The sequence below is a fragment of the Cryptomeria japonica genome, chromosome 5, assembly GCF_030272615.1.
Source record: "Cryptomeria japonica chromosome 5, Sugi_1.0, whole genome shotgun sequence".
NCBI lineage: Eukaryota > Viridiplantae > Streptophyta > Pinopsida > Cupressales > Cupressaceae > Cryptomeria > Cryptomeria japonica.
The window spans coordinates 674367868-674512046 of NC_081409.1; the positions used below are offsets into that span (position 1 = coordinate 674367868).

Below are 144179 nucleotides of genomic sequence, written 5' to 3' on the forward strand. Positions count from 1 at the left end.
TAAGTTGCCTCAGAAGAATACCGACAGACACTATTACATCAACACTCCCTCTTAGCTAGGGAGGAATCCTTCTCGATATTTGAGTCACATAGTGACATCCACCATGGCTACTCCGAGAGGGTGGATCCATCATGGCTGCACCCATGAGTGGAAACACAAATGAACACAACCACCATGGCTACTCCCATGGATGGTAAAAGAATAGATATCACCTCACTATGATATCAACCATCATGGCTTTTTCCATGGATGGTAAAGAATAGATATCACCTCACCGTGATATCAACCATTATTGTGAGATCGTCACCTCACAATGATGGTAAAAATATACAAGTGTTCATCATTCTGAGATCGTCAACTTACAATGATATTCACTATAGCTCATCCCAGAGGGTGAACACACAAGTACAAGAAAATCATCACAGACTCTCTCACATAATGTTGTCATGGCATCGCACACATGACATCCACCATGACTCATCTCAGAGGGTGCAATTAAGGGCTTTCACCTCAAATCTCTCTCGAAGAGAAATGCATTAGCAAGAGCTTACATTTTAAACTTCTCTCAAAGAGAAGAATGCATTAGTATAAAATATAAATAGATCAATGATGTTGAGACTCAATCCCAACTAGGGCTTCATTCTCCACCATACCAAGCTTATCTCGAAAGTACACAAACTTTATCCTGGAGAGAGACTTGGTGAGAATGTTGTTTGCTCATCAGTACTAATGTATCTCAACTAAATAGCATTCATTTCCACCATGTCTCTAACATAGTGATACTTGATCTCCACATGCTTTGTTCTGTCATGAAACGCGGGATTGTCAGAAATCTTTACACAACTTTGATTATCACAATGGATAATAGTAGGCTCTAAGGATTGCCCAAACAATCCTACAAGAAGCTTCCGAAGTCGCACTGCTTCTCGTGCTCCCACACATGCTACAATATACTCGGCCCTTGTAGAGCTTAGTGCCACTGAAGACTGTTTGTTGTTGCACCAAGAAATCATGGCAAAACCCAAACTAAAACAACAACCAGAGGTGCTCTTCCGATCAATAACACACCTTGCCCAATCGAAAATCAGTATATCCATGCAACTTCAAGTCCACATCAGAAGAATATCTTAGGCCATATCCAACTGTGCCACACAAGTATCTCAGAATATGTTTTGTTGCAACTATATGTATTTGCTTTGGTTCACACATGAATTGGCTAAGTGCACTTACTGCATAGCAAATATCTAGTGTAGTATTGACTAGGTACATCAAAGACCCAATCATTTGCCTGTATAGTGTAGAATCCACCAGATCCGAAACAGCTACAACCTCTCTTAACTTATGCAAGGTGGTCTGCATAGGTGTGGATATAGATTTACAATCCATCATACCAAATCTCTTTAGGATGTCAATGTTGTACTTCCCTTGACTTAGAATGATCCCACTAGATTTCTGCCAAACTTCTAACCCAAGGAAGTAGTGTGCAATAAACCAAGATCCTTCATCTCAAATTCAAAAGCTAACTCCTTGCATTTGACAATAAGATGATCTTCTCCAGTGATAAGTAAGTCATCAACATAAAGAATTAGGATTAATGCTTCCCCATTATTTACCTTGAAGTACAAGTTTGAATTTGCATCATTCTTGGAGAAGCCTAAACCCATCAGGTAACGATCAATCCTTTCGTACCAAGCACATGGAGCCTACTTAAGGCCATACAATGCCTTCTTCATCTTGCAAAGTTGAGACTCCTTCCCATGTACCACAAATCCTTCAGGTTGCTCAATATATACTTCTTCCTCGATTACACCATTTAGAAAAGTCGTCTTTACATCCATTTCGTGAATCTTCCATCCTTTAGATGCTGCAATAGCAATGATGGTCCCGGCTGAAGTATATCAGGCAATTGGAGCAAAGGTTTTCTCATAGACAATTCCCTCCTTCTAAGAGAATCCTCTAGCCACAAACCTACCCTTGTATTTCTCAATACTACCATGAGCAACATGTTTGATCTTAAAGAGCCATTTAGAAGAAACAACAGATTTACCTTTTGGTCTAGGTACAATGTCTCAAACATCATTCTTTAGAATTGATTGATACTCTTCTGCCATGGCATCTTTCCAAACCTGTTGACTAGTAGCTTCCTCAATACTGGTAGGTTCTGATTCAATGATTTGACTCATCAATGCAACATAGCTGGAGAACTTATGAGGTCTCTTGCTTTCTCTAAATGTTCCTCTTGGGCTGCAAAACTTTCAGCCTCTTGCATCATTTTCCTCGCCCAAAGAGGTCTTTTCTTTCCAATCACAATGTCAGTAGGCCCATCAGTAGGATTCAAGGGCTCATTTGGATCATCTTCTTCAGGTTCATGAGTCTCCCTCTGAATCTCTGGTGTATGATCATCTTACATATTTTGAGGAGGCCCTTGATCTTCAATGTCCATCCCATGGATGCCCTTGGATTTTCTGAATGCAACATCCTCTTCAAATGTCACATCCCTACTTAACTCAATCAATTTTTGCCCTGGACTATAGATTTTGTAGTCTTTTGATGTTTCACTATAGCCTACAAATATTCCCTTCTTGCCAGAAGGTTCCAACTTTGTCCTTTCATTTTTTGGTATATGTATGTACACTGGACAACCAAAAATCTTCAAATGACTTACATCCGGCTTCACCCCTGTGAATGCTTCTTTGGGTGTCTTATTCTCCAAAAATGGTGAGGGCATCTATTTTGAACATAGATAGGAGTTCTAGAAGCCTCAGCCCAAAAAGAGGTTTGAAGATTTTGATCATGGATCATGGCTTTGGTTGCTTCCACAATAGTTCTATTTTTCCTTTCTGCCACACCATTTTGTTGAGGATTATTGGAAACACAAAACTCCCTCTTGATCCCAACTTCAATGCAAAAATGATAGAAGTTACCAGAGGTGTACTCTCCTCTATTATCGGATCTCAAGACTTTGATCCTCTTCTCGGATATGTTCTCTACTTGAGCTTTGAATTCCTTAAATCTCATAAGTACCTCTTCAGATTCTTTACTCTTCAAGAAATAGATCCAAGTCTTTCTCGAGTAGTCATCAATAAAAATAAAATAATACAAGAAACCACTCAAGGACGCAATAGACATAGGACCACATAAATCTGAATGAATGAATTCTAAAATACATTTGGATCTACTTTCACTACTATGAAATGTACCTCTAGTATTCTTACCCAATGTGCAACCTTTGCAAGTGCCTTCATTCTCCTGGTTGAGTTTTGGAAGGCCTATAACCATCTTCTCCATTGTAGGTAGTACACGAAAGTGAAGGTGACCCAATCTTCTATGCCAAATCTCACAAGTACTTGATGAGCCATGAAGTAAGGCTTGAGGAAGATGAGTGCAAAGTCTATAAAGACACCCATGACGAACTCCAATGACTTGAGCCATCTTGATGTTTGATTTCTTTGGCCATGCAAGGACTTTGTCGTCTACGAATGCAATTCGATATCCCTTGTCTTCCAACGTTGATATGGAGACAAGATTTTGCCTAATTCCTGGAATGAATAGTACATCATTCAATTGCAAGGAAATGCATGAATTTAAGTGAAGAGAGGAGGTCCCAACTCCTTTCACGGAGTAACTACTATCATCTCCAATGATTACTTGTTCATTTGAATTCCTCTCCACCAAATCATTTAAATGTCCTCTAAATCCGATAATGTGGCCAGATGCACCGTTGTCAACTATCTGAGTGTTGTGATCGGTAGGCACATTACTTGAAAGGGCTTAATAGAATATGAATCCATCTGAATCCTTTTGTGGAGGAGTCTCACCAACATCCACAATGGAAGCTTGAGGCATAGGCCTAGTTGGACATTCCTTTGTGTAGGGACCATACTTGTCACATCTAAAGCATTGTACTTTTAAAAGATTCTTCCTTCTTTTGAATGTAGGAGCACCATTGTATTCCTTATCTTTCTTCCTTTTGAAATGACCTTTCTTACCCTTCTTTGAAGAGTGAGAGGCAAGAACATGAATATCTTCATTTGTAGAGCTTTGGCCTATGCCTCTTGTAGCCAATCTTGACTCTTCTTGAATGCAGTTTGTTTTCAATCTATCAAACTTAGGGAGTTTTGATCTTGCGCTAATCCCTTGTATAAATGACTCCTGTGATGAAGGAAGGCCATTGAGTGCCAACATAGTTAATTATTTGTCATCTATAGTGTGTCCAATGGTAGAGAGTTGATCTCTCAATTTGGTAATCCTCATGAAGTATGAGATGAGATTCTCCTTTCGTCATCTTGATGTTGGTGAAGTTGTCTTGAACATGTCATATGTCGTAATCAACTTGGAGATGATTGGCACAATGTGATCTTTCATAGAGTCGACCAACATTTTCTTTGCTTTGGTGTTCTTTCTCTTCCATTGAAGCTTCTCATCCTCTTCGGTTTATTCTGGTACCGCTTTCTCCACGAATTCGTCTAATTCGTTTTCCTCCAAGGCAAGCATAACTCTAACCTTCCAAGAGACGAAGTTTGATGTGCCCTCAAGTCTGTCTTCAACTTTAAGTTCGTTCACCATCTTTGATGTTCATAGATGTAATCAAACTCGAAGGCAAGAATGGAGGATAACCATGCTTCTAAGAATTTGATTTGATCTTTTCTTAAGCCTACTCTGATACCATGTCAAGTTTTAGTGATTAGATTAAATAGACAAAATTTACACAATTACACAAGGATTGCCCTAGAAAAGCCTTCCTCTTGAAGGTGAAAAACCCAACAATGAAGTATGTCTTTATTATCTCAACTATGTCAAGTGACTTTACAAATAATTTCGTCACACTTGAAGCTATATATATATATATACCCTAGACTATTGTATGCAATCCAAACTACTGTAGAAATGAGGATTGTTGTAAGATGGTCAGTTCTTCCCGGTTTGACTTCTATATCAATTTATTTGTTTTGAAGATGAGAGCACACACAACTGAAGAATGAAGACGCCCTGCTAAAGAAGAACACGAACTGTTGATAATGAATTCGAATTGCCAAAGGAGAAATACGGATCTGCTGAATGATGATGTTATTTGATCTGCTAGTGTTTGAATGATTCGATGCCTTTGAGAGGGAGAGACAAATCATATATACCCGATCATATGTCCCTTCAACCAGCACGACTTTCTCCGAGAGTCGGCCATCATATTAAACATCACGTCTCTTCATAGAGAGCAATTATAATCCAATCAACACATCTATTGAGCATAATTATGAATTGGTTATGTTAACACATCTTATGTTAGAACCGATTCACATCTTAATTGGTTTATTACAAATACGTCTTAATTATTATTTCATAACAAGGTCAATTCAACATGAATATAAATAAATAGGTGTAACTAAATTGTCTAAGGCTGATTAGGCCAATTAGGCAATTTAGCTGTCTAAGTCGGCTCAGAAGAATATTGACCGATGCTACTGCATCAACAATTGTATGGATGAAATCTTTCTATTTTGTTATTTGAGCAATGTTGTTCCTGATTCTTAGAAAGGGATACATAGGTAAGGCCATCTATTTCTAATTTCTAGAAAGGGATACATAGGTAAGGCCATCTCAAATGAGCTTTTCCTCTGCAGTGCAAGATTGTATAATTGTGGCATAGAGCTAATGCATTGCTATGTTTGGATAAGGTTATCAAACTAGTTCTTTGAAATTGAGTAGAAGCTGGTTGGTCAAATAAGATATAATTGAAGGTGGAATGCAAGTGATTAAAAAAATAGTAGTAACTAAGGGTGTTTATTACAAGATACTAGTAATGTTTTTGGAGAATTTTCAGTTTTCTTTCATAATCTGTACAGGTGAATATTGGTGACCTGATTATTTGATGGTATCTAGTAATGTTCAATATAAGAAACTGATTCACAAGATACCTTTTTAAGGACTTGTCAACCATTTTGGTAGGGAGGAGACTTCAAGTTTGATTGGGTAAAGAGTCCATTGGCCACAACACATCGATATGGGAGAAAATTTGAATGAACTTGCATGATTTTTCAGGTGATAAAGGGAAGCACTCAAAATAATGGGGTTTTATCAGCTCTTACTAGTGGGCCTTGGTTTGGCATCTCCATGGACTTTTGTATTAGGATTCTCTCACCAGGTGACGACATTGTTTTTGTTGTTGTGCGTATATTTCAAGAAAAAGTTTTCTGTTATAAAAAGACTAATGATGCAGGATAAAATGCTAATTTATTTTTTAGAGAAGTTGACACGTACATTGCTTGCCAAAAATTCAATCATGATATAAAATTCCCTAAACACTTCTGTTGAACAGTATTGAGGAAAATCAATAGAAAATTACAGTCCAACCCATCTCATCGCCCTAAAATGGATGGGCAAAATAGCAAATTACAATCCAACACATCAACCTCAAATGGATGGGCAAACAGAAGTGAAAACAGTAGCCTGGGAAACTTGCTGTGGACTATTCAAGGCAGTGGGATTTGCCCTTGCCTAATGCTAAAATTTGGCTATAATTAAGTGTTAATAGGTCCACTAAAACCCATTCATATCATTTATGGAGGCAGTCCAAACGGAGTTATAGACTGAATTGGCTTGCCAAGGGACTCTCGTACAAGCAGCGATGCAGAAGAATATTGTCTCAGCAGATAAAACGAGCCTTAGAAGAATCCAATCAGAAATATGACCAGCGCACTGAACTCCTTAGAAAAGAAAAGATTTTCCATTATGAGCAGGTGTTGGTATGCTTCCATAAGAAGCAGTTCCCAGAAGCTACGTAGACATACTGAAACAGATGAAGAAGTCTGTGCAGAGCCTTGAGAAAGTTGAATGACAATGAATAAGTTATAAATCTGCCAAAGGAGTTGGCCATTAGGCACACCTTCAACATTAAATCTTTAATCCCATAATAGTTGCCTCGAGTGATTTAAAAGTCGACATGAAAGAACTACATCATAGGGTGGTTGACACAAAGTTCCCATACAACAATTTTCAAGCATGGGAAGATGATGCAGCAGCAATAAATGTCATTATTATATATAACTCCACCTATTTTATATCTGGCTACTGTAAACATCATTCAGGAATGGTTGCCACTATATCTGTAATCAGAATATAGGAACTAGAAAAAGTCCAACTTGAGCAGATCAAGGGAGGTTTTATTTGGTTGGAAAAGCAGAGGACCATGAAGAATGTTGTCAAATGCAATACCCATCCCTTTGACCTTGAGGGCTAGTTAGGCAAATATTCAATGGGAAAACATGGAAAAATAGTTTTTCATAATCTAGGAATATCTCGAAACATAATTCAGGAGACAGGCAAACTTATGTTAACACTAACAAATACAAATGCAAACAAAAGGCATATTTCCCTTGTTTGGGTTACTTTCAAATGTGTGTAAAATTTCAGAATAATTCATTGAAAAAAGTATTTTCATAATCATAATATATCTCTTGAATATAATTCAAAAATAAAGGCAAATTTATGGGAACACTGATCAACAGTAAATGCAAATACAGCAAGAATATATTGACAAAGGCAAATCTATGGGAATACTGAGTAATGGAAATGCGGTATTTAGTCACATTGCCTTCGATGGGAACAATTTCAAATGTGTGCAAACTAGAATACAACATTGACAATAGCATTTTCATAATGAAACGATTTCTCTCGAAGATAATTTAATAGACAATGGAAAATTTATAGGAACACTGATTAGTACAAATATGAGTACAAGCAATATTGAGAAAAGAAAATTTATGCTAATATTGACTCATGCAAATAAGAGTACTAATTCATATTGCGCTTGATGAGGTTAATTTCAAAGAAGTGAACAAACAAATAGAACTAGAAAAGATACATTAAAATTTTGAATAACCATGTATAAAGAGGCACTCTTCCAGATACCATCTCTCCAAAAGATCACACATTCGAATGTCATATTTTCTTTATTTATTGAAGGACCACAGATCCATGCACCTCATCTACTAGTTATACTAAACTTTAAAAGACAATTACTTATCTAGAATACATTGACATAATGGTTTAATCACACCAGAAAACATTAGAATTCTCCATGCTAAACTTTTCCCTAATTTGGCTAGTTGAAAAATGCTACATGTTTCATTTACTAAAAAGAATGAAATAACTCTCTTAAACAATGGTGGGCATTGTAGAACATGCGCAAAAATAATTTTCAATTTCAAGATGATATTATTTATTACCTTCTACATTCTAAAACAATGTTAAAAAGAACAAGCCATTCTTTATCCTTTTATTGTAACCCTAAAAATTAAATTCTTAAATTCCTGGAATCCCATGAGTTACAAACAAGAACTTAAAATCAGTTTGATCCATAGATTAAGATTGAAAACTAGGAAGGCAAGGGGTGAAATTGGAACATAATTTTGGAAGACTTTTGACAAATGTTTGATTTCTAGCGAGCATAAATGTCCTAAAACGAAGGGTTAAAAAGGCCCTGAAGAGAAATGATTGCCTGGTCATTTGCCTAAATATTAAAGGAATACAATCCTTTTTCTTGATAATATTCATAAATCCAATCCTTTATAATTTGAATTTCAGCTTTCCGCTGCTCTACAAGCCAAGCTGGATCATCTTCTCTTGCCTGACGCAAATCCAGGTGATGGGCACCTGCCAACAAGAAAACAAATGTAGAAACTTCTCTGACAAAAGAAAATTTGATTCAAGAATTATTTGTTTGAAGAGGCATCTGCATGTCTAGGACATGTGGAGTACCTTTCTCTGTTACAAGTGCGACAATGCTGCTCGAAATATTCGTTAAAACACTGGAACAAAGATCAAGGAGCAATAAGATCTTTTCAGATGAAAAACAACAATGTTATGAAATGGTAGAAACATCCTTGGAAATTAAATAGAAATGAAAAATGTATAGCTTACCCCCCACCACTCCAAGGATCCCAAAGACCATTTGAGAAAATGATATTGCTACCATAGTTTTTCAAGACCGTGCCTATACTCTACAGAAGAAAAAAAGACACAAATAACAGTACGAATATATTCATATTCACAAATGATTGTATATATAATCTTCTACATTCTGTTAAAACCAAAAACCAGGAATTGGTACTGGAATTTTTTTTAAGTGGGGGGATCATAAATAGGTCAGGTCAAGAAATGGCAGAACATCAGATATACTTCAATTGAAAACTTCAGTACAAAAGAGAAGAACATTCAAATGTAAAAGCTTCATCTGTCTTTCCCCAATTATGAAAGAAAACTGCAGCATGCATTTTTATCATCTGTAAATGTATGCAATTAAAATTTAAAACATGAAATAAGAATTAAAACATAAACTTAAATCCTAATTACAAATTCAATGCAAACCTCAGATTGAGTGCACAAAAATCATTTGCTCAAAACATTGACAATATGTGGATGCTCAACTCAGCAACATAACACTGATGAGTTCATCTAAGAAAATGGGAATAGGAAGGCTGAAGGATCTTGGCAAAGAGAATAGATGCCAGGAGGAGTCAAAGGAAGAGGATGATCCACCATTTACCCAGGTGGAAAGGAAAAAGGAGAACAAAAAGGCAGCGACCTCTGAAGTTTCCACTAGAAATAGATTAAGGGCGGACTGTGGGAATATAAAAAGCTTTGGGCACAAATCTTCAAAATGGCACTGGGAGCAAGACAATCTTCAGAGTATAGCTGATGGGATTCAAAGAACTATCCCTGAGATTTGCTTAAGTAGCACCCCTCTTAAACAATGAAGATTATGTCTTGGAATATAAGGGGGCTAAATACCCTGCATAAGCAAAATATTTTGTCTAATTTTATAAGGGATCATAGGCCTGATATTATGGTTATTCAAGAAACTAAGATGCAGAGGGATCAAGTTCTAAAAATGAATTTTTTTAAGAATTTGTGGAATTCATTGTAACAGTTCATATGGAGACTCAGGGGGGTGCGCTGCTTTTTGGAATGAAAACTGTCTCTGGTATTAGCATATGGGAAGATGCCAATCACATTGCCGTTAGATTTAAACATATTAGGGATGACTTTAATTGGATCCTGTCCAATATCTATGCGCCCAATAATAAAACTTCTAGGAGGAAATTTTGGATGAATCTAGCTAACTTCAAGTCTTAGTTTCAGGATGATAATTGGATCATTATAGGGGAGTTTAATACTCCTCTTCAGGATATGGAGAAGTTTGGAGGTTCTCAGATTCAAGCTGATAACAAGCAAGAACTTTTGGACTTTATAAATAATCAAGGTCTCCATGATCTGGATCTAAGAGGGGCCTCTTTCACCTGGACTAATAGACATGCTGGTAATGACCTTATTCAAGTGAGACTTGACCGTGCCCTTATTTCCAATGGATGGTTTTTTCCCTATGTTTGTTCCTTGAATGCTCTATCAAGAGTTAAATCTGATCATTACCCTCTTTGCTTTCAAGCAGAGCCTATTTCAAGTAAGAAAAATCCTCTTTTTCCTTTTGAAAAAATGTGGACCCAGCATCCACAGATTTTCACCAAAATTTTGGAATGGTGGAGTACTAAAGTTAATGGCAAAGCCATGTTCCGTCTAGCTAAAAAACTTAGAATGGTCAAAACCAATATCAGAAAATGGAACAAAGAAATTTTTGGTAATATGTTTCAATCCAAGGCTAGTATTCAATTAGAACTGAAAAACATTCAAGATAAAATCCAGAGGGCCTATGTTGGGGATTACTTGGCCAAGGAAAATGAGATTCTTACTCAATACCATGATATTAATCCAAGGAAGAGGATTTCTGGAAACAGAGATGTAGATCTATATGGTTGGCTTTTGGGGATAAGAATACTCGATTCTTCCATATGTCAACTCTCAAACACAGGGCTGCTAACCGGGTTTCACATATTCAGCGAAATGGGATAGTTTTTGACGAGGAAATCTGGGAGGAAGCTGTTCTTTTTATCTCTGATCTTTTATCGGCTGAAGGTTCTCTAGATGAAGACAAGCAGAAGGAATTTATTGAGGCTATCCCAAGATTGGCAGATGAAGAATGCAACAGATGTCTTGTGGCTGTCCCACCCCTTCAAGAAATCAAGAAGGCTGTATTCTCGTTTGAAGGAAACAAAGCTTCGGGACATGATGGTTTTCCAATGTTTTTCTTTCAAACATTTTGGGAGATTGTGGTGGAGGATGTGGGTAATGCGGTTAAGGAATTTTTTGGCTCTAGAAGGATTCTCAAGGAGCTGGATTCGACCTTCATTGTGTTGATTCCTAAATTCCCAGGAGTGGATTCTTTTGAGGATTTCCACCCTATAAGCTTGTGCAAATCATTTACAAAAATTTTGCCAACGTGTTAACTACTAGATTGCTTAATGTGCTTCCTCGTTTCATTGCTGATTAGCAGAATGGTTTCGTTCTAGGACATAAAATTTTTGGATTCCATCATTATTGTCCATGAGAATATACATTCTCTTGAGAGCTCCAACTGTCAAGGATTCATGCTTAAACTTGATTTATCCAAAGCCTATGATCGGGTGAATTGGAACTTTCTGATAAAGGTCCTAGTTGCTTTTGGTTTCAACAACAGATTTCTTGATTTGGTTTGGCAACTCATTTCTACTTCCAAATCAGCTGTAATTATTAATGGTTCCCCCTCAAATTTTTGAGGTTTCCAAAGGCCTTTGTCAAGGAGATCCCTTATCTCCTATCCTTTTCACCCTTTTGGCAGAAACATTTGGGAGATACATGCTCAAAATGATTCGTTCTGGAGGGTTGAAAGGTCTATGACCTTCTGAGGTGCTTATTTGTTCCCATCAGCAATTCGTGGACAATACTATTGTCATGGGGAATGCTTCAATTGGGGAAGCTCACTCTCTAAAAAGAATACCGGTGGACTATGTAAGTGCTTCTGGCCAATGTATAAATTATTCTAAAAGTTATCTATACTTTATTAATATCCCCGAGTCAAGGCAAAAGATGATTTCCAATATCTCGGGGTGTTCCACTGGTTATTTACCTGTTGTTTACTTGCGACTGTCGCTTTGCTCCAAAGTGTCTGATTCCTTCTGGATGTCTTTGATTGATGAGTTTCATAGAAAAATTGGTTGGATGGAAGGGGGCTCTTCTGAGCCAGGTTGGCAAAATTCAACTTTTAAAGGCAACTCTCCAAAATCTTCTAGTTTATGCTCTTAGCCTGTTCAAAATTCCGGCTAAATCTGTTGATGCTATTGAAAGAATCTAGAAGAAGATTCTCTAGTCTGGAGTGGAAGAAAAAAAGATTTTAATAACGGCCTCCTTGCTAAACAGATTTGGAGAATCTTCAACTCGAAAGGTGAATGGAATGCCATTTGGAAAAGCAAGTACCTCCATCATATTGATTCAATACAGGGATTACTTGAATCTCATGAGATTCCTTTAGGATCCACTCTATGGAATTATGTTGTCCAACCTAAGAACATTGTTGGCTCTGGAGTTGGTTGGAAGTTGATATCTAGAAGAGGAATCAAATTTTGGGAGGATAGCTGGATTGGCCACGGACCGCTCTGCAATCATTCAACATTCAGTAAGTACATGGTGGCTTGCAAAGCTAGATTTGAAATTTGAGTTGCTGACTACTTTGGTGAAGATAAATGGGTTAACCTATTAGAAATTAGCTCCGAGCTGCAGCCTCTTCAAATTTCTTTGAATTCGTATCTGTCGAACTTGTTTGAGGAGGATCAGTTGGTATGAAAATATTCTTCTACGGGGAAATTCTCAGTTGCTTTGGCCTTGGCTATCCGATTTGAGGCCCTTCCCCCCCCCTCCCCCTTGGGCTGGTGTTTGGTACAAGTATCTCATCCTGAAGATCAATATCTTTTTCTAGATCATGCTGCAGAATAAAATTTTGACCATTGACAATCTGTGCAAGAGGGTTTTTTGCCTAACTAATAGATGTTTTTATGTGCATGATAGACGTTGAGTCTAATTCTCATTTGTTTTTGCACTGTGCTTATGCTTATGAGGTTTGGGGATCCTTACTTCAGACTTGGAATTTAATGTGGACCACTCCCTCTTCTTTAGTGGATCTTCTTGCCCAATGGAGTGCTCCAACTTCTAATCATGCTTTGCAGTTGTTGTGGTCCTTGATTTTTCCCCATTTGGTATAGGGTTTGTGGAAAGAACGTAACAACAAAGTCTTTAGGAATACTGCATCTCCTCAAAAAGTTGTTTTTAACAAAATCCATAGGGCTGTTTAGTCCTAAAGGTATGGTGGTGAATAATCAATAACACAGTAGTACCTGCATGTACCAAGCATTCATAGAACAGAGCAATTGTACATCATAATATAAATGATAGATGATAACCATTAGACCAAAAAGTTATATCTTTATTCCAATGTCTCCAATCGTCCCTACATGATCCCCCTTCCGAGGTTCCAACCAAACAATATATAGACCCGATGGTTGGCCAAGTTGCCAACCGTCACCGACTCCCAACTACCCGACGGGAACCTCTCGGCAATAGCAAAACATAACACACTTATAATTATTATTCGTACCAACATACGTTTTTACCCCTAACATTATCCCCCCCACAAAACGTAGTCGTCTTCCAGACGACTCAGACAAGAGAAACTGAAATAAAACACAGCTAAGACTGAGAAGAGGGAGGAGGCGTCCCTGTAGTGGTAGTAGGAGGAGGTCACAGCCCGGCCTGAGTTTTCAGGTTCTTTTCTGCCATTAACTGCCGTTCCCGCGCTTTCTTTACCATGTGGGCTGCTTCCATTAGCTTTTTATCTTTTTGCTCCAGCTGTGAAGTGAGTGCTGCCACCTGGGCTGCCAATGCCTATGCCTCCTTCTCTTGCATACTGCAGCAGGCTTCACATGTAATCATCTTCAGTTCCATCTCCTTCCTCAAGCTCTTCTCTACTGTGGCCAACTCCGTCTACTTCCTGCTCTCTTTTTCTAGGGTTACTACGTAGATCTGTTGGGCCTCTTTCTCTACTTGATGTTGCCGCATCTGCAAGTACACCTCTCGAAAAGTTCCCTCCATACTGCGGAAGTTAGTATCTAAGGTGCCTAAACCTTCTATCAAGTGCATGTGGGTCCAGTTCTGAATCATCTCCGGTGTACTATTATCCGGCCATCCCTGCTGCTCAAGGTACTGCGTGAACTCATCTTTGCACCCCTGGGCCATAAATTGACACAGTTGTGTCACGTCGGCTGAATTACCGACCTCCATCTGTCCAGTAAGCTGAGCCATGCTGTGTGCAACATCGGAGAGTCCTTGTATCTCCGTCAGGAATCGTCTGAGTGAGCCTGCTGGGTCACCCGGATTAGGTAGTGTGATATGGAGTCCAGTGAGAGTCCCTTCCAGGCCACTGCTATGCTCGTCCCTTCTCTGCTGCTTCTGATCAGTGGGTCTCTCCTCATCTGGAATAGTGACCTCGCTATCTAGAGTCACGCTTGGCCTGATAGCCATGTTATGTGGTGCAGGGGAAGGGGGCAGGTGTGGGGCGAGCGCGAACTGTCCTAGCCACCCATCCAGCGACGCGTCTATATCCTCATCCGTCATAGTACCCAATGCTGCCTCTAAGTTAGCTGATGTCGTACCAGCTTCCGTTACCGCCGTACTAGTTCCTGCTACCGCCGTACCAATTTCGGTTGCTATCGTACCAGTTTCTGCTGCCAGAATAGCCAAACTGATATGTGGCAACGATACTTGTCGTTGTGTCGGCGGCTCCCCTTCGCTAATCTTCTGAAATAGTACCCCCACTGGTCGAACGTCTCCTACTGGGCTGGTGACTGCAAGCGCCTCTTGAGGTACCAAGTGTGCCGAAGCTAATTTTGAGGGTGTAAACTTTACCCTCGTACTCTTCCATTGTGCCCGCAGTCCCCCCTGTTGCTCCTCTTCTTCATCTTCTTCCTACTGGCATGACTCTGTTTCTTCCTCCTCTATGGTGGTGTGTTCCGACAAATGGAACCCTTCATCCCCACTTTCCTATTCTTTTGTTTCTTCCGCTTCCTCGAAATCCTCGGCACTGCTAACCTCTTCAATTTCCACAGATGTGTCTAGCCTCCTCCTCTTCCGTGTGGGTTGTGCTATGTCGCCAAGGATGTCCAGGTGAATGTAGTAGTACATAGTGGGTTTATTTGGTTCGACCCGTCCGTGAGGTTCAAACGTCCCCCAATCCTCTGGCAGTACCTGTAGGCATACGGCATCTAGGAACAAGTTGATGGCATGATGGCACATGTAGAATGCTTTGTGTTCTAATCTCAGGAAGTTGTGAATGTGTTCTGCCAAGAGTTGCCCCCAGTTGTACACTTTCCCGCATCTGATCTCGTTCATTAACCCAATCATCCATATGGCAATGTCTGAGGCCCAACTGGCTCCTGTCAGGCGGCTTTTAACCAAGTCCATCAACATCCTCCACTCTCCTGGTGCGATAAAACTACGCTTCATTCCCCTGCTATCGACCCAGACGCTCTTCCACTGTTCTTCTGTGAGGTCTTCTTTGCACACCAGGTCTATCAACCATTTTTTCTTTTCTTTGGTAAGGTTTTTGGTTGGTTTAGCAGCAGATGCTCCTCTATCTGGTATGCCAAATACGCGCCTGAAATCCTCAGGTTTGAATGAAACCCGCACTGTGCACCCTTGGAACTGGATGACCGAAGCTCGTTCATGAGGGTTATAACCAGATACCATGGTCCGGAGGACTGACTCGAACTCCTTAATGTTAAATATGGGCATCTGCACAGCGTGGTCAACCTGTGCTTTTTTTAGCGATTCCTTCATCACATGGTCTGGAGGGTTTTCCTCCCATCAAGTACGGCATTCACTGCCAGTCACTCTCGAATGCTACGTTTGTTGCTGTGAGCTCCTCTGAGTCCTTTGTTGCCTTCGGTCTGCTCCTGGTTTTCCTGTTGCTGGTAGGCTCTATGGCAGTCATGGTTGTACTGCAACTGCCTTTCTCTACCCTTCTGCCCATACCCCTTCCTGAGTCGTCATTATAACCGTCTGCCAGACTGTCTTGCCATTTGGTACAGCCCATTGTGTCACTTCCAATTTCCCCGTTGTACGGTCCCTTCCTTGTGTTCTGCCTTTCGCCTCTTATACCCTTCGCCAAATGCTTGTCGTACCGGTAGATTGTTGCCGTCGTACTTCCTTGTCTGCCGCCGTACAGACTTCTCCTGCCTCTGCTCGTGCTGGGTTGCGCTGACCGTACATCGTACGGTGGAGATATGCCCCTTCTTCGTGTCTTGTCCGTACGGCCAAGTCGTACACCGTACGGTCTTTTACTCTGGTCTATGCAACGTTTTTTGTACGCACAAGCAATGTGCACTAAACGTCGTACACGTACGGACACACAAGCAATATGACATACACGTTTGGTGGATGGAGGTCGTACGTCATACACCGTACGGTGGTCTTTTCTCGTGCCTAATGCTTCGTACGTCGTACAAGTACGGTGATCTCACGTTTTTTATTGTGCTTTGGGCGTCGTACGTCGTACAGTGGTTCTTACTTAACTCCCTGGTACCCTGAATCCGTATGCCGTACGGTATAACCTGTTGCTCCACCTGAAATCCATACGCCGTATGGCTCAGCTTGCCTTCTGTGGTTTCTGCTTGATTCCCCTGTGCTCTAAATCCGTACGCCGTACGGTATACCCTGTTGAGCAATCTGTACGCTATACGGCCCAGCTTCCTGGCGCTCTTGTCTTCCAAACTGCGTACTCAGCACCCCATACGAATTGGTCAATTCCCTCGTGCTTCCTTCTGCATCCGTACCAGCAGTTCTGTTCAATGTTGTCTGGCTATCAGGTTCATCCTGCTCTCTTTCCTACGTTGTGCCTAATGGGGCCTCCTGGCAACTTTTATAAGCACTTTTCTTTTTGAGGGTTAGGGTTAGGTAAACGTGTTTTATTAATTTAACATAAAATACTTGCTTTTTCAGTAACCTTAATTTTTCCTTACTACGTTCACTTGTACTTGCCTGACATTCCAACTTTTTAATGCCTGCTGATTTGGCCTTCCTTGCTCTTTCCCTATATTTCCCCTCTTCAGCTTTTAAGACCCCTTGTTTTACTAATCGTCTTATTTCTTTCGTCTGGCACGGTTTTTTCAATATTAGCTTCTTTGCCTTTAGTTTACCTCGGTACTGTTTGGCCTGCTTGCCTAGATTAATCTTCTCCACATCTCATTCCTCGTACTTGATGGGTTTATCCCTATCAAACTGGTGTGCTGGCGTGGCATCCACTCTTGCCATTCCTTCTTGATATCTACCATACTCTGGGAGGAAGGATTGTTCCTCCATCCCCCCGCTTGATTCTCCTAACTCACATATTTGTAGCATGTGACATTCCGAGTGGAAGACCTCATAGTCCTCCATTTGCCAATGAAAAAGTCCTGCCATCGAACTGGCTCCATCCTCCGAACACCCGTCTAACTCCAACACTCCTTCCTTGTCGGGTTCTTTCCCGCCTCTGCCTCCTTCAAACCCCGCTCCCATCAATTGGAATCTTTTGAATCGGAGTCTGATGACGCGAGCTCTTCGTTGACGGACTGGTTCCTGAGATCAATTACATACTTATGACCGTCACTCTCGATTGAGAGTGTATTCCTTTTCCAGTTGTGATTAGCTTTGGCCATGATCAGCCACCCCCTTCCTAGAAGAGCATCGTACGCTTTCCTTTCCAGCGGAATGACTACAAAATCTAGGAGGAACTGTTGCGTCCCAATTACCACCTTTTGTGCCATGAGGGTGCCGAGGGGTTTGATACTGTGTTGGTCGGCACTGACCAGGTGGAAGGTTGGTGGCCATAGGGTAGGCTTGCCCAGGCTTTGCCAAGTTCCCTCCAGTAGCACGTTGACTCCGGACCCACCATCAACAATGGTGTTAGTAAGCTTCTACCCCATTATATCCATCTCTACTACTGCTGGTTTCCGCCCAGCGCCCACCGCAAGTAGCATAGGATTCATGGCATCCGTACCAGGTTCCTTCACTGGGTCCGTGGCATGGTCTGCAGAAGGTCGTACACTCGTACGGGTATTGTGGTTTGTAACATCTGCTTGATGATAGTTTTTTCTGGTTCCGGCCGGACCGGCATATCGGCGGCCAAGCGCGAGGCTCTCCGTTCTCCAGCCATCGCCCGCTAGATATCTGCCCTTGCCTCCTGAAGTCTTTCTTTTTCTGTGCGAGGGTCCGGGTACCTGGCTTTCTTGTTTTGCAACCTTGTGATTGCCAGTACGTCTTCCTTTGATCCCTCTACATCGAGCATGTTCACCCCTTTTTGCTTTGGACAATCTATGTCCTCGTGATTCCCTAGACCGCACCATCTGCACAACAAACTTCCTACCTCACCTCCGTTTTGGCATTCTCGGGCAAAGTGACCCCATTCGTTGCACTTTCTGCACTGAATCATGGGTCGCCCCTTCCCGTCGTATTGAATTCTGCTCCTTGGTGTGTTATTATTGGATCTGTTGTTCCCCCGACAATTGTTTCTGTATCCTCCGGGTGAGGCGTCAAGGTTTGCTGTTGGCCTTGGAGGTGTTGTTGGTGGTGTGGTTTGGTCGGGTTGGGCATAGAGCACTTGTGTGCTCTATGCCTTCAAGTTGTACGGGCATTCCTTGGTGGAATGTCCCGTTATTTGGCAGATGTCACAGAAGACTTTACGGGGACAACCTCCTTTAGTGTGCCCTTCCGTCTTGCAGTCAGTACACCATAGTTCTTTTCCTTCCCTACCACTTTCTTTGTCACCTTTTAACTCCTCCATCATCCTCATCATATCTTTGCGGAGTGCTTGCATTGCTTTTGATCCTCCATCGCTGTCGTCGTCCGTACTGTCACCATTGCTGCTCTGTCGTTTCCCTCGGTATGTCTTGTTTTCACTTTCAATATCCATGGCATGATTGTATGCTTCATCGTACGATGGCGAAGGTACTACTTTCATCGTCCTTCTCAGGGATGGTACCAATCCCTCCACGAACCACCACTTCTTGAGGCCATCTGTCGGCTGGTTCTCCATTTTGTTCAGTAGTTCCCTCAGTTGTCTGTTATATGCGCGTACGCTTTCGTTTTTTCCTTGTTTGGTGTTGTAAATTTCCACCACAATCTCGTTGTCGTCCCATAGGAGTTTGAATTCTTCCTTGAAGGCCTTCTTCAAATTGCTCCAGGATGTTTTATGCTGCGCATCAAGGTCTGTGTACCAGTCAATAGCTATTCCTTGCAAAGTGGCTGGAAATGCCTTCACCCAGTAGTCCCGGTCGTCCTGGCCATTTGCTTCCCAGATGGTGACGCATGTCTTGCAATGTCGTACGAGATCCTCTGATCCGTCGCCCATGAATTTTGGAAGTTTTTGTTTCTCCGGGGTGTGCCATCGTTCTTTTCTGTGTGGTTTTATGTAGTGCCTGGAAATGGCTATATGCCGGGAAGGTACTATGTGTCCAAGTGGTGTCGTACGCTCCTGGTCTGGTTGGGTCCCTACCAACCGGGCTTTGGTCACCTTCACTTCTATAGTCCCTCCTTCCCGGGGTTTCCGGATCCGATCTTCCTATTTTGATGCCCTCTGACAAGGACAAGTTTTTAATGCCGGACAACGTTGCTTCGAAAATAGTGGCAATTTCCTCGTGCAGGTCTCGTACCGCCTCCTCTCCTTGTTCGGAAAATTCCGATTGGGTACTTTCTGATTTGGTTTCGGAGTCTTCTTCACTTGACGTCAAGTGTGGGGCTTGGTCGGCGAGATCTTCCTCCGCTACGTCTGGAAGTGGCAGGTTCCTGGCGACCTCGGCCAACTCCTTCCACGTACACGGTTTTTGCCTCTCCCGACTACGACTCCGACTCACACTCCGACTTCTGTTGTGTTTCTCTGGACTCCTTGAGTCGGCAACCTCTCTTAGTCGCCATCTCCTGTTGGCCTGTTCTTTTATGCGGAGGGATCGCCGTACAATTCCCTCGTTTACTCCTTCGGTAGCAATGGTACGTTTGTCTTTGTTTGGCTGTAGGGGCATCAAGTGCCAGAGGTACGGCGCTGATTGGACTCCCTCTCCTCTTCCTCCCTACGACTTCGTTCCTCGTACCATCGAAGAACTTGTTGCCGCCGAAGTTCCTTTGCTGTTTCTTCTCTTTGGTTTTGTCGTGCAATCAAGTTTTTGGCAAGTAACCTTGGAATGCTCCCGAGGAGGTCAAAGACGGGGGTGTTGACGGTGAGTTCACCACGTACCGTTCCTTCCGAGACGGCTCTCTCCTGAGCCTCTCGCTGCACGTACTGCGTGACCGACACGTCCCACAACTCTAGCAAGTCCGCCATCAACTGATCCTCTCGTTCTTCTTCCGCAGTATTCTCCTCGTATGTGTCACTGTCCATGACAATTAATTGCTAGTCGAATGGCCGGCCCATTAATTGCTTCCGCCTACCGCCATAGTTATCTCCAGGTTCGTTCAGGCAACGGCGCCAAAATGTTTAGCCCTAAAGGTATAGTGGTGAATAATCAATAACACAGTAGTACCTGCATGTACCAAGCATTCATAGAACAGAGCAATTGTACATCATAATATAAATGACAGATGATAACCATTAGACCAGAAAGTTATATCTTTATTCCAATGTCTCCAATCGTCCCTACATGATCCCCCTGCCGAGGTTCCAACCAAACAATATATAGACCCAACGGTTGGCCAAGTTGCCAACCATCACCGACTCCCAACTACCCGACGGGAACCTCTCGGGAATAGCAAAACATAACACACTTATAATTATTATTCGTACTAACATACGTTTTTACCCCTAACAAGGGCCATTACAGAAAACTTTCACAATGCCAGAACCAATTATAAGGACAAGGTGAATTTTGGTGTCTCCTCCTATGATGCTTGGGTTGCTTCTATATGGAAAATTAATGTGGATATGTATGTTGGTCTCAGTCCTGCCAAATCTCCTAGAGATAATGTTCATTGAATCCTTCCTCCGATTGGGTGGGTGAAAGTTAATTTTGATGGGGTGGCTAAAGGAAATCTGGGGAATGCTGGGTGTGGGGGAGTGACTAGAGATGAAAATGGTAAGCTTATTTCAGCAGTGGCACTCCCCTTGGGATGTCAAACAAACCACCTTGTTGAAGCTGTTGCGGCCTACCATGGGCTAAAGTTGGCTAAGAGCATCAATGCCAATTTAGTTTGGCTTGAAGGTGATTCTAGTAATATAATTCAATGCTTAAAAGGCCAACAAAAACCCACATGGACTATTAAATTTGGATAGAGAAATCTATGGAAATAATAAGGTCATTTCAAAAAGTTAAAATATCCCATGCCTACCATGAAGCGAATGGTCTTGTCGATCATTTTGCCAACATGGGTGTTAGGAGCAATGATGAAAAGGTGTGGAGCCTTGATGATCGCATTTCGGCTGATGTCAAGGCCTTGTTGTCACATGACTTGTCCCAAACTAGACAAGCTAACCCTTTTAATGATTGATGATGTCATTTTTGCTATGATGGTTCGGGCCATTATTAAACAGAGTATTGATTTATTGCTTTTCTCCGGAGCTTTGCTTTCTGGGTAGTTTTTAGTTTCCTCTAGGGTTTTTTTATCTCCATATTTCCGCCATAGCTGCAACCATGGGAGGCGAGAGGAGAAGGGTTGAACCTCTAAACTGTGAAGAGGTCAAAAACAACAAAACCATATGGCGAATTATGAATCGTGGAGGCCTTACCCCTTTCTCCCTTTTAATGATTGATGATGTCATTTTTGCTATGATGGTTCGGGCCATTATTAAACAGAGTATTCATTTATTGCTTTTCTCCGGAGCTTTGCTTTCTGGGTAGTTTTTAGTTTCCTCTAGGGTTTTTTTATCTCCATATTTCCGCCATAGCTGCAACCATGGGAGGCGAGAGGAGAAGGGTTGAACCTCTAAACTGTGAAGAGGTCAAAAAGAACAAAACCATATGGCGAATTATGAATCGTGGAGGCCTTACCCCTTTCATTGAGAGGCTGCAAGGAGCTGATGCAAGTATTACCAAAAAATTTGCTGAGGGTCTGAAGGACAAGAACATTCAAATGGGTGGTAGGAACATTGAGATAGATGAAAAATTGATTGCAGAGGTCACCACTCTATCCATGGACGGAGCATAGTTTTACAGAGACAGGAAAACGTCAGATGCGATGGTCAAAAAATTCCCTAGAAAAGACAAGGAAAGAAAGAAATTGGCAAAAGAGGACAAGAGCAGCAATGATACGGGTAAAATTAGAACTATTTGGCGTTCTATTCTTTTTGTTCTTATGAAGTATATTACCCTAGATGGCAGATATACTAGGGCTTTTGGGCACCATTTCGTTTTGTTGAATCACTTTAGGCATAAGGTGCAGATCTCCTTTCCTTTCATTTTGCTTGCCTCTATCAATGCCAACATCAAAGATCATAGGAAGAACAAGAAAAACCATGTCCTTCACAAGGATTTGTCGTTTTTGATTCATGAGCATATCAAAACTCTTCCTTCTCCGTCTTTTAGAATTCCCGACCCTTCAAATGAGACTGAGGATGAAGAGTCCATTAGCCTCTCTTCTAATGAGGAAGAGTGGAATATTGAGATGGAGGATACCGGCTCTAAGTCAAATATTATCCTGAAGCAAGGCCAAAGGGCTAAGAGGAGCAGAGTATCCCTTGTTTCCATATCCAATTATGAGTTTTTGCCTTCCCATAATTCTATTCCGAATAAGTCGCAGCCTCCCCCATACAGGAATGATAGATCCCCCTTTCCTAATGATCTCAATGTTAACTCTCCTTATCTTAGCATGGACAGAGAAAACCCTGATGATGTCTTGGCCATTGCTCGTGATTCTGCTGTGGATAATTCAAAATGTTCAAGTGGGTTTTCTATGAAATTAAGGAAATTAATGTTAAACTTCAAGTTGTAACCAGTAAACAAGACAACCAAGGTGCAGAACAGTGGAGTGTTGAGCAGAGGAAATCAATTGTGGAATCTATGCAGAAGACGGTGAACACAGTGAATGACCTTAAGAAGGATTGTGATAGCAGAATTTCAAATTTAGAAGAGAAATTAAAAAAAGAATATGATGGTAGATTGAAACAACTAGAAAGCAAGTTCCAAAAAGTTAATGATAACTTCATCTCCTTAGTAACTTACAATCACAAAGTTGTGAAGAATTCAGCTGAAAGCATAAACACTATGGTTGGAAAACTAGAAAACCTCCATCAAGAAGGTACTATACTTGATATGGATTCCATAGAGAAGAAACAGGATGATACTTTTGGGCCCTCCAAGAGGACTAGAACCAATCTAAAGAAGAAATCTCCTAATCAAGAAATATAGGAATTGAAGAAGATAGCCCTCATCATGATACAACTGGAAGTTGAGGCCGCGAAGGCCCTTAAAAACTTGAACTAGGTTTTCCTTTTTGCTGCCATCTCTGCGGTTTTTGGTTTTTTGCTGGTCTTTTGCTGTCTTTTGGCTGCTTTTTAAAATGCTTATATCTTTAAGCAGCGTTTTGTAATAGATCTTTGTTGAAGGGTTTCAGGTTCCTTCAAAACCTGTTTGTTCCTTAATCAAAAATGTAACACTGATGACTTTTAAATAATAAAAATGACAAGTTATTTTGCATGAAGATTCATAATTGAAATAACGAGTGAAAAGAAGAATTTATAGACTTTTGGAAGATCAAATGGATGGTAAAGATTCAAAGAAAAATTGAGTTAACACAACCGAATGCGGAATTAGCTCAAAGAGGTGGATGAGCGAACTGGAATTTTGTACGAGAAATTGCCAATTTGAGCTCATGAGAGGATAATTATGAATTTATTTAAGCATTAAATGGATGATTAGATAAGGAAATTACTAGTTTGATGGAGTTAACTAACAAGGGAATAGTTATAGTAACATATAGATATGGAGAGCGGGAGGGGTTTCGTGCGAAGGAGTTGCAGAAGATGGGGAAGATGGTGTTGCGGATGAGGATGATTTCCTCCCTCTCCTCCTTTCACCTTCCATGCCACGTACTCTGTCTGATGGGGCTCTTCGAGGCTCTTCTTTGCTGGATTGGTGGGTGGAGGAGTTTGGTGCAGAGGAAGGAGTGGAGGCTACAGCAGCAATGGAGGCGTTTTGGCATGGGTTTTTTGTGGCCTCTGTTTTTGGTCTTCAGGGGTGTGCGGTGGTTCCTGTCTATGGCCTTTTTTCTACTCTCTCTGGTGGGTGGTGTTCTCCTACCTGTGTCTAGGATGGTGTCTGGGAAGATCTGGGACCCTGGTGGATCTCTTGTGGAGAGGCTCTTTTGCTGTTTTGTGTTCCCTCATTTCCTCTGTGCTAAGGAATTTTTGCAATTTTGGCCTTTGGTGCTCTGGTTTTTCGAAGGAGCTTCTTTTTTTGGTTCTTCTTTGTTGGGCTACTCTCCTATTGAGGTGGAGAGTTGTCTTTGGTGTGAACCTTTGAGAGGGGTTTCTTGGCTCTTGTTCTTTTCCCCTCCTTGTCTGTTAGAGGTGACCATATTTTCTATGGAGGTGGACATTTGGTGGAGGGGAAAGGACTGGTTTCTGCTTGTTGTTGGAGAGCGTTGGTTGTCGTCTTTCTGCTTCATTCTTCGTCCTGTAGAGGTGGAGTTCTTTCCTATTGAGGTGAAGAGATGGAATGTTGGGGATTTTCGACTTTTGGTGCTCCTCTTGCTGCTGGCTATGGATGCCTGTTTCTTCTCTCAAAGGTGTCTCCTTGGGTGGGTCTGGAAGTTCCTTTTCCTAGACTCCCAGCTTGTCTCCCGGACTGGTTCCTTTTTGTAGTTTCTTGGTTTGGCCTCCTTCCTTCTGGTTTTTGGGGTCTTTGTTCCCCCTTTTTTCTAGTTGTGGGTTCCTGGTTTATCCCATAGGCAGGCTGGTTGCTAATAGTTTTAAAGGGCCCAGTTTGTCTTTCTGCTGTCTTTGGTTTGGGGAAAATCTTATGTTTGGTGTTCTGAGCTCTTCATTTAAGGTTGAGGGTGCCTGGCAAAACCCATGGTTACTGGTTTTGGGTTCCATTTCAAAACCCAATTTGAAGGTTGAGGGAGCCTTTCAAAACCCCTACTGGCCAGATTCAAATTGTATGAATATCTGTTGTAATCTGGTGTTGTTATTGAAGGTTAGGGGTACCTTTCAAAACTCTAAAAGTTGGTTGAGGGTGCTTGTTATACCCTCGATTATTACTCTTTCGTGCTATAGTTTGGAGCTGTAGCTTTGTTTGGTGTGGCGTGACTATGAATGGTTAAGTGATAATTATGTGGATAATTAATCAAATTGGAGGTATTATTATAGTGTATGTAGTAAACTCCAATGTGACCACTACAATTACCAGATACTTTCCTCAGATATTACCAAAATGGTTCACTGTTGAGTAACTAAAAAAATTGTTAATTGTATGGGATGGTAACCTTTCTGCACCCTTCCTATGTCATCCATGGCACCATTACAAGGCAAACAACCTAATAACATTCAATATTAAAAAACTAATAGTGGTTCTCTAGATTTAGTATCTGCTGCTTTCAGCATGTCAAGCATGTATTAATTTTAGTAATTCTCATTTTATGACATTGTAAAGACTCGTTTATTTTCTTGATGCCCATCACAAATGTAACACATTCTTATCCTCCAAAGTGAAAATGAGATAAATAATGTATCACATTCTTAATCTCCAAATGGCAAATGAACAAATATAATACCCTCCTCAAAGACATGGTGGATAATGCAAGAAACATAACAAAAACATCTACAACCACCCTTAGGTGTTAGTCTAATGAGCACACCAATGGTAGGGAGCTTGAGTGACCAAGTGTCACATGATTTGCCACCAATTTTATCACTTTGCAAAGTATTGCATGTTAAATAGCTTGTCATTGATGTCAGTATAAATTGTTTAAACCAACTCATGATTGACTTACAGAATATGTTACCTGAACCTGTGCATGTTGAGTTTACACCTATCACAATTTGCATTATATTTGGTACAGTCATAAATCTGAAAAGTATCACAGCAGCAATAATGGTATATTATTAATTTGACATAGTTGCTGACATGAGTCAGCGGTTTCAAATAACAAACATTTTGGATTCAAAAGTTACATAAATTTGAAATTTAGTTTTAACCGAATGGTCAGTTGTGACTGTCCTTGGTTGTAACTACTCTTGCCACCCGTATACAACTGAAAGTGCTTTCCAAATTCAAACCTCTCTATCATTATCGAAGCTATAATGAAGCCATATTTCTTCACATGTAAAGGAATGAAATCAGTTTAGTGATTCGGTTATTGATGCAAGTGTTCTTTGAGTAATTTCTTAACTATTCCTTAAACTATCCAATTGATGGGCACTCTTATTTATAGAAGACAAGAATTCGATGGTAGAGTGGAATTTGAGTGGATGATGTGTGTGAGATTTTTTCGTCGCTTATTTGAAGAATGTTAACTGATACATTATGTAAAAATTTGAATAGAAGGGAGTTCTGAAAAAGGCTTTGTTGATCAAAGCAAACTTTGAATGGCAGAAAGAACAGTATCAAACTGTGGTGAATCAGACTTTTATTTGTGAGATATCAGACTGTGATGAATCAGGTACTCGTCATTATGTTTCAGGTATAAACAAATTGTGTTTTAATAGTGAGGCATATCATCTGTAATGAATTCTTTTCAGAATAACAGTGATCAGATTATTAACAGCCTGTTTTCAGATTAATGAATTATCTCAGAGTATTGATCAGGGGTTCATATATAAGACATTGGCTTTCAGTATTTAATAGCATGTGTGCAAGTCATCACTATTGACAAATTGGAGTTTATAAATCAAAATCGAAAGAGTAACTTGTTTATAAACATCAAAAGTTGTCATTTGTAATATTTCAATCTTTTAAGTAAAAATAAGTTAATCTTTGTAATGTTTGTAATTGGTGCCACAAAGACATTGAGTTGATGCTCAGTTTGTTATATTGAGATTTTGTATGGAGTTGGGGCTCTCAGAAGGGATTTGGTGATTCCTTGGGTTGGTGCCCTAAAAGTTTGTAAATTCTTTAATTGTGAGGCTGGATTAGGACAGTAGATCCTAGCAGCATTACTCACCGTGGTTTTCCCATACTGGGTTTCCACATATCCTCTTGTGTATTGGTCTCTTTGTCTGGTGTATCTTTTCAGATTTCAGTTTGGTGTTTTTACTTCAGAATTCAGTTTAAAAGGTTTTAATAAGTGTTTCAAAAATTGTAATTGAATTAGGATTTAAGTTTTATTTACTACTGATTCACTCCCCCGCCTCCTCCCCGGCCGCCCCCCCTTCAGTAGTCAATCTGTGTTCTGCATTGCAGCCTCACAATCATCTCTTAAGAAGATGTTTGTGAGTGCAAAGTGGGGGGACTCTCTTTATTCAAAGAAGGTTAAAGGGGAATGGATATTATTGACCATTTCTTTTGATTCTTTTTGTCGAAAAAATGGACAAAAAATTATCAACCTCATAGTCCATAATAAGTTTTTATTATTTAGCTTACTCTTTTTTTGTCATTCAAAGTCAGATTTTTATATGATATATTGTTTTCTTTTAGGTGTTAGAACCTTTGGTGAGGATTCTACAATTGGTAGCTGGGGAGAAAAATCCCATGGGTTTTTTATATGAGGCCATTTGGGACTTATTGCAAGGAGATGGAACAAACAAGTCCTCAAACACATTCATGTGGCTGCCTACTACTTGAACCCAAAGTTTTTCTTCTTTGATACCTTCAAGGCTGATGAGGAAGCCATGGATAGCCTCAACAAATGCAACGAGATGATGGTACCTAACAAAGACCTTAGAGACATGATTTTGGACAAGTTGCAAGTTTACAAGGCCATGGAAGGGAGGTTGTTTTCCTCACCTCTTTGCATTCAAAAAACGATCAATTCTGCAGCCAAGTAAAAAAAAATATTGTTAAATAAGCTTCTGTTAATTATTTCAAACTTTTATTTACGTTTTATCAAATGAAGTTATTGTTAGAATAATAATTCTATATAATGTTAAAGGTCAATATTGTAATTAATATGTCTACAGTAGCAGGTAGCTTATTTAATAACTACAGTGTTTTTGTAATTTATATAAATGTAACTTTTCCTCAAATTAATGAATGAAGTATTTTGCAGTGAATCTGATTTTCACATGGTATCAAAGCCTTAGGGTTTTAATGCGAATTTTTTTCGTGTTTTTTGTCTAAAATATCGCGGGTCAGTTTGAGGGCATTTTTGCCTTACCTGTGTCTGTCATTTTTTCCTTTAGCTGCGTTTTTTTTTTGGGGTCTGTTTTTATTATTTCCGACAGCGCCTTCTCTGATTTTTCGTGGGTCAAAACCCGGGATTTTCTTCACGATTCTTTGGAGATTTCCACGCAAAAGGTTTGTTGTCTGCATTTTTCGCAGGGTTTTTTTTGCTGACTTTTTGCATTTTCTCTGCAAAATCGCAATTTTTCACCCCTCTGTGTGTCTGCACGCGACAGGTTTTGTGTTCTCAGAAAACTATCACCTAGGTTTTTCTGGGTTTTTCGTAAGCTTTTCTGGGAACCTATCCATTTTTTTTTTTGGTCCTTTTTTTCGTGCCTAGAGTTTCTACATTTTTGGCTAGGGTTTTGACCCTCTGTTTCAAGTCGAAAAAAAAATTCAGTTGCAGAATCTTTGTGGGATTTTTGAAATTTGAACTGGGTTGTCATCAGATTTTGCTGGGTGCATTGTTTTTTGTGCCTTGGTTTTATAGCCCGCAGATTTGACCCTTCAATCGAAAAATAATTCTGATTACAGATTCCTTGTGGGTTTGTCGAGTGCTCTTCTGGGTCTTTGTCAGATTTTTCTAGGTCTTTCGGAAAAATTTTGCCTCGATAACTATTTTAGGGTTTCAGTTTCTACCTTCGAATCCGACTTGCAGAATTTTAAAAAAAGAAAAACCCTGTTTTCATCTGCTGGAGTTGGTGCCTTGGAGTTCATGCCTTCACCAATTAGACCTTGAGGTACGTGATGGCATCTCTGACGAATATAATGCTCAAAAGAAGCACGAAGTTCAACGGCCGCAACTACAACACCTGGAAGCAGCGTATGCTAACCATTTTTTAGTACCGATGTCTTGACGCAGTTGTTTTGGGCACGTCTCAACGTCCAGCCACTGCCGGCAAAGATCAAGACAAATGGGATGAGCGCAACCGCAAAGCAGTCATGCTCATCAAACTCTCTGTCACCGATGAGCAGCTACCTCAGGTACCATCCGACAAAACTGTGAAGGAGATATGGGATCATTTGAAGAGTCTCCATGAAACCTCTGACAAGAGTAGAGCATTCTTTCTGAAGAACATGCTCTTTTTGATTATGATGAACGAAAGGACACCTCTACAGGATCACTTGACAAAGATCAAGGACATCTGTGACCAACTTGAGGCGGTTGGTCGCACAATGGAGGAAGAGGACATGGTTGCCATCACTCTAAAGAGTTTGCCCAAATCTTATGAGCATTTCATCAAAACGCTCAATATCACTTCCACTAACGTCGATTTGAAGTTTTTTGATCTTTGTAACAAGCTTTTACAGCAAGATCGGTGGCACCAGCAGTTTGGAAGCAATACCAGTTCCACCTCCACTGAGCAAGCGTTCTCTGCCAAATCTTCTATGAAGAACAAAGGGAAGGCTCCATCTTCATCTTCTCAGTCGAAAGGCTCTGGTTCTTCTCAGGTTAGCAAGAAGAACATTCAGTGCAATTATTGTCATAAGTTTGGTCACATGAAGACTGAGTGTCGAATTCAATTGGCTTCTGAACAGAAGAAGCAAGGAAGGTCTCAACAGAAAGCAAATGTCGCCGAACACTCTGAGAAGAAAGAATCTTCTTTCTATTCTTTTATGGCCAAGAGAACAGCAGATCCAGTACACTCTTATGCCCGGTATATTGATTCAAGGGCTTCGCGGCATTTTACTCATCGTCAGGATTGGTTCACAAAATTTGAACCATTCTCGGATTCAGTAATTTTCGAAGGAGGAGAAGAGTACATAGTTGCTGGTAAGGGCACTGTCCAGATTCACTCAGGAGGTAGAAATTATTTTTTCTTGATGTCTACTATGTTCCAAGCATGGAACATAATCTCCTCTCCGTCAGTCAGATCATGAGGCATTCTCCTCAATTAGATGTTGTCTTCAGTTTGTCCATCTGCAACATTGTTGATAGGGAGACTCGTACTACAATCGCTATGGGACTTGAGGATCATGGTTTATATAGACTTGTTGATTCCGACGATTCTCAGGAGTATGCTTTGGTTGCTAGGAGTACATCCATCAGAATACTTTGGCATCAGCGTTATGAGCACTTAAACATGCACTATCTCTCTCAATTATATCGAGAGGGTTTGGTTACTGGTCTACCTGAGATCCAACCTCAAAATCATGGAGTTTGTGGAACCTATCAAGCTGGGAAGCAACATCGGACACCATTCTCGGATGGTGATTCTTGGCGAACCTCCAAGGTCCCTTCAATCGGTTCGGGCTGATGTATGTGGGCCAATGAACACTCCATCTATTACTGGTTGCAGGTACTTCTAGTTATTTGTTGACGATTTCAGTCGTAAAATGTGGGTGTATTTTCTAAAAAACAAATCAGATGTGTTCAGTACATTTCAGCAGTTTAAGGCCTTAGTTGAAAAAGAATCCGATTATCAAATTGTCACTCTAAGGTCAGATAATGGGGGGGAGTTTTGTTCCAATAACTTCTCTACAATTTTGTGCTACACATGGCATTAAACGCCAACTCACCACACCATACACCCCTCAGCAGAATGGTGTAGTTGAACGTAGAAATCGCACCATTACTGAAATGGCTCGTTCTATAATAGAGCATCGCAATGTTCCTAAGAAATACTGGGCTGAAGCAATTTACACTGCAGTCTATCTCCTGAATCGGTCACCTACACATGCCGTCAAGAAGATGACTCCTGAAGAAGCCTGGTCAGGACGCAAACCTACAGTGGGCCATTTGAAAGTCTTCGGTTCTACCGCTCATGTATGGATTCAAGACGCCAAACGTGCTAAGCTAGATTCAAAGAGCCAAACACTTATGTTTACTGGTTACAGCGACAACCACAAGGCCTACAGGTTGATTGATGTGGAGACAGATCATCTCATCTTCAGTCATGTTGTTGTTGTTGATGAGACTACTAGTCCATGCATGCCTTCTACTACTCCTAGTCTTGCAACTCGATCTGTGAAGACTTCTAATGTTGGTGTTCGTCTTCCTCTTGGTTCCCATGATGGGAGGGCTTCAGAGCATTCTGACTCTGAAGATGAGGAATCTACCGATCCAGCACCACCTGATTTGTCACGGGATTTGCATCCAAATGACATTGTTCCAGAAACTCCAGGGGATGTTGTTTCTCTAATGCCAAATGTTGGTACTTCTACCCTCAGGCCTAAATGGAGGGCCAAGACAATAGGAGATCTTTGTGATGATGAGCTTCTTGAGGATAGATCAGTTCGCTGCAAGAGAAAGCAACAAAATACAGTCAACTTTGCACTTATGGCCAACATCCACAGCATCCATGAGCCCCAGACATATTCCGCGGCTAAAGGCATTCCTGAGTGGGAAAAGGCTATGGAGACAGAATACCATAGTCTTCTAAAGAATAACACTTGGGTTCTTTCAGAACTGCCTCCTGGGAAGAAACGTATTATCAGTAAATGGGTTTACAAAGTCAAGTATAATGCAAATGGTACTTTGGATAAGTACAAGGCCAGATTGGTTTCTCGAGGTTTTACCCAACGGGAGGGCATTGACTCCGAGGAGACTTTTGCTCCTACTACCAAGATGAGCACTATTTGTCTTCTTCTCGCCATTGCAGCTCAGTTTGGATGGAAACTTCACCAAATAGATGTTGAGAGTGCATTCCTCAATAGTGAGTTGCAAGAAGAAGTTTATATGACTCAACCTCCTAGCTTCAAGATTCCTGGCAAGGAACATCACGTTTGTAGATTGGTAAAAGCCCTATATGGCCTGAAGCAAGCCCCTCGGGCTTGGTATTTTAAGATTGATCAGTATTTGGTTGAACATGGTTTTCAGCGCAGTCCCTCTGACACTAATTTGTATGTCAAACTATCTGATGATGATATCCTTTTTCTTGTTGTCTACGTGGATGACTTGATCATTACTGGCAATTCAGCACATTTGATTACAACCATCAAACAGGACTTGTGCCAAGCTTTTGACATGACAGATTTGGGGCTTCTCCAGTATTGCTTAGGTGTTGAAGTGTGGCAGACTGATGACAGTATCTTTATTTCAGAGTCCAAGTATGCCCGCAGTTTGCTTGACAAGTTTCGAATGCAGGATTGTAAACTTCCACACCTATGAAGAAAGGGTTGAAGTTATCAGCCAAGTCTGATTCACCTGCAGTAGATGAAACCAAATTCAAGCAACTAGTAGGCAGCCTCATCTACCTCACTACCACTAGACCTGACATCTGTTTTGTTGTCAGCTACATCTCTCGCTTCATGACAGCCCCAAAAGTTGATCATTGGATTGCAGCGAAGCAAGTACTGCGATATGTGAAAGGCACTTCTGACTATGGTATTCTATATAGCAGGTGCAACAATCCAAAGCTGATTGGTTATACTAACTCAGATTGGGCAGGATCAGTGGATGACAAAAAGTCCACTTCTGGGTACGTATTCAGTTTGGGTACTGGTGTCGTCACTTGGAGCAGCAAGAAGCAACAGGTCGTGGCTCTTTCCTCGACCGAAGCTGAATACTGGGGAACAGTCAAGGCCGCATGTGAGGCAGTTTGGCTCCGAAGGATGCTTTCTGACATGCAAATGCCGCAAGCAGGTCCTTCTCCCTTGTATACTAATAATCAAGGGGTGCTCAAACTGGCCAAAAATCCAATCTTCCATGAACGTACCAAGCATGTCGACTTCGAGCTTCATTGTCACTACATCCGCAAGCTGGTAGAAGACGGATCAGTTCAATTGCAATATGTTCTAACAGTGGATCAAACTGTGGATATTCTCACCAAGTCTCTGAGCCCAAATAAGTTTGTAAAATTCAAGGGGCAACTTAGTGTTTTTTGATAGATTAACCATTGAGGAAGGGTGTTAGAAATTCTATATACTGTTAATGGTCAATATTGTAATTAATATGTCTACAGTAGCAAGTAGTTAGAAGTAGGTAACTTATTTAATAACTACAGTGTTTTTGTAATTTATATAAATGTAACTTTTCCTCAGATTAATGAATGAAGTATTTTACCAGTGAATCTGATTTTCACAGTTACTTACAAAGTTATAAATGTTGTACTTGTAGATTTGAAGTGGGAAAATTATGGTGCAAAACACTCAAACTTCAATAGCTCTCCAATGTCTCCATCCATATTTTGTGCTAGCCCTATAGTGCTTCTGGGTTTGAACACAATTTGGAGCACATTGAAGCCATTCACACCAAGAAGCACAACAGTTTGACTCAAAAGTGCCTAAATGACATCATTTTTGTGGGGTATATTCTTCATCTATGTACTAGAAAGGTGAAGGGAAAGGATGCGCATGATGGCATTTATCTTGATGAGATAGATCAATATTCAAATTAGATTGGTGATGATGTGGGGAACAAGTCCCTCTTTTCCAAGTATGAGATTACTAATATTGAGAGATGAGTAGAAGAAAGTGACACAAGGGCAGGCAGAAGGCGAGATCAAGGTATTGGTTGGGGGCTTCATTGGGTGAAGCTTCCCATGATATGCAACAGGAAACTAGTTCTCCTCAAGTGGAAACAATACCATCCACTTCAAAGGCACCCGATCATGACATTATGGTGTGTATTGAAATTCATTTTTAATCTATGAATGAACGAAAAGCTACTTATCAATTCTATAAATTCAATTTTATGCATGTCTGTCAAGAATATTTGTAAAGCCGTGTGTTCTTTATATAATAAAAAATTTTGCTGAGTTTTGGCAAGTTTTAACCGACTAGCCAAATCTGAGTCAAATTTGAGCCTGCCAAGTTTTGCTGAGTCATGAGTTTTTAAACAATGTTAAATTATTTGATTGCAGTACTTGAAACTTTATTTTTTGAATCTAGAAAATTATGTAGCTTCTCCCCAGTATTTGGTTGAATGGCTTTGTGAATGCGTATCTATATGTATCAGCTAATGTCTTTGATGTCAGCAAAGGGCTACCTTTCAGAATCTCAAGCATTTGAAGATAAAGATACAGAGGTAAAAAAGAAATTCTGGCCTAGCCATGATTCCTAAGGGGAGATCTTTGACCTTGCTAGATGTGTCCAAGTCCAAGAGGAAGAAAGACCTTGACCTGGAATTTATGAAGACATTTGTCATGTCGATTTCTCAAGCCTCCATCTAGCCAAAGAAGATTTTATAACCCAGGAACGAAATTTTGGCTTGACAGGGTAATCCGTTCAAAGACAACATCAAGAAGTGTCAAGATGTTGCATCCCATCTCCCCATGCCCTATCCCACAAAATCAGAGAAATGTTGCAAGATTCAGACTGTGCTATGAGTTTTTTTACAATGTTAAATTATTTGATTGTAGTGCTTGAATCTTTATTTGTTGAATCTAGAATATTATCCAGCTTCTCCCCAATATTTGGTTGAATGGCTTTGTGAATGCGTATCTATATGTATCAACTAATGTCTTTGATGTCAGCAAAGGGCTGCCTTTCAGAATCTCAAGCATGTGAAGATAAAGATGCAGAGGTAAAATTTATTTTCTGGCCTAGCCATGATTCCTAAGGGGAGATCTTTGACCTTGCTAGATGTGTCCAAGTCCGAGAAGAAGAAAGACATTGTCCTAGAATTTATGAAGATATTTGTCATGTCAATTTCTCAAGCCTCCATCTAGCCAAAGAAGATTTTATAACCCAGGAACGAAATTTTGGCTTGACAGGGTAATCCGTTCAAAGACAACACCAAGAAGTGTCAAGATGTTGAATCCCATCTCCCCATGCCCTATCCCACAAACTCAGAGAAATGTTGCAAGATTCAGACTGTGCTACACCAGGCAGTAAATAAACCTTTTGTGATGAATCATCATCCCACATACATTGTAATAACATTACTTCAAGATTATGTTCTCTAACATCTACTCAATGGAACTGATCCTTCGATGATCTTTCATTTTTTATATGAAACATACACCAGGAAAATTTATTCAAGGCTGGAAGTTTTATGGATATTGTTAAGTATCTTACTATAACTAAGTGTCAACCAATGCACTGGCCATGAATTTTATTGAAGTACGGTACTTAATAAAATCTGCCTGCATCTGTATAATAAAATTTATTAAATAACAGGAAAAGGCCAACCTGGACTGTAATTTAAGCTTCAAACTATATTGATTGTGATTAGGATAGCACACATGCAACCTTCAGAAAATATCATCTGAGAATCTAAAAGAATATCCCATCTTTTCATATTTTCAACATTAATTTCAAGAACTTATTTGCTGAACGGTATGATTTGCAAAACAAGAAAAACATCATGTACACAGAATTCCTGTTAAAAAAGGGAAGACGAGGTGATATAATCCCTATTACAAATCATTTAACTTTAGATATATAGGGAAAGAAGGCTGAAGAAAACTTTTCACATCCCTGGCTTGCAAAATGACTTAAGTTCAAACAAATTATAAACTAAGAAATGCTAATCTACTGAAAGTGTTAGTACAAAACTTACGTGACCACCAAATTCAGTGGTTATCCAGTAAGGTCTTGGTTCCACACCAAAGGACTTTATACAATCATTTGTGTATGACTCAAGGTCAAACGTAAAAGATGGAAACATACTACTCTCTGGGTTGCTAGACATAGGCATAACCATCTCTGTGCAAGCCTGTGATGAACCAAAAATAGCATGAATTTCTGTAAATAAGTATACAGAACAACTTAACTGAATCTCCTGGATTAAAAAATCAACATATATATTTTCCATATGATGATGCCTTTTATAGGTTAACCGACCTGCCAATTCCATCCATTCTCTCCGTGAGGATCATCATTGACATCAAAACATTTTGTTTCTCCTGTATAATTATAATAGATGCTAACACCAGCAAATACACGATCTAATATGTCAGCATCATTTGGAAAATTGTCAATCGCTTTGCAAACCTGCATATTCCAGGACATAAGAAACACAGTATAGTTACTTCAACCTGTAGATGATGTCCAGGTTATTGAAAAAATAGATAGAGAATTCACAGAGAAAGATGTCTAGCTACTCTAACTCTGTTCTTTCTAATTTATCACATACCCCAACTCACTGTTCAACTGATACAGCTATAAATGCAGAGTAATGATAACATCATATGGAATACTAGAGTAATCTCGTAGTCATGGCAAGTTCAGCATTAAGTTATATCAACAACACTAACTATTAATACGTAAAACGAAACACATCAAAACATAATCAAAATGTAAATCAAGTGTGGATAAAAGTGACCTAGTAAGAAATTTTGGTTAGTATGAATACAAAAAGAATCTGACCCATTATTTACTACTGTAAACACAGCACTGAAATTCTCAATGAAATCATTTATGGATAACCCATGACTGTGTGCCCAAGTAAGTGACTATGTTATGATCCTAGACTAGTTCCTATGACTGCTTGCATCACTCCTTAAATACAAGACCATTCAATTCCCCAAACTGGTTAAGAACCTAATAAATATGGCCGGCTAACAACTTGGCCAGCCCAAAAACTAATAGTCGACTCTGCATTGGCAGAAAAAGTTAGCAATAATCAGGAAATAAATGCATTTGATGCTTATTTCCTAGCAGAGTTGAATCTGTTAATTCCCACACAGAATAGAGATTAACTTCAGCATTGTTCATCCAATTAATAAAAGTATTTGAGCTAATGATTAAATCATAGCTGTCACATACCAGAGCCCAGCTGCAGCTCATTATAAATTTTGTGTTTTATTTTCCTACAATTACTCCTCTCGTGTTTACATTCTTGAAGCAATCAATTTGAAATCATTGCCACATGAGCTGATTCTAACCTTCTTGCAGAATAGTTCATAATCATTGAAATCTAAGAGTTGGTGTAAACAAGTTATATCTAGATGAAATTTTTGAGATGAATCACATAGTCAAATGTTTGATCACCTTCTCATCAAATGTTAACTGAGGAATGTCATCTTCTATCATGTTTACATTCTTGAAGCAACCAATTTGAAACCATTGCCACATGAGCTGATTCTAACCTTCTTGCAGAATAATTCATAATCATTGAAATCTAAGAGTTGGAGTAAACAAGTTATATCTAGATGAAATTTTTGAGATGAATCACAGTGTAGAATGTTTGATCACCTTCTCATCAACTGTCAACTGAGGAATGTCATCTTCTAATATCTTGTACAAAGAATGGAAATGAAGAATTCCATCTTTCTGGTTGTTTCAAGACCTACTTGGAGATATATTTACAGCTGCATGGAAAATTTGCCAAGTTCTGCGAAGTTCATACTGACTCCTACAATCCCAATTTGAATTGTATCGACAATTTAATCACTAGAGATCAATTATGCCAATGGCAAACTTCAATACAATTATTGGAGGCAACATGGGTATTAGAAGCAGTCACATGAAGAAGCTCACTATAACTCCTATAGAATGTTTTCAAAGAGATGTGTGAAGATTATGAAATTGACATATTGGAAGAAATAGGACTCAAACATCCTAAGTCCATAATATTTTGAAGAAACCTCATATTAAATTAAAAGCTCAGCCATTGGATAATAGATCTTGAAAGAGTAGTTAAAAACATAGCTCTACATTAAACCCAATGTTGTTAATTTTTTTCATGTTAGTTTCCATTTGGTTTACATTTTTAGGTGTCATTCTTGTTGGCTTTAAAAGTTGTTGGCCCCTAATTCCCTAAAGACAAACTACGCCTAAGTTCCAAGGATACCAACTTAAGATAGATAGATTGCAGCTTATGATTGAGCAGGGATAACAATTGGTCAAGTAATAAGGAGGGGTGACCCCTTTTGCTTTAAGCTTTGTTGGGCCAAATTGTTAAGCATACAAATATACTGGGGGGGCGGGTGAATCAGTATATGCCAATTTGACACTCATTCAACATTAATTACCATTAATAACTTCTCCAAGCGTCACAGCCAATCCCAAATCCAAATCATAATTAATTGCATTTAGTAGTCATTCCTTAATTATGAATCAACTAATCAAAGAGCACGCATCCACACATATGAACGCCAGATTTACGTGGAAACCTAGAAGGGAAAAACCATGGTGAGAATAGCTGCTTGGATCTACTGCCCAAATTCAGCCTCACAAAAATATAATAAAGAACTTGCAATATGGAGTAGGCACCAACCTACCGGAGACACCAATCCTCAATTACATTTGCAAGCACCAACCTACAGGAGACACCAATTCACTCATTCAAGATCTAAGCACCAACTTAGCATGTGAGACACCAATCTCATCAAAATACACAAGATATGAATGTGGACACCTTCACAACTCAAACTTCAACCTCTATTAGGTTTGATATACATCAGAACACTCACTCAATGTGCGTATTATCTTCAAGTACAACCGCACACAATAATCATGCTTCCTTCTTGAGCATCGCCCACATACTTGCACATTAACCACACCTTTCAAATACACACAACAGGCACCCTAGGAATGAACCTAGACAATGATGATTACATTCATATGTCGGCCTAGAACAAGATTACTATATTGGCCACAAGAATAATCCTTACACCAAACATGTAATAGCCCCAAAGATCATCCATGTGATACTTCCGCCTGGCACACATTACAATCCTCTAGCGAATCAAATCGGAACATCAGCACACTCATCTAGCTAGCATAGTGAGCATTTTGTCACTCCTAACTTTCTGTCTACAGAAGCACAGCCTGTAAAACTATGGGATGTGACACATCATATGTATCCTTACTTAACTTCCAAACTGCAAGGCATAACTCTCAACTGTGGAGGATGCAGAACCAAACATCATGACAATGCAACTGGGTACACATACCGATCCTGAGCAACAAACCTCAGAACCATATCATAGACACTTCTAGACAACAATAGAAGTGATATATAGTGAGGAACTACTGCTACAAAAACATAATGATAACATTAAGAGAGCTATCAATCACAGCTTGTCACAGCCTTTTCGAAACCCAAATGCTAAAACATAGACATGACAGTAATTGCACTCTTCCAGATACCTTGAAATCAATGACAGAATTGATCAGCACCCTCAACATCAATGATAGAGCTAATCAGCACCTTTGACATCAATGACAAACTTTGCCCAACAACGGATTGTTCCCTAAGGTCTTTAAGATAAGACGATTAACGAAAATTAAAAATAAAGGAATAAACTCAAGATCCTAACATCCATACCCAAACCACTATGAACTCCAAGAAATGCAAGTTCATGTCATTGTTGTAATGTCCCTATTTTAAGTGAAATTGATTTATGGGCAACTAACCCAGTTTCCGAGTTTTCCCATAAGCTACTTGGTGAGATGGGGAGAACTGCAAAATTCTTAGAGTGCTTAAGATGTGTCTTGCAGAGATGTTGTTCACGGTGAGCTTAGTTGGCCTTGATGAGCCTAGTGATACCTTCAGAATTAGTTTCCAGCCTTTTCGGAGATTTCCAAATTTTTAGAGGCAACCTATTACTAGTAAGTCACTCAGTTGCTTTGATTCATCATCCTACAACTCTAGTAACCTTGTGGTATGATCAAAATTGTACAATTATATCATTTGGACACTTTCCGCAACTTAGGTAAGCTACTGAGTTATTATTTAATTAATTCACTTTAGTTATCTAATGTTGGAAATATTGAAAGGATTACTTAGTGTAATAGCTCGTTCGAAAAGTACTGAGATGTGTTTTAAGTTGGACACCTAGGCTTGGGGGACTTTGTACATGAAAAATAATATTAATTCTCCTAAAAGGTCTTTGTGAAGAGAAAATAAATTATCATATTTTATTATTTTAAAAATTAGTTATTCCCTCCAGAAAAGTTATAAAAGAAGGTTGAGGGCTCATTTGAGAGTTTAAACTTGTGAATGTTATTATTATGTTGTTGGAATGAACTTAAGTTCTTCCAAGCTTCTTGAGGATGAAAACTCTCTTGGAGTTGCTAGTTTCGAGGATGGAACTCCCCTAGCTAGCTAAGTGATTTCATTTAGAGATCATCACTGTGCTTCAAATCAAAGTTTCAGTTTTGGATGTTGTAGAGATGGAGATTTTTTATGACTTTTGATGTCGCAGATTTGATTTGGTTTGTGTTGAGATTGTTGAAGATCCTTTGGACAATTTGAGGAGTTTCTTTCATGTCAGGCCGAACAAACTTGTGGACCAAATATACGGGGTTTTTGATATGATTTTATTGGCTGTTTGATCACTGTTATCCTTCCTTTTGCAAGTCATACAACATAGTGAAGGAAAATTGTAGAGGTGGCATTTGAACACATGTAGTGAAGCACTAGAGTTTTGAAGTATTTTTCATCATAAAATGTGATGCCTAGATCCCTGGAGGTGATTTGAATCAATTTTGGAGTGAACAAATTTTTATTTGTAAACTTTTGAAGAGTTTGGTAATTGTTGTACCAACATTTTTAGAGATCAATTAGCTGCTACAGTCTAGTTTGGGACTTGTTGTGACCTATTTCACACATTGCCCCATTGCAAATGGGGACCCCCAATTTTTTCTTTTTAGGGTTTTGTCCTAGCTCTACAATTTCGTAAGCCCATTTTCTGAGACAGTTTTGAGTTTGAGTTTCTGAGGTCATCCCAAGACAAGTTGAGAAATCATGTTCAGAATCATGTATGAGTGTTGTTGAAGTGCTTAGAAAGTCTGAAGGATGAGGATCGTAATTGCTTTGGGTCATTTCTGACAACTTTCTATTTTTACAAATTTTTGCTTTTTTACTTTTTCTGCTTTTTTGAAAGTGGAACCTAGGTTTTGTTCCTCAAGTCATTTGATCACTACCCATGTTGTCAAAATTTGAAAATCTTGTCTCTAAGTATAAAAAGAAGGGCTTTGTTTTTCTCACTTTTTGCTAGAATTAGGGTTTTGATCCTCAAGCCATATCATTATTGCTTATGTCTTCAGATTCGAAAGATTTTGCCTCCAGGTGCAAAAAGCAAGGTTTTGCTTTTTCTACTTTTTTTCAGAATTAGGGTTTTGATCCTCAAGCCATATTATTGCTACCCATATTCTCCGAATTGAAAAATTTGGCCTCTAAGGGTAAAAAGCAGATGGAAACCCTAATTAGGGTTTTGTTCCAGAAGATTAGCCATATGATCAGTACCCATGTCCTCAAAATTGAAAAATCATGTCTTTAAGTGCAAAAAGCGAGGTAAAACCCTAATTAAGGTTTTTGTTCCAAATGATCCAGGTATGAACATGGCAGGTCAAAGATGGACATGACAATTTGAATGAAGACATTTTGAAGAAAAGGTGGCATGAAGATGAAAGTTCGCCCAAGGCATAAGGAGACTTGTCCAGACATCTTTAAACTCCGCCCAAGCCAAGGATGGTTAATGGAAGACAAAGTTCGCCAAGGATAAATTGAAGATGGCAAGGCAAAGTGGAAGCATGTCCAAGCTTCTTCCAACCTCGCCTTGTCCAAAGAAGAGTGAAGTCCACCTTGGCATGAGACACATAAAGTCCGCCTTGGAGGATTGTCCAAGCACATGCCAAGTCCGCCTTGGCAAAGCATCATCCAAGTCCGCCCTGTCCAAGGAGCCTCCAAGTCCGCCCTTGGCAGAGACTCTCTAAAGTTTGCCTCCTGTACAAGAAAAGTTGTCCAAGCACTAGCAAACTCCTACCTTTAGTCAAGTAACCCATGGCGAAGGTTCATCAAATTCCTACCTTTGGTTAAGGAGAAAATTTCAAAAATTTGGCCGAGTGTTGATACCTTGGGGAGAAAAATTCAGAAAATTGGTGAAGTGTTGATACCTTGGAGAATAAAATTTCAAAAATTTGGCTAAGTGTTGATACCTTGGAGAATAAAATTTCAAAATTTGGTTAAGTGTCGAGGAAAATTCTCTAAGCAAGAAGCAAGTCCGCCCAAGAAAGATGAACATGACAATTTGAATAAGTATGGTGGAGAAGAATGGCAGGACATCCATGAAGTCTGCCCAAGACAAGTGGCTGGTAAACATGGTATGACTTCTTCCAAGTCTGCCCAAAGCATGAGAAAATGAAGCTATCCAAGGAGCCTCCAAGTCCCCCTTGGCAAACAATCTTCCAACTCCGCCCAAGGATGGCACAAACAAGTCAAAGTCCACCAAGGCATAAGCAAGAATGTCCAAGGCAATGCAAAGTCCACCTTGGTTAAGCATCATCCAAGTCCGCCAAGGAAGAAGTGGAAAAGCATGGCAAGGTGTCTTCAAGATCCGCCTAAGACATATGTGGAGGATGACAAACAAACTTCAAAGTCCACCTATGTATGAAGTTAACAAGGCACATAGAAAGCAAGAATGTCCAAGTGCCAAGTCCACCTTGGCAAAGAACTTTCCAAGTCCGCCTAAAGCATAAAGCAACTTGTCCAAAGGTTGGTAAAGTCCGCCAAGGCTCATATGAGAAAAGCAAAGCAAAGTAGGCAAGACTCCAAGTTCGCCTAGCTTGGAGAACATAAAATAAAGCAAGGATAGCATGAGAGTTGCTAAGTTGACATAGACATGAATGAACAAAGCAAGCTATCCTTCAAAACATGAAAAGGAAAGATTAAAACACTTGACATTGTTAAAATTAGAACCAGAAAGCTAAAACTCAGATAACTGCAACTAGAAAAACTTAAGAGAACAAGATACACAACTATTTATCCTAGGAAAACCCTCCACCTGAGGGTCAAAAACCTAGCCACACCAAAAATCAAGTTTTATTGAAGACACAAATTTAAATACAGAGCTCTCAAGCTTAACAATCAATCATTTAATCATGATTGATAGCACTTAACAAACAAAAGAAGTAGCTGACAAAGTCACAGCTAACTAAAGGTGATTACAAATCTGCTAACAAATAGAATTTCTGATGAAGAAATGAATCAAGATCTCCACACATGTTGATAAATCTTCCTTCCGAACTTCACGCATCTCCTCAAAATCGCAGTACCAAAGCTTGAAAAATGACAAGGAGCAAGCCAGATATCAATGATGCGAAGAAAGATGAATATACAATACTTCACATAAATAAAACTCAAAAACGACAATTACCAAGAAAGGTGATTCATACACCAATATTGATCGAGCCACTAAGGCAAAGAAAACTAAAACTCATGACAAATAGGATATGAAGAGAGAGGAAAAATAACGTTTCTAGCTAGCACTCAAGACGGTGACGGCAAATAAGGAACTCGAAACAATTACAGCTATAATGAAGCAAATAAGAAACCGACAGAAACAATAAGAACGTGTAAGGAAGACAACCAATAAAATGAAGTCTCCTGCAACTATAATCATTAACACTCCCTCTTAGCAAAGGAGATATCATTTACAGATATTCAAGTCTTGGAGTCTCTCAACATGACAAACACAATATGAAAACAACAAAATTTAATCACGGATTCTCTCAACGTGATAGGCATCATGGATTCACTCAACATGATGTTCACCATGGCTACTCCCATGAGTGAAATAACACAAGCTCTCATCACAGAGCCACTCAACATGATGTTGTCATGGAGTCTCTCAACATGACATTCACTATGGCTACTCTCATAAGTGAAAAGAGTCTCAAGGGCTTTCACCTCAAATTTTTCCGTCACAAAGAAAAATGCATTACAAGGGATTGCACCTCGAACTTCTCTCTCATAGAGAAGAACTCATTAACAACATGTAAAAGATTCATTGAAGATGAGATTCTCTCTGAGCAAGAGCATCATTCTCTACAATACCAAGCTTGCCTCAAAAATAACAAAACTTCACTCTAGGAAGTGGCTTGGTAAGAATGTCTGTTGTTTGCTCTTCTGTGCAAATGTACTTGAGATCCACTGCTTTCCTTTGAACCATATCTCTCAAGTAATGATATCTTATTTCCACATGCTTGTTTCTATCATGGAAAACAGGACCGACCGAAAGCTTCACACAGCTTTGGTTATCACAAAGAATCATTGTAGGTTCCAAAGGCTGTCCAAACAATCCTACAAGCAATTTGCGAAGCCACACTGCTTCTCTTGCAGCCACACAAGCTGCAACATATTCTGTTTCAGTTGTACTCTAAGCAACACATGATTGTTTTCTGTTGCACCAGGAAATCATAGCTAAATCTAGGCTGAAACAACATCCTAAAGTACTCTTCCTATCAGGTGCACATCCTGCCCAATCTAAATCCGAAAAACCTTGCAATTTCAAACCTTCACAAGAAGTATATTTCAGACCTTCACAAGAAGTATATTTCGGACCATATACCACTGTACCACGCACATATCTCAATATATGTTTAGCTGCAACAAAATGAATCTATCTAGGCTCACACATAAACTGACTGAGAGTATTAATAGCATAACATATGTTAGGCCTTGTATTGACTAAATACATCAAAGACCCAATCAATTGCCTATACATAGTAGGATCAACTAAATCTAAACAAGCTGGCAACCTCATGTAACTTTTTCAGATTTGCTTCCTGTTGACGTGTATTTTGTACACTATCGAACACAGAATAAAATACCGAAAGGTACCTTATCCTCTCTTGAATAAAGTCGCTAACTGCTGAAGATTTCGCAAGAAGGATCAGTTAGGATGACTCCAATGTTCTTTTTGGTAGGGTCTCTACGTGTGGATAAGCACCAGTGGTCGTTGTGATTGCTGTGTCATCAAGGGGCCTTACGTTGCCGAAGATTTTGCTAAACTAAACAAGCTTCAAAAAATAACAAAAGGATAGGGTTTTGCAAGAGGTCTAATTTAGTCTAACCCTAAGAATGACTTCATGTGGACAAGACTTGGCAAGATTCAACCAACTTCAATTTTGCCATAAAATAACAACTCAATTGAAATTGATGCGATCTTCTAAGGTAACAAATGGTTTTCAATACATCAAAGATCAAAGACACTACCACGAAGGTACATATCCAAGATACAACAATGATTGAAGGTTAAGTGATTCAAGTATTCTCCAGTTGACCACGCAAGGCGTTCCTACAATCAGCAAGAAGCTAGTGATTTGGAAAGTGAATCCTACCAAAGATCAAGTCCAACACTTTGTCTTTCGAATTAACACACTACTTTGATTGAGAATGATTCAAGGAAAATGAACAACCATGAAGATAACCAAGAGAATTGCAACAAAACACCATAACTTCAATATTTCATTGATTCCAAAGTCATCATGTACAACAATTGTTTGAATTCTTTCCTCAAAACTCAATCTTGCTACAAAAATAAATTGCTTCTAAACTCTAATCTCTCTAATACATCAATAATCTAATCTTCTTCTCACATCTAACTATGAAAATGAAATGAAATGAGGGTATAAATAGCATCCTCAATTACAATGAATGGTCCAGATCAAAAGCAGATCAACGGTCAAGATCATGACACCTAAACCCTAATTAGGGTTTGTTACAAAAGTTCCCCTTTTATTGCACAACTTTAAATGCATAGCCAATTATAAATTTGGCACGAAAATCTAGGAGACATAGACCAATGACAATTAAGGTGCCATGTCATCTATAACAACCTCTCATCTAGAATCTTATTCCCTTTCCAATGCTCCTTTTTAGCATATGCAATGAATCTTGATACGATTCCCTCAATCTCAGCAATTGGAATCTCGGGAAGATTCTTCATTCTTTCTTCCAAGTGGATGACCTGATCAAATGCATCTAGAAGAGCTGCGTCCCATGTAAGTTCAAGTTCCTTAGTCTTTTCGATCAGGAGCATGGTAGCAAACATCTGGTCCTGTTGCTCATCTGTGATATTGACGTCCTTGCAAAAGATGACCTTGATTCTATCTTCCAATTCTTGCAAATCCACATCTGTCTCAACTTCGATCCTCCTGCCAAGAATGGTACGTAGTACCTCAAATACTCTGTCCTGGATCGGGTTGATCACCTCCTCAACATGACTGCATCTAGTACTGATGTCCTCAAAGAGAACTTCCTTCATCTGGAGTAAGGTTGACCACTGAAGTAAACTGTGAGGTCCTCCATCCATAATCTTTTCCTACGCTAAGACCTTCCTCGATGTTTGTCTAATTACCTTCAAGACAGGAATGATAACATCCTTGGTATGAGCAAAAGCGGCTACCGTTATCATCAAATTGTGGATGATCTCAAGAACCTGAATAGCCCTATGAATAGTCTTCATCATCCTTGTTGCAAATTCTACGGCAACTGTATGAGATTTATCCATCCAAGTACTCATACGCTGGACCATACTCCTGAATCTCTCTGCCTCACCAATTGATTGAAGGGGAAGTGCCTGTATAGGTGATCTTGCTGGATCCTGACGTCCCAAAGGCTGATTGAGATGGCTGAAATATGTTCTCCATGCACCGACCTCCCTCTCGAGCTTTCTACTCTTCTCCATTTCTTCTCTAAGCTTGTCCTTCAATGCCTCAAAGGAATCTGTGGCATCATCTAGTGTCTACTCAGCTGTGGATGGACCTAGCTCAAATGTCTCTATATCATATTCCTCTGCTAAGATCTCACCTTCGTACTTGTCCACGGCCGGTGTAGCTATCTGTAATTTTCTGGATCCAGACTCATCTCTAATCATCTTGGACATCTTGATAGCCTTCCTCTTCTCTGTCATTTCCTGGGAATGTCCAACAAGGCTCTCCAAATCAATCACATTGTCCTCGTCCTCGATCACAATCACCTTCGTTAATCTTTCCTTCAACCAATCTGGGATGGCTGATCTTGTCTCTTTGACCTGTATTTCCTTATGCAATATTTCTTCTTCTTTGTGAGGAGATGTTACTTCGTCATTATTCTTGTCTTCACGTAACTCATAATCTTGGAGAGATCCACTTGGTGACCCTTGAGGTACCTGTCCTTCTTTATCATTCTGAACCATCGACTCCATAGACTCTTCTACTTCAAGTGTCCTTTTCTCTTGTCGAGAAGATGTACCGGATGAACGATCTCGGCTGGCCTCTTGTTTCTTCTTGGAAGATTCTCTCTTTCCAGGTCTCTCTTTCCTCTTCGAGCCTCTTGGATGGAGATCGCCTTCACTTGCACTTCGAAGGTTGCCCTCATTTGCATTCCTGAGATTAGGATTACCTTCGCTTACACTAGCTCCACCTTCGGCTGGTTTCTCTTCCAAAGTGAAAGTCATAGCTATGCCTTGCTCTCTCAACTTCTGATGCTGCACATCAACCCATCTGCGAGTACAAGACGAGACTGGAGCCATCAAAGCATCTAGATCCACGACCTCGGGCTCATTCCAATCTAACCTTATTGATTTGCTTTCTCGATCATAGGATGACTGGAGATGTCTGCCACTGTCCTGAGCTTGGTCGGCCACTCTGTAAATCTTGCATTTCCTGATGAAATCCAAAGGCAATCTAGAATGCATCTTTCTTTTCACTTCAAGATCGTCTAAGAGATTCATCATAAAATCTTCAATCTGAAACTCATGCTTAAACTTCCTACCGACTGTCTCCTCTATATACCCATGTGGATCAAAGCTCTCCCTCAAAGCAAAGAATGAAAAAGAATACAAAGCTAACTCCTTCTCTGCGTCATCCATGGCTAAAGCATTAGGACATACCTCAACTGAATTGCCCAATATGATAGGTACGGGAACTCCATTTCCGTGTCTGTGTCTGAATGCCTTCGCATAAGCTGCCAACTGTCTTGTTACCTCAAGTAATACTATTCTGTTTGTCGGATATCTCGGCAACATGTATGGAGGTGAAGGACATCCATGAACTCTGATATAAGTAAACTTCGGAAATTGGATAAACCAAGCACCGTACCTTTTTACTAGTTCCTGTGCATCCTGAGATAATCTGTTGTGAATCTCGCCTTGCAACGTCCTTGTGATGTTCATAGTGAAGGTATCATTAACTAACTTGTAGTTGCTTCCTGGCGGATGATGCAAGTGAACGTAGGAATCACAAACTCTGACCTCGCCGGGTCCTCTTCCAATCACTCCTCTGTGAGGTAGTCCTGCGTACTCGAAGCTCCTGATCAAGGCATAGATGACGTATGAACTCATGTGGAAGGACTTGGTAGCTTTGAGTCTCCTCAACTGTACGTCCAAGCAATGGCTAATCATTCTAGCCCAATGAATTGTTCCTTTACCCTGAACTATCACCTGGATGAAGTAGAACATCCATTTTTCAAAGTAAAAAGCTTGAGGTGCACCTATGACTCGGTTGAGCATTGTAATCAAATCTCTGTACTCCTCCTGGAAATCAATCCTGTGTGGTGTGTTCGGTACCTTGCTCAGGCGAGGACGACTCTTGAGTAACCAGTTCTTGTTAATGATGCTTAGGCAAGCATCTGGATCATCTTCGTACATGGACCTGGCTCCTTCTATGCTCTTGTAAATCATATCTCTGTGCTCTGGAAGATGGAAAGCCTCACTTATAGCTTCCTCTGAAAGATAAGCTAAAGTGTTTCCTTCCTTGGACACGATCGTTCTGGATTGAGGATCATAATGACGAGCACACTCGATCATCAACTCATGACACTGTACTGCTGGAGGGAAACCGGCCTTAATGATGCCACTTTCAATTATCCTCCAGGCGACAGGTGATGGCTTGCCAATGTAAGGGACCTCTCGAAATTTCTTTGTACTGAAGTTGCCCAAGTTGGTATCTCCAATGTTGCTCCATTTAGACACGATCTTGGTCTCCACCTCTTCGGTCTTTTGATCTTCCTTCATGAGAGCTAGACGACTGGTGGATGCTCCCGCCTTCGGGGTCGCCATACCTACACAACATTTCATAATAAATAACTAGATATTGCAATGCATAACATAGATTAAATTAATTTTAGGAAACTTCATGAGAAGTCCTTGAATTATTATTTCCTAAAAACGATTGAGCTACTGGAATAAAATTCAAAATTCAAAATTTGAAGCTATGACGATCAACATTCAAAACTCAAGGGACCACATCGCCATACCTCAATTGAGAGCTTAACTCTTAAAATGCAAAACAAGAAAATTCGCCTAGGCAACAATCGAAATCTGGTGACTTCAACGTGATCTCTCTCAAGCTATCAATTTCGCCACCTTTGGGATGCCTTTGACGTGATCTTTTAATGTCCTTGGCAAGTTCGCTCCATTTGAATACCAATCGCACTTCCCTTTGAATGGAATTTCGCACCTCTCCTTGATGAAATTCGCACCTTGTAATTGTCTTCTCCAAATCGCATGCAAAGGGATGATTGAATGATGTTTTAAAATGCCATATCACACCCCCTTTATATAAGCGCTTACCTCCTTAATTGCCTCTAGGCCGACTTGGAAATAAAGCAAATAATAACAAAAATTAAATAAAGGGAGGCCGCCTTTTGTATAAATATAAAAATAAAACCCAAGCGCTCAGCTCCTTATTTAATTAATTAATTAAAATACCTTTGTAATTAATTGTTTCGGTTTTTTTAAAAGGCAAAATTAATTATTAAATGCCTTGTGCGCACCCATTAAATGCCAATTTTAATTAAAAATATCAAGGTTTATCGAAATTTAGCATTTAATGCAATTTAAAAAATGATGTTGGCGCCTAGACATGGGAAGAAAAATGAACATTAACTTCATCGCTCTGGTCCCTGGGAGAGGGACAGGAGCGATTATGCATTTAGGTCCTCCATCTTTCATTTTTCACGTTTGAAACTTCATCCCCTACGTCCAAAATGAGGTTCTCGCTATGTATTTTGATTGTGACTTATTTCATCTTTGGAAAGAATGCCTTTTAGACCATTTTCGCCCTGGTCCCTTGGTGAGGGACAGGAGCGAACTTGTATTTACTCCTTGGTCTTTGCCTTCTAAGTTGCCAATTTATATCACAAGGCAAGTAACAACTTTATTCTTTCATTCCACGCATAGTTTACTTGTCTTTTACAAGGCAAATTTGATATTTGAGTGTTTATCGCCCTGGTCCCTTGGTGAGGGACAGGAGCGAACTTTGAATCCTAGCTCAAATTTGTCATCTTTTAACCTCAACTCCTCGTTCATTGCCTTCCAAACGATATCCTTGATCTTATGTATCATTGCCTTGTCAAGATTTTGAAGGAAAATGAATGATCTTGTGAAAATCGCCCTGGTCCTTGACTGAAGGACAGGAGCGATATAATCTCCTTAGCTCAATTGATCACCTTTTGACGTTAGATTTCTTTGCATATCATCTTCTTAAGATACCTTTGATACTTTGCAACCGCGCATAACCTTGACTTGGCATGACCTTTGAAGGAATTGGCCAATATGGTAAATATCGCCCTGGTCCCTGACTGAGGGACAGGAGCGAATTTGGGCATCCTGGGCTCATCCTTGTTCTTGCCAACTTGCAATCACTTTCACTATGAAGAATGAGGTCCTTTGATCTCCTTTGGCCACTTGAAACTTGATAAGCCTTCAAAACTTAGGCCTTCATGAAGATTTCGCTCTGGTCCCTGGGAGGGGGACGGGAGCTACACTGAATTTCGCCCTAGTCCTTGACTAAAGGACAGGAGCGAACTTGGGCTTTTAGTGCAAAAATCTTCATCATAATAACTTGCAATTGTCTTTAAAGTGCAAAACAATGTCTTTTACTCCCTTTCAAACATTTAAAATGTGAATGGCAACTTAAATTTGGCCTCCTTTGAAAATTTTGCTCTGGTCCCTGCCTGAGGGACAGGAGCGAATTTAGGCATTTTAGTGCAAATCCTTTATCTTTGGCGATCTTCATAACTTCGTCCTTTGTCAAGATGCTTCAAAATGTCCTTTGTCTCCTTGTATCCTGTCTTGGAGTGGTTTGAACTTGGATGGAAGGCAAGATAACCACTATATCGCCCTGGTCCCTGGCTGAGGGACAGGAGCGAATTTGCATTTTCAAGCTCAACTACACTTTGCCAACTTCAAAAATTATCTTCAATAGACTCGTTGTGCATCCCTTCATTCATCCTTGGCCGGGAGTTTGTTCAAACTTGGCGAGAAATTGACCTAAGGCAAAAATCGCTCTGGAGCGCCTAGGCCAATTTGAGTCTCCTATTGATGTCTTGTAATCTTCAATTTGTCTTCAACGGGTTCATTTCATCCTCCTTTCTTGCTTCAAACTCAAAACTTGCTTGCTTTTTGCCCGAAACATGCCTCATGAGGAATTTCGCTCTGGTCCGTGGGAGAGGGACGAGAGCTATCACTGAGTTCGCCCTGGTCCCTGACTGAGGGACAGGAGCGATTTTGGCATTTTGGTCCATTTCCCTTCACGAAGGCACTTCAAATTATATTCAATTGATAAAACATATCTCCTTTGATCTCCCCAAATCGTCAAGTTGTTTAAATCCTGCAAGGACAAGGCAATGTTTGGTTTTGAGCTCCGGTCCTCCACTGAGGGACAGGAGCGATTTTCACTCCTGGGGCATTTCCGTGCTCATGAAATTCTTCAAATTATATTCAACGGAAAGATCATGCCTCCCTTTACCACTTCCATTCGAAAAATCATCTTGATCCTGCAGGGACAGTAAGATTTTTGAAAACGAGCTCCGGTCCTTCACTGAGGGACAGGAGCGATTTTGCTCCTACAGGCCAAAATATCATGATTTCGGGATTTTGATCACTTCACAAGGTAAAAACAAGTCATTTCCAATGCCCGGGATCAAATATCAAAAATTTTCAAAATTTGGTCAAAATCACTCAATTGTACAAAATTCGCAATTTCATCATTCATACTTAGACAAATTTAGACTCTTCATTCAAAATTCCAATTGAAAATAGACCAACTCACTTAGCCTCTGGCGAATTCACTTTATTCAAAATTGCATCCTGCGAGAGGAAGCTCAAAAAAGCTCTCAAGACCGACTGGACTCTGGCCTGAAAACGACAAAACAGAAACCCTAAGGCTTGACCCTAAATCCAGACAACTGACAAACTACCAAAACCCTAAAAAGCAGAGCGAAAGGCGAGCAACAACGAGCAAAAAGAGGGGGTCCCCATTTAAATGGGGCGATGTGTGAAATGGTCACAACACTTCCTTGGGAGTTGACATAGACTTGCAATCTAAAATACCAAATCTTTTCAAAATATCAATGGCATATTTCCCTTGACTCAATATGACTTCATTTGATCTTTGCCACACTTCTAAACCAAGAAAATAATGCATCAAACCAAGATCTTTCATCTCGAATTCAGAAGCTAACTCTTTCTTACATCTAGCAACAAGATCATCCTCTCCAGTAAGAAATAAATCATCAACATATAGAACTAGAATTAAGGCTTTATCATCAATTACCTTGAAGTAGATATTAGAATCTGCATCATTTTTGAGAAAACCCAAGCTCAACAAATAATGATCAATTCTTTCATACCATGCATGCGGAACTTGCTTAAGGCCATACAAAGCCTTTTTCAGTCTGCATACATGTAATTCTTTCTCATGAATCACAAAACCATATGGCTGCTCAATAAAAACTTCTTCTTCAATTACACCATTCAAGAATGTTGTGTTTACATCCATCTGATGTAATTTCCACCCTTTAACAGCTGCAATAGCAATAATAGTTCTGATAGAAGTGTACTGAGCTACAGGAGCAAAGGTCTCCTCATAGTCTAATACCTTCCTTTTGAGAAAAACATCTAGCTACGAATCTAGCTTTATATTTTTCAACACTTCCATCAGCTGCATGCTTAATTTTAAACAACCACTTAGAAGAAACAATAGATTTACTTTTGGGCCTAGGAACTATGTCCCACACATCATTCTTGATTATAAATTGGTACTCCTTCATCATGGCATCCTTCCATACTTGTTGTTTTAAAGCCTCCTCAAAACTTGAAGGCTCAAATGCTATAATATGACTCATCAAAGCAACATACCCTGCAAACTTATGAGGTCTTTTACTTTCCCTGAAAGTGCCACGTGGGGCTACATATTTTTCAGCCTCTAGCATAGTATGTTTGGCCCACAAAGGTCTCTTCTTATTGGCTGAAGCATTACTTGGACCAGCAGTAGTATCTATAGGATCAACAAAATCTTCTAACTCTGTAGTCTCCCTCTGAATCTTTGAAGGTGAATCTGGGACAGCCATATCCATATCTTGAGAAGGCACAAAATCTTCTCTATCAATCTCCATATAAGATTCTTTAGATCTTTTGCAAGCTACATCTTCTTCAAAAGAGACATCTATGTTGATTTCAATCTACTTTTGACCTGGAATGTAGATTCTATATGTTTTTGATGATTCACTATAACCAACAAAAATGCCTTTCTTTCCTGAAGGTTCTAACTTACTTCTCTTATCTTTTGGAACATGAATATACACTAGACATCCAAAAATTCTAAGATGACTAATATCTGGTTTAGACCCTATGAAAGCTTCTTCAGGTGTCATATTATCCAAAATTTGATGTGGACTAAGATTCTGAATATAAACAGTTGTCCTACAAGCCTCTGCCCAAAGAAATATTTGAAGACCTTGATTGTGGATCATGGCCTTCGCTGCATCAACAATAGACCTATTCTTTCTTTCAGCAATTCCATTTTGTTGAGGATTATATGGGACACAAAACTCCCTCTTAAACCCAAGTTCAATACAGAAATTTTGAAACAAACCAGAAGAACATTCCCCCCCATTGTCAGATCTTAAAACTTTGATCTTCTTATTAGACAAATTTTCAACAAGAGCTTTAAATTCTTTAAATCTAGATAGAACTTCATCAAACACTTTAGATTTAAGAAAATAAATCCATGACTTATGAGAGATGTCATCAATGAAAGTAACATAATACCAAAAACCACTTAATGATGCAATTGACATAGGACCACACAAATCAGAATGAATCAGCTCTAGGACATCTTTTGCTCTACTTTCACTATATGCCCTCATGATCATGATTCAGCTTTGGAAGACCGACTACCACCTTCTCCATGGAAAACAAGGTTCTGAAATTTAGATGAGCAAATCTTTTGTGCCATAGTTCACTTGAACTTATTGAATCATGTGCAAAAACTTGAATAGGATGAGTTGAAAGTCTATAAAAGTTGTCATGGCGTACACCAATCTCACGAGCTGTTTTAATGCTTGTGTTCTTCCATGCAAGGACTTTTCCATCAGCAAAGGCAACATTATAACCTTTATCTTCCAATGCTGAAATGGAAATCAAATTCCTCTTAATTCTAGGAACAAACAGTACATCACTAAGTGAAGAGGAACACCTGAGTCTAAGTGAAAAGAAGTGGAACCAACACCCTTCACAAAATAGGAAGCATCATCACCAATGATAACTTGTAAGTGAGAGTCTTTTCCTTTCAGATTAGAGAGGTGCTCATGATAACCTGTAATATGGCGGGAGGCTCCACTATCAATAAGCCATGTATCACTGTCAATAGGAATATTACTGGAGAGAACAAAAATAAATAAGAATCCCTTGAATTTTCACTAGACTCTCTATGAGGAGAAACATTTTCAACATTTGTTGCAGCAGTTTGAGGCTTGGGTCTCGAAGGACATTCTCTTGCAAAATGACCAAACTTGTCACATCTGAAGCATTGTACCCTAGAGAGATCCTTTCTTTTCTTAGATTCAAGAGCTGAATCAGAATTCCTATCTCTGTTCCTTTTGAAGTTTCCTTTCCTTCCTTTTCTTTTAGACGTATGGGCAGCAAGAACATGATCTTATTCATGATGAGAGTTACATCCAATTCCTCTTGCCTCCAATCTGCATTCCTCTTGAATGCAATCAGCTCTCAATCGATCAAACTTGGGTAGTTCATTTCTTCCACTAATACCTTGAATGAAAGATTCCCAAGAGTGAGGAAGGCCATTCATGGCTAGCATAACCAATGAAGTAGTCACCAGTGAGGAGGGACCTCAAAGAGATCAATCCGAACCGGTCAACAAGAGTAAACACAACGGAAACACATAGATACGATGGAGGCAATGCGGAACAGATTGTTTTATTGCATGAAATTTGATTACATCCAATCGGTAACAACCGGGTTACAACATACTGGTTCACAAGCCTGGAAGAATAGGTCACAACCGGGACCTTGAATCTTATGTTCTATCTTCTACGCACAGTCTAGCTATCTGGTTCTCTGATTGATCGCCATTCTAATGGGTAATTACAAATATATATATATATACATATATATAAAGGATCCAGTTGGCCCAAAAGGGATCAAAACCCGAAGAACAAGACCTAACGTGCAAAATAAACAAGGTCGGCCTCCGCCAAGAGATTCCTCCAGAAAATCTAAAGGATGAAACGTAGATCACGGGAAAAGGTCGGCCACACGCCAAGGAACATCGAAATCAATGCCCAAGGCTCCGCAAGATTCAGAATGGGTTCCGATAGATCACCAGAATAGGTTCAGGCTACCGGTAACAGGAAACTGTTATGGAAACCGGTGACGATATCTTGCTGGAAAATGATCCAAATGCGATGCGGTCTGAGAGCAAGAAAGATGATCAAGTCTTCAAGTAGAATCCAACTCCACAGGATCCAGTGAGCCAAAACCGAGACACACAAAAAGGAAAACTGAAACTGCAAACAGAAAACAAAACAGAAAGGAAAATGTTTTTGGTTGATGCAAGATTGCAATGAACCAGGGCTGCTCCTGCATCAACCAGGTCTTTATCCTCAATAGAATCACCAATAGAATTGAATTGATCCTTCAATTCTGTAATCTTCATAAAGAAAGAAACAACAAATTCACCTCTAGCCATTTTGATATGAAGGAGTTGACGTCTCAATGCTAGAGCTCTACTAGTACTGTTGAATTCATACAAACTTTGAAGACACTCGAACATCTCTTTGGCTGAATCCAACTTGGATATAACAAGTACCAGATGATCCTTAACAGAATCAATTAGTATCTTTCTTGCCATGGAAGTTATTCTTTCTCCATTGTGCTTTCTTAGAATCATCAGAAGGTTCATCTACAACAGACTTCACATAGTTGAGAAGATTATTCTCTTCAAGCACAATGAGGACTCTAAACTTCCATGAAGTATAATTAACTACACCATCCAATTTGTCTTCAACTTTGAGTCCATTCACCATTGTTGAAACTCGAAATAAACAAGCTAAGATAAAGCAAAGAATATTTCAAAACTAAGCAATCTGGTTGTGGATCTTTTCTTTAGACCCACTCTGATACCATGTTAAAATTAGAACCAGAAAGCAAAAACTCAGATAACTGCAACTAGAAAAACTTAAGAGAACAAGATACACAACTATTTATCCTAGGAAAACCCTCCACTTGAGGGTGAAAAACCTAGCTACACCAAAAATCAAGTTTTATTGAAGACACAAATTTAAATAGAGAGCTCTCAAGCTTAACAATCAATCATTTAATCATGATTGATAGCACTTAACAAACAAAAGAAGTAGCTGACAAAATCACAACTAACTGAAGGTGATTACCAATCTGCTAACAAATAGAATTTTTGATGAAGAAATGAATCAAGATCTCCACACATGCTAATAAAATCTTCCTTCTGTACTTCACGCGTCTCCTCAAAATCACAGTACCAAACCCCGAAAAGTGACAAGGAGCGAGCCAGATATCAATGGTGCGAAGAAAGATGAATATACAATACTTCACGTAAATAATACTCAAAAACGACAGTTACCAAGAAAGGCTATTCATACACCAATATTGATCAAGCCACTAAGGCAAAGAAAACTGAAACTCATGACAAATAGGATAAGAAGAGAGGAAAAATAACCTTTTCCAGCTAGCACTCAAGACGGTGACAGCAAATAAGGAACTCGAAACAAATATAGTTGTAATGAAGCAAATAAGAAACCGACAGAAACAATAAGAACATATAAGGAAGACAACCAATAAAATGAAGTCTCCTACAGCTATAATCATTAACAAACATGTCCAATGCCATCTAAAGTCTGCCCATGATGGAATAAGGCAAAGCTAAAATAAAGTTGGCATGATAGCTTCAAAGTCCGCCTAGGTTGGATGGTGAAAAGCAAAACATCAATTGGCAAAGCACATCTAAAGTCCGCCTTGGCTAGTAAAGCATAAAGTCTACCTTGAGAGATTGTCCAAGCTAGTGTGTGATCCGCCCTCTTCTTGACATAACAAGACAACTTCGCCTAGGCAAGGAGGATGGCAAATAAAAGGTGAAATTCACCCAACATGTTGATAATGTGCCATGGCATGACTTCTTCCAAGTCTACTCAAGGGAGGAAAGCAAGAGGTTTTGGCAAATAAAACATAAGCGAAGGATAAAAGAACATTATTGTCCAAACATCTTGGAAATTTGATCAAGTACGAGAAAAAAAAAATCACACGGGCATTCCAAATTTACCTAGGCATAAATGGAATATGTGAAGATGCCTAAGCCAGACATGAGAATTCGCCCAAGATTTGAAGATCAAACATGAAGATCAACTTGTCATGGTGAAAGACAAAATTGGCTAAAGAAAAATAATTTTGACAAAAATTGCACATGAAATCAAGGGTCCATCAACGAACAAGTTGGAAAATAAAATTTGACAAATGAATATTTTTAATAAAATAATTCCAACACTAAGAAATATTTTCAAAAATTAAACAAAGTTCTAGAAGATTCCTAAGCTAAGGATAAAATTTTGAGAAAGAAATAAAACTTTCCATTTTGGAAAGATTTAAAACATAAAAACACAAAAAAAATAATTAAAAATTTTTTTAAAAAAAAAAATACACAAGGAAGAAGCTTCTAAGATTAAAACCAGAGAAACAGGACTCGCCCGGACTCGCTCAGACTCGGCGAGTCCGAGTCCGAGTCAGGCCTGCCGAGTCCCAAGGGCTCGGACTTGGACTCGTCCGAGTCTAGCGAGTTTGGCCCAAACTCGCCAAACTCGGCGAGTCCCGAGCCCTGGACTCGGCCGGCGTGGGCATACTTTAAAACACAAAAAAAAATTAGTTTGCAAAGTTTTTTTAAATCCGTTTTTTTATGTTAATTGTCTTCTAGCCCTAAAAGTGACTTTCATTTCATTCACTTGCAAAAAAAAGAAGAGTAAAGTGAGTTGAGAAGAAAAACAAGGGTGCATAGAAGAAAAACCAGCAAGGAGGAAACTCAAGTTTTCTTCAATTTGTCACATTGGAGCTGCATTGTGTTTCGATTTGGTGCATCAAGAGTTGGATAGGAAGAGTTTGCAGCTCATTGCAAGCTTGTTGTAAGAGGTAAGATTGTTTTTTTGAACATTATTTTGTTTCTTGTATGCAAAAATTCCATTTTCTATTCATTTATTTTGAAAGTTTTACATTTTCTTGTATGCAAGATCTTTTGTATGTTTGTAATTTGTATGTAGCATGTAGTATGTAGTTGTACTATGTAAGGTTGTATGTAGGGTTTGTAAAAAAAAATTTTAAAAAAGTAGGGTTTGACAAACCCTACAATTTTTTTAAAAAAAATTTACAAACCCTACTTTAGTGTTTTTTGAATGTATGTATTAATTTTATTTTGTATTTGTAATGTTTTATTGCAGCAAACTTCACTTTATTATTTGCCTCAACTTCAAGTTTCACAAAACTATCCTAAAATGTCTACTTCAGCTTCAAGACCCCCCATGAGAAAGGACCCTGCTTGGAAATATCATGAGGATTTTCCAGGGCAAGGAAAGGGGCAAACAAAATGTATGTTTTGCAAAACAATATTCCATGGAGGTATATATAGGCTGAAATACCATATCGTTGGTGTGTGTGGACATGATGCCGAACCATGCCTAAAAGCAGTCCCTGAGGCCGTACGTGATTGTTATGTAACGGTTGAGGAGATTGAAAGAAAAAAGAAACAAAAGCAGGATCAAGCAGCCATTGGGAGAGAGACAGTTTTAGGAAGAGGGACACAATTAGGTTGTGTTGGAGGCCCTTCTTCCTTACCTCCATATCGTCCCACTCAGTTTGCTACTGCTGGTGCTTCCATTTCTGCTTCTGCTTCTATAAGTGGCAGTGCCATCGCCACTTCTCATGCTCCTACCACTAGTAGTTGTAGTGGGAATGTTACCATTGGACCTAGGATTCGTAAATCTACGTTGGATTCCTTCTTTGTGCCTCGCACTACTCCTGGGTCCCAACCGTCGCTTGAGGGCATGGGCTGGAACAAGGAGGTCCATGATGCTACTAAAATGGCAGTTGGCAGGTTTTGGAGCTACAGTTGTATTCCATTCTTTGTAGCCAAGTGAATGTTTTACTAACTTTTATGTTTGATAACTTTGATTGTTTTAATTTTTATACTTAACTTATCTCATTGAGTTTCTTTGCGACGGGTCTCCTTATTGGCAACAAATGGTTGATACCATTACCATATGCGGGGCGAGGTTCAAAGCCCCTAGTGAGAGTGATTTGAGGGGACCCATTTTGTCTCAAATGGTGGATGATGTGAAAAAGGATTTAGATGAACAACGCCACATATGGAGCACTAAAGGTTGCACCATCATGACTGATGGTTGGACGGATAGGAGAAATAGAACTCTCCTTAATTTTCTTGTTTCTTCCGCAGGTGATTGATTAATTTTAGTTTCATATAGTCTTTAATTTTTTATTTTTTATCTAATCGTTTATTGAATAATCATTGACCTAGCTTTATTTTTTTATTTCAGGGGGCACCGTTTTCATCAAATCCATTGATGCCTCCGCCCATTGCAAGAATGCCACCTACCTATGTGAGCAGATAGAGGAGGTGATTGAAGATGTGGGTGAGGAGAATGTGTTACAGGTGGTGACCGACAATGCAGCAAATTATGTTGCTGCGGGTAAACTTTTGATTACAAACTAATTTTGTTTGCAAATTAATTACTATCTTGTAGTTTGTACTTTGTACCTCCATTAATTACAATTTACAATGCAACAAATTATGTTGCTGCAGGTAGACTATTGATGGAGAGGCACCCATCTATAGTTTGGACTCCATGTGCTGCTCATTGCATTGACCTCATGTTGGAGGATATTGGAAAAATCCCATGGGTCAAGAAATGTGTAGAAAGGGCAAGAAATGTCTGCAAATTTGTATATAATCATTCATGGGTGTTGGCTCTTATGAGACAATACACAGAGCAGAAGGAGTTGCATCGTCCAGGAACCACAAGATTTGCCACAAACTTCCTCACATTGCAGTCCATGCTTAGGTCTAAGTCTGCCTTGAGACGTATGATTGTTGGTGAGGAGTGGTCTTCCTCATCCTATGCTACCACCCCTGCAAGGATAGATATGGCAAACTACATTTTTTATGAGCAAGGCTTTTGGGTCCCTTGTGATGAGATAGTGAAGGTAATTTTTTTATAAATTCTACAATTTAACTTCATGTTTTATAACTTATTATATGTATTCTCTTATTTGCTCATTTTTCTAAATTACACAATATTTTCAATTTTGTAGTTTGTTAAGCCCTTGGTGGTTTTGTTGTGAGTTGTGGATGGAGATAAGCCCGCAATGGGCTATATATATGAGGGCATGGATAGGGCGAAGGAAGCCATTAAATTCGTCTATGGAGCAGATGAGAGCAAGTATGGTCACATTTGGGAGATCATTGATAGGAGATGGCATCATCAGCTTCATAGGCCCATCCATGCGGCAGCCTATTATCTGAATCCGGCATTCCGTTTTATCCCTTCTTTCAAGGCTGATGTGGAGGTCCTTAATGGGCTATATGCAATCATGGAGAAGATGGGACCTGCTGGTACTTCTCAGATAGACTTTTTTCGAGAGCTACAGATGTCCTCAGATGCACAAGGGGAGACATTCTCTCGTCCTGTCGCCAAAGATGGTAGGACAACTATGATGCCAGGTAAAAATAAATTATAAGGCTTAATTTTAGTTTTATTCAATACTATATTGTAACTTGTTAAATGAGTTCATGAGTGAGACTGATTTTTATTTTTTTTCTCATTTCAAACTCAGATCATTGGTGGAACCTTTTTGGCCAAGAGACACCAAATATTCAGAAGTTGGCCATTCGCATCTTGAGCCAACCATGCAGCGCATCAGGTTGTGAGCGCAATTGGAGTATGTTTGAGCACATACACTCCAAGAGGCGCAATAGATTATCTGTGGAGAAGATGAATGATCTCGTCTTTGTTCACTACAACCTCCGCCTGAGAATGAGAAAGAATGCAGTAGTTGACATGTCTCCTATCATTCTAGATGAGGTTGATCTTGAAGCAGAGTGGGCCAACGAGAATCAGACAGCTCCTGGGACTCCTACAGCTGTATTTAGTGATAATGACATTGATTGGATTGACCAGGTAGATATAGAGGCTGAGGCTGTAGCCATGGCAGAGGAGGAGCAGAGAGCACGAGCAGAGACAGGAAATACTGAGACTCAAAGTGACACAGCTGTTCCTAATGTTGGCGAGCATGACACAACTGTTCCTGATGTTGGTGAGCATGGCATGGTGTCCCGGGGAGCGACTATGGCTGCTGAAACATCCAGGACCTACTTTAAACGCCTTCGCAGGGGGCCAGGGCGAGATAGTGCACAGCCCTCTGAGCCATAGGCTTGTACACTTGTAGTTGTATTTAGTATTTACTATTTACCTTTGGTATTTGTATGAAACATTTGATGATGATCATATGATGACATGGATTTTTTATTCCATGAGTTTTGTAATATTGTATACATTTGACAATATTTATATATCTATGTTTGTTATTTTCTTCAACTACAATTTGCGTTTATGCTTATGTGATTGATGTATACTTGTGTATGTAATCAAATGAGCCGAGTTTGATGATGTTTTTGTGTTTTTAAGGTGTATTCAATAAAGGGTGTCTGAAACAAATTTTAAATTTTTAAAAAACTCTAAAATTCTTGAGTTTTTCACTTTCCCGAGTCCAACAGAGTCTGGAGCCGAGTCTGACGCCGAGTCAGCCTTGCCGAGTCCGAGTCCTGTTTCTTTGATTAAAACCTTTAAACTCTATATATTTTCAACCAGTCACTTTCAAATTCATTGTTCAGGTTGAGAATTTGTAGAGCAGTTGAGAAGAAGTTTTCTCTTAGATTTTTGAGGAAATTGATTTTTGAAGAGGAATTTTGAAGAAGTGCATTTCTCTAAGTGTTGAAGTCAAGAAATTAAGTGTTTTTTTTTTAATTTTAAGATAGGCTTTCAGAATTGAAGGTGAATTTCAGTCAAAAAGATAAATTTCTAAAACATAAAATTTGAAATTGACTGAATATTTCTTTTATTTTGTCTTATTTCTTTCAATTATATCAATTCCTTGGCCAAACCCTCCCACTTTCAGCCTGCTTTTTCACAGAAATTTAACCTTTTACAGGCTGAAAGTGAAATTTTCAGATAAAAAGATCAAAAATCAGACTTAAAATCTTGAAAATAATATTGAATTTTTATGTTTTATGCAGGTTAATGACTACCAAAGGAGCACCTTCCAGAAACGCACCAATGAAGTTTGCCAGTAAGGAAGTGCACCCAGAATCCAAGATCAAATCTAAATGGAAGAATATCACAGACACTAACCTTGGACATGTGGATTTAGAAGAATTCAAAAAGAGAATGTCCGGGCATGATGGACACCTGTTGACACCCATTGCCTACCGGATGATGAGAAATGGCATAGTCCAAGCAGCTGGATTTCCTCTAGCTAAACAATGTGCTAAGTTGATGGTTGAGTGTGCTAGACACTACAACACACAGTCAAGAGAGATCATTGCACTTTTTAGCTAATCTTTCAAAGTTGTCCATTCAAGAAATGTTTGGAATTCCAAACTACAATAAAACCTCCTACAAGACCAAAGAAGATACCCAAAAGATTTATGATGCCCAGTTTGAACTCTATGTGGCAAATGTTCACAAATCATGGTTGGAAAAGAAAAGACCCCAAGGGAAAGTGCCAAAGGTCCTGCTACGCCCATACTTCAAGGAAGAATATGGTGACATTGTCTTATTGTTGAATAGAGTAATGGGCAGCCCTAAGGGTGCGCCATTTGAGACATGGATGTATTACTTCATAGATGAAATTACTTTGGGAGTCCGAATGTTCAATTGGTCCCGCATAATCAGCAACAACCTTCATGAGCAGTTGATAAATTTGGAGAGGACAAAGTCATTCTACATGAGCTCCTACATTATCTACCTGTTGGCTAGTACTTATAGATATTCTGGACTGATCTGTAGAGGCATGGTTGGTAATGGTAAAGGTGAATTTAAATCTTATGATTGTTACCCACAACTGTAGCTTAAGGAGAAGAGCTATCAAGCACATGATGCATTCCTAATGTACATCACAAGAACATTACAAGGAGGAACTCACCAAAGGTTATCTCCTAAAGCCAAAAGTTTAATCAGCAAGTATGGATCCTGGTTTATCCATGGTTTATCCAGTTTCCAAAATTTACATACATAAGAGTCCAAGGTTTTGATGGTCGTTCTTATCGACTTCCAATCTACCCAACCAACAGGATGGTTCTACTTGAAGTTCTCGAGCAACTTGAAACATATCAGAGCTTCAAAAGAACAAGGCAAAAGGCAGCAATTACCTTTCCATTCTTTATTGGAAATATGAAGGAGTCTTGTTCGACAACACAAGCAACTGAAAGTGTCAGGCTAGACATGTAGTGGTATCGTTTTACATTCTACCGATCCAAAGCTAATTTTGATCCTCTCGGTAATATTGAATCGGTGAATGGAGAAAGATTTAGACAGAGAGCAGACATAGAAGATTTTTGGGCAAATGTTATAGATGAGTTTAACATCAGGAGAAGACTATGTTCCAGACTGCCAGTACGCTTGATCAGAATGACTGAGCCTTTTCTTGTGCCTGATCAGTTGGAAGATAATGCAGACTATATTTAGCCTGGCTTTGATGAGCATGCCCCTCTTTCTCCTATCAAATGATCAGAGCCAGAGCATGAAGACTTGACCACCTTGATGCGGCCAGTTATGAAGTATTCCAAGTGGTAGGTTGATCAGTAATGCCATAGATTAAGATGGGGAAATATAATCTTGACTTGTGACCTGATGGGTGAAGCAAAAGGATATACTTCAAATGAGGAAGCAACTCAAAGTGTCAGACCAATTGAAGGTGCTAAAAAGAAGGGGAAGGTAGTTTTGAATGAAAGACCTACTCAGAAGAAGCAAAGGTTGGGACATCTCATTCTGCCGCATCAACAAACATAGATATATTGGCCATTGATAAGTCATTGGCAGAGATGGAAATTCCTTCCCCAATTCGTGAAGAAAACATCCATCAAGAAGATGGGCAGCCTTCATCTCCTACTGGCACAGAAGTACTAGAGTCAAACAACGAAATGGATGTTGAGTAAGGTGAATTTAAACAAGGAATGATTTCCGCCCTTCAAGATATCATGTGTGAAAAGGGCAATCAGGAAATGGAAGGCATTGAGCAGCCCGCTGTTCTTGATTGGTTGAAGGAGAGATTGAAAGAAAAGACACAAGAAATAGAAGTTCAAGAAGAAGATGATATGGCTAATTTCTTGGCCAAATTAGAGCAAACTGCAGTAAAAAAGCCAACCAAAAGGTTTTCCACCATCCAGACAGATGAAACAGGATGCGGGATAGTACAGATTGTTGTACCAAAAGTAGATAAGGCAAAAGGAGATACTGCTTCTCATGAATACAAAATCAATACATTCAATTTGGGACCAACTACCAAGAAGCAAGAAGCTGAAGATTTGGACAATTCAGTTGCTTCCATGAAGGCAAGACTGGATAAGGAACTAAGAAAGAAGAACAAGTATAAGAGAGAAGTTGAGCGCTTAAGGGATTATATTTAGCATTTGACTACTAAGCCACTTGATCAAGCAAATCCAAAAGCTCTTCCGCTCTTGAATTCGCAAGAAGCCGCTGAAAATACTGAGGAAGAAAGGACAAAAGTTCGAGAGACTTAAGGCATGGATGGAAAGCATAAGTAAGGAAGCAGCCGCATTTGCGGGAAGGTTAGCATTGACATATGGACAAACTTCCTCTCTACTCTCCAGAATTGCAACCATGGCAGAAGCATGGACTGATCTTCAGGACATTCAAGAAAGAATCATTCCATGCCTTATAGTATTGAAAGGAATGTCGAAGCAAGAATTAGTTGATGGAAGTATAATTGAAGTAGGAGCAGCATATGATTTCAGCGGTTGGCACTGGACATTGGTTGCACGCTGTGAAGTCTTGGAGAAAGTGAAGGCAGATGCTGACAAAGAAGAAGAGCGGATAAAAGGAATTCAAGACAAGGTTTACCTTGTAGCTGCAGCGGTACTTGAGAAAGAAACTATCCGAGAAAAGGATATGAAGTCAAAAAATCTAAAAGCCAAGACAAAAAATCTTCTCCACTGAACCAATCCTGATGCAGAATTTGTCTAAGGCATCGAACCTCCTGTCCATCAAAGATGCTTTCCAAAAACAGGAATTAGATTGGAAAATCACTTTTGATGTATGTGCAGATGATTTGAAAGGATTAGAATTCAAAGTTAGTATGCTACCGCATGTCACGATGGAAGAGGTTGATCAATTTGTGACCAAATTCATTGAATTTTCTGCTTCTCAACAAGAGAAGGGGGTGCAATCCTAAAAAATAGCACCTCGTACCACTTGTCTCACATGCACTGGATATTGATTTTATTTTGGAAAACTCTAATTAGGGTTAGGTTGTCTTGATCTTGACCATTGATCTTAGATTGATCTCGGTCATTCATTTGTTTTCAGAAACTCTATATAAACTCATTCTCTCATTTCATTTCAGTGTAGAGAGATTTATGAAATTGTTGCGTAGAGCTACTTGGATAATAAAAAGTTCATTATTAGTATTGTTTTTAAGTCTTTTTTGTTATCAAGTGGTTGCATGGTTGCATATTTTCTTCAACACTTAGAATAGATTTGCTTTAAGTAACTTGCCTTGAAGTTGTTAGATGAATGAAGGATTGATAGTTTAGATTGGTGAAATTTTGCTCATACTTTTGTTGGATAGATAATTTTCATTCACTGTGTAAAGTTAGCCTAATCTTTTGATGTGGATGCTTAACTTCTACTTTGAATAATATTGTTCAATTGTTGGTATTATTCATAAGTGTGTAAATCTTAAGTACAACCCTAGAAGATTGCACCCACTTTGCGTAGTTGTCCAAGTGTGGCGAAACAAAGAGTCATTACCGGTTTCACCCAGTCTTTACCGTCCCTTGAGTTCATAGGAATAGCTTAGAAGTAGCATAAAATTCCTAAACCCTTATCCTTTTTATCCTTTTTTTTTAAATCCTAAATCAGAAAATCCAAAAAAAAAGAGCACTTATTGATAAATTCGGCTAAGTCTAGCTCGTGAATGATACTAGTTGTCAAGCATAAGTCCCCCTTGTATTTCAGCACACACTACGCAAGAAGCTATCCACATAAAGTCGCTCATTCGCACATATAGACCTTGGAGTCGCCTTGTGGTCTTTCTTGCAATCTTGGCACAAGCAGTGATTTTGTTCAGGAGAGGATAGAGTATCCTTGGATATTTTATTCTAAATGTTCGGTATATGATAAAACGTACACCAACAAGACTGATCTTTGAAATTAGTTGGTTATGACATCGTTTGCAGAGATTTTAATGTGTGCTTGATGAAGTTGGAAGTGACATTCAAGCCTATGCTCATGTTGGGTGTGTTGGACAAGGTGTTGGTGAGATTTCTAGGGTGGTTAGTTCGTTGTTTAAACCTGTAGCAGCATGTTTCCAATGCATTTTTAGACCTGTATTGGCAATAAAATTTATCATCATTAAGGTATATTGTTGTTTTTATAAGCTGGGTGGGTTTGTTCATAAATCTGGACACTCTGTGGGGTGTTACAGCAGTATAATTTACATCAGCACTTCATAGCAGCAGCTAATCATCTTATTTTGGTGTTCACAATGCATATGTGCTAACCTTGTAATGCTTCAGATAATTATACTGCCAAAAGCTTTTAATTGTATGCACTTTATTTTGTAAGCACTAGATGGTAGTACCGCCAGTGGGTTTAAATTTGATATCGCTAATATACTTAGGCCACCGAATGAGTGGATGTGCCCCTTCGCTCACCACTAGATAAGTGGAAGATGTTTATTTTAATTTCCAGTATTGTATATGCACTCCACTGAATAAGTTGTGAAATATGGATCGAAGAACAATGACAGCGATTCTGGAAGACTGATTGCCGTGAGTTATTGATCGTCTCCATCATTGAATCCGGTTTAAATACAAGAGGAAAGGTTGCCTACGTAGGGACATGTCCATACGTGGCAGTTGCCACGTATGGACATGTCCCTACGGAGGCAACCGTTCATAACAATTAGTTTGTTTATGTTTAATTTCCAAACTGTATGCTCTGCTAATATATCACTCTCCAGATAATAACCAATTTACCATCAGTTAGATTCACGAGGGCTATATCTTAACACTCCCTCTTAGCAGGAGTGGATCTAAGTAATTTTCTTGGGAGCATATTCTGTCATGACTTCCGACACAATTCGGGACAAAATTTAATATAGTCTTGTCATGACAATAAACTCAATATCATGATATCCGGCTCAGTCCGGGACAATCACTTAAGAAGTCAATCATGAGATGATCACATACTTTAGGATCAAGATATCCAGCACAGCCCGGGACAACAACTTAATGTAGTCAATCTTGACACTTGGTCAACTATTGTCAAGATCGTCACCTTGAAATAGTAACCTTAAACATAAGAAGATCGTCATCTTCTTGAACACAGTTAGAATATTGCAATATACATTTTATTTATTTATTCATGAACAAATTACACATGGTAGGAATTTCATCCTAATAATCTCAATTATAATCTAGTCATACCAAGTTTACTTCTGAAGTATTCTATCTTCAATCTTGCAAGTGGCTTGGTGAAGATATCAACATTTTGTTCTTGAGTACTGATGTACACTAGTTTTATGACGTTTCGATCTACCATATCTCTTATGTAGTGATAAGGGATCTCAATATGTTTGGATCGATTGTGAAAAACTGGATTTACTGAGAGCTTGATACAGCTCTGATTATCACAGTGAATTATTGTTGAATTCAAAGTTTTTCCAAATAATCCAAATAATAACTTTCTTAGTCATACCGCTTCACGAGCTCCCATGGAGGCTGCCATATATTCTGCTTCGGTGGAGCTTTGTGCAACTGCTGATTGTTTTCTGCTGAACCAAGATATCATAGCAAAACCAAAACTGAAGCAACACCCTATAGTACTTTTCTGGTCAGTGGTACTTCCGGCCCAATCAGAATCAGAATATCCTTCAAGTTGAATCTCAACATTTTCATACTTTAAGCCAAGTCCGATTGTGCCTCGTAAATATCTTAGAATGTGTTTAGCAGCCATTAGATGTATCTTCTTAGGTTCACACATGAAGTGGCTTAATACATTTGTAGCATAGCAGATATCAGGACGAGTATTTACCAAATACATGAGTGAACCGACGATTTGTCTGTAGAGTGTGGGATCTGTGCGTTCTGAATCTTCTGCCTCAATTTTCAACTTGTGCAAATTAGTTTCCATTGGTGTAGCTAATGGCTTACACTCCATCATCCCAAATCTAGTTAGAATATCTGTGGTGTGCTTTCCTTGATTTAGGAAGATGTAGTTTTTCTTCTGCCATACTTCTAATCCCAAAAAATAATGTAGAAGCCCTAGATCCTTCATATCAAATTCTGCTGCCAGATCTTGCTTACATTTCTTAATGAGATTATCCTCTCCTATTATCAAAAGATCATCCACGTAAAGGACCAATATAATCATATTGCCATTTGAAGCCTTGAAGTAGATGTCGGGATCTGCTAGGTTCTTGGAGTACCCTAGTTTGGAGAGATAGTTGTCTATCCTTGCATACCAGGCCCTAGGTGCTTGTTTTAACCCATAGAGAGCTTTCTTTAGTTTACAAACATAGCAATTTTTATCATGTATGGTGAATCCTTCTGGTTGTTCTATATATACTTCTTCTTCAATTGAACCATTTAGGAAGGCAGTCTTTACGTCCATTTGGTGAATTTTCCATCCTTTGGATGCTGCAATTGCAATGATTCTTCTTACTGACGTATACCGGGCAACTGGGGCAAATGTCTCTTCATAATCAATTCCTGTTTTTTGAGAGAATCCCCTAGCCACAAAGCGAGCTTTATGTTTTTCAATGCTGCCATCAGATGCATATTTGATCTTGAATAACCACTTGGATGAGACAACTGATTTGTCTTTTGGTCTAAGCACTATATCCCAAACATCATTCTTTAGTATAGATTGATGTTCTTCAACCATAGCATCTTTCCAAGCCTGTTTTGATAAGGCTTCTCTGACATTTGTTGGTTCAAAATTTGTGAGTTCGGTTAGAAGTGCAGCATAACATTTTAGAGTTCTTGTTCTCTAATTTTCTTTGGAAATTTCATTTGGTTCTACATTATTCTCTTCAATCATTTTCCTTGCCCATAGGGGTCTTTTTTTGTTATTGAGTGTTTCAATATTTTCATCAACAAGAGGTTCAGAAGCTCTTATGATGTCCTCCCTCTCAGTGTCTGAAGGTTTGGAATTTTCTATGATATTCTCCCTCTCAATCTCAGTTATGTGATCTTCTTCTTCTTTAGTAATGTTATCATCCTCAGGTTCTTTGAGTGTAGTGTTTTCTTCAAACTTTACATCTCTACTTATCTCAACAGATTTTTTCCCTCGAATGTAAATGCGATATCCTTTAGTATTTTCACTATAGCCAATGAAGATACCTCTTTTTCCGGATGGTTCTAGTTTTGTCCTCTTTTCTTTAGGAACATGTATATATACGGGACAGCCAAATATCCTTAAATGACTTAAGTCTGGTTTGTTCCCTGTAAAAGCTTCTTCAGGAGTTATGTTTTCTAGAACTGAGTGCGGACATCTGTTTTGAATGTAGACTGTTGTATTTGAAGCTTATGCCCAGAATGAAGTGTAAGAGTTTTGGTCATGCATCATGGCTTTTGCTGCTTCAATTATGGTTCTGTTCTTTCTTTCTGCTACTCCATTCTGTTGTGGATTATATGGTACAGTATACTCCCTCTTAATCCCAACAGAATTACAAAAGTCTTTCAAGTTGTCAGATGTATATTCTCCCCCATTGTCGGATCTTAACACCTTAATTTTCTTCCCTGACTGGTTTTCTACCAGTGCCTTGAATTCTTTGAACTTAGATAGTACTTCATTTGAGTCTTTGAACTTTAGAAAATATATCCATGTTTTTCGAGAGTAGTCGTCAACAAAGATTATGTAGTATAAGGATCCAGTTAGGGATGGTGTTGACATGGGACCGCATAGGTCTGAGTGAATTAGTTCTAAAATAACTTTTGATTTGTACTCACTTGAGGGAAAAGAAACTTTCATATTCTTTCCCAAGGCACATCCTTTGCAAATGCCTGTGTGTTCAGATTTTAGTTGGGGCAGTCCTGAAGTAATCTTCTTTATGTTGGATAGAGCACTACATCTTAGGTGTCCTAATCTTTTGTGCCATAATTCATTATTATTTGAAACTTCAAGATTTAGTGCTTCCTTTTGATCACTGCATAGTTTGTATAGGCTACCATCTCTTGAACCTACTGTTATGGCATTTTTGATATTTGTATTTTTAGGCCAGAGTAGAACTTTATCTTCATTGAAGGTAACCCGATATCCTTGATCAGCTAGGCCTGAGATTAAGACTAGATTTCTTTTTATTCCAGGTACAAACAGAACATCCTTTAATTGTAGAGATACTCCATTTCTTAGTTTGATAGTACAGGTCCCAATTCCTTTCACAGGATATGTGGAGTTATCTCCAATAGTAACCTCTTCACTTGAGTGCCCGTTAAGTGTTTCAAACTGATTTCTGAATCCAGTTATATGCCTTGATGCTCCACTGTCTACGATCCAAGTGTTTTTATTTGTATTTATTTCGCTTGATAGGGCTAAGAAGAAAAGTGAGTTTTCTCCTTTGACTTCGGCTAGAGTAGCTTGTGTTTTCTTCCTTTCTGGACAATTCCTGTGAGTGTGCCCATATTTGTCGCATTTGTAACACTGAATTTTAGACATATCTCTTTTCTGATGGTTTTTATTTCCTCTCTTCCGTTTGGAGAACTTTTTATTTTTGTTGAAGGTATTTGTATCAAGTGCTTGGATTTCTCCTTCTTTATTTGTCCCTAATCCTCTTGAGATTAGTTGAGATTCCTCTTGAATGCACTCATTCTTAAGTTGTTCAAAATTGGGTAAGGGGGGTGTTCTGATAATACATTGAATGTAGGATTCCCATGAAATTGGTAATTGTCATGTCCCCCATTTATAGTAGAAAATTAGAAATAATTAATATAAATTTTGCCATATAATATGTTAAATCATGTTAAAATTATATTATATAAAAATGATATTATATTATAAATTTACATTTTATATATTGAATGATGTTATTATAACAATGTATATTAATTTACATTCTTATATTGAATGATGTTACAATATACATTATATTAAAATAATGCCATTGTATTAAAATATATATATTCTATTTGCTGACCGATTTCCCCAAGGCCCTATAACCATTCATATGAAATGGAGGTTTGCTATCAATTAATTACGATGAGAGGGCAGTGACCCTTCAAAAAGAGGTGCTACCAAGTAGGAAGAATCGTGGCTTTTCACCACGATGGGGTAGGATAAATACCCCCGTGCCAATTTGGAGACGGGAGGAAAAACAGAAAATAAAATCGGGAAAAAGGATAAGGAGAATCGGGTCTGCCAGCCAAGAAAGAAAAGAGTAATCAGAGCAGTGACAGGTAAGAATACTTTGACTCTCTGACTTAGTATTAAACAGGTCAGCCAGTATTTTACATATATAAAAAAATCCAAACTGTGCATCCATAAATATGAATTAAAACGGATGTTCTTAACATAGATTAATGACAATGAAAATTGATAGACAAATTATATATATTTTTATTCAAGTAGCATTAAAAGTACAGTATGGTGAAACATAACATATAAATACTTACACAATCCGAGGCACACATAATACAATCAAAGTCGGGTTGCATAATTTACTGAAATGCTGTCAATTCATATAATAATATAGGAAATAATAAATTAATTAATTGAACACTGTCAATAGATAATTTTGATACAAAATGATGCTCAGAAAATATGAATGGTAATCCAATAAAAGGCAGTAATGTAATATTGTAACATGATAACTATGTCAGACGTAATTGATTATCATAATGTGATGGATTGAATAAATATAATAAATGGTTCATTGTAAAGAGGGACTCTCTTTTAAGTATGCCACTCCAAAGTGGATGCCTAACACCTGCCACTTGGAGCCAAGAGGGATGAAGCATCTGCTCTTGGGCTTAAGAGAGAAGGTGGTCGTGATGGGGGGAACGGCAATAGAACGTGTAATGCCCCTCCTTTGAAATAGAATTTAATAATAAATAATAATAATAAAATTAAAATATTAAAAATTAAATTATAATATAAAGAATATAATTAATTAAAATTTAATTAAGTTAATGAATGGTTAAAAGACATGGAAGGAAAAGTTGTGATTCCCTCAACAATAAGTTATAAAAGGGAGAAGAGAACCTCATTTGGGAGGGGGATAACTTGGAAATCAGAAGTGCAGATCTGATTTAAATAAGAAGTGCAGGTCTGATTGTGAAAGGTTGTGTCCCTTTCAAAGGGAAGAAATAATGAAGAGTTGCACACTTTCAAAGGGTGTTAATGGTGAAAGGGTGTGTCCCTTGCCAAAGGGCATGCATGATGAAGAGGTATGACCTCTCCCTCACATTGAGAGATATAAAGAAAAAGGAATCAAAGCATCCAGTTACATCACCATGGATCAGATCAGGTCAGAACTGTTATTAAGTTACAGGCAGTAACATCCTTGTTCTTGGTGGTATGCATGGGATGTTTTTAATAAGCATGCTTAATATATGAAGCCCAATAATCTTCTTATGCGGAATTGATAGTAATATTAATATGGACTGCAATATGTATGACAGTCATACGCAATTCACATATATATTCATAATACATAAGAAATATTTATACTTATAGTCTAAATCATGTTATTACCGTCCGTATTTAAGAAGATGGGAATGAGATGTTCCAAAGAGGGGCAGTCTAAATCCAAGCAATAGGTTAAATCCCAAGATAGGGTGGGGATCAGCGACCCATAAACCTTGAGGGTATAGACCCAAGATAGGTAAGGGCTTGGATCTGTAAACTTTGAGGGAACCTATTGTAGTTGGTCTCTAAGCGCTTTGGTAACATACGTAAACCCTTCTCCTTTAAAACTGAAGTAGTAGCAAGGTCTTATATCTATATTAAGAACTATGAATGATGAAATTAATCATCTAATGAGGAAAATAGATAAGCACTTGATAATAACTAATTGAAGAATATCAATCAATTTTAATATATTGAAATAGATCGGGTAGGGGACATTACAAATGGTATCAGAGCTATGATCTTGCCATCCTGTAGGGTAAGATTGAATCAACGAATTATTCTAGTCAATAAACAGAGGCAAATACCATGACCGATAGGCAACAAGGGTTCTATCTCGTAAGATGAATTTAAAATATATTATTATCAGCCAAATAGATATTGAATGGGTATGACTTCAGAGTAATTCAAATTAGAATAGTGGATAACTAGGCATATCCATGTGGCATTTAAAATATATATATATAATAATAATGACAAAAGAAAAAAAATAACAAATAAGCTGGCAGTTAAATTGAGAATAAATTAATCATAAATTCCATATGGACCATTAGTGAGGAAATGGGGTAGAGCAATGAGGTCAGCAGATGTTAGGCCTCTCTTAGGTACATCACCCGCTATGGCGACTATAGGTCTGCCACTAGTGAGGTCAAGGGGAAGTAAACCACTCTTGGGCCTGATAAGCGCTACGGGCGTCTCATTGCATCTAAATCCTTTTGATCTCACTAAAGAAGTGAATACGGAGAAGGCTAATGCATACACAAATATTTATTGAAATTACAAGTCATTATGGAATTGCATTATTAATGTGATTTTAAGATGACAAGGATTAGTCCCATAAAGAAACCATGGATTAATTAGTAAGTAATGATGAATGGATAAATTGCATACCCAAACCCAGAAGATACAAGGGAATAGGGCCATGGGATAGCAGGAACTAGGCTTCTGTCAGGTAGGCAACCCACTGTGGTGACTGAAGATCTGCCACAAGTTGGGCCAAGGGGGAGTGTACCGCTCTTGGGGGTGATAAGCGCTACGGGCATCCTATTGCACCTACTTCTCCTTAGTCTCACTAGGGAATGAGTATAGAATTCTCTCATTGATAACGGTATAATCTTAAAGAAATTGACTAATAATAGATGTATACTTCACATTCACCACTATTGTGGGAGAGAGATAGAGCAATGAGGTCAGCAGAAACTAGGCCTCTGTCAGGTAGGCAACCCACTGTGGATGACTGAAAGTCTGCCATCAGTTGGGCCAAGGGGGAGTGTACCGCTCTTGGGCCTGATAAGCGCTACGGGCGTCTCGTTGTGTCTAAATCTTTTCTCTTTCATTAATGGCGAATAGGAGTTAAGCATAGTCCATTTAATTAATACTTGAGGCAAGTATCCAAACATTGTGCTATCTATCCTCTTTGTCGATATGGCTAATCAGACTCATTATATTTACTCCATTTGAAATTCTTAAATACTCTACTTGAGATCACAAACTAGATTGAGTGTTTATGTTTTTGCATCAAGCTGGTGTTGATTTGTGTTTCTACTCATAACAAGAAAGAAATTTCACAATGTGTGTATTCACATGTATACTCCGTATCTGCATATATGTATGCTTCGTGTTTTCCATGTGTATGCTTTGTGCCTTCCACGTGTATGCTTCGTGTTTCCCATGTATATGATCTATGTTGTTTAACTCATGTTGGTAGATGACTTAGTCGAGGAAATTAAAATAAACATTTGCTTGAGGACAAGCAAATTCGGGAAGGGCGGACCTGTCATGTCCCCCATTTATGGTAGAAATTTAGAAATAATTAATATAAATTTTGCCATATAATATGTTAAATCATGTTAAAATTATATTATATAAAAATGATATTATATTATAAATTTACATTTTATATCTTGAATGATGTTATTATATTAACAATGTATATTAATTTACATTCTTATATTGAATGATGTTACAATATACATTATATTAAAATAATGCCATTGTATTAAAATATATATATTCTATTTGCTGACCGATTTCCCCAAGGCCCTATAACCATTCATATGAAATGGAGGTTTGCTATCAATTAATTACGTACTCCAAACTAGTTTATGGAGGGTCCCACCGGATGAGAGGGTAGTGACCCTTCAAAAAGAGGTGCTACCAAGTAGGAAGAATCGTGGCTTTTCACCACAATGGGGTAGGATAAATACCCCCGTGCCAATTTGGAGACGGGAGGAAAAACAGAAAAAAAAATCGGGTAAAAGGATAAGGAGAATTGGGTCTGCCAGCCAAGAAAGAAAAGAGTAATCAGAGCAGTGACAGGTAAGAATACTTTGACTCTCTGACTTAGTATTAAACAGGTCAGCCAGTATTTTACATATATAAAAAGATCCAAACTGTGCATCCATAAATATGAATTAAAACAGATGTTCTTAACACAGATTAATGACAATGAAAATTGATAGACAAATTATATATATTTTTATTCAAGTAGCATTAAAAGTACAGTATGGTGAAACATAACATATAAATACTTACACAATCCGAGGCACACATAATACAATCAAAGTCGGGTTGCATAATTTACTGAAATGCTGTCAATTCATATAATAATATAGGAAATAATAAATTAATTAATTGAACACTGTCAATAGATAATTTTGATACAAAATGATGCTCAGAAAATATGAATGGTAATCCAATAAAAGGCAGTAATGTAATATTGTAACATGATAACTATGTCAGATGTAATTGATTATCATAATGTGATGGATTGAATAAATATAATAAATGGTTCATTGTAAAGAGGGACTCTCTTTTAAGTATGCCACTCCAAAGTGGATGCCTAACACCTGCCACTTGGAGCCAAGAGGGATGAAGCATCTGCTCTTGGGCTTAAGAGAGAAGGTGGTCGTGATGGGGAGAACGGCAATAGAACGTGTAATGCCCCTCCTTTGAAATAGAATTTAATAATAAATAATAATAATAAAATTAAAATATTAAAAATTAAATTATAATATAAAGAATATAATTAATTAAAATTTAATTAAGTTAATGAATGGTTAAAAGACATGGAAGGAAAAGTTGCGACTCCCTCAACAATAAGTTATAAAAGGGAGAAGAGAACCTCATTTGGGAGGGGGATAACTTGGAAATCAGAAGTGCAGATCTGATTTAAATAAGAAGTGCAGGTCTGATTGTGAAAGGTTGTGTCCCTTTCAAAGGGAAGAAATAATGAAGAGTTGCACACTTTCAAAGGGTGTTAATGGTGAAAGGGTGTGTCCCTTGCCAAAGGGCATGCATGATGAAGAGGTATGACCTCTCCCTCACATTGAGAGATATAAAGAAAAAGGAATCAAAGCATCCAGTTACATCACCATGGATCAGATCAGGTCAGAACTGTTATTAAGTTACAGGCAGTAACATCCTTGTTCTTGGTGGTATGCATGGGGTGTTTTTAATAAGCAAGCTTAATATATGAAGCCCAATAATCTTCTTATGCGGAATTGATAGTTATATTAATATGGACTGCAATATGTATGACAGTCATACGCAATTCACATATATATTCATAATACATAAGAAATATTTATACTTATATTCTAAATCATGTTATTACTGTCCATATTTAAGAAGATGGGAATGAGATGTTCCAAAGAGGGGCAGTCTAAATCCAAGCAATAGGTTAAATCCCAAGATAGGGTGGGGATCAGCGACCCATAAACCTTGAGGGTATAGACCCAAGATAGGTAAGGGCTTGGATCTGTAAACTTTGGGGGAACCTATTGTAGTTGGTCTCTAAGCGCTTTGGTAACATACGTAAACCCTTCTCTTTTAAAACTGAAGTAGTAGCAAGGTCTTATATCTATATTAAGAACTATGAATGATGAAATTAATCATCTAATGAGGAAAATAGATAAGCACTTGATAATAACTAATTGAAGAATATCAATCAATTTTAATATATTGAAATAGATCGGGTAGGGGACATTACAGTAATCCTCTTAGGGCTATGAGAGAGATTTCTTGATCATCTACCTCATTTCCAATAGTTTGTAATTGGTCTTTTACTTCAGATATCCTTGAAAAGTATGTAGTTATTGTATCATCTTTATTCATCTTTATGTTTAAAAGTTGTTGTTTCAAGGTTAACATTTTGCTCGCATTGTTAACTTCATATGTATTTTTAATGGTTTTAAATACTTCATATGCTTTAGGTAGTCTGGCTATAGATGGAAGAATATGATCTTTGACTGAGTCAATAATTATTTTCTTTGCTTTATTATTACTCCTTTTCCAGGTAGATTTCTCTGGTTCATCATTTGGCATGTCTAGATTTTCTTCTATGTAAGACTCTAATTCTAGTTCTTCAAGAATGGCAATGATTCGTATCTTCCAGGAAACGAAGTTGGAGGCTCCTTCGAGTCTATCTTCCACTCTCATATTACTTGACATTTTGAATATTTTCTTAGTCGGATATATCCTCTGCGTTGATTTGTTATTTACTTCCGATAAATGCTTATGAGTAATATGGCTGTCTAATTTATTCTCTTAATATGCTGGCTCTGATACCATGTTGTGAAATATGGATCGAAGAATAATGACAGCGATTCTGGAAGACTGATTGCCGTGAGTTATTGATCGTCTCCATCATTGAATCCAGTTTAAATACAAGAGGAAAGGTTGCCTACATAGGGACATGTCCATACGTGGCAGTTGCCACGTATGGACATGTCCCTATGGAGGCAACCGTTCATAACAATTAGTTTGTTTATGTTTAATTTCCAAACTGTATGCTCTGTTAATATATCACTCTCCAGATAATAACCGATTTACCATCAGTTAGATTCACGAGGGCTATATCTTAACAGGGTGGCTTGCCGCCAAGTGCTTTAATTTCAGCTGCTATATGTTGATTTGATTGTAATCTTAAACACCATATGCTCTCACCTTGCTCATTCGAAGAACTTGGTGATTAGAAAGTGGAAAGGAAATTGATTGCATCTCAATTTCAATTGATAATGTTTTCAAACAAAATTTAGGGGTGTATATTACAAGTGCTAACTACAACTAGATCGCCAAGATCTCCAAATGAGCAGATGAAAACTTTCTATGTGCCCAAAGATAACAGAATTATATTCCCTAGCAAGTGAATCCACTCAACTTCACATACATGTGCAAGAAAAGACAATAAAGGATATATCAGTTTTAAGACAGCGTGAAATACATTATGAATTTCATTACTACAACATACAAGCATGGTAGAATTTAACTCTACATCTAAGTTAATGTGGACAAGAGATAAGATAATTGGAATATGTTTGATCTTTCAACTCCTAGACCAATGCCTACACCAATGAGCAACAGAGTCAAAGGCTGCAAGAAAGAGGAGAGTACATATGGAAACCATAAATGAAACTAGACTTGCATACACATAATAATCATCTACAGCGAAAATATGCTTAACAATCCATTTCAAAACTGCAAACACCTATATGAAACAAGAGAAAAGCATCAAAAGGTTGCAATGCATTAGAATGTTGTTGCACATTCATCTAATTTCTCTTACAATCATGCCAAGAAATATAGCAAGAGGGCACCCACAACTACATTCAAAGATCCCCCTAAGTTGCTAAACTCTACCACAGAGATATTTAGTTACAAACACAACTTCAATCAACTACCGTTCCTATGATTTACAAAGCATGTTCCTTTCCCTCTAAACACCATGTCAAGTGCTTGATTCATAGGCAAACAAGAAACAGCCAAGGTGAGTTAACAAAGCCATGGATCTCCAACTTTACAAAGGGAATCTCCAACCAAGAGGTTGGATCAATCTTACAAGGGAAATCTCAAGATTCCCCGTCTGATGTGGTACCCCATTTCATAAAGGACCAATATTACAAAAAAAATATATTAAAATATATTTTTCAAGGTGTACAACACACCTTCCTAATAATAAAAATGTGTCACCAAGCTAAAGCAATGATTTTTTTACTATTGGGAGATCCCTGTACCGCATCCTTGACATTGCAACTAATCTTGAAGATGAACAAACAATGAAAATTATTGGCCAATTAAGAAGTAATTCAAAAGCATTGTATGTGGCTGTTTTATAACCAAAAACAAATAATCCCAATGATAATAGTATATCTAATAAGTGAACTCATAATATGGCATAACTGAGCTATGCTTTGATATATAATCTCCTATATAGAATGAGAAGAAGAAATGCAACTAGCATGGATTTATTTTTGCACTTTATGAAATAAAATCTTTCTGACAAACTAATCCAATGTTAGAAGGGTGCTAATAGTCTCTTATATATAATATAACATTATTTTAGCTTATTGCCCTTTCAAGGGATGAGGGATTTCACATATAGAGGTAAATTTATATAGGAGTTTGATAAAAAGATTCCAGACTCTTGAACTTCTCCCCTGGGAGGGAACTCAACGTTAAATTTTGATAAAGCAGTGAGGAAATCATGGGCCAGCATAGGAGGGTTTGCTTTATGGAACTTGAAGAGTGAATTCGTTTTATGGTGGCTCTCTATGGTGTCCCCTTCTAGTTGACATCTATCAGCTGAGTAGATTAGCCTATCACTGACCCTTGTAGGCTGATGAGGTTGGTTAGAGGGTCCTCTGGAGTTTGATTCGTCATCTTCAGAGCGACCACTCCAGGACTGGTTTTCGATTGATGTCTCCAGGACTCCATTTGAGATACTTTCTATTTTTAGCAATCCTGCTATTTATAGCCAGTGGGTTGGGCACGAGCAGAGTATGGTTTGGCAATCTCCAGACGGCAGGCAATTCTGATGAAAGCTTAGAGAGCTATTAATATTTAATTATTTTAATTAAATATTAAATGGGCGAACTTTTATGTTTTAATGTTTTAGTGTTTTAAAAGTCACTTTAAGTTATAACTTAAGTGAGGGTCTATTTCTCATCAGATGGGGCCACTTTTATATTAAATGGAAAGTGATTTATTTTTGACACTACAATAGTCAAAAATAAATAATAAAAGTTAAAACTTCATTAAATGCCAAATCGCACCCTTCTTGGGATTTGCACCAAACCCTAAGTGCAGAAGATTAAAGAAGATTTTAGGTCTTCTTTTCATTATGCTGAGTTTTGATATTTTTGATTGGAGCTCTGAGAGGAGTTTTTGGCCAAAGGTTTCAACAGAAAATTCTTCTACAGTGATCGAAGGTATCGATGCAGGAAAACGTGGGATTCTTGTACAACAGCATCAGAGGCTGTGAAATATCAGTTGATCTTGCTTATTCAGTTGGTTTCATTCAAGGACCAAGTTTGTGCTAATTAGTCAGAGAGGCACCGTCAATCTTCAGTGTTTTGTTGCAGCAGCAAGAGGGAAAACAGAGATACACAAAGCGGATATTATTCGGTGGTTGTACAGCTGCTTGGGAGTTGTGCCAATCACCTGAAGGAGACTACGATCTGCATGTTGGAGGGTTGCAAAAATATATTAAAATAAGCAAAAGGTGCGCCTAGCCTGGACTCTGCCATTAAGCTATCATGCAAGCTGCTCGGGCCAGTCTGGAATAAGTTACAGCATGTTGTCATAATGGACTGTGTATGACCAGCAAGAAAGAAATAAGCGTTTCCAGAATTTCTTGGTATTTATCAGTTTCCTCTCTAGTATTGTTTGTTTATGTATTGAGGATAAATAAAGGTTGAATAAATATAATAAGGGTTTGATCAGTTTACTATCGAATTATAATTGATTTCTAGCAATTCCCCATAGTTGCTTCTTGAGCTTGTAATAGTCAAAGTTATACTTGCTGTTCAAAAAGTTGCAAAGAACAAACTTAAAATGCAACAGGTTCAACTAAACTTCAGTTGTCAGAGTTGAGGGCCTTTTGAGGTTCTCACAGTGGTATCAGAGCTAAATCTTGCCATCCTAAGGGTTTAGCTGTTACATGCAGTCACAGGAAGTAGGTTCACACAGGTATTACACATGCAGAAGAGCCCTCCTTGAAGGAGAACAAAGCATTAACAGGCAGTCAAATACTATGGGTGACAGGCATGCAGGCAGTCCACCCAAAGGCCACAGAGCCGAGGATGAGGAGACAAGAGAATATTTTAGGACTATGGCTACGGGGCAGCAACAGGTTGCTCAAGCTTTACAAGCACTCACCACCGTGATGGAGCGTATGAATCCTCCAAACTGACCAATCAGAACCCAGAAGATAATAGGAGTGTAGCCAATATTCCTAGACCTCACAGGGCAGCTACACGCACAGTTGACGGGCCTTCAAGGCCTAATTTCTTGGTAGAGGAACCTGAGGATGTTGCTAGAGTTGAGGTGGAGCCTGTCTTTGTTGATAATGTTATGACGGTACATGATGAGTGGAGTCTTCTTCCACCTGATGTTAGGCAGAATCTGAATTTTGATCAGTTCATGAGGCAAAAACGGGAGGTAGAGAGAAACAGGCAAGAGAGGAGGCCTCGTTTCCAACATAGAGATCTTGAATTTGCCACAAGCAAGCTCACTCTACCTTATTATGATGGCAACGGTGCAGTTATAGCTAGGTCCTGGATCCATAAACTGGATACATACTTCACACTGAGACCCATGATTGAAAGGGATGCAATTAAGTTTGCAACCTTACACTTGGACGATACTGCACATGAGTGGTGGTATAATGGACTGATCACTCTCCAACATGGTGAGATTACCACCTACCAGGAGTTTGTGATTTGTTAGTAGAGAGGTTTGATAAGAAAGATCCTGAATCTTACTTCCGAGAGTTAGCACAGCTGAAACAAACAGGGAACTTGGAGGCGTATGTTTCAAAGTTTTTGAAATTGTCATGCATGGTAATTAACATGTCAAATCAGTGATTAGTAGTCTTGTTTATAGAGGGACTCATGGAGCCTTTGAGAGGTTGGGTAAAGGCATTTGATCCCCCAACACTTCTGCTTGCCATTAAAAAGGCACGGACGGAGTATGGATGTGACAGCCACTCAGAATAAATTCGGGTCAAAAGGATCAACACCTTTCAAAGATAATAGGAATTTTAGCAAAGGGAAAGAAAAATCAGACTTTAGAAATTATTACAAACCAAAGCCAGCAGCCCCTCCCTTAGATCGTGAGACACTTAACGATTTAAGGCAGAAGAAACTTTGTTTTTATTGCAAAGGTCCATATGATGCCAACCATGACTGTTCTTTTAGGCCTAAGGGCAGGGCAAACAAAGTAATGTGGGCATATTATGAAGATTCAGAATTTGATCATGAAAGTCAGCCTGCTGGTTATGATGATTTAGAGGCTGAAAATGACACACAAGGTCCTCTGAGACTTGACAAGATGGATGCAGAAGGTGATGAAAACCTTAAGGAGGCAATTCTCACGAGTATTCAGCAGGAAGGGTCATTCAGAATGAGAGGAGTACTTGCTACTCAAAAAGTTATTACACTACTAGATACCGGAGCCACACATAACTTTATTGATGCCAGGTTAGTAGAGAAGAGAGGAAACCAAACAGAGGAGTTTGAGGGCATCCAAGTGATGGTGGCAGATGGTTACACTTTAAAGTGTAATAGGCTGATTACACAACTCCCATTGTGTGTAAACAATTATGAGTTCAAGACTGATTTCTATGTGGTTCAGATGGGAGATACAGATTTGGTCCTTGGTATGAAGTGGTTGCATGAACTAGGGAAGTTTACACTTGACTTGCAGGCGATGGAGATGTCTTTCACCATTGATGAAAAGACACGTGCTGAAAGCGATTAAGGACAACAATTTCAAAATGATTACACTCAGGTGGATGGAGAGGCTTGTACGCCATGATCAGACTGAGTGGGCAGCAGAGTGTATGATCATGCCCATACAGCAGGATGCTCAGAAAGTTGAATATCATCCTGACATTCAGATACTGAGAACCAAACATAACAAGGTTTTCAATGACATACCATCAGGGAGGCCACCAAATAGGGGTTTTGAGCACATCATTGAGCTAGAGGAGGGTGTGAAGCCAGTAATGATTACTCCATATAGACATCCAAAGCACCTGAAAGATGAAATAGAGAAAACCATACAGGAGCTTCTAGCCATGGGACATATTTGGCCTAGTAAGTCCCCCTTTGCTTCTTCCGTTGTGTTGGTAAAGAAGAAGGATGGCACATTGCGGATGTGTATTGATTACAGGGTCCTTAATAAGCAGACGATCAAAAACAGATATCCCATTCCGCGTATTGATGAGCTCATAGATGAATTACATGGGGCTTGTTATTTTTCAAAGATTGATTTGAGATCAGGCGATCACCAGATTAGTGTTCGTGAGTAGGATATTGAGAAGACTGCTTTTCGTTGTCATTATGGACATTTTGAGTTTGTGGTTATGCCATTTGGGCTAACCAATGCTCCTGCTACTTTCCAGACCACAATGAACAAAGTCTTCAGACATCAGTTGAGGAAATCAATATTGGTGTTCTTTGATGATATATTGGTTTATAGTTGTACTTGGGAGGATCACCTCAGTCACTTAGATACAGTTTTGAGCATTCTGAGTAGGGAGTCCTTGTATGCCAAGGAATCCAAATGTGACCTTGGAATGACTGAGTTATTGTACTTGGGCCATATTATCAGTGCAGAGGGAGTGCGGATGGATCCCGAGAAGATCTGTGCTATTGTAGATTGGCCTACTCCAGTGAACCTTACTCAGTTGCGTGGGTTCTTGGGCCTATGTGGTTTCTACCACCGTTTTGTTAACGGTTATTCACGCCATGCGGCACCTTTGACAGACTTGATGAAAAAGGGTGCCTTCTTATGGACTCCTGAGGCCCAGGAGTGTTTTGAGAGGTTCAAGGAGCTCATGACTTCATGTCCAGTACTTGCTACACCTGACTTCTCGAAGTCATTTGAGTTACAATGTGATGCCTCTGGTGAGGGCATTGGGGTGGTGCTTATGCAGGACAAGCACCCTAATGCTTATGAGAGTCGGAAACTCCGTGGACCTGAGAGAATTTACAGCATTTATGATAAGGAAATGTTGGCCATAATGCACGCACTGGCCAAGTTTAGACAGTACTTAGTGGGCAACAAGTTTAGCATTAAGACTGACCATAATAGTTTGAGACATTTCCTTGGGCAGCGTGACTTAAATGACAGGCAACAAAAGTGGGTCAGCAAACTTCAGGCTTACAACTTTGATATTTCCTATATCAAAGGCACATAGAATGTAGTTGTCGATGCCTTGTCACGTCGTCCCCACCTGAATTCTATGGTCCAGATAGCCGAGGATTGGCAGCATATTATAGTGGCAGAGTATGCCAAAGATAGTTGGGCTACAGGTGTGATAGAGAGGTCAGTAGTGGACAGCAGGTATATAGTTGTAAATGAATTGATCATTTACAAGGGGAGAGTGTACTTGATCCCAAGATCGAAGTTGAGGAGTAGGGTACTGTGGTTTTTCCATGATGAACCAATAGTAGGACATTCCGAGTTTTTCAAAACCTACAGACAGGTTCATGAGCGCTTCACGTGGAAAGGGCTCAAGGCGGATGTTCTACAGTATGTTAGAGAGTGCCCTGTTTGTCAGCAAAATAAACAGGAGCATACATACCCTGTTGGTTTACTTCAGCCACTTCCAATTCCTGACAGGAAGTGGGAATGTTTGTTTATGGATTTCATCACAGGGTTGCCGAGAGCACAGGGACGTGATTACATATTTGTGGTTGTGGATCGTTTGACAAAGTCTACTCACTTCTATCCGATCACCACCACTTATTCAGCTATTCAGGTAGCAAAGTTGTTCTTCAGAGAGGTATTCAGATTCTTTAGAGAGGTATTCAAATTACATGGCTTGCCCCAAACTATTGTCTGTGATAGGGCACTCGGTTTTTAAGCCACTTTTGGCAAGAGCTTTTCAGACTCTGTGGGACAGAGCTTACACCGAGCACCAGTTACCACCCTCAGACTGATGGCCAGACTGAGATAGTTAACAAATGGGTGGAGGGATACCTCAGGAACTATATTTCAGGGCAGCAAAAGGCGTGGGTGAACTGGATTTACCTCTATGAGTACTGTTACAATACCACTCACCACATGTCCATTCAGATGACTCCATTTACAACACTGTACAGGTATGAGCCTCCTAGTTTCATTGACTTATTGCTGAGTGATAGTAGGGTGCCTAGTGCGGGAGACATGATACAGGAGAGTCAGGACATTGTGAAGACTTTTAAGGAAAATATAGCCAAGGCACAAATCAGCAAAAACAATATGTTGATCAGAAGAGGACAGAGAAGTCATTTGAGGTAGGAGACATGGTGTATTTGATGTTGCAGCCTTATCGGAAATCTACACTCAGGAGGAGTGGAGCAGAGAAGCTCAATCCTCGATATTATGGCCCTTTCAGAATAACCAGGCGTATAGGTGAGGTGGCTTATGAATTGGATTTACCGACAGATAGCAGAGTACACAATGTGTTTCATGTGTCACGTCTCAAAAAGGCATTGGGACACCATATTGTTCCTTCCACAGTCTTACCACCCTTGGATGATGAGGGGAAGTTGATACTCGTACCTGAAGCTATCATTGAGTTCAGGGAGAGGAATTTTAGGAGACGTACCATCACAGAGTACCTGGTGAAATGGAAGGATTTGCTGGTAGAGGATGCTACTTGGGAGAGCGAGGAGATTTTAGCATCCGGAGTTGAGATTGCTTGAAGACAAGCAATTTCAGGAGGGGCGGACTGTGATGTCCCCTTCTAGTTGACATCTGTTAGCTAAGTAGATTAGCCTATCACTGACCCTCCTAGGCTGATGAGGTTGGTTAGAGGCTCCTTTGGAGTTTGATTCGTCATCTTCAGAGCGAGCACTCCAGGACTGGTTTTCGTTTGAGGTCTTTAGGACTCCAGTTGAGATACTTTCTATTTATAGCCAGTAGGTAGGGCAGGGGTAGAGTATGGTTTGGCAGTCTCCAGTTCAGACAGCAGGCAATTCTGATGAATACTTAGAGAGATATTAATATTTAATTATTTTAATTAAATATTAAATGGGCGAACTTTTATGTTTTAATGTTTTAATGTTTTAAAAGTCACTTTAAGTTATAACTTAAGTGAGGGTCTATTTCTCATCAGATGGGGTCAATTTTATTTTAAATGGAAAGAGATTTATTTTTGACACTTCAATAGTCAAAAATAAATAATAAAAGTTAGAACTTCATTAAATGCCAAATCGCACCCTTCTTAGGATTCGCACCAAATCCTAGGTGGAGAAGATTAAAGAAGATTTTAGGTCTTCTTTTCATTATGCTAAGTTTTGATATTTTTTATTGGAGCTCTGAGAGGAGTTTTTGGCCAAGGGTTTCAGCAGAAGATTCTTCTGCAGTGATCGGAGGTATCGGTGCAGGAAAACGTGGGATTCTTGTACAACAGCATCAGAAGCTGTAAAATATCAGTTGATCTTCCTTATTCAGTTGGTTTCATTCAGGGACCAAGTTTGTGCTAATTAGTCAGAGAGGCACCATCAACCTTCATTGTTTTGTTGCAGCAGCAAGAGGAAAACAGAGATACACAAAGCGGATATTATTTGGTGGTTGTACGACTGCTTGGGAGTTGCGGCAATCACCTGAAGGAGACTGCAATCTGCATGTTGGAGGATTGCCAAAATATATTAAAATAAGCAGGAAGATGTGCCTAGCCTAGAGTCTTCAATTGAGCTATCATGCAAGTTGTTCGGGTCAGTCTGGAATAAGTTACGGCATGCTGTCATAATGGACTGTGTATGACCAGCAAGAAAGAAATAAGGGTTTCTAGAATTTCTTGGTATTTATCAGTTTCCTCTCTAGTATTGTTTGTTTATGTATTGAGGATAAATAAAGGTTGAATAAATGTAATAAGGGTTTGATCAGTTTACTATCGAATTATAATTGATTTCTAGCAATTTCCCATAGTTGCTTTTTGAGCTTGTAATAGTCAAAGTTATACTTGTTGTTCAAAAAGTTGCAAAGAACAAACTTAAAACGCAATAGGTTCAACTAAACTTCAGTTGTAAGAGTTGAGGGCCTTTTGAGGTTCTTACAGTGGTATCAGAGCTAAATCCTACCATCCTAAGGGTTTAGCAGTTACATGCAGTCACAGGAAGCGGGTTCACACAGGTATTACACACGCAGAAGAGCCCTCCTTGAAGGAGAACAAAGCATTAACAGGCAGTCAGATACTATAGGTGACAGGCATGCAAGCAGTCCACCCAGAGGCCACAGAGCCGAGGATGAGGAGACGAGAATTTTTTAGGACTATGGCTACGGGGCAGCAACAGGTTGCTCAAGCTTTACAAGCACTCACCACCATGATGGAGCGTATGAATCCTCCAAACTGACCAATCAGAACCCAGAAGATAATAGGAGTGTAGCCAATATTCCTAGACCTCACAGGGCAGCTACACGCACAATTGACAGGCCTTCAAGGCCTAATTTCTTGGTAGAAGAACCTGAGGATGTTGCTAGAGTTGAGGCAGAGCCTGTCTTTGTTGATAATGTTATGACGGTACATGATGAGTGGAGTCTTCTTCCACCTGATGTTAGGCAGAATCTGAATTTTGATCAGTTCATGAGGCAAAAACAGGAGGTAGAGAGAAACAGGCAAGAGAGGAGGCCTTGTTTCCAACATAGAGATCTTGAGTTTGCCACAAGCAAGCTCACTCTACCTTATTATGATGGCAGCGGTGCAGTTACAACTAGGTCCTGGATCCATAAACTAGATACATACTTCACACTGAGACCCATGATTGAAAGGGATGCAATTAAGTTTGCAACCTTACACTTGGACGGTACTGCACATGAGTGGTGGCATAATGGACTCATCACTCTCCAACATGATGAGATTACCACCTATCAGGAGTTTGCTGATTTGTTAGTAGAGAGGTTTGATAAGAAAGATCCTGAGTCTTACTTCCGGGAGGTTTGATGAGAAAGATGTTGTCATAATGGACTGTGTATGACCAGCAAGAAAGAAATAAGCGTTTCCAAAATTTCTTGGTATTTATCAGTTTCCTCTGTAGTATTTGTTTGTTTATGTATTGAGGATAATAAAGGTTGAATAAATGTAATAAGGGTTTGATCAGTTTACTATTGAATTATAATTGATTTCTAGCAATTCCCCATAGTTGCTTTTTGAGCTTGTAATAGTCAAAATTATACTTGCTGTTCAAAAAGTTGCAAAGAACAAAGTTAAAACGCAACAAGTTCAACTAAACTTCAGTTGTCAGAGTTGAGGGCCTTTTGAGGTTCTTACACTCTCTTTTTCTGGGTATATGCACTAATAATGAGACAGAATAGGACACCTTGATAGCTGGGCTAGGTGCAGCCAAGTTGCAAAACATTAAAAAATTGATAGTGAAAGGGGAATCGAAGATTGTTATTAATGCAATGTTCAAGGAAATGAGTCCGAGTTGGAAGTTAAAACAATATGTTAAAGAGGCCTTAATATTGAGACAGTCCTTTAAAACAATCAAGTTGGTTCATTGCAAGAGGAAGCTTAACATTGTGGCTAACTTTCTAAGGAATGAAGGCATTCATTAAGAACCAATTATGACAATTTACAGGCATAGCTCAAAGGTATGGCCTAATTTAGAAAGTAAATTGTCATACAAACCCCCTAAATCTTCAAATAGTATGTATATCAAAAGTTTAATGTTTTGTTTGGGGATGCTTTTATAAACCATTTAGGAGGCAATCATAAGCTATGAAAGGAATTGGAGCTACGAACGGTTTGATTTTGTAGGTGTTAGGGTAACAAGGGATGAAGGCATTTATATGGAGCATCTTTCCAAAAGATAGTGGGAGAAGCTTTATTTATGTTAGGGAATAATCCCAAAGTGTTCTCTGCACATTTAATACCCCAGCAAGTTGACATTATTATAAGACAGGTGTTACCCTAAGGAACATGCAAAGCGTTGAGTTCACTTTAAGTGGCACACAACAAGATTAGGTATGAGTGGCCTCCATATGGTCTTGTTCTGCCATGCATAAAGGTGGTGATTGAGTATAAAGTTTAAATAGGGTAGACGTGGCATAGCTTTAGCAAATGCAAAAGATGGTAATTAAAAGGTTTTGTCAGATATTGGTATCTAATGGTTTCACTATTGGGAATAAAAGACCTACCATCAATGCATTAAGACAAGATGGTTCTATCATAAGGAGATATTTTGGATCAATAACTGCAATGTATTTATTCTTGTAGGAAGCCAGCTACGCTAGGGTTTGTGAAATACACTTTGTGTGAGGTGGTGTTAAAGGACAGTTGCTGCCCCAAAGTGGCTATCAAGGAGGATTCATTGCTAATTTTGCTTTGTGAAATACACTTTGTGTGAGGTGGTGTTAAAGGACAGTTGCTTCCCCAAAGTGGCTATCAAGGAGGATTCATTGCTAATTTTGCTCTCTATTTACCTAATGCAGAGGTGTGCCTTGGCTTCTGAAGAAATTTCCTTCTGGATCAATTTGCAAATATGTTAGTGTCAAACATTAATCAAGTGGTTAGGCCGAAAGTGCACGCAATTTAAATGGAGGTTGTAGGCTCAGCATCATCACCATCACGACGGGAGGATTCACTTAATGTCTTGGATGATATGCAAAGAGAACTAAGAATTTTTAACTTTTAACTTTTGTGAACCTTCTATGGAGATGTTGGCCATGTGTACTTTTGGATTTGTACATCTACCACTATCATACTCCCCATTTTTTGTGGCCCATCTATGCACAGATCCTGTCATCCAAAAATCTGTCACAATGTCCATTTTCACATGCTAAATGGTAATAGAAGGGCTCAAGATGCGGATGAAAATGTTTAATGGGTGGAGGAAGTGATGGATACCAGCCATGTTCGACATGTTCGAAGGAAGCAGTGGGGTGTAATTTAGTGCATTGTGTCTCTGGATTTTACTTTGTTTTTTGTCCCAGGTTGCTGGTAGGTTGATAGAGCTAATGGTCTGTTTTGGGTGATGACTTTTGGTGACCATGACAGTATTCTTATGGCAGTCTTGATAATTTTAAATCGACATATCGTTCATGGGAGCTGTTTGTCTTTAGTTTCAATGTTTGTGGATGGTTATGAAATTGTTCTTTTCAAGGGCATGGTCTCCTATAGAAACCCCATTATTATTTATAAATAAAGCAATGCCCAATGTTGTGAAACAGTTGAAGACATGGACAAATTAAGAATTGCATCCAAAATCACAGCCAACATTTGTTTTCTATATTTTCTCCCAAACTGAACTCTTATTTCCTTTTATAAAGAATAAAAGTAGGCACATAAATAACTTCTATCAGATTGTTGTTTCATAAAAAAGAAGCCAAAATATTACTGTTATTTAGTTATAAGAAGTGGATAAATTATTTTCTCATCAAAAAAACTCCAGATTTAGATATCTACCTCTCTTATTGGATATGCAGGCAGAGGCATTAGGAAAGAAGCATCGTAAGGATAGTCCACCATAGCAAGGTTACTATATGCTGAATCTAGCCAGTTTCCTATTTCCTCTATACCATTCACATCCCTGCAAAAGTACATTCTTTGGTGTGTAAAGAGATGCAATACCATAAGCAATACATCACACCAAAAAAAATTAACTCCTAAATTCTCCATGGAATTACCGGCAAATGTGAAACTTCTTACTAATCTCATGCAAACCTTCATCTTTTTTACCATAACTCTCCAGTAAACTCCATGAGTCCTTTATCACTCTAAAGCAATTCTCACTCTCTCGCTGTATGATGAAGTAGTATCATTGTTAGCTGCTAATTTCTAAAAGCCAATAATTTGTTGAACTTATGCACAATTTTAAAATGAATTCATATTTCCTGTAACTAAAACAATAAGAAAAAAAAGTGTTAAACAATGAGATCTTAACATGGAACCCTATTAAACTAACTTCCAAGACAAGAAAAAAAATGTGGGGAGTCAATTATGGACCCTAAAATCATTGGAAACAATATCATAGAAGGTATCCCATGGCACAATGTCTTCGAATTGCAATATCGGTGCAGATGAAGCCAAGGCACCTATTGCAATGTGTGGATACTTTAATCGCATCCAAGCAGCCAGCACTGCAGGGACAACAAACATATCATGGAAAAATGAGCAATTTTTTATTTGAATGTTGTATCCAAAATCATAAAGCTACATAAAGAGTTATTCTTACTTCCACCATACGAGCCACCAAACAAAACAACTGGAGAGGCCTCAGCTGATAAATTCTTTTTCAGGTCTAATATCAATGTTGCAAAGTCAACTATTGCTTGCTCAGCTGTCAGATAAGATAATGAATCCCCATCTTTGTAGGCCGCATCATGGCTACCATAAGGCATTGATGTTCCATAGTAACGGTGCTGAGATGAAACATAACATAGTTGAATAAAGCCTTTCTAATGAACAACTTGAATACAGAAGATTTCCCTACACCAAAGGAATTGGAAGCAAAAAATACAAAATGATTTTGATAAACTGTAAAACAATGAATGTCTATAAATTGTCTCTATTAAAGAGAAGATATCAATCATTTTCTCCAAACCTTTCATTTAGCAGAGATGGGGGTGATGGAAAAAAAACAGATCAATTGGATGTTTATCTAGATAAATATTAAAACGGTTTTGTGCCAAGTTTTAAATGTATATTGAAGTCCACCCAATCCATTCCAGATGCATGAGATATTTTTCAATTGCTAAACTTTTAACTTGACAGCAGCTGGGCATGTACATGAATAAAAAGCTGCACAGGGTCATAAATTTAGACAACTATTGCTACGCAGTTTATTGTAATCACCTTTAGGAAACTTAGAAGTTCAGTACTGATTTCAATCATTCTCAAGTTAACTCTTATCCTGGGATTGTAATTGACGACATGCACTGATTGTTTTTCACCAATGGGTAATGTGTTTCAGCTTTTGTATTTGGAGGAGTAAAATTCCTATGGTGAATGAAAATTGAATGCACGTCTTAAGCAATTGCTCAGCTGACTTTCCATACAGCAGAGGTCATGCGTGATTCTCTATGGACTATAACAAGATAATTTCCAGCGAAAATATTTTGTCTAAGATCAATAAAGATGGTGGGATAATAGAAGAAAACCGCAGCAAGTCTCTAATAACTACAATGTTTTCATTGCTCACTTTGCTAAGTGCTTGTACTTTGTACCCTGGCAAGTGTAATATTTTTACTTCAAATGCTCTCTGATGTCATTTTTTCTTCATAACCTCAACTGGATTTACAAGCAAATCTACCAACCTGGGAGAAAAAAATGAGGCAAATCCTTGTGAAGCCTTATCATACATACCTCCTTAGGAAAATTATCTTTTCTTTTTCTTATGTATTACCTAGAAATGTTATTTGGATTATGGTAAATTCTGTTTAAGTTCTTTTAAGATTTGGTGTGTTTATCAATGATTTAAATATTTGGTATTTGAGAGAGAGAAAGAGAGACCAAAAAGTTTGATTCACAAATAGCAGTTTAGTTTCAGATATCACAGAAGATTTATCATCTCCTATTTCTCCTATTGTCCTCCATTATCACCACTTGCTGCTGTATTTATCAGTGCCTATCTACTATGTTTTACAGACTTAGCCTTCCATCTTCTAGCTATAAGTGAAAATTTTCTGTCAATAACTACTGAAATCAGATTTCTGGACTTTCCAGATTTCATCTATTGATCGATTAACATTAAGACCTAATAATCATTCGGCATTCCCTAGATGGCCCAATATCATCTTGTCCTACAGTTTCCAAAATATGCTAAGCTTTTGTAAATGTTAAATAATTGATATTTAGAATCTAGAACTACTATTAGTTAATGCCAGATGTGAATGGCACAATGTTGTGAGGTATTCACACATCGCCCCATCGCAAATGGGGACCCCCACTTTTTTTTCTTGCTTTATAGGATAGTGTGAGAGTCCTTAACTATTAGCCTTTGCATTAGAGAGGTATAGGTGGTCAAAAAGCCAGGAGTCAGATGGATAGCCTTGTGTGAAGTGTGAAGTGTGAAGTAAGTGAGTTTGTAAAGTCTAGATATCAAGAGAGTCAATCATGAGTGAAGAAGGATTGCTAGTTAGAGGGTCACTTCAAGTGCTCCTCTTGAGGAGTGAACTTCACTTCATGTGCACCCCTTGTGGAGCGAACTTCTTGCACTTCTCCCATAGAGTGAAGACTCATCCAAAGACTACATGATGAATATTACACGATGCATTAAAGTTGAGAGAGAGAGCGAAACAGAGCAAAGGTGAGTTAGAGCATTCCCTATCCTCAAGGGCGTACTTCATTTACCATCACTTTTGGAGCGAACTTCACCTTCAAGGCCAGGGGAGTGAACTTCACCTTCAAGCCCAGGGGAGCGAACTTCACGTTTGAGCATAGGAGAGCGAACTTCAGGTCTTGAGGTACAAGAGCGAACTTCATATTTGAGAGGAGGGGAGCAGACTTCATGTTTGAGAGGAGAGGAGTGAACTTCATGTTTGAGCATAGAGGAGCGATCTTCATAGATGTTGTTGGGTAATTATGTCATGTCGTAATTAGAATGTTAAGTGTGTTAGGGGTCGGTGGTTACCTAACGGTTGCCGACAGTTTGCAACGGGCAACCTGTACCGACACCTATATATATGTACTTGGGTCTCTATTTCAGGGTGTGGATATTGCTTAAGGAAACTATGTTTTGAATGTACTGGCATTTTGGAATCGATGAATACAGGCATATGAGTTCTTCTCACTTGCATCTTTGTGTACTGTTACATTTCCTATATCTTTGTACTATTATGCACTGAATGCACACACACCCCTCGGGGGAAAAACCTTTGGCGTCATTGCCAAGTTAAACCTGGGAACAACAGGCGTATACTACATGGCACGACAATAATGGGACAACCATTGAGTGAGGGGACAAGTAGCAACCCTGAGGAAGAACCGGAGGAGTTGTTTGAAGGCGAGAGGGCACTGACAAGGGACTTCACCTGCATCTTACAAGCATCAATTGAAACTTACGTACAAAGGGAAGCCACAGAGGAGGACGTCCCTGAGAGCGTCGTGTGGAGTGCCCTTGGCGTAAGTCCGGTGAACCAGTTGATGAATACCCTGCCTATCCTGTTGGCACAAGCATTTCTTGCCCTACAAACTCACCGAGAGGAAACCTACCGTGAGAACCATCAGCAACAAATTTTTCAACAATTTGAAGAGAGGAGTCGACGGGAGGAGGAAGAACGTGACGAAGGCCGCCGAAGAACCTTCCACTCGACGGAACACAAGAATTGATGCCCCTGACGTTGAACAAAGACAGAAATCGTGTACCGAAGGGACAAGAGGAAGACGGGCACGAGGCAGCTGCAAGGGCACTAAAATTTGGAGCAACAAGTCAAACAAAGGAGACGGCTAAAGAAAATTGCCGAGGAAGGAAGTGGAGGGAATGGCAATGATGGCTCCACTGGCGAGGGCCAAGTTTCTATATTGATAGAAACCACTAGGAAGCAATTGGGGGACCTTTCCCTCACGTTGGAGGAGATTGGCGACAGTAGTACGGTAGAGTCGTACACGCCATTTAGAGGTGACAAGACCAAGCGAGAAAAGGAGACCGAGACCGAGAACAGAGAAGTGGGAGATACAGGTATGGCCGAAGGTGTTGGGAGGACACAAGGGCACGGTAGTAGAAGCAATCTGTTCAGTTTAGGCTCACTAGACCCTGGTAGCCAAAGTAACCTGGTGGGACCCAACGTACCAAATTCCGAAGGATGAGTTTCCGGAGGACCAATTTTAGGAGGGCCAGTTTCTGGAGTGCCAGTTTCTAGAGGGTCGAGTTATGGAGGGCAAAGTGAGCCAAAGCCAAGGAGCATAATGGCGAACAAGCAGAAGTTGCCTAAATTCACTGGAGACGGGAAGGAAGATCCTGTACGGCACTGTCGTGCATGTGAGACGATCTGGTCGGCCAATGCAGTGACTAACAAAGATGAATGGTTGGTGCAGTTTCCCGCCACCCTACGCGGAGTAGCCATCGACTGGTGCTCCGATACAGACAAGATGAAGGTAGGTACTTAGGACGAGTTAAAAAAAGCTTTCGAGACGGAGTTTCGACTCCTTCGGAACGACAATAAAATCGTCGCCAAAATCTTGTGTACAAAGAAGGAGAAGAACGAGACAGTACGAGCATACAGCCGGCAACTCAAAGAATTGCTCGAAAAGATGAATAACCAACCCGCTGATGGATTGAAAAAGCGGTGGTTCCTGGAAGGACTAAGATCCTCCCTCAGGAAGAAGATGAAGATTGTCCCTCCCACCTCGTACGAGGATGCATACAACTGATCCATGGACCTCGAGAGCGAAGGCAAGACCTCGAAGAAGAAAAAGGATAAATCATCGGGTGACGATGGTTCCTCTAAGAGCAGCAGTGACGAGGACTCAAGCAAGAAAGTTCACGCTCTACAGAAGGACATGCCTAGAATGATGAGGGAATTCAAAGCAATGAAGGGGAGCAACAGTAAGAACGAAGGGGACGTGTGGTGCGCAAATTGCAAGGAGGAAGGCCACACTAAGCGTACATGCCCGAAGAAAGCTTTCTGTGACATTTGTCAAGTACTAGGACACTCCACCAAGGAGTGCCCATACAATATGAAAACAAGAAGCGCCCAAGTGCTTTTGACTCAGGAGCAACCTTCCACAGCCATGGCAGCTGCTAATCCACAGCAATCAGCCAATACCACAGCATCTTCCGGCGGGTACAGAAATAATAGACGAGGACAAAAAAATAACAACAATAGCAACCGTCGAGTGCAGTATGATGCAAAAGGCCACCCGATGATATAGTGTCGAGCCTATAATGGATGGGGACACTATGCACGCGATTGTCCCAAGGAAGACACCCCTTAGCATATGTGTCGGTGGTGAGGACCAGGAGATCACAACGACGGGAGTTGCCCGAAGTCTGGAATAAATTTGTTTACAATTGAAAAGTCTAATGAAAGGGAGACGCTCGCCATCTCTAGAGCACAAACGAAGAAGGCTACTTATCCTGACCCCTGTATAGAGAAGGAATGAGTACAGGCAGCCAAGGCCGATATTGAGCGGCAAATGAGGAAGGAGCCTCGAGATATCCCAACAAGTACATCTGCTGAATCCAAACAGAACATCCTTCGACAAGTGTTGCAAACCGAGGTACCCATCAAGCTCTAGGACCTCCTCAACACCATACCCAGATTAAGAGAAGCCATCACTAATGCCATAGAAGTGTTGATCCGTACAACAAAACTTCACATAGAGTTGTCGGTTAGCCCCTCGGCTGACCCCATGTTGTTGGTGGTAAACAGCGGGAGACACCCGGCAATGGTGGAAATGGGGATATTGGGTACGATCCTCACCGACACCATCATAGACGGAGGGTTCAGGGTGAATGTACTTCCCAAGGAGACTTGGTGGAAATTGGGCAAGCCAACACTCTGGCCGCCGACCTTCAACCTGGTGGGTGCCGACCAACACAGTATCAAACCCATGGGGACACTCATGGCTCAACAGGTGACAATCGGCACTCAGCCCTTCGTTCTCGACTTTGTGGTGATTTCCTTGAAGAAAAAGGGCTATGACGCAATCCTTGGAAGAGGTTGGCTGATTAAAGCCAAAGTAAATCACAACTGGAAGCGGAACACGTTGTCCATGGAGAGTGGGGGTCGGAAATTTATCATCGACCTCCGAACACAAATGGTGAGTGAAGAAATGGCCTCTTCTTCAAATTCGGACTCCAATGGGGATTCCGAGGTGGATGAGAACAAAAAGGAGCCGAACGACGAAGGTGTCCTGGAATTAGAATACCGCTCTGAGGATGAGGTAGCCTCGTTGAATGGGCTATTCCACTGGCAAATGGAGGACTATGAAGTCTTCTATCATGCGTGCCATATGCTGCAAATTGAAGAGGAGCCAGGCGAGAAAGATGAGTTTCCACCAGAATACAGGGAGTATAAGGAGGGAGACGCCAGAGTGAATGACGTCCCGACGTACAAGTTTGCAAAGGACAAACCGATGCGGTACAAAGACCCCACCCTGAAGGAGATGAACCTAGGGGATGCTACGACCCCTCGAAATATCTAGGTGGGAGACGATTGGAATCCCATGCTGAAGGCAGTAGCCTTTAAATTTTTTACAGATTACAAGGGTGTGTTTGCTTGGACCTACAAAGATCTGAAAGGAGTCCCGCCCGAACTGTGTGTCCATCAGATACCGTTGGTCCCTAGAGCCCAGCCGGTATGGAAAAGGCCATATTGCATGAATAAAAACTATGCGACTAAGGTGAATGAAGAAATCGAACGGATGTTGGAGGTCGGCATCATATTTCGAGTGGAGACAAGTGAGTGGGTCTTGCCAATCGTGATCTCACTGAAGGAGGCCAACCAAATCCGCATCTGCGTGGATTTTAGGTGCCTCAACGTTGTCACCATCAAGGATCCGTCCCCTACACCTTTCACAGACAGCATCCTAGAGGCGGTGGCTGGCCATGAAATGTACTCATTTCTGGATGGCTTCTCGGGATACAATCAAATTTCGCTAGCTTAGGAGGACAAGTTAAAGACCACCTTTGTGGTGGAGGATGGAGTATATGCATACAACCAAATGCCCTTCGGTTTGTACAATGCTCCGGCAACATTTCAGAGGATAGTTATCCACATCTTCGACAAAATGTTTGTGGGAAACTTTAAGGCCTTCTTGGATGACTAGTCTATTTTTAGTAGCGAAGACACTCACTTGGTGGCACTGCGGGAATGCATGGAGAGATGTCGGAGGGCCAAGCTGGCCTTGAATCCAAAGAAATGCAGATTTATGGTGCCGCAAGGGAAGCTGCTGGGCCATATTGTTTGCAAGGCTGGATTAAAAACTGATTCGTATAAGGTGCAAATAATTGTGGAGATGGAGCCGCCCATTGACGTGACAGGAGTAAAGTCCTTCCTAGGACATATAGGATATTACCGGAAGTTCATTAAGAACTTTTCTCAACTTTCATTCTCATTGGACAAGTTGACACAGAAGGACGAACCGTACATGTGGGGACCGGCACAGGGGGAAGCATTTGATGAACTCAAGAGGAGACTGGTGGCCGCACCCATTCTGGCCTATCCAAATTGGGACCGAGAATTCCACGTACATGTGGATGCCTCGAACTATGCCATTGGGGCTACACTAGCACAGGAAGGAGGACATGGGCTGGACCACCCCATATATTTTGTCAGTCGCTTGCTGTCGAAAGCCGAGAAGAATTATAGTACCACCAAGAGGGAAGCCCTCAGAATGGTCTATGTCGTACAAAAATTTCGACACTACTTGCTGGCAACACCTTTTACTTTTTTATGTGGATCACCAGCCGTTGATGTATCTAGTGAATAAACCCATTATTCAAGGCAGAATAAGCAGGTGGCTACTACTCCTTCAAGAGTTCACATTCACAATAATTGTACGGCCAGGTAAGAGCCATGTGATCGCGGATCAATTGTCCCGGATTAAGTCGGGAGAGCCACCAGAGGGTGTCAATGATGACTTTCCCAATGCACATCTGTTCCAAATTGCACTACCTTCGTGGTATGAAAACGTCACGAAATATTTGTCCACTTCTCAGTTCCTAGCTGATATGTTACTAGGCGAGAGACGGAAATTGGTCCTGAAAAGCAAGACATTCCAGCTAATTAATAGGTTGCTATACAAAATGGGACCCGACCAAGTCCTCAGAAGGTGTGTGATGGAAGAAGAGATTCCAAGAGTGCTACGGGAAGCACATGAAGGGCCCGCAGGAGGCCACATGGGTCCGGACACCACCGCACGCAAAGTATTGCTTGTCGGACTATGGTGGCCCACCCTATATAATGATGTGCGGGAATGGGTGGTGGGCTATGATACTTGCCAAGTGCAGGATTGAAGCGGGACTTTATGCCCCTCAAACCATCCCATGCCCAAGAACTGTTCGAGCGATGGGGTCTAGATTTCATTGGACCAATGAAGGCTAGCCGTACACGACGGTGTCGGTATATTGTGGTAGCCACTGAATATTTGACAAAGTGGGCAGAGGCACGGGCACTGCCAGATAACTCCTCTTTGAGCACTGCAAGGTTCATTTATGAACAAATCATTATGCGGTATGGCATTCCTATTCAATTGACAAGTGATAGAGGTGGGCACTTTGTGAATAGCATAGTTAAGTTACTCACGACAGAGTTCAAGATCTTTCATTCCCTGTCGAGCCCGTACTATCCCAGGGCCAACGGTCAGGCAGAGGCCACTAATAAAATACTGGTATCGGTAATCTATAAATCATGCAAGGTTGAACAAGAAGACTGGGAAGAAAAGCTACCATCTGTACTATGGGCGTACAAGACTACGTACAAAGTGACAACAAGGCAGACACCCTTTCAGTTGATGTATGGACAGGAGGCCATTGTATCGGAAGAGTTCATGGTTTCAAGCCTAAGGATAGTGATTGAGAACCGGCTAGGAGACATGGAAAGCCTGCGGGAGCGACTGTACACGTTGGGCAAGTTAGATGAACGAAGGATGATGGCCCAATGGGCTACCGAAGCCGCCCAACAACGACGGAAATTTTGGCATGATAAGCATATCCGATGCATGGAGTTCCGTCCAGGTCGGTGGGTGCTAAAGTACAACGGGCGGAATGAGATCAAACCTGGAAAATTCAAAGTCAGATAGCTAGGCCCATATAAAATTCGCGAAGGAGCTGAGAACGAAGCCATTAAGTTATCTACATTAGACGACCAACCAATAAAGGAGACGGTGAACGGGTCGAAATTAAAAGTCTACCACCGCAGGCAGCAATGGAATGACCCAATTCGTCTGGAGGAGAGGCCCAGCCAACCAATTTGACAAGGTAATTATTTTATTTTCAAAAAAATAAAAAATTAGAGAACTCACCGTACAGGTGAGTTGTTAAAAACCGGACGAAGGAAGAAAAAAAACAAAGAGGTGTACTGTGGTGAAAATAAAATATAAGATTGCCAATCCGTACAAACAAAGTACAACCCAAGGCAAAGTTAAATCTGTACGACCGAAGGAGAAGAAGAGCATCCTACAACCGAAGGAGAAGACGAAGACATCGGCCACGAAAGAGACAAGAGGGGTCGTACGGAAGCATATCCATACATAAAGCCATACGGTAGTAGAATAGAAGATTTTCGGCACAAGGAATAGAAGTTCGTACGGTCGTACGACTCGAAGGTGTCGAGCTAAGGAGAGACGGCCATCCTAATTCCACAAGGAAATCCGTACGAGGTGCATTCAAATCTGTACGATCAGGCAATAATTTCATACAGCATAACAAAGGAGGTCAACGGGAGCATAAATCCGTACGATGCAATAAGAAGGTTAATTTCGTATGGTGGTGGCAAGCAAGTCGTACATGCTTAAAAAACCGTACACATGCCAAGTATTTTGTGAGCAATTTTTTGTACAATTTGACGCGTGAAATCCGTACATCGGCGGAGATGATTCGTACGGCAACACAACTTGGAGGTTGAAGTCCGTGCATCTCCCAGAGGTGTCGGGTGAAGGGGTGGTACATTGGCATCCGTACACAGGAGTAAGCGCTCATAGGAATCCGTACATTGGCAAAGAGAAAAAAAAAACCATACAAATTGCGTCATACAAGCATATAAAGGAAAAATCGTACCAGGATAGTTGTAGCTGAAGGAGAAGAATAACGGTTTTTGACCAAGTATAAGTGCCCGGCAATTCAAAGAATCAATTAAATGGAGTTAGGAAAACCAAGACTGGGGAAGCTGGACTAGCGAAAACGGTTGCAGCAGTTAGAGCAACTGTCTAAGTCAGGAAAGATGGCGGAAGCAAGCACGGCAGGCATGGACAAGGGAAAGAGAGTATAAAAATCTAGAGTAAAAGTTGCAGGGCCAACAGACACAGCAAAGGGCAAAAAGAAGACAATGTCAGTAAAGATTACATCTGACACCATTACATTTGAAGGACTAAGTGGCAGTGTATGCAGAACCTGGTGGCTGGAGACCCCAGATAATAATTTGATTATGCAGTCTCTCAAAAAAGTATGAGTGCACTGGGCAATTCAAATGCCCATCTTTGTGATTAGGGATTTTGAGCCCTGTCTGCGAATGATAGTGGCCACATACGATAGCGCAACAAGGGCATCGACATTCTCTTATCAACAGAGCACTATGACAATATCATTTGCACCCGAGGATTTTGCCAAGGTCTTTGGCATACCAAATGAGGGGAAGAAAGTAGACAAGAACGCCACAAAGATGTCACCCAAGAGGAAGGAGCAACTGCTACAGCTGATATGTCTAAGTGATCTCTCAGAGCAGGAATGGGTAGCGATTAAGGCACCTAAGGGCAGAGGATTGAAAAAATCGTACATCATTCCAGGAGAATGGCAGTGCTTGCTAGATGTCATGAAAAGCAGACTTACTGGAGCCAGCAAGGCATCGGACACGGCGGTACCCATGATTGCACTCATGAATGGACTGAGGAATGGGACAGTGTACAACTGGGCTGCAATCTTGTCCAACAGAATTCATGAATTTCTGACCTCACGGCACAAAGCTTTTTATATGTCGTTCCATGCCATTGGGTTATTCCTTGATGTTGTACGCACACAAGTCTCTCCGGAGAGGCATGTCTGGAAACCTCGGGAGACGTTGGAATCTTTGCAACCAGCTATATTCTATTGGACCCACCTGGAAACCCTCACAGGCAGTGGGGAAGCCCATTCCAAAGGAAGCGACGGAGACCACCACAAGTAGTAGTGTCAGAAAATGAGCAGGAGATAGAGACAGTTGAAGAAGATGCAGAGGAAGAGGCTGAAGAAGAGGATGATAGTAGTGCAAAGGAAGGGGAAGATTCCGATGATACTTCTTCTAGGAGCAGCAAGAGTAACGACGCATTCCGCCTTGCTAGTTGAACAAAAGTAGAGAACACCCCTAGTACAAAGGAGAGGTCGGAGAGTAGTGGCCGCATGGTGTCTTTTGGGCATGTAACGAGAGGTATCCATGGATTACCAGCGAGTGGAGTGCGACCTGCGGGAGTGGGCCGACTGGTGTTTGCGCCAGTAGTAATGACTTCGGATGGAGGATTGACACCCCTCCCGGCTTCGAGGGTGACAATGGGAGCAATACCAATTGTGCCCATTCGAGGATTTAGGCAGTTAAGACCCCGACCTCCATTGCCAACACCCTCTAGTGTCACCACAGCAATCCCGACGGGAGACATACCAGTGGTTCAGGCACAGAATGTGGCAGAGGGAGCTCCAGCAGTACCATCGGTTCACAGCGAACCTCCAGCGAAGGGCACGGTGACCGGAATGGACACAGGTGATGATGCCACCATGGATGAGTGGTTGGGTTCCTATGAGATGGCTTTTATGCCACCAGGTGGGACCTCAGCCACGTCCTTCTCCCGAGATTGTGGACCTCAATGAGGGTAGTTCTCATCAAGAGGGGCGACAGGAGTTGGCGATGGACTTCCTGCACGACACCATTGGATTTGGGGAGATGAGAGAGATGCAGCAGCAAATGAGGGCCACTACAGAGAGCCAGCCAGAGATCATGGAGATGTTTCTAGCGGAGATGGGAGCCAGTACGCAAAGAATGGCAGCGGAGGTCGAGGCCAGTGTACGGAGATTGGCAGCCTCTATTCAGGAGAAGGCTCTCGGGCAGCCTGCGGTTGAGGGTCTCCTCGCCTTTGCCACAGGCAGGTGTGCTGAGGAGTTTGGGAGATGTTTTGAGGCCAAGGGTTGGCCTGCTGTGGAGACTCTGGAGATGTTGGCGAAATGGCAGTGCGAGGAGACAGCTAGGGCTAGTGGAGTACACTTCCTGCTACAGAGGGTAGAGCAAGCATTCTGAGATGGGTACTACCAATTCAGGCATACCCAGCATAGTGCATCTACAGCAGAGACAAAGCGGGTGGCGGCCATCACAGCTCGGGAGGAGCTAGTCACTCACCTGCACACGATGGAGATGGAGTTGGCACAGCAGAGGGCCCGAGCGACCAATCTGGAGGAGTTGGCTCGTGCCAAGGCAGAATTGGCCCAGGAGACGGCGGGGCGTGCACAAGAGGTGGCGGAGCAGACAACTCTTGAGACCCGTCTCACCTTTACCCTTGAGGAGTTGGAGGGAAAGCAAAAGGAGCTCATGGAAGCAATTTTTATGGTGAAGAAATCCAGGGAGAGGCAGTTGGTAGCTGAGCGAGATCTTAGGCATAGGACACAGCAGGTCCACCAGCTAAGGGAGCAATTGCAGCAGCAGCATTGTCGGCCCCTTCTTCATCAAGGATGCCCTCCGTACCCCCTCATCTTTTATTTTTTTGTCTTGGTGTCATTCCCCATTTTGTTTGTACGTCGTCTGGAGACAACCTTTTTGGGGGGGGATGATGTTGTCGAGTAATTATGTCATGTCGTAATTAGAATGTTGTGTGTTAAGGGTCAGCGGTTACCTGACGGTTGTCGACAGTTGGCACCGGGCAACCTGTACCGACACCTATATATATGTACTTGGGTCTCTATTTCAGGGTGTGGATATTGCTTAAGGAAACTATGTTTTGAATATACTGGCATTTTGGAATCAATGAATACAGACATATGAGTTCTTCTCACTTGCATCTTTGTGTACTGTTACATTTCCTATATCTTTGTACTGTTATGCACTGAATGCACACACACCCCTCGGGGGCAAAACAATAGGCAGAGGGGAGCGAACTTCATCTTCAAGGGGAGAGGAGCGAACTTCATCTTCAAGGGGAGGGGAGCGAACTTCATGTTTAGGCATAAGAGAGCGAAATTCATGTGCAAAGGTAGTAGAGCGAATTTTATTTCATAGTGAGAATGAATTTCTTTCATATGCCCAAGGGAAGATGTGAGAGCATTTACCTTAAAGCTGATCCAATTTGGAGTAGAAAGCAAACTTCATGTTCAAACATATAGGGGAGCAAACTTCACAAATTGGAGGAGGGGAACGAACTTCATCTTCAAGGGGAGAGGAGAGAACTTCACGAATCAAAGGAGGGGAGCAAACTTCACAAATTGAAGGAGGGGAGCAAACTTCATGAATCAAAGGAGGGGAGCAAATTTGTTTCATTTGCCCAAATAGGATGCAAAACAGCTAAAAGATCATTTCCTTGTGCTAATTTGATGTCTTAACTAGAGAACAACTTTGAATTTGAGAAGATGAATAGGCAAGATAGAAAGCAACTTCATGAACTGAGTGAGGGGAGTGAACTTCATGAACTGAGGGAGGGGAGCGAACTTCATAAACTGAACAGGGGGAGCGAATTTCCTCTAGTGGCCTTCCCTAAAGACAGTTTATCATGTTTGCATCAATAAATGGTGGAAAGATTCAATGCTGAAACCCATACAATGAAAAAAAATGAATGAGAGCAAATTCAAAGATCACTTCATGAGCAGCAAGGTGAGAGCGAACTTCAAGTGTCCCTTCCTTAGAGCAGCATCAACTTCAAGTGCTCCTTCATTAAGGCGAATTCTCTATAAATGCTCTTATTAAACCTACAAACCACATGAAATCATATAATTATTTGAAACTAAGAGGTTATATAGAAGGTATATATAATGAGTGTTTGATGCTCATTTGTTTGTTTTGCAGGATGATGAAGAAAGAAATCAAGCAGATCACATTGGAGGGGGATTGAAACAAGTCTCTCAACAAGGATCAAATTTTAACATCAAGGTTAAGATACAAGGGAGATATCCTCAAGGGAACTTCATAGACAAGCACAAGAAGGTGATTACACAAGAAGCATTCACTTACACAAAGACGTGATCCACAACACCTACAACATGAAAGGAATCACAGAGAAGGAATTACAAAGCAGAGAAGCAGTTGTGCCATCAAGAATTTGTTCCAAGGCAACATCAATACTTCAAAACTAAGAAGAAGGCAAGATTTATACCTTGCACTTCCATGATTGAAGCTCTCAAGAGGATAGTTTCAGAAGAGTTAATCAAAGTTAGAAGATCATCATCATCGTTGAAGCTAGATAATGTTGAGTATCAAGAAATATTCCTTCATGATGATCTATCAAGCCTACAAGTACAAGTTAAAAGGTGGATTCCTAGTCATCATCCTAGTCACTATCTCTACCAATCAGAGGAGTTCCACCTCAACATGTCTTGATTCAATGTACCTGACTCACTCATGATGGCACAAACTTCGGGGCACCTACCCTTATTATCTATTGGTTATGCTAAAGTGTTGTAATTATTTCATTGGCCAAATCGAGTTTGTTGTAACAAACCCTAATTAGGGTTTTCATTGTTAAATCTCGACCATTGACCTCAAATTGATCTGAGCCATTGAATTGTATTGAGAGCACTATAAAAGGCTCAAGCTCCTCATTTTGTAAAGGATAATAGATAGTTTTAGAAGAATAGCTAGATTAGAATAGAAGTTAGATTATGAGGAGGCAAAGGTTGTTGCCAAACCTTGTTGTTAAGAACAATTGATTTCATTAAGTCATGGTGAATTTGATTTGTTGCTTCAACAACTTGCATGACCTTTACTTCTCAATCTATTTTCATGTTGATTAGATTGAATGGAGAAATTTGTTGAATGCATTTAAGTGGAATCCGTTTAGTCCATACCACTAACCTCTTGCTTATTGTAAGTAAGCCTTGTGTGGTCAACTGGAATGATATGAGCTTAACCTCAAATTATTATGCGTCTATTGTTTATGCATTAACTTGAGTGGTGATCAATGTTTGATGGTAAAATTTGAGCATCTTTGAAAGGTCCTTAGATTGCACTAAGCTTATGTCAAATTGTTCAAGTTGATGGTGAGACCTCGCCCAATAGGATTTCCTCTGATCATTCACCTATCTTCTTGCATTTTGGGTCTTAGAATAGACTCTCTCAACCCTTTATCTTTTGATCTCTTTTTTTCAACTCAAGTTAGTTTAGGAAAGAAAGCATCACAAGATTGCAACATCAGATGATCAAGTTCAAGTGATTCAAGCATTCAACAATTTAATGTAAGTCCCTTTGTGATTCCAACATAATCACATCAAACCAACGAGCTTATCCACATGTCGTGACCCGACATACCAGAACCTTGGAGTTGTCTCAAGTGATCCTTAAGCCAATCTTCAGCATTTGAGAAACTTTGTTCAAGAGAGGATAAGGTACTTTTGGGTATTTTATTCTGTGTTCGTATGTGCCTAAAAAACACATCAACACACAGGCCAAACAAGCTTTGAGGAAATGGCTTTTAATTTCCCTCCTTGTTCAATCAGGAGACAATGTAAGACTTATTTATTTAGCTTTCACTTGAATAAAGAGAAAGGGAAAAAAATAAATCAATAGATGGCAATTAGAGTTTCAAAGAAGGAATGGGAAGAATATTTGTATGGCCTGGAGGTGTTAAGGAACTTGATATTGTAGCTGTTGATAGTTGGAAAATATTATGTTTTGGTAGCTGCGTTGGAGACAGTTCTAGGAGACATCCATACTCACCACCTATTTAGGTACATGGCATTGCAAACTGAGAAGGAAATTATCATATCCCTTCCTTAGCTGGGTCGGCCCAGCAGTTACTAAAAGGTGTTCTATGTTTTCTTTGTGTTTTTAAATATATAGCAGGGTTCATCCACTTGAAGAAGAGTACAGATTGTTAAAGGAGGAGAATGTAAGAAGTGCATGCATGGTAAAGGTGAGAATAAGAAATGAATTTGGGAGTTAATTGAGAAATTGTTCCTTTGTTAGTATTTGGAGAGAAGGGGATGAAGTTGAGACTGTTAGAAAGAATTGTTCCAGCTACTTCAATTATGGCTAAAGGTGAAAAGCTCTAGAAGAATATAGTACTGGCTGTTGAACCTTTAGAGGACTGTAATGCTGTCAAAAAAATCCAGATTCCATATTTACCCTGAGAGGAGTTCTACAGTCACAGCAAGGATGGAAATGAGAGTCTGTGTACATAAAAACCTAAAAATATAAAAATTTATAATAAAAAATATTCATTGGATTGTGTTTTAAACTTAGAAAGTGTGGCTTTTCGAAACATAAGTTTAAAATAAAAGATTTTTTACAGAAAATAAATAAATAAGTGCACTTCAGTTTTTTAAGGATTTATAGTAGAAAAATGTCCCCACTTAACCAGTAACTATGAAAAAAATACTGAGAGCATGATAAGTTCTTATTTTATTTATTGTTCTGAGTTTTATTCTTATAAATTTTAATACCTGATTTTATATGGAAATAGAAAATCAAATTTTAAAATTATTTTTGTTTTAATTATTTATAATATATTTTGGTTCGCTGATTTTAGTTTTTAATTATTTCTTATTTTTTTAGTTTGTTATTATATTTATGAAAACTAAACTAGCATACTATCTATGTTAAAGATTCTGAGATTCATCCTTTCTGGGGCACCTATTTTATGCCACGTGTATGTGTTAAATTGATTAAAAAATAGACACCTGGAGAGGGATATCTGTCGGCATCATTTCAATAGATCTATCTAACATAGGTATGCTAGTTAGCAAACCATTTGGAAGTAACAGTATTTATCAAGGTAAGCTTTTCACTAAAGGTGACCTATTATGCTATTTAAGGACAGTCATAGAAACAGGAGTTTTCCTAAAAGAGAAAGGGTGGAACATTCTTCCATTCATGGACTTCAGCCCAAAGCTCTAGGTAAGAACATATATTTCATTAAAATTAAGGCATCAAAGTATTGGGTGTGTTAATGGTCTCAAAAGAGATTATGAACTTTCCATCATGATTATCATTATTTTGGAATTGATAAAATGAGGATAGACAATGCTTGGCATGACATGAAGAGCAAGTATGAAAGAGCTAAAAGCTACAAAGAAAAGGCCCAAATATTGTCTGCGGTACAACCAGAATGACAATGGCTGAAAAGACAAAGGCAATGAGGGTATGTTCCTCCAAAGTGAATGAAGATCAGACCTTAATGAAATGTCTCAAAGATAATTTGCAACACTTCTTGTTAAAGGATTGTCTCATAAGGCCTATGAGGGACCATTTACAGCTCTTCTTGTCAAATCCTATGAAGGACAACTTTGAAAAACACTGACTTGTTGAGAAAGAAGGAAAATAGCCAAAATACACCAAATTACACTGAACCAGCTGGGTGAGAGTTTTGTGAGCCAATGGAGAATGATGCAAGAGATCGGAAACACCTGCAAATTTAAGGGGTGTGTGACATCTACAACTTATGTCTGCTATAATTGGGATAGAAAAGAATTCAGTCATTCAAGAATTTGAGGGATGGATTTCCCAAAAAATAGGTGCAGTTAGTAGGTATGGTCTTAACTTAGACTATGGTCACATGGAGGGGCAAGCTGAAATTTCTCAGCCAGTGCTGCTGAGGGAAGTTGGGGACATTTTTTAAGCAAGGGTTCCCATGGATTTTTAAATTCTTTTGTGGTTAGAGGAAGTTAGAAATGTTAAATGAGAAATTATAGTAACTATATGCAGATAAAAATTAGAATAAAAAAAATGTCATGCAAGCTACCACAGACATAAAAGTCCCTAAGATGGTGGAGGAAACTTTCATTCCCCCACCTTCCTCAACCCACTTCTCAACACCAGCTTAAAGTTAGCAGCTACATATGTGGGACTCTGATTTTGCAGGGAAAGATTCATTTTAATCCTGTAGCCGCATTTGTTAAATTCCATAGGACTACCCTCAGAGTAAAAATATGAGTCCAAACCCCTTATTAAGACCACATCCTTAGAGAAAAAAATATTCACCCAAGGAAAGTGCAGCATGCAAAAAATTCAGTAGTCCTTTGATGAAAGAAGCTATATAATGAAATTTCTCATTTCTGTGCTTTTCAATCTTTAATTTAAGTAGCTTCTCCTTAAATCCATGTTATTTTATTCATCTACTGTAGAATTTTCTGCAGCAGTTTGCATATATCTTTCTCTGTTGAGTATTGCAAGTCAAAATAAGCTGCTACAGAAAAAGTGCACTGTGAAGGAATCTTTGGTAACAACATTAGTTTTCTTCTTCCAGCTTTCGTCTTGATTTATCTGTTATGCATAATGTGATCAAATGTGTTACTTGGAAGAGGCCCAAAATTCCATAGTTGCTAGTCACAAATATTCGCTGTATACAGGAAGATCAGGGGAGAAATGCTGAGAAGTCTGTGACAAGAAAACAAAGTAGGGAAGGTGCTCAGCTAAATCTTCAGCAACTTATCGAGAAGCTAAAAATAAAAAGAAGAGATTTACTGAGGAGTTTTTTGTAGAGAAAGAATTCGGAAAAGAGATAAATACGAGGGAAGCAGTGAAAAACATTATTCTCATGGAAATGGAAGAGGTGACCTCAAGTGACAATATGCACTAGCTATGAGGTGCCATGAATCAAATTTGGATGCAAGAACGGCGAGTATTATCCCTGTAAATTCTTTTGCGGCAAAAACTCACATTGATTTGCCAAATTTAACAAGAAAACTTTCATCAAAATATGATTGATAGGCAGAAGAAACGATTTTTTGGATGGATGAACAGAGTTTATGCTGGCAAATGTAAAATTGCAGCCATAACAAGGCCTGGTAAGTTTGCTTGAATTTTTTTTTTCACTTCGATGATTATATTGAGATAAGTCCAATTGCTTGGGTGAGAAGGTTAGGGAAGATGTTAAGAGAGTTGTGGAAACAAATTGTGACATGGTAGAAGTGAAATGTGAAAGAATGGGCAAAGCCATTCGTTCATTGCACCATGGAAGTAATATGTTATTCAAAAGAAAGTGATACACTTGAAGAAGAGTGCATGTTAATAAAGGAGGAGCATAAAATTGACTGCGTGCATTTTTTACGCTGAAAATAATGTACGAGTTTGGAAGTTGATTGAGAAATTGATCCTTTATTAGTAATTGCCAAATTGGAGACAGAAAAGAGAGAAATTAAAATTGGGAAAAGGAATTAATCCAGCTATTTGTATGATGGCTATTGGTAAAGAATTTGAGAAGGAAGACAACATTTGCTAACAAGGAAATTGCAGCAGAAAATAGCAGCTTTAGAGGAATAACAAATTTTCAAGAATCCAGGTTTCAGGGTTAATAGACCACTTGGAAGTAGACTGTATTGGGTGCATGCATGTTGAAGCTGAAAATATGACAAAAGTTTGTGAGTTGATGGAGAAATTGATCCTTTGTTGGTAGTTGCAGAAGAGTAGGTGAAATCAACACTAAAGAAGCCAATACTCCAGCTATTCCTATGTAGCTACTGGTGAAGACTTTGTGAATGAAGATGGCTGTGCATTGAAGTGATTGAGGCAGAAAATCTAGCAGCTTTAGAAGACTAAAAAATTGTCAAGAACCCAGATTTAAGAGGTGACAGACCCCTTGAAAATGGAAAAACAAGTTTTCCATAGGACAAAGATGATGGCTGTAATTAGGGATGGCGGATTCCAATTGCCTTAGGCAACATTGGAATCCGCCTAAGGGTCTGGTCCCTCCTCTAGCGTGTAGGGCTGGGCCCTATACTTCACGGCACATCCTTAAGAACCCCCATGCTACTCCACGCCACATGCAAAGGTCCAACCCCATAATCAATGCATTTCGGATTAAAGGAAAACAATGTAAATTAAAGGATAAAGCCGACTCAAGTATAAGCCGACATATATGAACAATGCACCATATAAATGAAGATGCTTCCCACCTCAATCATACACATTCAATATTCATTTCATCCTATGCGAAATATATGTCTGCCATTTGCGAGTTAAGGAGGAATAAATATATGTCTGCCATTGCGAGCTAAAGGAAGTATATTAGATCTGCCATCACAGTGAAATACCTCAGTTACATCAGCGAACTACTCCTGCCAATTAAAGTGTGAAATTCATTCATGTGAAGAGCAAAATGGTGTTGAAGGAGAGCAAACTGAAGTTGCAGTCAATCAAAGAACAGACTTCATACATTACCAACCTAGGGTTTGGACCTGATTGCTGTTGGAAGGGTTAAAGGTGCAGACGTGACTACTTGATGCGTGTGAAAGTGCAGTCTTGTGGAAGACATTATCAAACACCTTCAAGTACTTGAGATAAGTGTTGTAACCTTCATATGAACATAATTCATAATCAGATCTGAGGATCTTTTGGCTGGGTTTTTCCTCCTAGGAGGTTTTCCCAGGGTAACCTTGTCTTGTGCTTATTTTGTTCTTTTCTTCGTTATGCTTAAATCTGGAAATTTACAAACCCTTCATCTAATCAATTTAATCAGTAATTAAATTCTCTGAGTTTAGATTAATCTGAAAGTGCTAAAATTAACAAAAGATAAAGCATTCTTCCATTCACAGAATTCAGCTTCAGCTACAAACTCTAAGTCGGAAAATCACAAAGGCATGATAGTGTCGGGCATATTAACAGTCTTAAAGAGATAATGAACTTCGCAATCAAACTCATCATATTTTTGGATTGTTTGGGCCTAGAGGTGTGAAGTAGGATATTGCAATGAAGAACATATTATGGTGAGTTTTCTGGAATATTTTGTTCATTTTGATGCCTTTCTAAAGAGGAATTCAATGGCTTAGATGTGATGAGTTAAGAGAAATGTGGAGACAAATATTGCAGCAATATGAATATCTTTTTTCCTACAAGTGGCAGCAGATATTCACAACTTGCAGCTAAAATTAAGGTGTTTCACCTTTGAAAGTGGAGAAATATGGTGGTTACAATGCAAAGTGCCATTAATGTAAGATAATACAGGTTAGAACTTAGAACTACAAATATATCCCAGCAACTATCAATGAGGAATTTCAGACATTTTTATAACCAGGTTAGATTGATGCAAGGCATGATTTGCAGTAAAACCCAGAATTCAGACACACACAGCATACATATTAAGGGTTGAGTAATTTGGGGTACATATGCAGTCAGATATTTTCATTTGATTCCAATTATTGGTTTTTGCTAGTCAGCAGTTGGGTAGATAGAAAAGTAGGTCATAGTTTTTGAGGGGAAAAATATGGAAAGGAATTAATAGAAGTAAATAGGCTATGTTTAGAACTGTGTTTTATGTATTAATTTATACTATAAACTGAAAAGGAATTTCTCTGATTTGGTACATCTCTCTAATCTGTCTAATTTATTTTGCATATTTGGCAACAACATAGTATTGAACTGAATGGCATGACAGCTGGGTTTTCACTTTTGGTTGGGGTGATTGAATGTAACGCGCTCTGCATCAAATTCCTCTGGTCAACCAGATTTCAAATAGAATCCACATCTATTTTCAAAAACTAAGAATCATAAGTATAAATGGACTTTTCAACCTCTCTTCATACCTCATCTTCATCTTTTATTGTCAACTTATTTTTATCTCTATCTGTTTCACAAGCAGATCATATCACTCTAAATAATTTAATTTATAATATTATGCATCAGAAGTAGGGTGCCAGGGTGCAAGCCAAATATAGCTGTTATGATAAGTTTAAGTGTTGTATCCAGATACAGACTCCAAATACGTATTTTATAGGAGTGAAAACATTTAAAACTATGGATTAGGCATTGGGTTTAATAAAGAAAAATTTAATGACTGCCCAATACAACTTAAACGAAGACTATTAGTTGAGTAATATATTTACAACTGTGACCACGAAACCTTGTCTCAATTTTCTTTCTGGGATTGCCCTATTTGAAGCCAGGTTATGTCTTCTGTTCGAGAACCCTACATAAGATCAAATGAAAATAAATCCCTTGCAGAAGATCCTACTTGGTGATATTGACATTTATAATCATAATCAAACACCCTTGTCTTAAATTTCCTTTAGGATCGCCCTGTTTTAAGCCAGGTTAATCCCCTTCTTGAGAGAGACTACATAAGGATCTACAGTCCCTTGAACAAGAACTTACTATAATGTTTTAGATAAAAGGTTTCTTACGCGCTCTCTTTATCATTTTTTTATCATTATCTTTCAACAAAAGCAAATTTAACTTTCTGCCAATCAGAATTATAATACAGGCGTGATAACCAAATAAGGGCAAAAACATGACTCGGCTCTATGGTCTAATGGTACAAGAGTAACACTCTCTTTGAAATAAACTGTTTAAATCACATGTAGAATTGGGTTGCCCCATTACCTTTCCAATTAATAAAAGGAAATAGAAGCAGAAACCAAGTGTTTTGCCATGTTTCATTTCAGTTGAAGGAACATATAATTAAGTGTCATGCTTCTGCAGTGTTTGAAACTAAGCTTCAGCAAATCACAATAAAGTAAAAAAAAAAAATTACAATAAAAATTCGCCGACTGTTTTTGTCAGCTTAAACCCAATCCAAATATGTCGATGACTCTAACTAAATGTTTTATAGTTTGGTGTTTTTACTGCGTTATTTGACTCCATTACATTTAAAAAAACTTGCAAACACGAACTCAATACAGTTAATTTCAATTGTAAGACAGACTAATTAATTGAAATCACTACTACTTACCTCTGGAAAGACAAGCAAAGCTCCAAACTGAGGTGCAATATCCCACATGAACCCACTATTCACAGCAAACCATTCAATGTAACCCTCATTTCCACAGTATAGAAATATAGGCCCTTTAGCTTGTGCCCCCGACCAGTGTTTGTCATTGATGAGATAACGCTGTTGAAATGTTGAATTTGCATGTTTCTTAAAACTGAAGTGATCAAGCCTCTGTGTAAAATTCTTGGTCTCATACTCATATTCCGAATTGGGTACACTGTGTTTTGAACTGGGTGTACCAATTTGTCCATTAGAAAATGAAAAATTGTGAGATCTTGGCCTCAAAAAACGAGGAGGCCGCCATGCCTCCGCGGTGCAAGAACTCAGTATAAATAGCAGAGAGAATGCTACGTATGTCTTCATTGGAAATGCTTTTTGTCTGCTTGCAACTGAACACATATATACTAGTAGCGTTTCATTTAATTAGACTTTTAACCCTGTATTTCCGGTTCCGTGACCGTTACTAAAATCTATCTAGTTAGGTCTTTGTTGTCTTTTTGTTTTCATTGAGTAACCAGCAAATCCGCAGCTATAGGAAATTTGTTGTTCCAGATATGTTGGAATTATCCTATTCAGAAATTTTCCGTTGGATTGAACCAGGAAATTTGGGTTTCCCAAGTTTGAGCTAATCCATTCCACTCATCTCATATTTATCCTATGTTTGCAATTCAAACGCTATAGTAAGAGATTTTTTTGTTTATTTATTTTTAAGCTTTTTAAATCCAGAGTTTAGTCCAGAGATTATCTTAGAAAAAACTTAATTTCATATGTTACTAGCAATCCCATCTTAGTGTGCATTGGGTATTTTGAGGAGATCTTTGATTAGTGATAAGATAATGGATAAAATGTAAAGATTTATATATATATATTTTTAACATATAGGTGAGTATGATATTGCATTTGAGTTATTCTGAAGCATGTAACTAGATTGTAGATATAATTGGCACATTAATTTGCTTTAACATGCTGCAATCATCACATAATAATTTTTTCAAACAATCTTTATTTTAAAAAAGAATTTTAAACTTTGTCTAGTATTCATTCAATAAATATTAAGCATGAATATCATTAAAACCAAACACAAACATAACTATTCCAAGATTGTTAACCACATTTTTAAACCTCACATAATAATTTTTTCAAACAATCTTTATTTTAAAAAAGAATTTTAAACTTTGTCTAGTATTCATTCAATAAATATTAAGCATGAATATCATTAAAACCAAACACAAACATAACTATTCCAAGATTGTTAACCACATTTTTAAACCTCACATAATAATTTTTTCAAACAATCTTTATTTTAAAAAAGAATTTTAAACTTTGTCTAGTATTCATTCAATAAATATTAAGCATGAATATCATTAAAACCAAACACAAACATAACTATTCCAAGATTGTTAACCACATCTTTAAACCTCACATAATAATTTTTTCAAACAATCTTTATTTTAAAAAAGAATTTTAAACTTTGTCTAGTATTCATTCAATAAATATTAAGCATGAATATCATTAAAACCAAACACAAACATAACTATTCCAAGATTGTTAACCACATTTTTAAACCTCACATAATAATTTTTTCAAACAATCTTTATTTTAAAAAAGAATTTTAAACTTTGTCTAGTATTCATTCAATAAATATTAAGCATGAATATCATTAAAACCAAACACAAACATAACTATTCCAAGATTGTTAACCACATTTTTAAACCTTATAAATAAACAATTAAGCTACAAACATAATTTATGAAGGTCCAATTAATATATGTCTAATCTTGATTTTGGATATATCATTATGGAGAACCAATGTTTTTGGATCCTTGTCTCTCATCATAAAGCCAAACATGTGGAAGCGGGAACATCAAGAGTGATGCCTATGAGCAAATCATAGAACTAGATTTGATGGCTCTAAACTATCTTTTTAAACTCAGCAGGTAAGTGTTATAAGTATGAATATTATTAGAATTAAACATAAAAATATTATAAACAAGAATATCACTAAATTTTAAATATATATATATATATATATAAGCATTTTTTTTTATTTTTTGTTTTTTTTTTTTGTTTTTTTTTTTCGGGAAACTTCTCATTCTAAACCTTACAAACAAGGTCTCTGACTAAACATTATTATTTATATATCCAAGTTCAATGTCTAAACATTATCATTTGCATACCCAAGTTCAATGTTCTAAATATTAAAAAGGCTTGCAATAGCTCTAAGAATATTTTCCAAAACAAATATACATCTAATTGTGATTAGCCTATTTGGAACCTCTCTCCTCATGCTTTTTTGGTAATTCACTTAAGCATTTGTAATACAAAATGCAAATATATAAACTAAATAAAGTAAATATACTTCATATTATTATATCAAAAATAAATTTGTGTATATATTCAATAATTTCTATTGTAGAATATGATGTATAATAATTATTATTAAATTTTAATTTTTTTAATAATATACTCTATATAAAACTAATCATAATATAATATTTTTAAATATAATGATTTACACTATAAAATATAATAATTATATAATTTATATTATATCAAATATTCTATACAATAATATAATTCTATTATAAAATTGAATTTGTACTATATAAAAAATATTATACTAATTGTATATATTTATATTTAATAATTTTTGTTTAAATATAATATATAGTATATAATATTATTTCAATATTTTTTTCCTCTTGGATTAAATCATGTAGATTTTTTGTTGTCACGGGGCATATATGAAGAGAAGATAACAATGGATCATAGACTTTGATTGTAAACATAGACAACAAAAAAAATCTGCATGATCTAATCCACAAGAAAAATACTAAAATCATTATGAACGATAGACACTTCATGAATTTGATATAATATTATTTTTAAAAATAAATTAAATTTTATAAAATATAATATATAATAAGATAATTTATACTATATATATATATATATATATATATATGAAATCTTGATATTAAGATGATAATTAGTTAAAATTTAATTAATTATTATAATTATTAATTAATATTTTAAAATTTATATAAATTAATTTAAACTAATACTACAATTCAATATATATTAGATTAAATTAAACAATATATTATAGAATAGATTAAATTAAACAATATATTATAGAATACAGAATAATAGATACAAATATAAAAATAAATATATATTAATATAATTTTTAATTATTATAATTAATAGAAAAATTAAAATATTAAATAAATTTAAAATATTGAAAAAATTAAACCTATAATATATTCAATTTAAAAAAAGCAAAACCACACGACAAGGACAAAAAAGCATTTTATATGTGAACGGATATAAGTAGTTATATGTGTAAGTACTTAGTCATTTGCAATAAATTGAGTATTACAAATGGTGAAACAAACCGATCCGATCGTGGTGAAGCAAAAAAGCATTTTATAATACTTTGAAGCATTTTATATGTGAACGGATATAAGTAGTTATATGTGTAAGTACTTAGTCATTTGCAATAAATTGAGTATTACAAATGGTGAAACAAACCGGTCCGATCGTGGTGAAGCAAAAACGCATTTTATAATACTTTGAAGCATTTTATATGTGAACGGATATAAGTAGTTATATGTGTAAGTACTTAGTCATTTGCAATAAATTGAGTATTACAAATGGTGAAACAAACCGATCCGATCGTGGTGAAGCAACATTCATTGACAATGGGATAATCTGCAGCGATGAGAAAGATAAGGTTGTATTAAAAATCATGAATAGAATACCGACGGTCAAAATTTGTTTTATCGTCTTGCATCAAATTTTAGAGGATGTGAACCGTTGATTGTTAAATTTAATCATTCATTTTAAATAGGGGATGCCTTTCACGTAATTAGAATAAAATGTTTTTTATATTAAAAAAATTAGAGTTTAGCTCAATAAGTAATCTTAAGATCGTCTTAGAAAAATCTTAAATTCATATAATATCTAGAAGAATATGTTGTGCAAGCTTAAATGTGATGGTCATCTTGTGTTGTCATATAAAAAATTTATAACTATTTTGTCATTTAAATGCCTTTCATTTGAAGTTTAAAGAAAAATGTAAATCAATTTATAATAAATATTATAAAATAATATATATTAATATTATAATTTAGAATATTAAATTTAATTTATCTATAATAATATTTTACGATTTTATAGAGCTATAACAAATGAATTCTAATATACTATTTAAAATTGAAAAAATGGTCATTTAGACCATCAAATTTTAAGCCAATGTTGTGGGAAAGAATTTGTAGATACCCTTTAAAGAATATTATTGAGAGTGGTATTTTTATTTCTATAAAAATTTGATTGGAATTTTGTTTGTAAGATGAAATGATTTGAATGTAGGGATAAGGTGTCTCAACCTTGGAGTCGTCACATTGGTTATTTAATAATTGATTTATCCTAAGTTATTAATTTCCTAAGTTGTCATTCACTTTGTGGGTCCTCTTGTTGAGGTGGCATTCTACATGGCAGTGATGAGATGGCCTAAATCCTTTTTTAGGAAATTGGTGTCCACTTGGAAGATTCTACATTTTGGGAAGGTGTTGCCATATATTTCTAGTTTGGTGTGGAAAATGATTTGGCAATTTCTTATGTTTATTAAAGAGTATTGGCTTGTGTCTTCTATTGTGGATTGGACTTGTATTTGAGCAACTAATATTTGTGGTGATCACTTTGACAAATGGTGTGAAGTAAGGAAAGTGCCTAATCCTGGTTATGGGAGTTGCTATGTTGAACTTGCATTACATTTGGCAAGATAATCATTTTGGATGAGATAGGTGTTAGTACTTTGGTAAGTTGCTAGGTGCAATGTGTCATGACAATGGTAATTGTATTATTTATGACACAACTTACCTCTTAGGCTTTGAAGTTGGTTTTGGAAACCATGGGAGCCTTCCTCTTTGTGTTGAGCTCTATAAATATGTGGTGCCTTCACTTATTTTGAATGAGAGGTTGGAGATTTTGAGAGACATCATTATGCTGCCAGAATTATTCCTGAATATTGCAATAGTGTGAAGACTCATAAGAGCATAACTCTAAGATCGTATTTAATTGTTGTTGCTACTGACTAATACAATTGAGTTGAGTGTATGGAGTGTGGGTTATTTCTTGAAAGGTTTTTTCCAGGTATATGCTTTGTTATGATTTTATTCTATTTTGAATATATGTTAATGTTTAATTAGATGTGCATTTGAATCTATAATTGTTAAAGGGTTTAGAAATTTTTGCATTCACTCTCCTGATAGTTCAATGTAGGAAGTTGTATTATGAGCTACCTAGTTTCCTTTCAGTTGGTATCAAAGCCTTATCACCTTTGATCTCAGATGTGGGGTTTGTTGGGTTTTTTGTACAAATCTAAGTTTCAGTGGGAGTTTTGAAAAAGTGATTTTCTTGATATTCTATTGCAGAAAAAATGGCAAGCACATTTGGAAGGATTGAGATGGAGAATAAATATTTTGGTGAAGCGTTGGTTGCAGCTTTAGCAATGTAGGCATCAGAAGATGTGTGGTTAATAGATTCCAAGTAATCTTTCCACATGACATCACATAGAGATTGGTTCTTGAAATATGAAGAATTTAATGGTGGAAAGGTGTACCTCGGTGATGATTCTCATTTGGAAATAGTTGGTCATGGAAGAGTCCAAATTAAATTCCCTGATGGCAGAGTGAAGGGAATTGATGGTGTATTGCATATCTCAGGTTTGCCACGAAACCTCATTTCTATAAGTAAATTGAATTATGTGGGTGTGCAAGTTATCTTCTCGAGGAGCTATGGTTTTGGCTAGAGGAGTTAGGATAAGAACCTTGTTTGAGCTAGCTGCATGCACTATTCAGTGCAATAGTTCTTCTAATAAGTCAAAAAAGAACAAATCTTTAGATTCTTTATCCTCGCCATCAAATAAAGCAATGAAGAAATATGTTTCATCTACTTCCAATGGTCATGTTGTCTGGGTACCTAAGGGTGCTTATTCTTTAGAAATGAAGCTTCTAGCAGAGAAGACAATGTTATGGCACCAAAGACTTAGCCATATTGGTGAGAAGGGTCTTTGAACCTTAAAATATAAGAGTCTTGTGGAAGGCCTTGAAGATTGCAATCTCGAGTTCGATTTCTATGAACATTGTATCTTTGGTAAACAAAACCGTGTGCAATTTTATAAAAGTTCTCATAAGTCTTCTGGGGTGTTGGACTACATTCATGCAGATGTGTTTGGTCCTATAAATGTTCCTTCGTTATCAAAATATGTATACTTTGTATCTTTTGTAGATGATCATAGTAAAAGGAATTTGTTTATTTCGTCGGGAGTAAGGTTGATGTCTTTAGTCGGTTTAAGGAGTTTAAATCTTTGGTTGAAAATCAGGCTAATAGAAAGATTAAATGTTTGAGAACTGACAAAGGTGGTGAGTTTTGTTCTACTCAGTTTGATAAGTGTTGTAAAGAGCTCGGGGTTGAAAGACATAAAAAAACTCCATACACCCCTCAGCAGAATGGAGTTGCGGAGAGAATGAACAAGAAGTTGACGGAGAGGGTTAGGAGTATGCTAAGTGGTGCTAGCCTTGAGAAGAAATTTTGGGCTGAAGATGTAGCCACAACATGTTATCTGATCAACAGATCTCCTACATTAGCCCTTGTTGATAAGACACCCATGGAGGCATGGTCCGGTAAAAATACTTCGTTAAGGTATCTCATAGTATTTGGTTGCGAGGCATATGCACATGTACCAAGTGAGAATAGGTCTAAGTTGGAAAACAAGGGGATTAAATGTATCTTCATTGGTTATGGTATCAGTGTGAAAGGGTACAACTATGGGATCCAATGGTCCAAAAGGCTCTCTATAGAAGAAGTGTAATTTTCAAAGAGATGAAACCTTCCACTATATTATTGTAGCCAAAGAAAGAGGAGGAAAGGAAGGAGGTAGTTCAAATTCTACCTACTCTAACAAGAGATTAACTCTGCACTCCTCATGGACCTGATGATGAGGAGAGCTCTAGAAGCTCTGAGCATTATGAAGAAGACGAAGAACCTTAACCTCAACAATTGAGGTCTACACGTGATAGGTGACAACCAGATAGATTTGGTTATTCGCCATAAAGGTTTAGTTATTCATTGTTGGATTCAAATTGTATTTTTGCTTTGATTGCTAACACTGATGAACATAAGATTGTTAGAGAGGCTATGGGTATGGATGATGTAGATTCCTGGAAGAGAGACATGAACAAAGAGATGGATTCTTTGAAGAAAAATGATACTTGGGATCTAGTACATTTTCCTGATGGATGTAAACCTGTTGGTTGTAAACAGGTGTTCAAGAAGAAGTTGGGTCTTGATGGCAGTGTTGAAAAGCATAAGGCATGGTTGGTTGTGAAGAGATATTCACATAAGGAGGGAATTGACTTTGGTGATATTTTCTCTCATGTAGCGAAGCTAACATCCATTTGTTTTCTATTATCACTAGTGATAGCGTGTGGTTTGGAAATTGAGAAAATAGATGTGAAGACAACATTCCTTCATGGTGATTTGGAGGAAGAGATTTAGATGTCACAGGCTGAGCATTTCATGGTTGAAGGTAAAGAACATCTAGTATGTAAGATGAAGAAATCTTTGTATGGTTTGAAACGATCTCTTAGGATGTGGTACCAAAAATATGGCACCCATCTGTTGAGTTTGGGATTTCAAAGGTCCAAATTTGACCATTGTGTGTATTTCAAAACTCAAAATTGGTTGCATTCTCATTATTTCACCATATTGTTGTTTTTGGGGAATGGTAATATGATTTCAAATTTGAAGTTTCAATTGTTAGCATGGTTTGATATGAAAGATTTAGGTGCAACGAGGTATATCCTGGGGATGGAGATTAGAAGAGATAAAGGTTGTAGAAAGCTTTGGTTAAGCCAAAGAAAGTATGTGAACTCGATGTTGGAGAGATTAAACATGTCAACTTGCAAATCCTTGGTAGTTCCTTTTCTACAAGGAACAAAGTTATTAGTAGAGGATTTTCGAAAATCTCTCGTTGAGATAGAGGACTTGACCAGAGTAGTGTATGCAAGTGTTGTAGGAAGTTTGATGTATGCCATGGTCTATACTAGGCCATACATTACCCAAGCGGTGGGACTCCTGAGTCGATTTATGGCTAATCTTGGATGAGTAAGTTGGGATGCAGTGAAGAGAGTGTTCAAATATTTGTGGGGTACTTACAAGCATTTCCTATGTTTTCATGGTTATCCTAGTGGAACTCGACATTCAATTTGTATTTGTGGGTTTGTGGATTCAGATTGGGTAGGTGACATTGACAGTAGAAGATCCACTAGTGGATATGTTTTCATGATGTTTGGTGGTGCTATCAGTAGGATGAGTAAGCAACAGGTAGTTACTTTGTTCATGACTTTAGAAGAGTACATGGTAGCTACTTACGCTTGTAAGGAAACCATTTGGCTTAAGAGGTTGTGTTCTGATATTGGTTTTGATGTAGGACAAATTACATTTTTTTGTGATAGTCAAAATGTCATTAGTTTAGCTAAGAATCCTACTGTTCATGAAAGAACAAAGCATATTGATGTACAATTTCAATTTGTGTGTGAAATAGTAGAAGATGGAAAAGTGAAGTTGGGGAAGATTGATACTTTGGCGAAGGTCATAGATGCATCAACAAAGCCAGTGAGCATTGAGAAGTTCAAATGGTGTGCTAGTTCGATGGGCCTTGGGGCTTGAGCAGTTGATGGTGTATACTCTTGATAGGTCTTTGACAAGTGGGAGAATGTTGGGACAAGGCTCTCAACCTTGGAGTTCTATCATTGGTTGTTTAATAATTAATTTATTCTAAGTTATTAATTTCCTAAGTTGTCATTCACTTTGTGGGTCTTCTTGTTGAGGTGGCATCCTTCATGGCAGTGATGAAATGGTAATATCCTTTTCTAGGAAACTAGTGTCCATTTGGAAGATTCTACATTTTGGGAAGGTGTTGTCATTTTGGGAGTGAAAATTTTGGTGATTTCCTATGTTGACTAAAGAGTCTTGGCTTGTGTTTTCTATTATGGATTGGAGTTGCATTTGAGCAGCTAATATTTATGGTGGAGTTCACTTTTGACAAGTGGTGTAAAGTAAGGAAAGTGCCTATTCCTAGTTATGGGACTTGTTATGTTGAACTTGCATTGCATGTGGCAAGATAATCATTTTTGATGAGACAAGTGTTAGTACTTTGGTAAGTTGCTATGTGCAATGTGTCATGACAGTTGTAATTGTATTATTTATGACACAACTTACCTCTTAGGCTTTAGAGTTGGTTTTGGAAACCATGAGAGCCTTCCTCTTTGAGTTGAGCTCTTTAAATATATGGTTCCTTGGCTTATTTTGAATGAGAGGTTGAATATTTTGAGAAAGATTATTATGTTGTTGGAATTAATCCTGAATCCTTTAATAGTGTGAAGACTCCTAAAGAACATAGCTCTGAGATTGTATTGTAACTGTTGTTGTTGTTGATTAATACAATTAAGTTGAGTGTTTGGAGTGTGGGTTTTTTCTTGAAAGGGTTTTCTCAAGTATATGTTGTGTTATGAATTTTTTTTGTTTTGAATATCTGTTAATGTTTAATTAGACATGCATCCGAATCTGTAAGTGTTAAAGGGTTTAGAAATAATTGTATTCACTCTCTTGGTAATTTAGTGAAGGAAGTTATATCTGCTACCTAGTTTCCTTTTGATTGAAGTTTAAGAATATGAGTGGATTTTTTTAAATTTGTATATCATCTAGAGGAATATGTTGTCGAAAACATAAATTTGTATATTATCTAGAGGAATATGTTGTCAAAAACAAAGTTATCATTTAAAGCATATATTGAGAGATGTTTTTATTTCTACAAAAATTGATTGGAATTTCATTTGTAAGATGAAATGATTTAAAGTTTATGAATATGAGTGATTTTTTTTCTAATATAATCATTAGAGTTTTTATATTAATATTTTATATTATATTTACTCATTTATCATCATCATAAATAAATGTTCTTCAAATTTAATTTTTAGCCAGAAGTTCAATATGTTGGTTTTTTTATTTTAAATAGTTAGATGATAGAATCATGTTAATTATAATACTATCAATGAATTAAAGTGACAAAAGAAATATTGTAGAGGTGAAAAGTGCATCACTTGTACTTATTTCTATTCATTTTGGATTCACTTTGATTTTTTTTCTTAATTGTAATAGTCTAGTGTTTAGATGGTATATTTTTTGTATAAAAATTGGTATTCAAATTGAACCTAATGTAACATAAGTCCTATTACCTGATATAACCAAATATCATCCTTAATTTGGCCATCTTAGTCTTGATTGACAATAATAGGTGTAGCCATATACCTAGTTCAAGAGAACACATACAACTTTAACCCCTATTTTCCAAATTTAAAAGTAAAACTAATCCCAAGTCACCTTTCCTCCAATTAGTCCTAGCCCACCAACTCAAGCATGAAATGTTATTATTTGGACATGCTAGGTATTTCATAAAAAGACAAAGTATATGTCATTTAGACATCCACTCATCACATAGATCCATCAACTAGACAGAGCATTGTTATTTGTAAGAGCATTACATCAACATATATAGTCCTAAAGGCAAATACATAGCCATTTGTGTGCTACTTTGTTTGTATTCGAAATTATTCAACCACCATTGAATTAGTAGAAATAGTTTGACTAACATCAAGATAAAATGCGCATTCCCCACTCTTGATAGCAAGCTCTATTAGTTATTTTAATCATTGCCTAGACCAAGTACATAAATGTAGATAATTTGTTTAAGATCATAAGTGTCCAATTTAGGGTCACAACTCTAAGTCCAAGGTTACATGATAGGTTTAGGGCTACAATTATCCATACTATAGCCACATGTGTAATTTTTAATTCCAACAAAATGAAGGTGTTTTTATAATTTATCGAATTTCCACAATCATAAATATAATAAAAAAATCTAAGTTAGATCATAGAAGTGTGCATTTTAACAAAATATTCGCTATTGCACACAAAGATGAGCACCTCTATTTTTTATCAATTTAATCATTTATTTTAATATATGTTTTAATGTTTATTTTGACATGGATCTTTTATCTAAGTTAAATATCATTTAAATTGCATTAATTAAATGATTTGCTTATATAACCTTATACATATTTGAATCAAGTATTTTTTATCCTCCAAGTCATTTTGGTAAACTCGATATATTTTGCACCCCATAGTGTTTGACCTTAGGGTTTTCTTTTATAAATTTTTTTCAAATCTAATCTTTTTTAATTTTCTATTTATCATGTGAGATCTAAACCTTCCCTTTGTGTTTTTAGTTAATTTAAAGTTTACACTTTTGTTTGTAGGTCAAGCTTATCACCATCATCTTCACTTTGTAACATGAAGTTCAATATAATATTGTACCTTATAATGCTTTTGAATAAAACTAAAGATATTATTATTGAGGATCTAAATATCACTACTTACCTTAGTGGGAAAGTTTCCTTTAATCACACGATGATTGTATTGAACAAACAGGATTAAAAAAATGGCTCTCAATGCATAAAGGTTTTCATTAGAAGAATTTTGAAAAATGGTATCAATCATTCTACCTTAATTAAGGTTCATAATTTATCAACTAACAAACCTTGGGGAAGTGCACCAAAATGGTGTGCAAAAAGGGGGATATAAGTCGACATTTTTTTTTTTAAATCAGGTAAACCTGAACTTGGAGGAGAAGGTTGAGGTTCATCTACTCAAGACATGAAGATACTCAAAGAACAAAGATTGTAGTATTCTGAATCTAGTTTCTAAAATACTAATTTTTTTCAAAATTGGATAAGATTAAGGGGTCAAATCCTTTGCAGACAAAAAATGGATCAAAAAATTCATGGTTAGAAAGCTCAAAAGATGGGTGAAAATGTGGTGGCAATTTTAGAAATACCCAGTTGATGAAGTGTAAACCTGATGATGACAAAGTCGAGAAACCAAGTTGATAAAACAAAACACGTCAAAAAGGAGGGAAATGGAGAGAAATCAAACTTCCAACCCACAGCTTTGTCATCCACGCCTATTCACAAGCCTAAAAAAACTAAAGCGCATACGAGGTATTTTGAATATGAAGCACATACATGGTTTTAATAAACAAAACCGTGTATGGAAAATTTTGAATATGAAGCGTGTACAGCGTTTTAATAAACAAAATCACGTGTGAGGTTTTAAGAAGACAACCCGCGTACGAGGTTCAAATTGATAAAGTTAGATTAGTAATATGGATTTGTATGCAATTCATTTAGCATTCCATTAGGTTTTTCAACAAGATATATACATAAAATATAACATTTAATTATAAGAGGCATTTCTCTTTGTCTTTTATCTTTCTTATACTTAAATGTTATATTTAAATTGTATGGTTAGAAAGCTCAGAAGATGGGTGAAAATATGGTGGCAATTTTAGAAATACCCAGTTGATGAAGTGTAAACCTGATGATGACAAAGTCGAGAAACTAAGTTGTTAAAACAAAACACATCAAAAAGGAGGGAAATGGAGGGAAATCAAACTTCCAACCTGCAGCTTTGTCATCCAAAACCTATTCACAAGCCTAAATAAACTAAAGCGCGTAGGGGGTATTTTGAATATGAAGCACGTACACGATTTTAATAAACAAAACCACGTATGGGTTATTTTGAATATGAAGTGCGTACGAGATTTTAATAAACAAAACCATGTATGAGGTTTTAAGAAGACAAACCGTGTAAGAGATCCAAATCAATAAAGTTAGATTAGTAATATGGACTTGTATGCAATTCATGTAGCATTCCATTAGGTTTTTTAGCGGGATATATACATAACATATAACATTTAAGTATAAGTGGCATTTATCTTTGTCTTTTATATTTCTTATACTTTAAGTTATATTTTATGTATATATTGTCAAGATATTTGAGAGTGGTTTCACATCTCTAGGAGTCATAATGCAAATTCTAGATTTTAGGAGATCCTATAATTTTTCAAACTTAGTCAAATTTCAGTAATCAATAGGCTTGTATCATCATTCACTTGCTATCTCTCTATTTCACGCTATTTGTCTCCCCTAAGCTCAAGACCTATCTATTTTCCTATCTCTCTCATCCTCTCTTCACCTCTCTCTATCTCACTCTCTCCTCTCTCCCCAAACTATAGATATTATAATTTCTCAAACATAATCAAATTTTAGTAATCACTAAGCTCTTTTTATCTACTTAATCTACCTACCTTATTGCACTCCCCCTTAAAATATTTATCTAAATACCCACATAGAGAGAGAGGTGAAAGAGAAGGAGAGAGATATATAGATAGGTTAGATAGATAGAAGTGGAGGTGATATTTAGAGAGAGATAGAGAGTATGAAAGGAAGGATGTAGAGAGTTAGGGGAGTTAATAGTAGTGAGGGATGAAAAGAGTGGTAGGTAGAGAGAAGGAGAGGGATTTTTAAGAGTGTGAGATAAAGAAAAATAGATAAGGAAGGAAGGAGGGACGAACTGAGAAAGACAAAAGTAGAGAGCCCTACCTTCCTCCCTCTCTCTCACTTGAGATCTCTCTCTCCCCCTCTCCTTCCCTCAACCCCTCCCTTCCTCCATCCCTTTCTCTCACATGGTATCTTTCTATCTCTAGTCTCTTCTTCTCTTTCCATCAACCTCTCTCTCAACCCTTCCCTTCCTCCACCCCTCTCTCTCACCTGGGCTCTTTCTCTAGTATCATGCTCATTTTCCATCCCTTCCCCCCTCTCACTTAGTCTATATATCTCTCTCTCTCTTAGGTTAAGCTTGGGAGGGAGAGAGAAGAGAGAGGATGGAGGGAGAGAGGGAAGGAGATGGTGAGCGGGAGATACTTGAGAGAGAAAGAGAAAGGGAGAGAGGGAGAGAGGGAAAGAATATGAGAGAGAGACGCTTGAGTGAGTGGGAGGGAAATAATGGGAAGGAGAGAGGGAGAGGGAAGAGAGAGGATGGTGGAGGGAGAGAGGGAAAGAAGAAGAGAATAGGAAAGAGAGACACCTAAAAGAGAGGGGGAGGAGAGCGAGAGAACTGGTAGAGGGAGAGAGAGATAGAAGCTTATGTGGTCCTGAAGCTAATAGTGTGAAGTTTTGTTTTTTCTATTTGGAAAGAATTTTCATTGATTATTCAAAGTCCATTTCAACCAAAGACAATCTAAACTCATGTTAAGCCATGGAAAGAATGATCAACATGGAGAAGATTTCACTTTTGTGCAAGAAAAAAACCTGGTACTCTTTATTCGGATTGGTAATCTCCAGTGGCAAAGGTGGTGATAGACACATTGACGAAGAATCATGGCACGTAGCAAGAGTAAAAGATAAGTTCTCACAGATCAAGGCCGGGAGCAACTATGTGCTTGGAAGTGTTCAAAGATTTTCATGCATAGTTTGAGCCGTAAACTGGGTTAGTTGTTTTCTTTTACTCTTGTCCAAGGCTTAACATTTTTTAAAAGACATGATTGGTATGAATGGTTTGTTTGGAAAGGGATTTTGTGAAGCAATGTGTTGTCTTATTCTTATATTCTTAGTTTTTTGTCTCCAACTATCATTTGGGTTTTTGAATCTAAATGCTTGAATGTGTTGTCATTCATCGCACTACCTAGTTTCAAATGTAGAGTAGTCCACCCTTAGAGCACTAAAATAACAAAAACAAGAACTAGTAGACTAGTCCATTAGAGGGTTTAGACATTGATGATGGTGTCTAGGTTTTTTTTATAATTCTTGAAGTTCATTTGAAGACAATCATGTGTAAAGTATGTTATCACAATACAAAACATTGATGAAAGATGGTTTATGATGTTCATGACCATACAAGGTCTCAAGGTTGGAACCAAAGACAGACATATTGTTTGTTTTGAATAAGATAGCAAAAGCATTAATCATTGATCCTAAGAACATTGTAGTCTTAACAAGTGACCTTCAAGGACACTATTGCTTTCTTTTGATCTAGGCAATCAAGAATAGTGAAGTTTGCTCACCAATAAATAGTACTCACAAGGCCATATGTGGAGAGTGGCAGAAAAGGCAGTGCTAATCTTTCTTTGAACAAAGCCATTATGGTGTTTTGTTGTTGAAAGTGTGAAGCAATGTAGAACTACAATCAAAACTACAAGGAACAATAACTCAAGCATCAAGAAGAAACATTGTAGTTGGCATAAATTGCTTATTGTTATATTTGATAATATTTGTTATCTACCGAAGTATTAATTATTTGTATTAAATGGGTTGTCACTCTCAGGTAGTTAGGTGTCGGTTAGTTGAGAGTTTTGTACCTCTTGGCAACCGTCGAGTCCTTTAAATATATTGTGTACCACCAAGGAAGGTAGCACAGTATAGTTAGACCTATTGTAATCCTTGGCCGACCATCTCTGGTCTTCTTCTCTATAATAACTGTATGTGAGAATAAAGATATATTTACTGTCGTGTCTGGTATGTGTTGTCATATATAGTATTATTTCTTGTATTTAATTTATTACTTGTACTAACAAACATTTTGGTGTCGTTGCCTTAAAAGAAATCGGGTCAACCTTGAGTGGTTCATGTTCGTAGACCCCACTAAAGGTGAGAAGAGGCCATAGTGTGGTCAAGACCAAGCGATTAGGTGATCTGCTGAGCCTCAACCAAAGGGAACATAAAGCCAATTTAGAGCCTGAAAGTACTCAAAGTGTTAGGACGCTGGAGGTGGACGTGTAGAGGACGCACACATGTTTGAGAGTGAAAGCAAAGCACTAGAACGTAGCAGTCGAAACAGACGACCAAAGTGTCCGGACGTTGGAGGTGGACGTGTAAAGGATACTATGTCGCTGGGAGTACAGGAAAAGAACCGAAACGTAGCGGTTGAATCAGTCCACCCAAATCCAACACACAAGGCGAATACACACGGTACCTTTCGAGTGAAAACAATGGTGAACACCCATGAGAAGCAGAAACTGTTGAAGTTCATGGGGGATGGATCAGAGGACCCCATACGACATTGTAAGACATGTATAACAATATGGGAGGCGAGTGGCCAAGATGACAAGGACTACTGGTTGAAGGCATTTCCCATCACGCTTCGGGAGATCGCCATTTATTGGTACACGGAGCTTGACGCTAAGCACAAGGCAACATGGACTGATATAAAGAAGGCATTTGACGAGGAGTTCAAACTCTTGAGGGATGACAATGAGATTGTAGCAAAAATCTATAATACCAAGTAGGGTAAAAATGAGAGTGTGTGTGCTTACAATCATAGGTTCAAAGAACAGTTGAACAAGATGGAGAACCAGCCAATTGACAAGTTGAAGAAGAGGTGGTTCAGAGAGGGATTCATACCTTAATTGCGCAAGAAGATGAAAGTAGTGCCTCTGTCCTCATACATTGATTCTTACAATCGGGCGATAGACATCACGAGTGAAAACAAAACCTCCTTTTGAAAGAAGAAGAAGATTGATGATGACAAGAGCACCAAAGGTAGGAGTGATGAAGAATCCAAAACTGTACAATCCCTTCGATAGGATATGTTGAGAATGATGAAGGAATTGAAGGTTGAGAAAGGAACCAACAAAGAAGGTAATGAACTATGGTGTACTGAGTGCAAAAGCGAGGGGCACATGAAAGGTAATTATCCTAGAAATATGTTTTGCGAGATTTTCCAAGTGTTGAGGCATTCAATCAAGGAGTGTCCGCACAATTTGAAAATGAGAAGTACACAAGTACTCTTCACACAAGGATAGTCCAGTCCATCAAAATCACAAAATGTATCACCAAGCGGTTATGGAAATCAATGAGGGTGAAACCAAATATAGGATGACTCCAAAGGACGTCCTATCATACAGTTCTGACAATATAGTGAATGGGGACACTTTGTGAGAGATTGGTAGAACAAGAAAGACAACGTACAATTATTATGTAAATGGTGTGGACCAGGTGACCATGAAGACACCAACTGTCCAAAGAAGAAAGGGGTAAATATGTTGGACGTCAAAGAGCCAGACAAGGAGGTACTTGCAATCATGAGGTTATAAAGAAAAAAAGCAGTGTACCTCGATCCTCGTACAAAGAAGGAAAGACTTTGAGAGGCAAAGGCGGATGTTGAATGGGCAATGGCGGAGGAGCGAAGGACCTCACATGACATCGCTAGTACTCCACCACGGTTGGAATTTGGGATAACTATCATAACACAAATGTTGCAAGTTATTGTATTAGTACGAGTATCTAACCTTGTGTAGACTATGCCACAATTGAAAATGGCCCTCACAAATATAGTCGGCGACAATTTCATCGGTCAGGAATGCTATGAGTTGGCAACAAAATCACATGGCACATCTTCCATGGACCAACTAGTGGCAAAACCATCTGGCACATCGATCGCAGACCCCATGCTGCTCACTGTGAGTATTGTTCGATAGCCAGTTGTAGTAGAAATGGAGATCATGGGATGGAAGCTGACCAATACTATCGTGGACAACAACTTTGGAGTAAATATATTGCTGGAAGAAACATGGAGGGGTCTAGGCAAACCAACTCTCTAGCCACCAACATTCCAACTTGTAGGTGTTGACCAACATGCTATCAAACCCTTGGTAACACTTATGACACAAAAAGTCATTATAGGCATCCAACATTTCTTTCTTGACTTCATCGTCATTCCACTGGAGAAAAAGGCCAATGATGCCCTCCTTGGAAGAGGTTGGTTGATCATGGCGAAAGAAAATTAGCGAAAGGCATAAATATGTGATTAAATTGAGGAAACAGGCGGTGACTGAAGAACTGGCATTCTCTGACTTAGAGTTTGCGGGTGAAGAGTTTGGTATGGACAAAGGGAGGAAAGGAATGTAACCTAATGATGAAGGGGTGCTCGAACCAGAAGATTGCTTTGAAGGTGAGACGAGTTCCTTGAATGGACTATTCAACTGGCAAATGGAAGACTATGAGGTATTTTCGCCAGCATGTAATTTCTTTGAAGCTACAACTCTTGGTGAAGAGAAACCCATGGAAGCATGTAAAGTTATCGATGATACATTTGGTAATACGGAGGTGGAGAGTAGAATGAAAAAGCCCACAAAAGATGAACAGAGGTTGTATGAACAAGGGAGCTTGCACAAAAGGAAATCATATCCGTACAGAGTCCGATTGTATGAACGTGTACTGTTAAAAAACATGGAAGAACAAGGCAACAAACGAGAAAAAAGGAGGGGAGAAAAATGACTTGCATGAAAGATCAAATTATGGATATTGAGGAAAACCATAAGGGTTGGTATGGAAGCAAAGGAACACCCTGAAGCACGCAAAAATATCCACAAAAAAAAATGTTAAAGGAACTTTATAAATTCCCTCATCCGACCACTCAAAGCGAATTATGTAGAGCTGAAAAGCAAATTGTTCTATGAGTTAGAGAAGACCAATCGTACGGTATTGTATGGAATTACAAGTTTGTACAAAATCCATGTGGGAAGGAACCGTTGTACGGATATGTACGAAGTTGGACTAACAAAGGGATATTGTCGTACGAATCTGTATGGATGGAGTCAGCAGCAAGCAATGGGAAAATATTTCGTATGAAAAGATAAATTCGTACGGTGGCAAGAGAAATTTGTACTATGACAGGAGAAATCTGTACAGTGGCAGGAGAAATTTGTACTGTGACGAGAGAAACCCGTACGGTGGAAGGTAGAAAGGAAATCTATACGCGTAGAGAAGGCATCTGTACGAGTAATGAGGAAATTCGTACAAAGATTGGAGTCATCCGTACAGAGTTGGCAGAGAAGTTCAAAGAGATCCATATGGAATCGCCAAGAATCTGAAAAAAAGTTGGAAGGTAAATTTGGAGGAATCTGTACACAATTGGCAGCTGAAGAGAACTCGTATGGTGACAGTTGGAGGAATCTGTACGGGCAAGTGGGGATGATGTCATATAGAGCAAAGATAAACAAGTCGTCCAGAGAAATATAAACAAGTCATACGGAAAGAGATAGAATAAGTTGTACAGACATGAAAGTTCGTACACAAAACAAATTCACATACCATACGAACAGGAGAAGTGGATGCATGTGTTGAGGTCGTACAGGGGAGAAGAGGAGTCGTACTTGAATTCAAAGTTACTGAATGAAAACAATAAACCGTACGTGAAGAAAATGTCAAGGTGGAAAGTGAGTAAAAGTTGCAAGTCGTCCATGAAAATGCCACTTGAGCTGTGGTTTAACATTGCGAAACCTCGATTTTTTAACTTCATCAATATTGCTTCCGACATCTTAAAAAATTAGAAAATTGGTGTACGCCATGGAGTTTTCTGTGGTTTTGAAAGTTGTAATTTGGTGTTGGCAGCAGGAGCATTGCCCCTCGACTCCATAAGGGGCGCTGCCCCTCGATCCCGCAAGGGGCGCTACCCATTGACTTCGTTGGGGGTGTTGCCCCTAGACCCCGATTTGGGACATTGCCCCCAAACCCCCATTTGATTTTTTAGGTACACTACAAGTTGGGGTTATCTAGTCTAAGTCATTGTCTGTCATTAGTCTTCTTGTATATTACTTAATGTTTACTTATCATATGGAAGACGACTTTTTTTTTTTTTTTTTTTTTTTGGGGGGGGGGGGGGGTGGGGGGAGTGATGTAGTTGGCATAAACATATTTGATAATATTTGTTATCTACCAAAGTTTAAATATTTGTATTAAGTGGATTGTCACTCTCAGGTAGTTAGGTGTCGGTTAGTTGACAATTGTGTACCTCTTGGCAATCATTGGGTTCTTTAAATATATTGTGTACCGCCAAAGAAGATAATACGATATAGTCAAACCTATTGTAATCCTTGGCTGACCATCTTAGGTCTTCTTCTCTATAATAATTGTATGTGCGAATAAAGATATATTTTACTGTCGTGTCTGGTAGGCATTGTCATGTATGGTATTATTTCTTGTATTTAATTTATCATTTGTACCAGCAAACATACATCGCAGTCACAACATTGTCTAAATAACACAAAGAGATAAGAGCATAAAGGCATAATGCAGTCTAAGAGGTCTTTACATAGAGCTGTCAAAATCAAGGAGATGGATCAGTAATGATTCTTCATGACAATGAATACAACAACTAAGGGTATGTGACAATCTTTTAGGATAGTAAAGATGCAGTCACATGAGCACAAGAATAGTCCATGTAAGGATAGACAATGTAAGACATAGTAGGCAGAGATATGTCATTAATGAAAGACAAGTGCTTAAAGGTAGTAACAGTGTGAGGAGAAGTCATAGCAGCCAGAGATGACAATAGATCAAAACCCAGCAGCATAAAGGATATAAGGCACAACACAATATTGAGACATCAAGATAGAGAGCTAGGGAATGCAATGATCATAGGGCAATCTTAAAGGAAGAGTCAATCTGAGATCAAAGATAACAGTAGGCACACACATACAGTGACAGTGATGCATTTAAAGTAGTGAAGGACCCAAAAGAAGGATCATTAAAAGTAGTCGATGAATTTCAAATTCAAACCAATCATTAATGCAACCAAGCTCAAATTTCAAAAGTCAGTCAAGGGGGTCAACCAAAGAAGAATCCCATATTTTGGGGATGTTTTAAGGCCTAATCTGCAGTCTACCCCCTTGATATGAAGGCCCACATGGGTTACTCATCAACTAAGGGTAGTTTAGAGAGCAAAATCAGCTCCATATCTTCAATTCTAGCCCTACTTTTGAGGGATTTTCGAGTCTACTCGCCCAACAAGTTTCATTTCAAATTCACAACCAATTGAGCCTGATTTGAAGGAGAGCTTAGAGCCAGCACATCGGCATACTCTTTAGTTCACTCAAGTTTTCCACATTTAGTCAATTCAAACAACTAAAGCATGGAGTCATGGGGAGCCAAAATTTCAAATTTCAAATTTCTGGAGCAACTTTTCAATAAAGGCAACTTCACCTTCTTTTGAGGTTAGTTCTTGTTTTTTCTTTGTATGTACAGTAGTGAAACTAGTCTTGTAACTCAAACCTTTTTATTTTTATCATTCAATTCATGCATTGTAATCAGATTCTTCTAAAAACTCAATAAGAAAGACTATTGTTCCTGCTTGTTCTCTTGTCATGTTTCATTGTGTTTTAAGATTTTATGAAATTTATTATGATAATTATAGTTTAATTTCATTTCATCTATGCAATGTTTGTTGGCAAGTAATCTTAAGTGTTGATCAGGTTATAGGTTGTGTAAAATCTGCATTTCAGCAAGCAATATTGTATGAATTTTCATCTCTATATAAACTGGAATAAGTAACCTTCATATGAAATGTTGATGGTCCACTTAGGCATGCATAGGTTGTGAACATAGTTGTTTTTCACAATTGAAAGAGTTGAAATCATTTATTGTAAAATCATAAAATAAATATTGGTGCATCACCACAAGTTAGTTATAGGTTTATGTTTCAATGCATCTTTCTTCCCTTTTCCTAGTCAAAATCACTAGTTTTAGAGAGTTTCAAAGGCCCTTCATCCGGAGGTCTCCTTTTAATATAGGGTACTCACAACCTGAAAGTAGTCTCGTGTGTCATAGGTTAGCTGAGTCTAGGCTTTTCTAGGGTGCAAACTTTAGTGATAACAGTAAAAGAGGCTTCAAGAATGACACAGTGTAGTGGGCAACAAACATCCTAGACAAGAGTTTGTTGTGGGTCACTCACATAATTGTTTAACATAGTGTTTGAAAGTAATGCATCCTCATGTTGCAATTAAATCATGGCTCTATTTTCAATTTCATCAATGTATGCAAATAATTTAGGCTGTCATCTCCAATATTTGACCAAACTAGATTATCTTATTCAATAAAGGCTTATGCAAGTGGGTATAAGACTAGTTTCTTTTTCTTATTCCCATTAAAAATGATAGTATCTCCAAATCTATAGAAAATTAAAGAATCTAAAATTTACAACCATGGTCTTCCCAAAATGAGGGGATATCCTCCTAGGTTTCGAGACCATAAATTCAATAGGTTACTTGCACGAATAAAGTGTAATGATTGGGTCCTCTATGACACCTTTAGGTTTCATAGTTGCACTATTGACTAATTGTATAGTAGGAGTGAGTCAAAGGCCATCTCTTTGTATAGTTTTCTTATTGATAACATTAATTATTGTGCCTAAATCAGTCAAGGTATTGTGTATCAAAATCCTATTAATATTCACATCAAAAAATAGGATTCAAAGGTCTGCATGATTAGGAACAACCAATTTTCCTAATAGGATGATTGCATGTTGTCTAATGTCATGGAAATTATAAGGGTGTTTTCTCTTCCTACCCAACTTCTATAAGGACAATTCCTTTATTATTTTTCTAGATTTCAAAACACTTTTTATGGCTCGAAACAAAGGGATTTTTGCAAATGCATTTTTCAATTGATCCATGAAGTCAAACCTAGGCTCAAGTTTATACTTCACAATATTTTGTCTCTATAGAAATGTAGGCTCATTATTCATAACTTTTTGTTGCCCAAGATGCTAATTGGGATGGGTTGGTTGTAGGTTAGCATTGTTGGAAGATTCTTTAGAGGCAATTTCCATGATCAATGGAGATGTGGGAGCAGGTAGTGTTTTACCTAAGTGAAGTTACACATTGCTTGTCTCAACTACATAAGTCAAATACTAGACGGTACCATTGGAATAAGCTTGTTGAATAGTCATATTATTAGGATTGAGTGCAAGTTTGACTATACTTGCATGGACCTTAGTGCATTAGAAGCAAGATTAGTAGGGTTTAATAGAATAGCTAGTTGTTGGGGTAAAGCTTGTTATTTTTGCAAATAGCCTATATTAGGATTAGACCAAGATTGACTTCCCTACTATTATTATTATTTCCATGAGGATTAGGGTTATTTCTAGTGTTAGTTTTGGGATTTTAAATGATATGGTTATTATGACACAACCCCTTGTGGGGGACCTATCTAGGCAGCACATAGTTTGACCATACTAGTGGAGGTTGGTTATACCATGGCGAATTACTTACAAAAGAATTCAAGAAAAGAGCATTATAAGATAATGGATCTCAAAGGGTACCTTGTAGTTGACTCCAAGGTTTTCATTGTTCCAAATAAAATACTTCAACATCCTCATCCTCCAACACATTGAAATCTGCTCGTTTGTATTTATCTTCAATGCTTTCCACCCTTTTGTACCCTCACTCCCTTTTCTTCCAACAATAGAGGTGGCAGTATTCTACTAGAACTATTGCTATTTCCTCTTGTTTCTTTCTAGCATGTAGATTATCCAATTGGGCTATCATACAATATATTATGTCTCTCTTTATGTATTTTAATAGATTTCTAAGCTCCATTTGTGAGACACCCACAACTATTTTCGTAGTCATTTCTCACAAGCTTGTGTCTTTTGCATTTTGGAATGTGAATAGTTTAGATGCAATTGGTAGATATCGTCCCATGGAACTTGTGATATGTCACCTTTTCCTATCAACTATAAGGCATCTAAATAATCATCATTTACTCCCCTTAAGAAAATTAGTTTGAGGGAGTCCCATGTTAGCCTGCTTTGATGGGACTTCTATATAAAAAATAAGAACCTTTCAACATAATCTTCTAGTAGCTCATCTTCTTTCTAAATCATTCTAAAAGTCCATCCCTCCTCATATCTCATCCTTTGTAATAATCCTTATTTTCTTTATAAAATATCCTTCATGGTGTTTCAATTGGTTATCGCATTTCTTCCAAGTCCCATGAACCATCTCAATGCAAAATATTTGAGTGTGGTTGGAAAAAGTTCTAATCAATGTGCATTTTTTGTGTAATCATTACTCCTACAAAGGAAATCAAGTTCAAATAGAAACATAACAATACCCTCTGTTATAAGGCCATGGAAGTTGGGAAGAGTAGATGGAGGTATAGTTTTCTTTGCAACATTTCTTCCCTAGTCAAAGATGGAGAATTCAAAGTAGTAGTTTCATCGATTTATTCTCCTCTTCCTCCTTCTCCCAGTTCCTCATTGTAATTTGGATATTTGGATCATAGATTGATGGAGTAGCTTGGAGTGGTGGATTGTTAGAGTCCTAAATAGAAGTTATCAGAGGATTGGATTCAATTTGCCAAGAATTTGTGTCCTACTTGACTTTCTTAATTTTTCCGCTACTATTGTGTTTTTGTAAGGGGTATTAATTAGAAGCAATTCCCTAGAGAATCCCTCCTTTGCATGCAACAATTATATACCAATTCCTTCATTTCTTGTGTGATATTAATAAAATACTTGATATTATATGTGATATATAATTATCCTAGATGTTGAAAGTAAAAGTTGATGTTTGTAAGAAAATAGGAAATAACTTTTCAAAACCCATATACTCTCATAGCTTGGCACCATCACCAACAATAAAGCCAAAAATGTATGTCTCTTTTTTACAACTTTTTCTTTTAGTATGGAGCAACTAGGTCATGCACATCTACTTGATGGATATGATTATGCCTTATCAATAAAATATTAAAAAAAAAATTACATGTAAATATTGATCAAGGACAAGTTCTTGAGATGACAACAATACTATATGTATATCTAAGGAGTTCTAAAATTCCTAGGATGTTAAGAATAGTGAGAAAACTATTGAATTAGAATGTGATTATTAATAAAATGGAAATTAACTTAGAAACCTAATAATTTTACTACAGATTTATGGCTATAAGTAGATGTAAATTTAGCTATAGGTTCACAATTGATATTGATCGATGGTTAGTACATGAACTAGTGAATATCTTGATTGATGATTAAATGTAAAATACTAATAAGTGATGATCAACAACCAATTCTTCATTCAAATCACTCCACACAAAACAAATCTAGGGCATTCTTGCTTAATTACTTGCTCAGATGTAAATTTTTTAAAAAGCTTGCAAATTCACATCACATATATTTTACCATGCATAAAGACTAAATTTAAATCATCTATACATATTATCAAAACACTTATGTACATGTTGAGAGCATAAATATATAGAAGAAATCATTTGGTTGCTCCCTCAAATTAAATTTTACAAATATATGCACAAATAATTTTTCTAACATATAATTTGTTTAATAGTGTGAATTTATATGAGGAAATTAATTAGATTCAAATTTTAATGGATGAAAGCATATTGATTTACATGAAGAAATCATTTGGTTGCTCCCTTAAATTAAATTTAACAAATATATGTGTGATCCTTTTTCTAGGATATAATTACTCTAATAGCATGAATTTTTATGAGGCAATTAACTACATTCAAATTTTAATGAATAAAAGCATTGATTTACATGACTGTAAAAAAATTTATGGGTATTATTTATGAGGGTTCTATTTTTTTTTTATATCTTCTTTTATGCCAATAATTAGAATTAAATTAAATACATGATGTGATTGCACATATACATTTATGATCTTTCATATGTTAGAGCTCATATTTCTTGCAAAATAACTAAGGTTTTTCCTATTGATGATACTTCTCAATTTGATATATGCATAAAATAATTCTTGCTTAATCATCATTTTTAGTAATGAAAGCATATTTAGGTTTTTCACTTCAAATGATTTATAAAATTCTAATCAATAATTGGGTTGTATTATTTTACTTTTGATAGTTTACCAAAAGAAATTTCTTGCTTGTATTAATATTGTTTCTAAGCTGAAATTGTTTATGTAGTAATAGAAATAACAAAACAAATAAAACTAAAAAATTCACAAATTTCATCACAATACAAAAAAATATATTTAATTCTATTTATTTTATCATGAGTGTACATTAATTTACAATTGATTATTAAATCTTTCATTTTTTTGTATGAATTTAAATACCCTACAAGAAGCTATTCTCAACAACCCTTGAAAACTAATTACTAACCCTACTAACATTTAGTATTGTCAAAATAAATTTAATTATTTATTAATCTATCCTATATACAATATGATATAATATATTTTCACATTTCCTCTTTCAATACATAAATATAAAATAATGATGAAATATTGAGGATGACCATACATAATAATCCATTTAGAGATCATCTCATCCAAATCTTCCATTCAACTACAAAACACTAAACAAATCACATCAACAATGTATTTACTATCAAACATCATATATACCACATGAGAGAATGAATCCCAATCTCTAATGATAATAAGAGAATAACCATCCTTTAATTTGTCCTCCAACCAAATTGAAACTCTTGTAGATTGATTCCACAATGAAAGAAAAACTATCCTCTCATTGTGAAATATCCCTCCTCTAGTTTACAAAAAAAAATAAAAAAAATCAATTTAGACACACTAATTACACATATTTCAATGATTACACTACCCATAAAACAAGTAAATATAAATAAACTAACCGTGCCTATTTCAAACTTCACATAGTTTCTACAAATACTACCCAACCTATCCTTGATCCAGGGTTGATCCAAGAAGGGATACAAACATAGTGGTGAGAAGCTAGCTTGGAATGGGTAATTTCTTCCACACTTTGATGTCTCTACCTTCCTATGTGAATTTCTTAGCCCTTAATAAAGATATTCCTCCTCACTATCATGGTGGGGAGAGTCTCCCTTATGTACTACAAATTCATGATCTTCAATGTTCCATTAACAAGGTCCTTGTAACATTGAATGGAGCTCATCTAAACATGCCTATTTTTCTAAAATTATTAGTTTAATTCTATATTAAGTTCAATTACAATGTTTGTTTTATTTACATAATTACATTTAGAAATACTAAGAACTTCTAATCATGTTGATTTCTCTGGCCTTAAATGCTCTTCATTTTGAATCTGCCACTTATTTACCTGTGGATAACTCACCTCCTTTAGGAAACTTGATTTTCTAACGTGTTCCCCAAACAAGCATTTGAATATAGATAAAATAATATCAACATATTCAATTTTGTTTGCTCTTAAATATATTGGTATCATTGTGTTTTGATTTTAGGGCTATTTAATATTCACAATATTTATTAAATCTAATATGGTATCAAAATAAGGTGTATCAAACAATTTATTTCAATCTTAAATATTGTCTTATCTTTCTTTTCACCCAAAGTTTATAGTCTTGCAAATTAGAAATTTATAATTCAATCATTGTAGGAAGCCTTAGAGGAAGAAATTAACTATTCCACTACATTCAAAAGGGTCAAATTATCCATGGTGGGATTTCATTTCATCCACATCAAATGTTGTGAAGTCAATTTAGTAGATTTTAATCTAAAATGATTTTAATTTATTTTTTTAGGAAACTTGGCTTTCGAAGCGCTTTGACGTAAAAATGACCCACTAATACATCCAAAGAAATTGTATAAGATGTGTCTACTTTGGACAAAGTTATAGTAAAAAAAAAACCCAAATACACAAATGAGGTTGTACAACTTGGGTGACTATATAGATAATCAAATAGAAATTATTTGTGTTTTTATTTAATAATAAATAAAGTTATTTTAAGCATATATGCATTATACGGGTGTGGAAGGATATCGTCAAGATATCAACCCCGTACCACTACAAACATGGTAGGGATTTTCAACCCCTACTAGTCCCCCATACTCTCTAATTGGTACTTTAAATCAATTAGCACTAAACTTTTAGCTACCCTCTACTATTCCATAACTTTGTCACTTCTCAACTACTATCACATCAATTAACTCCACCCTCCACCCAAACATGACTATCCCTAGCAATTTTTTCCCTCTACAAGGCCAACATTTGGAGCTTCCCCACATTACGAGCAAGTTGCTCTAGTGTCACTACTAGCAAATCACCCATGCCTAGATACTTATTCCACATATTTTGATTATATAGGAAGATATTAGAATGAATAATTTTGGAAGCTACTCATGTCTTGATGTATTGAAGCTACTCAAAAATAGTGATCATTCAAGTGTGAGGTATTCAATTATCTTACAAATTGGGTTTTCCTTCTAAAAAGAACATGCATTGTTTATTGAAAAGGAAATCAATGTAACATTTAGCATGCAACATTATATATTAAAACATCTCTTCCTTGTGAAGGCACACATGGGTATTATCTTGTGGGAACTTCAAGACACAATAACATCTAAGGTGGTCATTTTTTACTATTCTTGCCTTAGTGGAGTTTATTCCTATGAATTCTTTCTCTACTTATGAGGGGCTACAATCTCTTTGTAAATTAGGTTTCTTTTGGATTGTACATGGATACCTAACATGGCATGTCTTTTGGAACCCATTTTTTTATAACTTTAGTTACACTTCAGGAGGTGGTTTTTTATTAGTAAAGTAGCGTTACTCATGGTGTTGACCGTTAACATAGTAAAAAACTATCAACAACACCAAAAAAACAAGGGTGTTGTCCCTAACAACAATAGCTTGAAGGCAATAAGAAACAACAAAATATGGGGCAACCCCCCAAATAACACAGTCGTGCAGGCCAAAGAAAACATTGTTAAATCGGAAAACACCCAAAACCCCAATCAATGCAAGGGAGAGACACTAAGCCATACAAAGAGGAATTTGGGGGAGGGGACAAGACTTCCCCTTCCACCTATGAGAAACCACTATCCGAGCGATATTGTCATTAGGACCAACAAGAGAGATCAATCCGGAGGGACCCCGCAGGGTTACAATTAGTATTGTCAACAGAGTGTTGTAGCAGAACATCAGGAGGTTGTTGCAGAACAACAACAGGCTGTTGCAGAATAACACCAAAACCATGTGCAGTAGGAGTAGATCAAGGCTGCAGAATAGGAGAAATTGGGTTGGGGGCCTCAGGAACAGAGGAGGCCACAATAGGAGGATCATCATAAGCTTCAGCAGCAGTGAGTGGCACAACTTCCTCCCGAGAGGAGACATCATCCTCATGAGAGGAGCCAACATAATCAGAGTCCGAAGCATTGACCATCAAATGATCAGTAGTAGCATTCTTCCACCAAGTAGCAACACCCCTATGTCGTGGAATAGAATAGTCTGCAACAAGATGACCCATTGAGAAGCATTTCCGGCAATGAAAGGGGAGGCCCTCATAATCCAACGATTGCATTTATGTCATATCCTCAACCATAAGAACCACATCCCTCGAGAGAGGCAAAGAGATGTCAATGTCAACTAAAATGCAAACAAAAGTACAGTTCCCCATAGAAGATGTGGCATCATCCACTTTCAAGAAACGGCCAATAGAGTTACCAATGGCCTCATAGCAAGATTGCTCTCAGAAATGAAGAGGAGGATTAGGAAGGCGAAACCATACTAGATACACATTAAGTGGTTCAATAAGAGGGTTAAAAGAAGTTGTCCAGAGCCTAACAAAGAGAGGGTGATCTCCCCAAGCCGAGAGCTTGCCCAACACCAAATCTCTATCTGAGGAAGAAGTAAAGGAAGCAACCAAAAAGCCTCTAGCACAAGGAAAAAGCTCAATGCTAAAAGCAACCAAACGCTTCCAAGAATCACTCACCCAAAGATGGAAGTCTGGAAGAGAAGGCCAAAACCGAGTGAATCGAAATCAATATTATCTACTAGACCACAAACCACCACAAGGGAGTATTTGGCACAGGGAAGAGGATGAATCCCCTTAGGAAGATGAGCAACAAATTTGGCCACACGAGCAAAAATTTGTCCACTAGTGAAAGGGGGAAGACGATGAAACCCCTTAGGAAGATGAGCAACAGATTTGGCCACACGAGGAAAATTTTGTCGACTAGAGAAAGGGGGAGGTCTAGGAGGAACCAAGGCATTATGAGCAATCACAACCCCAACGTCAACACTAGCGGAACAACCCCCAGACGAGCACCGAGGACATTATTGGAAGCCGCAAAAGAATGAGTAATAATTGCAACTCCTTCCAGGAGGGCAATTTGTCCGTTGCAGGGGAAGAAACATCGCTGACAGGCACAAGGGCGAGCAAAAGCACCACACGGACCAGCCAAGGCCAAAACACTAGCACCAGAGATGGAGGCGTCCACGCAGGAGGGAAGGGGCAAACCATCCAGAGCTAGCGTGAAAGTAAAAGGAACAACAACGGTCGAAAATGGCCAAGTGGGAGCCATTTCGAATTGATCCTTTGTTCTGATAAAATGTTAACTCTTCCACTTCAATCCTATACTTAAGGAGGTTGTTGAAGTATTTAATTTATTTTATTTACTTAGCTAAATTTATCAATAATGAGAACTCTAAATCAAGTTTTGGTCACTTAACTACTCTTCATGCTATTGACTATCACTTGTAAATACCTCGATTCTTTATATATTCTTTATATATATATATATAATTTTGATGTAGGGTGATTTAACATTGCACAGTCTTTATTAAACCTTACAAACTTATATAGTGAGATGAATGTATTAGTATTATGGGGCTTAACACTTGGAATTTAATTTAACATATGCTGCTACTTCTGATCACAACCTTGCAGATTCACTTCCACTTGATCTTTGTCTTGGTCTTAATGATTGTAT

At 38.3% G+C, this 144179-nt stretch overlaps 1 protein-coding gene across 1 annotated transcript; it reads right to left on the reverse strand.

Annotated features, from left to right (window-relative positions):
* Positions 1-8188: 8188 nt before the first annotated feature.
* On the reverse strand, positions 8189-114399 carry LOC131039522 (uncharacterized). Its single transcript, XM_057972300.2, has 10 exons — positions 113690-114399; positions 91440-91626; positions 91211-91344; positions 90892-91004; positions 90671-90794; positions 35922-36071; positions 35638-35793; positions 8917-8996; positions 8755-8804; positions 8189-8649 (listed from the first exon to the last, which is right to left on the reverse strand). The coding sequence occupies exons 1-10, from the start codon at positions 114125-114127 to the stop codon at positions 8507-8509; spliced, it is 1575 nt and encodes a 524-aa protein (XP_057828283.1). The 5' UTR covers positions 114128-114399; the 3' UTR covers positions 8189-8506.
* Between the last annotated feature and the right edge of the window lie 29780 nt (positions 114400-144179).

Bases quoted from the DNA above. Each gene is read 5' to 3' on its own strand.
- LOC131039522 (XM_057972300.2), bottom strand. From the start codon at position 114,127: ATGTGTTCAGTTGCAAGCAGACAAAAAGCATTTCCAATGAAGACATAC. The intron at 90,795-90,891 runs GTAATTCCATGG...GTACTTTTGCAG, and splicing joins AAGAAGTTTCACATTTGCCG to GGATGTGAATGGTATAGAGG. The intron at 8,650-8,754 runs GTACTCCACATG...TCTTGTTGGCAG, and splicing joins CGCACTTGTAACAGAGAAAG to GTGCCCATCACCTGGATTTG.